The 144,179-nt window shown below is 43.8% G+C and overlaps 1 protein-coding gene across 5 annotated transcripts; it reads left to right on the forward strand.

Moving 5' to 3' along the window:
* The first annotated feature begins 13,885 nt into the window (after window positions 1-13,885).
* TBC1D30 (TBC1 domain family member 30) lies at window positions 13,886-94,036 on the forward strand. 5 transcript variants are annotated; one of them, XM_075274443.1, is made up of 15 exons: window positions 13,886-13,953; window positions 15,331-16,329; window positions 31,255-31,419; window positions 59,467-59,528; window positions 62,359-62,424; window positions 64,881-65,006; window positions 67,074-67,259; window positions 75,381-75,549; window positions 76,079-76,247; window positions 84,479-84,584; window positions 84,730-84,842; window positions 85,644-85,783; window positions 88,711-88,917; window positions 89,836-89,895; window positions 91,630-94,036. In XM_075274443.1, the coding sequence occupies exons 2-15, from the start codon at window positions 15,837-15,839 to the stop codon at window positions 92,379-92,381; spliced, it is 2,814 nt and encodes a 937-aa protein (XP_075130544.1). In that variant the 5' UTR covers window positions 13,886-13,953; window positions 15,331-15,836; the 3' UTR covers window positions 92,382-94,036. The 5 variants fall into 5 exon arrangements, with proteins under 5 accessions (XP_075130544.1, XP_075130545.1, XP_075130546.1 ...); XM_075274444.1 differs by lacking the exon at window positions 89,836-89,895; XM_075274445.1 differs by lacking the exons at window positions 13,886-13,953; window positions 15,331-16,329; window positions 31,255-31,419 and adding an exon at window positions 58,691-59,122.
* The last annotated feature ends 50,143 nt before the right edge of the window (window positions 94,037-144,179 follow it).

Here is a 144,179-nt window from a genome sequence, read left to right on the forward strand (position 1 = left end):
CTAAAACAGCCGTTACCTGCGGACACCAGTGGTCCCCATAGACTATAATAGGGTTCAATAGGGTACTGACAACAGCAAAGAGAAAAGTCCTGTGTGCAGGACTTTTCTCTCCTCCAATTTCTGATGGTTTCTGTGGCAGAGTCTCCATAAACCAAAGTCTCTATTAGCCAAAGTCTGCATTATATTCTTGAGAAAATCTTATTCATTTAAATGCTACTGTATTACTCTGTGGATTCTTTTTTTGTCATAGTTCTTTTTTAGTTACACGATAGTAGCTGGTTTTGGCGTCCAATGTTTCATGTGATGTCTGAGATCAGTCAGTTGTCTCAGTGGTTTGCTGGATAGGGACTGATAATGTAACTCACAGCGTCTCAGCGGTCACTGGATTTGATTGGCATTGATGACGTCACTATCAGTATCTCAGCAGTCATGCAAGTCTCATGGCTTCAAATAACTTGGTGACTGAGATGAGAAATTCTACCACCTGGCCCTCCAACAGGACATGTCTATGGGCCAAATTTTTACCCTGCACTTATCCTTGGTAACTCACAAGAAGGGTTGTAACTGCGCTGTCAATTACCACTGTTTGGTTGGCTTTTGTATCTTTGGAATAGGACGGCTTATACTGCATAAATTGGATGACTGTCACTTGGTATGGAAAATTAACCACTACATAAATGGTTTCAATTTATAAAATGTGATGTGTCAAAATACTGTATATCCCACATTCACTTGAAACCCAGGCAATGGCATATTGAAAATACAGTGCTTCAATGAAATAAAGATCCTTTGTTAAACTCTACTATAACTCATGTGTTATCTACGCTGAAAAGCCGCAGTAAAGAGTTTCTTTAAATCATTGACAGTCTTGTGCTTAGCGGTTAATAGCAAATAAAATAATGAAGAAAGGCAAACAATATAATCAAGCTAAGCAGATGAAACGGCAGGAACCTACAGAGGAGTGCCCTTCAAGTAGTACATTAGCCGCAGTCTGCACAGTGTTTGTTTAACACCGCTGTACTTGTTAGAATTTGTACATCACATCCTTTTTATTTTACTAAACACTGAACTATCAATAAATAATCCTCAAAATACATGTCTCATTCATTTCTAGGGGAGTCAGTAGCAGGTTTTCTGTATCGCCTTTTTTCTGCCTCTAATTAATTCCTGTGGGATTTGCAAGGTGTAATCCGACTGAAGATAGGTCACAAGGCTTCTTATTTTGTAGCATGGCCTGGCTATGGCAACGCAAAGCAGGACTTACCACAGATCCTGTCCTGTATTGCTCTTGGGCCCATAAAATAGCAGCTAAACGGATCCGTCTTGTAGCCTGCACATGGGGAAACCAAAGAACGGGCCTCCCTGGTCCTCATCCACCGCTCTGATGATGTCCCACGGCCAGGCCTTCCAGCGTGTCTTTGGCAGCCCTGTGGTGCCATTCAGAAGAAGCCAAGATGGTCCCTGATCCTCAACCCCTGAGTAGGGTCAATACAATACAGACTTACTCTAATACCTTTTCAAATAGACTCTCCGCATAGAAATCTGCTATTTCAACTCACTCCTTTCAACTAACTTAGAGAATAGGAACAGGTGGAACACCACCTGTATCAGGGGGATCCCTAAATCTACTGAGACTCATCAACTGAATGCCACTTTATGCGCAATATTCAACTGTCTTTTGGAGGGCTCCTCTGGCTCACCACTTGAACTGTACCTTAATAACCCCAGGGATGTCATATATTGGGCTCACAGATACCAGCTGAAGGAGGTGATTATGATTTCAGAACCAAATTCCCTACTCCTGGAAATTTCTATTTCATCTATAGGTCCACCACAAGCATGGCCTCTTCACACTCACCCAGCTGATGTCCCTGTCTTTATGGGCCTGTGTTCTGTGGCTATCCCAGACTAGCTCACTCTACTCAGAACGTCCACACCTTCCCAGTATCCTAGAACTCAGCAGATACCTAGACATCACTGATGCAACTATGTTTCTGCTGCAGGTGACGTGCCTTTAGAACAGAGTACTTATGCTAGGACTACCTGATACTGTTCATATATGGTTTCTGTGGTCAGAGCATTCTCCTCGGGGTCTTTAATTGTTCTCTATGCCTGTGGGGTGCTATTGTGCTTTCATTGACCTCCATGGCCCCTGAAGAGCACGTCTCACACATCACTCATATTGTTGTTCTACTGTTGCATCAATATGCTGACTTTTTCTTTTATTTTCCTCCCTTGTTGCACCTTTCATTTACTCCTCCCCTCCCTTTTTTTTCTTTATTTTCCTATTTGTATACTGTATTGGCAATGTCTACTGATATATTGTTATGTTCTCAAACCATTCAGCTGCTTTGTTGTCTTTCCATTTGTGTGGCCTGGGTCCTGGGTTTGTGATATTGGCTGTGGAACAGGGGTAGTAACGGCATAACAGGGCTGCTCTCATTTTATAGTTATTTTTTATCTCAGAATGTTCCCAGTATTTTTTTTATTCAATATATAATTCAGACTGGAATGAAAAGAAAAAGTGAAATACTGTTAAAAATGACTAAAACAATCTGAATATGATTGTGGAAGTTGTGTAATAATATCTATTGAAAAATATCTCATGTAGCTAAAGCAAGCTGTGACATATAATGACTAGGAGCCACATGATTCCTATAAAAGAATACATTTTACCACAATACAACAAATTTGTCGCCTCAAAGTAGTGGCTTTCTTTTATTCTAAAGTTGTTTTTGAAAGGGAACATGATGTGGATTTTCTACATTTCTGCTTTACTTTAATGCAAAAATAAGCCAAAGCCTTTTATCTAAAACAGGTATTTATACTTAAAATATATTTTTATTTCTTGAAAGTTACAATAAATCTTAGTGCCTAGAATAGATGCTATATTTAAAGACCCAACAAATGTCTTTAAAATCCCCCTTAGAGATGGCCATATGACTGGTCAGTGTGCTATCTGGGGTTTTCCCTGATAGCACACTGACCCATTCATTTCTATGGGCCTATACACATGACCGTGAATGACATGATCATGTGTGCAGGTCAACAGTCCAGGCCGCAAAATATGGAACAGGTCCTGTTCCTGTCCGATTTTGCTGCCTTGCTTCCACGACTCCTATTCACTGAATGAAAGGGGCTGCGGAAACATGGCTGGTACACAGGTAGCACACAGGTGACATCTGCGTGCCGCCCGTGCCATTCATTCACGGCCTCCGCTTAGCACATGGTTGTGCGTAACCGGCTCAAGGCTAAGGCCCCATGTAGTGAATGAGGCAAATAAACGCTGTGAAAAAAAATGCAGTGGAAACACATGTTTTTTTTCCGCAGCTTTTTACATTGTATTTCCAGTCCCCATTTTGAGTCCCCATGTTGTAGCCAATTTTTCTGCGTTTTTTTGAGCCAAAGTCAGAGGTGGAAAGAGCAGAAGGTAGAAGTATAAGTGCTTCCTATACATTACACATTCTTTGTAGCCACTACTAGGTTTGGCTCAAAAAAACACCAAAAAATCTGCAACAAAAAAAGCTACATTTCTGAAACATGGGGGGTCTCAATCTTAGGCTCTTTGCAGACGACCATGGTTTGGGTCAGTGTGCTATCCGAGTATTTCACTGTAATTATAAAATTAACTGAAAGCTCTTAGACTAGGTTCACATCTGCTCTGGCATCACCATCATTCAGGTCTCCCGGGGGAGCTGGACTACTGTTTTAGAGGTTACATACAGACACCAGTGGACCCAATTGACTAGAATGGCGTCCTTCATTTCAAAACTGAAAGAGGAGTTTTCGTGTCTTCTGGCACCCGTGGTATTATATGATGCTACAAAACTAAAAGTGTGCTGAATTCAGTGCACTGTCAGCTTTCCCAATGTGTGCCGGGGTGCTGGAGATATCGATGGCGTTAGTTTCGGCACAGATATCTCTCCACTGTCAGAAGGTCGGGCCTTACTGCTCAGCGTCAGGGGGGAATATCCCCCTGACAGTATTCTTCCATAGCATTGTACTGTACTGTCAAAGTGGGCGTTCCTTAATGCCCAACAATGACGCCGAGCAGGTCCTTCTGAGAGTGGAGAGATATCTGTGCTGAAACTAACGGCATATAAAACCGTGGTTGCCAGAGGACATGAAAGTTATTCTTGAAATTGGCAGTGAGAAAATTTCTCCATGATTGTCTCTGCCAATTTTCAGTGATTTCTGGAGACTCCAGCACAGATGTGATCTTAGTCTTAATTATATGTGGGTGCAACATATCGGGGAGCTACATGACCTGATTCTGCTTTGGTTGGGCAGGTTGGCCATCTTCTAACCAATCATATCCTTTCCTCAAATGTTTCATCTATATCTGTGTACCCACTGACATAATTCACTGATATCACAGTATAATGTCCCATAATGGCCCCTTCACACAGTATAATGTCCCATAGTGGGTCCTCCACACAGTATAATGTCCCATAATATAATGTCCCATACGGTGTTTGGTGCAAATATTACAAAAATTTTGGGGTTGGTAGAACCCCCAGATTTTTGAGGATCATGACCCATGAACTATCATTATGCTCTGGGTCTCTTTAGAACAGTAGAGGGCACTAAACATGGGTGCTGTTACAGTCTTACACAGTAGAGGGCACTGACATGAACACTGTTGCTGTCTTACATAGTGAAGCGCACTAATATGGGCACTCTTACTGTTTTACACAATGGAGGGCACTAACATGGGTGCTGTTACGGTCTTAGACAGTGGAGGGCACTAACATGGGCACTTTTACTGTCTTACTTAGTTCCAGGGCCGCACCTCTAATGAGGCGAGGTGAGGCAGTGGCCTCAGGCAGCACTCTGGAGGGGGCAGCAGCTGAGGCAATCAGATTTTTTTTTTTACTTTTTTTTTCTAAACTAGCGCAGGAATGGGCCACTCTGAAAACAAACCGAGCGGCCCTCTCCTGTGCAGGTTTAGACCTCTCAGTTTCTGACTCAGAAATCCGGAACCTCTGGAGGCCAAATTTATAGTGAATGTCCTGTAAGGACAGGACAGAAAAGGAAAATGGAGGAAGAGGAGGGCAAGACTAACAAAAAAAATCATGAGGAGGATGTGAGGAGGATTGAGCAGCCCCATTAACCAGCGCCCTTGCTCCACTAGAGCTTTCACACCTTCCCTTCCTGCACGAAATTGGAAAAGGGGCATTTGGCAATGTCTTCTTGGCCTCTCTGAAAAATAAAAATTCTACAGTGGCTGTGAAAGCCATGGCCAAAACCGGGCTAGAAATGTTACAAAGGGAGAAGAGGGTCCTGCTGAGATTATTGGACAGCCCCTACCTATGCCAAATGTATGCAGCCTTCCAGACCCAGACTCACGGCTTCCTTCTCCTTGAATACCTCACTGGTGGCAATTTAGAAGAAAGGCTGGAGTCTGGGGGATCCTTGGATTTAAACACAACTGTTGTTTGCACTGCTGAAATCATCTGTGGCATCCAACACCTGCATGATCTGAGGGTACTCCATTGCGACCTCAAAACAGACAACATCCTTATCGATCACTAGGGCCACATCAGAATATGTGACTTTGGTTTAGCTACAGAAAATATTTATGGTACTAAAACTATTTTTGGAGTTACTGGGACTCCTTATTACGTGGCACCAGAGATGCTAGACCATGACCCATATGGCCTGTCCGCGTACTTTAGGACATTCAGAGTTATTCTTTTTCGCCTCCTCACAAACACTTTTCCATTTTGTGCTGCCAACAAATAGAAGCTCAGGCTTATTGTTTTACACCAGGAGCCCAACTACCCTGAATATCTTACAGAGGAGGCAAAATATATATTAGCCAAGTTACTATGCGACCTACATGGCTAGGATGGCGAGGAGATGTGCGGGGGCACCCATTTTATGCCACAACTGATTGGCAGAAGATTGAGAAGACCATCAATCCTCCATTCCTGCCACAGTCACAGTACAGCAGCGAGTCTTCATCAAGCCAGACCTTAGCCGTGTCCTACCTGAAAGCCACCAAAGATCAGACCTGCCCAGCTGGTGCCAAATATATGCCAGGCTTCTCATTTTAGCGCTCTGTGTGGCCTTTATAAGAGGTCAGTTGATTATTTGGAAATATAAATTCTCCATCATCCTCTCCGCCACCTACATGGTCACTAAGGTACAGTGCCGTATAGTACTGTATATACTATCCTTATGCTTTTGTATTACTTGATGCCATTTTTGTATAATATTGTGTCTTTTATTGCTGCAGTTGCCCATAGCAAGCAATCAGATGCCAGCTCTCTTTTATCGGAGGCAGTTTACAGATTTAAGTGGTGCTCTTGATTGGTTGCAATGGGCAACTGCCCCATGTGTTATCTGCACTGCTCTTATATATCAGGCTTTTGGTTACTGTTACTATGACATGAGCATCCAAAATACTGGGGTAGATTTATTAAGACTGGAGTATTCAATGCCAGTCTTCAAACCCTCTGCAGTGGCAGAGGATGCACCCCATTTATGAGGAGGCGCACACGACAGCTATGAGCTGTCATACTGGTGTAAATGGTAATAATACTGGTGTAATTTCTATGCTACGCCCTCATCCATGAAAATGACGATGGTGGGTCAAAACTGAAAGAAAAAAAAATGCTAATGTTTTCATTAAAAACGAATTGTTACCTTTGTCTCACCCTCACTCCGCACAGGACAGGATGCCCTTGTTTCGCAGATCAGCCACTCCCGATATAAAGAATGGAGTAACATAACACATCCATGACATCTTCAAAACCGACCAGTAGACTGGTGACTGGTAAGATATTAGGGAATCCCAGGTGTATAACCCGTGGAGTGACCTATAGCGGCCATATGTAGTATAATAGCTGTACAAGTTTACAATGAGAATGTTTCCATTCACTGACAGCAAGTGGAAGTCTCTAAAAGGGTTAATGCTGATACTTTGTAGAGAGTCTAGACCTGGGGAGACTGGTTATTGCTTGTGTAATGTCTGCATGTGTTCTTATGCCGTTTTCTCTTTTTCAGAATTCTCACCCCCACCGGGACCCTCCTCTGCCTGTTGGACACATAGCACCATGCTTAATTATTCTGTGCCTTCTCATTTACGTTCCTGCGGAGTTGAGACATTGGACCTATGAGCCTCACCATAGGCTGGATATCACCAGAACTTCATGAATTTATGAGGATTGTAATAAATTCATCTGATTTATGTATTCATTCACCACTTTTATGTCTTATGGCCAACTTATTTCATATGTAATAAGAGGTGTAAACTTCCCCTTATCCTGAGATTAACCACACATAGGAGATTATTTAGGCCCTTCATAGTGGGTTCACGGCATGGGTCTGGGCCTGCTCACAGCTGCCCCCCACGACCTATAGGAGAAGAGGAAGCAGGGGGCGGCCAGGGCCCCATATTGGAAAAATGCTGTGATTTCTCTCGCCATTTTACAGTACCTACAAAGTGAATGGGATTCTGGCTAATCTCATCCACACATTGCAAAAAAAATCTGTAGCGGAAATGCCTCTGGACGCAGATCTGAGTTGAAATCGGGACACACCTCCCTCCAACCGGGACCGCGGGACATGTCACCCAAATCGTGACTGTCCCGCGGAAATCGGGACGGTTGGGAGGTATGCAATTATACCTTTTGAAACACCAGCAGTTTCTGTATAGGTATAATGGAAGCAGAAAGTCCGCAGGGAAAACAGACTTTTTGTGAAAACCACTGCAGAAAAAAAAGGCAATGTGATTCCTGCCACGGCTTATTGCTTTGGCCCACTATTAGAATTTTTTTAGTCACTGACAAAAGGCATTTTGAAAATAGTGAGAAACTGTAATACTAAGTCAATTCTGTTTCATAACTTTTCACTTTACAGGAATTGTACTTAATAAAGAATTAAAGATTTTGATGATAATGTTATAGGACAGTATGATAACAGGGATTGTTCTGCTTATACTGTACAAGATTTCATGAATGAAACACCAACAGCACAATTGCCCTCCCAGTAAAATATGATGTCATCCATCAGGAGACATAGCAGAGGTGGAGCGTTACAATGTTAAACAGACAAGCCAAGAAAGTAAACAAGTTGTCATGCCCTGTAGATTAGTTATTTTCAGTGATACAACAGTACTGCTGGATAGGTGGAAGGAAAAGCAGCCTTCGGTTAGGTTCACATCTGCGCTCGGGTTGCCATTTGGTCGCATAAAAAAACGGTTACCTTAAGAAATCCGCAGACCCCATAGACTATAGTGGGGTCCGTGTAATTTCCATGCAAAAAATTCAGAGAGAAAAGTGCTGCTTTCAGCGCTTTGATCTCCGCATTTTTCATGCCGAGTGGGGAATGGATTTCCCGAACACAGATGTGAACTCAACCTCAGCTGTAGATTCTTTCAGTTTGCAGAAAATTACATTTTGAGCAATCCTCTATTGTTAATATGAATACTCCTCCAACATAATAATTATATATCAGCATTGATCATTAGTCACAAATTGTGTTGCATGGTTAAAGGCAAAAGGTAAATTATTTTGGGCATAAGGGTGTCATAAGAATGGCTAGCATGATGAAATCTATGACCCTCAGCAACATTTATCTAGATTGTGTGCTGCCATACAGACTTCTTGAGGTGCTTTATGTATGGGGCTATTCTTCCATAGAAGCATTGGGGCAAATTTTATACACCAGTCTTAATTAAGGCCCCAACTGGTGCAGGGCACAACTGATTTATGAAGAGGCTCTGGCTTCTAAATAAATCAGTCACACGCCTGTGCATTTGAATGGAGATCTATGCAAGGCTGAGGCCTCACGTTGCGGAAGCACAGCTTTTTTTGTTTTAGATTTTGTTCCAGTTTTTTGAGCCAAAGCCAGGACTAGATTGAGAAGAAGTTAGAAGTATAAAGACTTCCTGTATATTTCCGATCCGATTCCATTGGTAGTCATTCTTGGCTTTGGCTCAAAAAAACGCAACAAAATCTGCAACAAAAAAAGCTGCATTTCAGCAACGTGGGGCCTTAGCCTAAGTTAGGAACTGAAAGTTGGGCAAGTCACCCCTGTCTCTACCCTCTGCACTCCCTGCCATACTCCGCCCACATTCACACAGTGTGGCAAGCGAGGCACAGTAGATGGTTGTCCCGCAGGTAAAGCGCAAGAAAGGGCTTTGTGCCAAATGTGTGCCACTATATCTGTTTTTTTTGGTGCAAAGGGATTGATACATTTACCCCATTTTTTATAGAGGGGAGAATACTTCTGTACATAGGTAATTCAGTAGAGCATGCCATTATTTTCTGTTGGAGTTGTACAGAAGTTTTTTTTTTTTTTGTATGTTTCCATTTGAAATCAGAGGCATAGAGAGGTACACTAAGAGCCTGTACACTTTTATGCTTGTCATATTACAGTGCCATACCAGTTGTAAGTTGTATGGCTATGCACATGAGGCCTTAGGATAGCTGTCAGTTTGGGTAATGAGACCTGGAGTTGGGCTTGAACTTGCAGCGATAATACCGTAACAAATGATTTTCAGTAACAAAATATATCCCATCTGCTGCTGAAGATTTATAATGCAGAACTTTGAGTGTGACATCTCTAGATTAGTATATAGATCAGTATAACAATATATTGTTTTTTTTAAGGCTTGGTTCACACCTGCACCTGCTCTCTGCTGGGAGACTCCATTTACTATTCCACTTGAAAAATGTGGAGAGAAAGGTGCTGCAAGCAAACCCATCAGCAGACCCCATTTTAGTCTATGGGGTGCACTGATTTCTGTGGGTAAGTGCTTTTAAGAGGGCTAGCTTTCCAATTTTTCGGGTCTCCAAGTTGACCTGAAGAACAGAAACCTTGAAAGCAGGTGTGAACAGGAAAAACTACAAAAATACAGGCGCCATCTAATAGAAATTAGCATAGGTGTAAAATATAAAGCACAGAAGAAACAGGAGAGGACTAAGGAAAGAAAGGGAGTAGGGGAGAGGAGTCAGAGACATCGCAGGATTTTCAAAAAAAGTTCTGTTAATGCTAGTAATAGGTTAATAAGTGCACCCAAATACCTTAAGTAGTGTTTTGACTGATTTCTTGGTGTCTTTGTGAGCGCCTGGCATCTTCTGCATTTATTTTACATGGGCATCTTCCTGTTCTGTGTTTTTCTATAACTACCTTGATGCCTTGGGCTTCACTCATAGATGACACACAACACCTCCCTCTCTCCCTTTCTCACTCACACCCCATCCCTGTTTCCTTAGCTAGCCCACCCTCTACTAGCCCTTCCTAACTAACTCAACTCCCACCCACCCCATCATACTTGTCTTCAGGTCCTGACTTTCTGAGCACGGGTCGTCCTTTCTTCTGGGCAATACAGCCAGAGTGGACAGGTGTGATAGGGTGGAGGGGGTGAGTTAGTATAGGTGACATTCTGATTCCCCAGGTCCATAAATGGCACATCACTGGAAAATCAGAAAATGCACCTGGACTGCCCTGGTGATCTAGGTAAATAAATAATTTTGGTGCACTAAGTAATTTAGAAGGTAAGAGGGAATGGGGGAATGAGGGAATTGATGTTTAGCAATATCAATTTATCCCAGACAACCCTTTTAAGGACCAGGACTCTGGAAAATATGTGTTCTATAAATCAAGTATCACAATATAAATCATTCAATAAAACATTCAGTTTAGAAATCTATTATCTTTTCTTTCATATTTCACACTGGGGCACTTCATTTCACTGCACAATGACTCTACAGACATATAGGAATTTTCTAATTAAAGTGGATCTGAACCTATGCAAAGAATTGTGTTGTCAATTGAACTCTTTGTCATCCCTCACAGTTGAGTTGGTATGCTAATGATTTTCCTGGAACCCGATAGTGTACTATTACGGTCTGTATGACCTGGAAACTAACATTTCTTGTTACATGTCCTATACACTTGTCACTTTGTCTGCACTAATAATATACAATGTAATTATGGTGAAACATTGGAAGGTGATATTTGATTACAGTTTAACATTCGTGTTATAGAGCCTACAAAATATTAATTTGGCAAAAATAGGAAATAATTAGACATGATGACAAGGAGTACACTATATAGAAGTATTCTGGAATGGTGGTCTTCCTGGTTATAAATACAAGTACTGAAGTGTTTTAAAGGCTGCAAAATGGATATGTGTTGTATGGATCTGTATTTCTTATATAATGTGTGGGGAAGGTAGATTGGAAGAAGCAGTGGTGCGAACCCAAACAGTCAGAGACAGGGAGACACATCTTGCAGCTAAAACCACTTTATTTAAAAAATAAATAAATAAATAAACCTTTAAATCAGGCATGGGATAAGCAAAATAAAATACAGCCTTATCTTCAGGCAAAAAAAACCCTGCTCGTCTGAGCGCTAACTAAACATAAATACTAATTGTACTTGTGGCTTATTACCAACCACACAAATCAACTAAAACAACACTGTACTGTACACAAGGCTGTCAGTGTCAGGACAGACCCAGTCACTTCCTCTCCTCCCAGGATCTGCCCTGAAGTGCAGGCTCTGCAGCCTTTTCTGGCCCAGTAATGAGCTTATGACTCACATCTGGGCTGCAGCTTATTCAAAATCCGCCCTGACCACACATATGTCAGGAATCTGTGGGAGATATGCCGTGACTCCAGCACTCTACCTGTCACCTTCTCACAAATGCTATGGTCCATTTTGCATTCTGTTGCAGCAAAACTGCAGCCGTATACATTGGCAGACAATGAAGAAGAATTTCTCTTTGTTTGTGAACATAAAGGTTCCTGCACCCTCTTATGTTATGTGCGTGTACAGAGTAATATAGAGCTCACACTACAGCACCATAAGGTCATAAAGTGTCATTACAGCATTATTTCATTATAGATCATTTCAATATATTGTGAAAAATCATAGTCAGTCCAACTCCCAGCTGATCAGCTATTTGCAGGAGCTGCAGTGTATTAAAAAGCATGGAATCAGGAGTTTGCCGGAGTCATATTGTACCCCAATGTGTGACTAGAAAAGGTAGTGCAAGCTCAGTCCCTTTCAGGTGGACATGAAAAAGACTGCGGTACCTCTCCCAACCACTACTCTGTGTATGGAGCTGTATAGTTATGGTATATTGAGGTGGGTTAGAAGGGTTTTGGACCACTACAGGTCTGATGACCTATTCATCAATATCATCAATAGCAAAGTTCTGGACAACTTCTGTAATCTAACAAATTAATGCCAATTTGCCTGATTTGCCCATGCACAGGTGTGTTGCAGGCAAGGCTGAAGATGTCATTAAATTTTAATGGGGTGACATTGGGCTGCAATTTTAGAGGACATTCAGAGCACTTGTGGCTGTCTATAGGCAAACCTGACAAATCAGGCTCAGTCCCTGATACACTTAGAGACTGATTTAAATATCCATAAAAAGATGATTATCTCTGCATTGCTCTAGTGATTTATGGCTATACAGATGGCCATACAGACCACCTTTAACAGCAGAATATTGGAACAGATTCCCAACAAACTAGCACACCAGTATCAGAAGGCATTATTTATCCAACTTTCAGATACAGTATAAGTTATAGCACAGACTTAAAGGGTTAAATATTTGGTATTCATCACAGATAATATCTTTTGCAGGAAGAGGCATTACTAAATTTGATAGTCTGAAATGAAAACTACCATAGATTAGCACAGGGAACCAAGGTTATAGTTTAGAACCTAATCCTCTCTCTGGGCCCTACAACAAGGTTGCTTAGCTGATGGTGAAACATAAGACGTTTAGCACATTACTTTATATTTAAAGGGGTATTCCCATGACGCTTGTTTGGGGAGTCCTCTTGGGTACCCCTGACCGAAATACTGAACGCATTAAAAAGCGGTGAGCAGTGAAAGCAGACGTGTGTATTCCGTGAGTTGTCTGCACGAACCATGTGAAGAGAAAAGTACTTCAAGCACTACTTTTCTCTCCGCATGACTCGTGCAGACACTGCGTGGAAAACACACAAACCCCATTAGGGCTAGTTCACACGGGGCTCCACGTGAGCACATTCTGTTGCAGCTTTCCGCTCCGGATTAGGCCCAAATGAATGGGCCTAGTTCGGAGGGTGGTATCACAAGGCAAATCCGCCTGATGAAAGGGCAGCTCACTTCATTTTTGTTCCCGCTCATGGAAAAAAGAACATTAGCGGTCTACATAGACCTCTATTGTGAGGGGGCGGATTTTGAGGTGGATTCGGCGTCAAAATCCGCCCCCTCTTGCCCCGTGTGAACGAGCCCTTATAGTTTATGGGTCCGTGTGCTTTCACTGTTCACCGCTTTTTAATGCGTTCAGTATTCCGTTCGAGGGGTCCCGAAGAGGATTCTCCGTATGGAATATAGAACGCAGATGTGAAGCAGGCCTAGAATAATATATACTTATATGATACTGTCCTATTGAAAACAACCTGTATAAGTCATTAAAAATATAATAAAAACTTTTGCAAATATGGTATTTGCAGTATAACTGTCCTTATGAAGTGTGGCTGCCTCTTGGGGCACTCTACCTGGCACCTGGCATTATTACATGGGCACTAATAAATGTATACAATATATTCCTGCTAGTGGGAGGATACTTGTTATTTCTAACTTTCTCCTTCATGTCACAGATATTCCAGCTCAGCCCCAAGCTGATATTTAATGAAGTATATGTATCTGTATCAGTGAGGGCGCCATTTACCATGAGGCAGGTGAGCACCATGTGAGCACGGAAGTATTTGCACATCCTGGCACATGATGCCAGCTAGTCAGGCACTTGACATCAGGTCCTGCATGTTCTCCCTAAATGTCTGCTCCCGCCCTTCCTTCACTCCTCACAACATGGCTCCGCCCTGTTGGACTCCACAGCGGACAGCTCAGCCCTCCTCAGCCAGCAGCCAGCAGAGGAGTCGTGGAGAGGGCAGCAGGAGGCTTCTCAGCATGGATGAGCTGTCCTAGTGCCAGGTGTGTACTGCCATATGTCCGTGTGTACTGCGCCACTGCCAGGGCTGCCTGCCTGTGTGGTGCGACATGAACAGGATGTGTTGTAGGAAACTTCACAAAATCTGCAGGAGAGAGGAAATGCCACAAGTCCGGGCTACAGTCAGCTGGGCTGCAAGTGCTAGGTCTCTGTGAAGCTAGATGTTAGGGATATAAGGGTAATATGGCATGGGGAGCAGCCACAGGTTAGGGGGCCACCATCTTCCTTTACAATGTGTGATGCCCTTCACTGGCACCTCAGGTTTGATGCCATGCTATACAGTATCTCTTGTGCCAGCCAGATATTCCATATAGTGTGCCCTGTCTGCATTTGTGTCACTAATGTAACGCCATTTGTAATATGAAACTGTATAAGGACTTGTTCACACTCCTATCTTTTTGGCTATCCTTTAGTTTTTCGCTTTTCTAACCAACTTTAAAAAATGGCAAAGGTGTTTTAATGTTTCTGTTGGTTTTGTTTATATTGTGACGTTTTGTACGTGTGTTATTCCTGAGCATGACCCCTCCCCTCCCCCCACAAACCATACCACTTTTAGATAGAAATACCACGGATCCCCCTCCCAAAAAAAAAAAAAAAAAAAAACACCTCCAAAATGTCACAAAGAAAAACTCTTTGCAAGTTGTGTATTGACATACTACTATAGACTGCCTCTACCTTTTTTGGCTATAAAGAGCATCCTTGGGTACATTTACATAACACACTGCAAGTCTTGAACTGAAATGTCCAGTCAGGATGTAGTTGTAACTATTGAGACTGGGGTCATATATCATTTGTGCAGATTTTTTGCCCTTTTTTTGGCATGAGTTTTATATATGCCTTGGTATGCCATACACCTGGTTTTCTGAAAAAGTACAAGTGCGTCATAAATTTTGTGCAATATGTACTTAATAGACTTGTGACTCCTATGATGCGGTATAAAATGATACTCTAGATAAACCATGCCCACTCTCTCTAAAACAAAACAAAAACGTAGTAAGCGCAAACATGTTATAAATCTTACATTTACGTAGCATAATAGTTATAAAGAGGAGCAAATTTTGAAGAAAATAGGCGCAAGTGCCTTGATTACTCCCCGCACCACCCATGTCTTATATAAAGTAGGCAGGGGTCACACTACTCTTCTCTCCTATAAGGGAACTGGTGGTAGTGAACAGGGCGCTGTGGTGTCCCTCTGGATTACACACTCACATTTCCATACATTCCTGTACAGTAACCATAGACACCTGGGTAATAGGACAGATAAAGCACAGACCTATTATTTCCTGATGTATGTCATGCATTTGTTTGCATAATCCGATTATTATTACTTGTTACATTTACATATATATTTCTGCACACAGGGATCGCAGTGATGTCTGCATCAGGAACTATAAAGAACAAACAAGGATCTCAGTGTTCTTAGTAACATGGTGTCCACTACACTGTGAAGACATTTGGGATTATTTGTCTTTTGTTCCCGTGTCCCTGCCACCCCACCCATTCTGCCAAGTGGACTAGGAAAGATGACGTGCATGCCTACAAGCTGCTGCAGGTGGAATGACTGGAGACGTCACTCTCCTTATTCACCTGTTAAACAAGTCACTGAGAAAAGTTACCAGACAGGTTTCAACCAATGTGACTGAGAAGAAAGGGAGAGCAAATAAATGTGGCAGCTGAGGAGTAAGAACAGAATAAAGGAACGTGCTCTGCTCCCTCCCTGCCTAGTGAATAGTACAGTCCCGGAACTTTTACACTTTTAGAAAGTTGGAGAATAAAAGACGAACTGGATTGCTATAAATGTTGTTTGGTCTGTCCAGTATTGTTTCTGTATGTTTATCTCTGGATGACATGAGCATGTACTGAAACCATGTCTGCACAGTTAACGGAGGAGGAAAATGGGGATGAATCTATTTATGAAGAATTATGTATAGATGATGAGAATGATACATTTGTCAACAACTCTCATCCTGATACTGGGTTTACACAAAACCTGAATTTGTGGTCTAATGCTCACCCAGTTGTGTGGCCACTTCCATCTTCTGAAGATTATGAGGCACAGGCACCTCCAAGTGAGGACTCAAGTGGGAGAGGAAGCACTGATGGTGCCAACTTTCATTACCCCTTGGAAGTACGCAGCCGCACGTCATCTCTGGTGAATGGCTTACTGACAGAACTTTATGACACTTATCGTAATGGATCGGGATCTGGTCTTGGTCTATATCATGACAGTGTGGACAGCTCGACAGAGGCATCTGGGTCAGATGCTTTTCTAAGTAGGAGTAATCCTGAGTCAGGATTCTTGCTTGAGCTTTCAGAGAAAAGGAGCCGTAAGCATCAAATACAGTTCCTGAAGCAAAAAGGTAAGAGAGTATGTGTTAAATTATGTCTAGTCCTTATTCAGACATTGTGGAGAATTTATTAAAACTGGTGTTCTGTATGTCAGTCTTAATCAGTTCACCCATTGGTGCTAACTGCATCTAAAATATTAAAGGGGCTCTATCATTGGGGATATGCATTTTAAATTAAGGACACGTCGGAATAGCGTTTAGAAAGGCTATTCTACTCCTACCTCTGGTTTAGTCCTCAACGATTCTGTTTTTTAAATAAATTGCTTTTTCCATCTATGCAAATGAGGCTCAGAATGCACAGGGGGTGTTCCCCTGTGCTCCAAGCACAGCTTCCTCATGACTTGAATGCTGCCTCCTGGGACGTAGCATCATGCCACCTGTGATGTCCTAGTCCACCTAGCTCATGTAGGAATAGAATAAAGATGGCAGCCGAGCATGCACAGAGCCTACAGTTCATGCTCGGCAGCCATCTTTATTCTATTCCTATACAAGCGTACTACGCTCGTGTGCAGCACATGAGCGGCATTTCAGTCCTACTGCAGATACTGTAGCTGGGGGAATAGGAGGGCTGTTTTTTTTAACCGATCCATTAAATTATAGGCATTCTTGATAAATTCCCCCCCCTTTGCAAAGTTATTACCATATTAAGGGTCTATTGTCATACAAAAATAATAGGACCACTCCTTAAGGGGTTATCATAAAAACAATGATAGATAATTTTGCTATGACACTGTCCATTTAAATAGTTTCCAGTGATCTTTAATTCTGTGGGATTCATTTTCAATCCTACTAATATTATAAATGTGAAAGTTTGCGTGTTTGGATGTTTGTGGGTTGGGATGTTTGGATGTTTTTTCCTCTATCACGCAAAATCGGCTGTATGGATTTGCATGAAATTTGCCACATACATAGATAGGAACCCCGATTAAAACATAGGCTACTTTTTATCCCGTTAAATGACGTCACTACACGACCGCAGTGAAGGAATTTAGGTTCACACAACACTGAAGGACCTGTGATGACAACATCACAGGTCCTTCAGCCTTTCTAGGATAGGATCATGCTAAATTGTCTCATGGAAGATCAGGAAACTACAGAACATGCAGGATGTGTGTGGGCAAGAGGCGTATATCAGATATAGAGTTTCAGTGAGTACCACAGGGAATGTGTTGTTCTGCCTCTGATGCGGGAGAGGGGAGAACTTTGGCACATTTCAGCAACATCCGTTCAGCCCTTTGTAACGCACAAGCTGCTCAGACAGTCACATAATAAAACCCCTGTAATCACAATTGCTCGATGTAGCAGAGCTTACGCAGCGCTGTAGCACACCTCTATAGGCTCTCCATGTTCAAACATGTACATACAGCTGGGTATCCTATGCATATGCAGCGATGTAGCAGAGCCGAGATGCGGGAGCAGGCTGATTGAACTTTGGCACGTTTCAGCAACATCTATTCAGCCCTTTGTAACACAGAAGCTGCTCACACACTGACATAAGAACATCCCTATAATCCAAATGGCCAGATGTAGCAGAGCTTAGACAGCGCTGTAGCACAGCTCGGTACGCTCTAAATATGCAGAGATGTACATACAACTGAGTATGCTGCGCATATTCTGTGATGTAGCAAAGCCGAGACGCGGGAGCAGGCTGATCATCCACAACAGCAATTAACTAAATATAAGCGGCTCAGCGCCAACACCAACCCGCAGACGTAGTCACGGACAGATGCTAGTATAACATAAACAATACAGGGTATTGTGTGCCTAAATTATTACCCAGCTAAATGTATAAGGTGAGTGACCTTGAGGACGCATTTAGGATCTATGATTAGCTTTCTACTGGCAATAATATAATGCACTGTTAATCCAAGGTGCAATTGATCCTAGCAGGGGCGTAACTACCGTGGTAGCAGCAGTAGCAGCTGCCACAGGGCCCGGGCCATTAGGGGGCCCGGTGACAGCCGCTACCGCTGCGGTTTTTTTCAATAGGCAGTTACGGGCCCTATTCACTTGCCGATCCTGGCTGGGCCGGGATCGGCAAGTGACACCGCGGGCCCCACAGAGGCTATCATTATACTCGGGGGTCTTTGCAGACCCCCGAGTATAATGACCAGCGGATCGGGAGAGGTAATAAACATAAAAAACTGTTACTTACCTCTCCGCGATCCTGCCAGGCCTCCGTCCTACTGCTGTCTGACGTCTCTGACGTCACATGAACCCGGCATTCTTCCCGGGTCATGTGACGTCCGACGTCATTAACGAAGGACGCGAGAGGAGGACAGTACAGCACAGGAGCCGGGGAACAGGTAAGAAGCAACAGTGGGTTTTTTTTTTAATGTTTTTATTCCCGATTTAGTCTCCGATTATTATACTCTGGGGTCTGAAAAGACCCCAGAGTATAATAATTGTTTATGGGTGTCCACAGAGGGACACTATAGGGGTTAACACTGTGTGTGCAGGGGACACTATAGGGGTTAACACTGTGTGTGCAGGGGACACTATAGGGGTTAACACTGTGTGTGCAGGGGACACTATAGGGGTTAACACTGTGTGTGCAGGGGACACTATAGGGGTTAACACTGTGTGTGCAGGGGACACTATAGGGGTTAACACTGTGTGTGCAGGGGACACTATAGGGGTTAACACTGTGTGTGCAGGGGACACTATAGGGGTTAACACTGTGTGTGCATGGGACACTATAGGGGTTAACACTGTGTGTGCAGGGGACACTATTGGGGTTAACACTGTGTGTGCAGGGGACACTATTGGAGTTAATACTGTGTGTGCAGGGGACACTATTGGGGTTAATACTGTGTGTGCAGGGGACACTATTGGGGTTAATACTGTGTGCAGGGGCAAGTAAGTAAGGGACATAATAGAGTGCGGAGGAGGGGGTCAGTCGAGGTCTTCGGCGTCAGTTGGGATGGGGGGGGGGGGCCATGTCAAAAGTTCGCCACGGGGCCCCGCCATTCCTAGTTACGCCACTGGATCCTAGGTCTATGTCTCCCTTTTGATCTTTATATGGGGGGGATTTTTCTTTGTTATATGAAAGTTGAGATTTTAATGGTTTTAATTAAAGTGATTCATTTTAATGTGTCCTACACAAGGTCATAATTGCATAACTAGGATGGTAAGTTTAGACAGTGGAGGAATTTATCAAGATGTGCTGTGGCTGTGGTAAAGAATGTTATTTGTGAAAAAGTATACCCTGCCATAAACAGCAACTCATACTCCTTCCCTGTTTCCCCGAAAATAAGACATGTTCTTATAATTAATTATCTAACGAAATATATGACCTTTCTTGTTTTCGGGGGATGTTTTATGCAGCGGCTGGAGCTGGGAACAATCGGCAAACAAAGCGGGGAACAATTAGCGGAGTGCTGGCATGGCTGCCGGTTGTATGTGATCCAGAAGGTGAAGGGGGGGGGGGGGGGGGTCTTATTTTCGGGGAAACAGGGTTGTATAGGTAAAGCATGGGTTCTGGAGATTCTGACATCTTTGGTAAACCCATACTTTTTGATCATAACAGACTTCTTGCAATGTGTATATCATATGCTTTAGTATGCAGTTAAAGGTATATTCCAATCTTGGACAGATTATGCCATAAAAGCCTGATATATGTGAGTCATGTTAGAAAATGATGGGTATTATATTTCATTGCACAACATAGATATTGCATTGCATTAGGAAAAAAAAAACAGATCAGAAGATTGCAAGTTAAAGCCCTCTCAGGAGCCAAATTGTTCATTAATATAATATAATTTTAAAAAATTATATATACATTTACATATAAAAAGGGGGGGGGGAGTGTATGTTCCCCAAAATGGCATCAATAGAAACGTCAAGTCTTCCCTCAAAAATAAGCCAATGCACACTTCCGTTAATAAAAAGAAATTAAATGGTCACTAACTTTTCAGACAAGTTTGTCTAATTCATAGAGCGTGTGATTCTGAACCACAATTTACTATGATTAAAAATGCAGCTGCTTTCTGTCTGAAAAACCTCTCTAAGGGTCCATTCACACTGAGTTTTCCTTTTTCTACGAGGGGAGCCAGAAATCTCTGTGTGTATGGACCTTAAGGCTAAGGCCCCACGTTTCAGGAAAGCAGCTTTATTTATTGCATTTTTTTTTAGCCAAAGTCAGATATTTATGAGCAGAAGGTAGAAGTAGAAAAAGCTTTCTATATAGTTCCTATTCCTTTTGTGGTCACTCCTAGGTTTGGCTCAAAAAAGCACAGCAAAATCTGCAACAAAAGAAGCTGTGTTTCTGCAATGTGGGGCCTCAGCATAAGTTTCCCGTTTCCATGTGTCTTCCTTCTCGCTAATTTGCTGTTTATTCTTTTGTTACTTAGGGTAAGTTCACACAGGGCTTTTAGGACTGGATTTTGACGCGAAGGCTGCCTCAGAATCCGGTCCAGAAAAACAGCTAGCAGTGCACTGGCATCCAGTTGCGGCATTCCTCTCTGGATTAGGCCCAAATGAATGGGCCTAGTTGGGAGGGAGTGTCGCGCTGCAGCGGATTCTGCCGCGGAATCCGTGGCAAGAAAGGGCAGCTCGCTTCTTTTTTCCACCAGCAGCAAAAAAACGCTAGTGGAAAATAGAAGTGAACTGCTCCCATTGAAGTCAATTGAAGGCGTTTCTTTGGAGCCGGATTCTGGGTCAAAATCCGGTCCAAAAATGCCCGTGTAATCAGCCTAAGGAAGTCTGTCCCTATATAAATTCCATTCTGTCTTGCTTATTTCTGTAAGTGTAAGGGGACTTCCTTTTCTCTCTTCACACAGTGACTGGAGGAAGGAAGTTGATTCTCCTCACAGCTTGCAATGTAAGAAAAGTCTTCTATGTTCTCGCACTTAAAAGTAGTTTAGTCATCAAGGCCTAAATCAGGCCTGTGACTAAAAGGTTAAGGGAACAGCGTAAATCTGTTGAAGAGAGATTCTCATCTTAGACATATCCAGAATTCGCGATGATATGTAAGCAGAGGTCTGCTGCCTCCTCCTATCCTCCTCACTGTAAAATGACAACTTCCTCGATATACATCATTGATTAGGGAGGAGAAGTCCAGAGTATTGTCTATACACTGTCATTAGACAAAGCTACAAAGGGTGTTTTTTTAGATATGTGTAAATAAAGCTAATTCATGCAATAAAAAAAAATCTATGAATCTTTCTAACATACAGTATAATTAGAGATGTTATTTAACCTATACAACCAATCCAGTATACTAAATGGTAATTTATCTAATAAATACAAATGATCACAAAGTCCAAAAATAACTTTTTCATAATCATATTGTGCAGGACATGATTTAAAACCACATTAAAATCCCATAAAAACAACGAATAGAAAAAGCTCTTCACTGTCAGAAGGGCGTTTCTGACCATTAGACAGGAACGGCCTTCTTCATGGTAGCGTCTATTGCGCTGTACTGTGAAAGCGGAGAGGAACGCTCCCCTCCCCCCATCCTCACCGCTCAGCATCATGGCTGGGCGGTAAGGAACTCCCCCTCTCACAGTACATCGCAATAGACGCAACTGTGAGGAATGGCATTCCTGACTCACTGTCAGAAATGCCCTTCTGACAGAGCTACGGTACCGGCACCTTTAGCTCTTAACCAGGGCACAGAACGTGAACACCGATAGTGCGCTGATAGTGTCTTTCTAGCGGTGTATTACACCGCATGTGCCCCAGGAGGAGAGGAGGAGGAACTCTGATTTCTTACATTTCACAGTCATTTTTTTCTTTGTCTTCAATTTAAAGGGGCTCTATCACTAGGAAAAGTCATTTTTAACTAATCACACCTTTGCATAGCCTTTAGAAAGTCTATTTCACACCTACCTTTAGTATGTAGATTGCCTCAGTGGTTTCTGAATATGTCCGTTTTTATTCATATGCTAATTAGACTGGTGCACGATAGATGGTGCACACCTCTCCTAATGTTTTCTATGGGAGACTGATGATGATGATGATGTCTCAGCTTCCTGTTTTCTTCACACACATAGAAGATAATAGGAGAGAGGAGGCTGCTGGGAACTTCCTGAAATGGCTGGAAGCTCATTAGCATATTAATAAAAACGGACTTATTCAGAGACCACTGAGGCAATCTACATACTAAAGGTAAGTGTGGAATAGACTTTCTAAAGCCTATGCAAGGATGTGATTAGTTAAAAATGACTTTACCTAGTGATAGAGCCCCTTTAAGATGTAGAGCAAAATATAGCTGACATCCTGTACAAACAACACCGCACTTAACCACAGGCTGAGTGAAGTATTGCAACTTTGCTGCAAAACAGAGCCAAGCTGCCATAACTCGTACAACCAGTAGACCTGTGTGGCGCTTTTTCAGGAAGAGCAGCCAGAAGTTTTCTAACCCAGAAAAACTCTTGTAATTGCGATTATTGTGTAGGCAGCTGGAGACCTATCAAATATCCCAGGGAATTTCTCGTGAAACTGCATATAAGGTACCTGTGTGTGTTACTATACACTGATTTATAGGCCGGGGGAGCTGCTCCGGTGTCGTCCTAGCACGGTCCAATCCTACTGCTCAGTCTTCTTGAAGTGAAATTCCTTGCCAGCTTTGAGGTTCCCGTTGGAACACAACAATGGATCAGCAGGACCAGACCATGCTAAAAGGCACCAGTGACAGGTGAGAGTGATTCCCCCCCCCCCTCACCAAACACCCCAAAATTTTTGTTTTGACGACCCCTTTAACTACTTTAGGCCCTTTCTGAGCCTTGTCCAACACAAGTGGACTTTATAACTGAGGAATATAAGTTCACGTGGTCTTGATCATAGTCAGCATTAGGTTAAAACTAAAGCATTTTGGTCTTTTGTAGAAAAGTGGAGTAAAAAACACTGTTTTGCAGTCTAAACAGCTAGTAATGAATAGTAGTATGAATGGTAGTAATGAACAATGACAGTATAGTTACTATGTGGTTAATAAAACACTAAAACCACTAAATATCATTAAAACTGTTGCAATGGCCATTCAGGAATAACCAGATCGGGCTTGTAGAGGGAGCCAAAGCAAGATATTCAGGGTAACCCTCAGGAGCTAACTACTGTGCTGCTCCTCTATTTGGCTCAATGCATTTTATCTCTTATATCTAATAAACATAGATATCAGATTCCCCCTCTAGACTGAATATGAGAGAGTGTTGGAGATAATGTCTAGCTCCATCTATAGAAAGCTAGAGATTAAATAAACCTAACATGTTTCTTCAACAGTATTTCCTCTGCTTTATCAGTGGTGTCTGTGTATGGCCACTAACTTTTCAGACAACTTATGCTCAATTCAACGAGTACCCCAAACTGAACATAATTGTCACTCCTAACTGGTGTTCACTAGTGGTTTTTAGGTATTGTCCACCCTAGGTAATATGTCCTTGGTGCTGAGATGGGAATGTAATAGGTGGACGGGTCCAGCAGAGCCTTCACATTATCTCTGCAAAGGCAATTCTCTCCTCACAGCTCTGTCACTGGACATAGGGAGGTTTTTTTATAAGTGTTGGTGACAAGCAGGAAAGACATGCAAATTAGTCAGCTCTTCTCCCTCAGAATGGGGATGCGACAAGAGAGCGGTAGGACCGCAGGCATCATTTAGTCTATACAGTACATTGCATATGTAAGATCTCTCCATATAGCGACATAACTAGCATGAAAATATATAATGCATTGACAATCGGATGAGTCTTTGAGCATACTCCTGAGCTTCATGACAAGTGTTGCTCAGTAAACTACCGCCAGATGGCTACACCGTATACCTGCCCTTCAGCTTTGAGTAAACAACAATTCCAGGTGCAAGCAAAATGGGCCGATTACCCAGAAATATAGAATATTTGAACACTATTGAAAGGTCAGGCTTCAACAGAGTGATATCCGCAGGAAGACGTTGCATGATTTGTAAGCACAGATAGCCTTGAAATGTATTTATTAATGCTGTAATTTCTCCACGCTCTGCTGGCACTGATGTATGGCTGCACAGTAGGGTGGGGGTGGGGGGGAGATGCTGACTATTTATAATATTAACCACACCCCCACAAGCTGCCAGAATCATCCAATCACAGCATGCCTCCTGACTCAGTGATTCACCTGCACCCCTCCCTGCTTCAGCCTGCAGCGGCCTCACTCTGCACAGAGCGTCCTGGGTTACCTTGGAAATCACATAGCAGATTATGAGATCAATGCAAGTAAACATTACAAGGACACAGAGATGAGACACTAATGAAATATTTATAACAGAAAAGAATGCCCAGCGAAGGGTCAGAACAGAAAGAAAACAGAAAGGGCTCATAGTAGTTGTCAGAATAATGAGCACCCAGATATTCTCTTCATACATAAAACTACGGTAATTGTAAACAGGCAACGTTGACTACATAACACCCTATACCTGGTCTAATAATAAACCAAGGTGGGGGGTTGCAAATACCTTAATACATTCAATAGTCTTGCTTTAAATTCTGTCAAAGTCTGTGGCAGAAGATTCCCAACAGATAAACGACAGCTCACGTTACGTCCAACATTAACGTTCTAGTAGAACTCTCCAAAAATAGTCACTTGAGAAGTTGGGTCAGTGATTGTAGACGTTAAAATAAAACAGGCGAAGAGATGTTACTATTTAATCCACATGGATTGACAGTTTTAAAGGTAAAAATCCAATGTGCTTCAATTTGGAGCTCTTTCCTTTTTAAAGTCCCCTCCCCTTTGAGGAAAGTAGTCACTATCATGGTGCGCCCAGATGTGGTGTACCACTGGGCTCTCAGTGTTATGTCCAGTGTCATTGATGTGAGCCTTCACCCTTCTACTGAATTTCCTAAAAGCTTTACCTACATATTGGGAGCCACAACAATAGGTATTAAGGTAGATCACACCGGATGTTTTGCAGTTGATGAAACCCTTGTTCCTAAAGCACTTTCTTGTCTGGGAACTAGTAAAGGACCTGCTCACCAGAATGGAACTTGAGGCCCTGCCAATGCCACTTCTGAATATGCCCATATGCCAGTTGATGTCAACCGTAACAGACACGCTCAACCACAAGTGACGAATAACTGTGAGCTAATTGGTCCCTCAAATTGGGTACCCAACTCACTTATCCTGATTTACCATGAAGACACCCAGAAACTCTGGAGTATCCCTTTTGATTTTGACAGTCCCCTTGGGCCTGCGATCTTGCAGATTCAGGAGTTGTTTTCTGTGCACAGAGAAGGCATGTTGATATACTTTATTCAATACCCATCTAGGTGAGAACCTGTTTCTCTAATCCAAGGGCACTTTTTAGTAGTCTGACAGATTGCAATTCCTGTCAATATGCCTTTCTGCAATGCCAACTGTCCCACTGTCATTTATGTTTTGTGCCCACACAAACTTGGTATAACAAATGGTACAACATCCTTTTGTTCTATTACAGAGGATAAGCAGAACATTAATGAACCTGAGCCATAGAAGAATGGTTGATGTCCATTTTTCAATCTCCTTAGAGAACACAATTTCCGGTGGGAGAGAGATTGGGATAAGGTGGGACACATGGGCTGCCAATGAGCTGGTGGATAAAAAATAAAGAAGTTGTCCTCCAAAGCAAACTCAGGAGCTGAATGACAAACTGATTATGTAGATAAGGGGGTTACTCCTGAATCTGAAGAAGTCTCCCACTGCCCCAAACCCCTGGTTACGAGGGATGGAGCTGTAGAGAGCCTCCACGTCCTGTCCAGACTTGCTTCTGTGGAGACCTGGACACCCTCCGGCCTTTTGAGGACATCCATTGTATCTTTCGTGTACAATGGTAATGTCACCACAAAAGGTCAGACTCATAGACTCACATTTTGAGAGATACTTTATACTCCAGCTACAATAGGTTAACCTTCAAGAGGGATAGATCCTTGTGAATCTTCTGTAATAAGCAATTAGTGGCACTAATTGGATGTTGTGGAGTGAGGGAACTAAACCCTCACTTTCATAAAATATCTGAGCCTTAATACCTCATAATAAGATAAGATAATAATAGTCCCACCATGGGGAAGTTCAGTGTGTTGCAGCAGCATAGATAATATAATAATACAAAATACAAACAAAAAAGCTCCACGGTAGAGGCACTACAGTGACAGTAGGTACAGATTAAAAGGTAAAGGTAAAAAATAGTAGAAGGGATATCACAGATTTAGGATCTTTCATTTCTCTGTGTGGAATGATGTGGTATCATCTGATCCATGACAACCATAATCTTCCCCTTGTCAGAGGGTTTGTTTGTTAAAATTTTCATGAAAACCTGAACTGTGTGTTCATGAAATATTTAAATATCTTCAGGGCCTTGCTGGGCCATCTGTTCCATGGCTATATCAGACTTTATACGTGGTGTTCTATCAGTTTTATTTTTGCTGATAATATCCCCATTATGGTTAGAGCACATTTTACATTTGTCTGTAAGGCTGTGGGTGTGTACAATAAGGAGCCGCCCCTTCTGCCCATTCATTATTACTGTTACTGGTTTATTTATGTGTCATTCTGCCAGGAGTAACTGAACAAGAGCAAAAACATTTGAAGAATTGAAGAACATTAAACTGCAAATACATGTAGACATGATGCAGCTAAAAAAAGATCCCCGATACCGGAAAAGAGCAATCTGTGAGCACAGTCATGAAAGCTGCTTGCTGTCTGTGAATAACATCCCATCTGTAATCATATAAGTAGCCAGAAGTAGATGCAAGAACATAAGTAGTCTTTTCCTACCTTGTAAGCTATGAGACATTCAGTCCAGTGCACAGAGAAAGCTGTTTGTAGATGTGTGCTGTGAGGAAAATCAGCCCTTCCTCTCTCCATTCACTGAAATCAGCAGAGAAAAAAGTACTTTTCTGTCTGCTGTTTAAGCAGAATCCTGGATGGAGATGAGCAAATGCTAGTGCGGACCAAATATATGTACGTGATGAAACGTCAAATGTGGAGATTGCACATGACATGAAACCTCTATGCGTTGTGCTACTCCCTGGCTTTGGCATGAGGTATTTGTTTTTCATGCATAGTTTATCATCTTTAACTGGTATATAATTGTATATTTTGAGCTTACTAGGACTGGAAAACTTGGAGGCACCACTCAGTGCAGAACCGAAAACTAGCTGCAGCTTCCTAACTTTACTTCTTAAATGGAGAATCTTATGACAGTATATTGTAGGCAAAGGATATTAGCTTATTCAGAGATGTGTCTGGTTGATACTGAGCAGTTCCTGAGGAAAATAGCTGTAATTACTGCCTAAGTGCTTTACCCTTCCTAATCACGGTACTAGAACGCTATGGGAGAACTGCAAAATGTACATGGGGAACACATTGTAAAATATCTTCAGGATTCAGATTTTATATACCATGCTTATTATTCACCTTGTAACGGGTATTTTGGAGCAAAATAAATTAAATAAAGGCAGTCAATAGTTGACAATAAGTAATAAATAAATAATTACATAAAATGGAGTGCCACTCACCCTTTTTTAGCTTCCTTTGTTCCTGCGTTGAGCCTCTGGTTGTTTCCTGCATTCTTATTTTTTAGTGCTCCAGCGACTCCTGCAGATCAGCTGTTCTTGGAGCAGATTCCAGTAATGTTTACATGCCTTACATTGTAGTTGCAGTATTAGTTACTGCAGTGCTGTTCCATAGACTTCATTGGGACACCGCTGAAGTACCTAAACCTGCCGCTACAAATAGTACAGTGATTGAGTAGCATAGCTCTTGACATGTAAACATTTCCAGAAGCATCACCTTACAAGAACAGCTGATCTGTGGGGGTACTTGGTGTTGGACACCCACAGAGCTACCCTCTTAAGGATAGACAGGTCATCAGTATTAATAAATTTGATTAACCGTTTTAACTTTTTATTGACCAGCATATATTTGGACAACCTTTTTCATTACGTGTGCTTATTCTAAGTATTAGTGCATGTGAATTTCTTGACATGCAGCTGTTAATACATACAAATGCCCTTTTAAAGCATCAGCCTTTCATCTACATTTTGGTGATGCTTAGATATGCAAATATGCTCAAAAACCAGACCTTGAGGTTTACTAAGAGTCCGTTTTGAATGCTGGCTTTGATAACTTTGCTGTTTCTGCTATTTTGTGTATTTATCCTTTAGTAACTAGTAGTAGATAGACTAAAGCTGAGTTACAATGTATTACTATGGTGTTAGTCCCGAAACGCTAGGAAATAACCTTCACTACAGAACAGTAGTAGTATATTATTTTTTGTTTTTTTCTTTGTGTGAGATATTCCTGTAACCATGACCTCAGATAATGTAACATATGGTGGCCTTCCAGACAAGAAGCCTTGATAAGTCTGATAAGGTTGTGTACTTAGAGGAATTACACGTAATGGATGAGCATATTATTATTATTATTATTATTATTTATTTATTTTTTTTTTTTTGTAGATTGTGAGCCCACGTGGGGCTCACAATGTACATTTTTTTTTTCCCCTATCAGTATGTCTTTTTTGGAGTATGGGATGGAAATCCACGCAAACACGGGGAGAACATACAAACTCCTTGCAGATGGTTTTTTGCCCTTGGTGGGATTTGAACCAAGGACTCCAGCGCTGCAAGGCTGCAGTGCTAACCACTGAGCCACCGTGTGGCCCCGGATGAGCATATTATGTACCACATTTATGTTACAGATTGGGGCAGATTTTTCAAAACCAGCATTTTCTATGTGGTATTGATATCCCCTGCACAGCTTACTTTATCACAAGGACCAGGGGTAGGGAACGTACGGCTCTCCAGCTGTTGCAAAACTACAACTCCCAGCATGCATACTTGCTCTGCTGTTCTTGGAACTCCCATGGAAGTGAATGGAGCATGATGGGAGTTGTAGTTTCACAGCAGCTGGAGAGCCGAAGGTTCCCTACCCCTGACAAGGACCATATTAAATCCTAAATTAAGTGTATCCTTTGGCAGTCTATACGCTTAATATGAAAACGAAATAAAAAGAGACCGTACCGTGCAGGTACCTAGTGCATTACCCAGCGTAAGCACTCTCACCAAACCAACAATAATTGTTGGTCATGCCATGAAGAAGGATCTAATCCGAAACGCGTAGCATTGTTACCAGCGATACGCTGAGTCTGCCGATGCAGATATTGCATGTACATGGACAAGAATTTTTATATATGAAGCAATAAAAGTTTGAAGTTTTTATTGTATCCGGAGAGTGCTGGAATTTCTTTGTTTTTCTGAACAATAATTGTGCTCACCTCGGGGGGGGGTTGTGAGTGCGTTACAACTTCCTTATTGCAATGAATAAAATAGGGGTATACCTCTTATGTATGGTATTCGCAGGATCCACAAACCTGATTTCCTTTTTTTCATGCTTTTTAAGCTGGGTTCACACTAGCGTTGGTGTCCGATGCTAATGTCCGCGCAAGATTTTAGCATCGGACACTAGCTGTAGGATTTAGCTGTCCGTTTGAAAAATCGGGCATCTTTGTAAACGGACACTTAAAGAGGACCTTTCACCACTTTTGGGCACATGCAGTGTTATATACTGCTGGAAAGCTGACAGTGCGCTGAATTCAGCGCACTGTCGGCTTTCCCGATCTGTGCCCGGTGTAAAGAGCTTACTGTGCCGGTACCGTAGTGCTCTATGGTCAGAAGGGCGTTTCTGACCATTAGCCAGAGACGTCCTTCTGCCTCGCGGCGCCTATCGCGCTGTGCTGTGGAGCCGGGAGGAACGCCCCCTCCCTCTGCTCACACAGCTCGTCCATAGACGAGCATTATCAGGAGCGGGAGGGGGGAGTTCCTCCCCGCTCCACAGCACAGCGCGATTGGCGCAGCGAGGCAGAAGGACGTCTCTGGCTAACTGTCAGAAACGCCCTTCTGACCATAGAGCACTACGGTATCGGCACCGTAAGCTCTTTACACCAGGCACAGATCGGGAAAGCCGACAGTGCGCTGAATTAAATTTTACATCTGGACGTCTCCTGGATCCTTGGCCAGTACGAGCGGAATTTTTTACATTTTCTTCATGTTGTTCCACACTACATGATGTCCCATTTAAAATAATGCAAATTGTAAACGGACACAGCTAGTGTCCGATGCTAAAATCTTGCGCGGACATTAGCATCGGACACTAGCTGTCGGACATCGACGCTAGTGTGAACGCCCCCTTCAAGGTTAAAGTTAAGTTTAATGCTGCAGTAACCACACACGGGAAACAGCAACAGCAGTGATCAAACAAACAAAAACAACGGAACAAAAACAACCCCTACTATATGTATTAATTGTTTTTACACTTAATTATTTAACTATTTTAGTCTTGTTCATCAATTGTGGGTGGGGGAATTTATCAGGGGCTAGGGTCTCAGTGTGATCTGTCATATTGGGCACTAAAAGATCTTATATCTGTGGAATGGCTTGTTGCCTTTTTTTTTTTTTCTTTTTTAACTCCAAATCCAGAATGACTGTGCCTATTAAATGATGTATATCATTGGGCTGTACAAACCTGCTGATGGGTTCTCTTGTAAAGAGTTTGTTTGTACACAAAAAGAAGCCACAAATGTTCTAGAAAAAAAAAATGTAAAAAGTTAGTCGTAACAATACAGGTAACATTCCATTTTGTCTGTTCGGTGAACGCTATTAAAAAGAAAAGTTTGCAAGCAAGTTGTGAAAATGCAGTTTGTTTGTTTTTTCCAATTCTGCCCAGTTCTGATTTTTTTTCCTGGTTCCCAGTACATTGTACAGAATAATAAATGGTACCATTCTGAAATACTACTTGTCATGCAAAAATAAAGCCTTTATATCACTACATAAATGAAAAAATGAGAAGGTTATGGCTTTTTGAGTGCAGGGAGTAAAAAAAAACCGTAAAGGCAACAATGAAAAATGTCTGCATCACATAAGGGTTAGTGTATGTGTACAAGTAGTTGACATGTAGAATTTGTTTATAATTGTCTGCATTTGGTATTCACAGATTGCAATGAATTGAGAGCTATAAGAGAAGAACTTAGACGTCGAAATGGAGTTCAGTCTGCCAAGCTACTTCGCCAACTGAAGCAGAAGGATAGGCTTAAGCACAAAGTGCAGAAGAATTGCGACATTGTCACTGCGTGCCTGCAGGCAGTCTCACAGAAGCGTCGTAAGTATTTACCATGAAGAAGCGTACTAGATATGATTTAAGAAGCTGTGATGTATGAAATGTGTTTTAGAACTGTGTGCAGGAGGGTGTGAGGATATGACGGTCTGTGAATCCATGCACCACTATATGTGGCCAGATTCAGGAAATATGTCCTGGAAGCCATTCTTCTAGTCGGGTTGCTTCCTTATGAGGCTTCATACACTTCTGTCAGCACTGTAGAAGTCAGAAGTTGTAAGTTCCTGGCATGTAACTGTGCGTGAGCTCTAACCTAAGCACAGTTATTTGCTGCTTTCTTTTAAAACTTTTTTTTTTCTAAAAACATATGGCGTCTTAATATACTACTTTGAAAATTTTATTTATTTTTTATTAATGCCCTCTCTTTGTTTCATTGACATGCAGCACGGCATTATATTGTCTTAAGGTACAGTACATTGGCAGAGAATGCATGACATTGTATCACTGTTTTTCTGATATTTCAATCTATGCTTTCTATTACAAGTTAATACATATCTGCAATGCCTTGAATCTTTTGTTTGTATTCCAATTTCATATGGTAAATGAAACTGTTTGATGGCCATTGTGGAAGCTTCTAGGGAAAGTATGAGGGTGACCTTCTGTCTCTGTGTGAATACAGCCTGAATGTGTTTTTTCACCTGTGATAGGATACTTGGTTGATATTTGTAGGGCTACTCTTACATACCCAGCAGAGGCGTAACTATAGGGGTGGCAGCAGTAGCGCCTGCCACAGGGCCTGTGACATTAAGGGGCCTGGAGGGCCCCTGATTGACTGACTTTTTTTTTTTTTTTAATAGGCCGTTACCTGCTGGTAGGTTACGGTCCTATTTACTTACTGATACTCGCTCCTGCTTGCGGCCGCCGGTGCTTCCCCTTCTATGGAGGCATCTATGATTAGAAGAGGGGATCGGTAAACAAGGCTGTGGGCCCGCGAACCCCACAAACACCCCGATCATTACACTCTGGGTGAGGGGGGTGGATAGGAGAGGTGTGGGAACATAAAAAAAACCTCACTGTTGCTTACCTCACCTGCGCTCCGGAAAGGCTTCAGGCCTATTTGGTGACGTCACAGACGTTACATGGCCTTGGCCTGCATCTGCCCATGTCAAATGTTTGCCTTGGGGCCCAGCCATTCCTAGTTGCGTCACTGATGCCCAGGGCATAATCAGTTAAAAGTAACTGTTTGCCATCACAGTTTTTGTCCAATTATCCTTACACTTACATCATGGTCACCAATCCAATACTTCACGTGTCTACTATGGAAAAAACCAATGTGCACTTGAGGGCAGGGTTCACACATTCTGGACGCTGTACGGGATCCTTTGGCTGCAACAAACATCATGTGCTTTTAATGTATAGGTGGCCATAGACCTATATTTGTTGGCCAAAATGGTGTATTTAGATTTAGAATGATGTATTAAGAAAAGAAACAAAATGCCTAGTTCTGCCATAACTTCCTGTGTTATTTACTTGGTGGAGCAGCTGTTTCCTGCTAGCTTTAGAGCAACCCTGTATTGCTCTTTTTTATGATGATTATCTCCCAACCATCTAAACTGGTATACAAAACGCCAGGAAGGTTCTGTAAAGTACCTGAGGGGCAGCGTGGTAGAGTAGTCAGTGGTTAGCTCTGCAGCCTTGCAGCGCTGGAGTCCTGGGTTTGAATCCTACCAAGGACATCATCTGCAAGGAGTTTGTATGTTCTCCCTGTGTTTGCGAGGATTTCCTCCCATACTTCAAAGACATACTGATAGGGAAAATGTACATTGTGAGCCCCATATGGGACTCACAATCTACATAAAAAATAAATAAAAAAATAAAGTGCAAATCTGTGTCGGGGGCAACACAGTGGCTCAGTGGTTAGCACTGCAGCCTTGCAGCGCTGGAGTCCTGGGTTCAAATCTCGCCAGGAACAACATCTGCAAGGAGATTGTATGTTCTCCCCGTGTTTGCGTACATTTCCTCCCATTCTACAAAGACATACTGATAGGGAGAAAAAAATGTACATTGTGATCCCAATATGGGGCTCGCAATCTGCATTAAAAAAACAAAAAAAAACAAAAAAAAAAACAAATGTTTGTGTCCAGGAATGGTTCCATCTTGCCTCTCTATGGATGCAGTACAGTGTCTGTAAGGAAGATGAAAAGTGGTTAATAGAGAGAGTATTGATGATATAAACCTTTCTTCGAACTCCTAAGGCAAAGCACTCAATGAATATCTTGTGCAAAAAGGGGACTGAAAAATGATCAAGGACTGCCGCTAAAAATTCAGAAAGTATACATGGTGCAAGTGAGACATGAGCTAGATGCTGGTGATGGTGTGGTTTCATGCCAGATATAACATCTAAGGTTACTGTAACACTTTTCTATGAACTGTGAGATTCCTACTAAAGTGTTGCCACAAATTAATTTAATTTATTCAGAAAAGTAAATCTCTGCTGAAACCTGGAAGTGTGAATTGTCTCTCCATATCTTAGCACTGGATCTGTGTGTGTAAAGCTTGACACTTCCCAAAATTAACAGGTCTTAAATAAAATTTTGATCTGCAGCGTATTTCCATAGTGTCTGATTTAGGATACATCCACATAAGTTGACTCCACTGCTGAATTTTCGCAAATGCAGCAGTGAGTCTGAAACGGCTGCAACACAACCCAAATAGGATGTGTTTTGTAGCGCCATTCCTGTGGAATTGTAGCAATTCTTCCACTGCTTTCAGCCTCTGCATGAAGGCTTCTACATCCTACACGTTTGGACAGAACTTCTTTGTCAAGTAAATAACAATAACACCATCACCACACCGCCATCTGTACAGTCTCTCCCCTCACCTTCTGTCTCTATCCTTCTTCCCTCATAGATTGTAAGCCCTTGCGGGCAGGGCCCTCTATCCCACTGTGCCAGACGGTCACTGTTAGTATTATATTTGTCTGTATATTTTGTATACTGTATGTAAACCCCAAATGTAAACATAAACTAGAGAGTCTAAAGATACTCCAGATTTGCATCAGCCATTATGATAAATCTGGCAAATTTTCAGACCGTCTAAGTTTATACAACCTTTTAGTTGACTGTCTTTGAATACAAATCTGGAGTATCAGTGTGCCACTGCATCACACTGCACAAAAGATGTGTCAGGTTTACAAGTGTCTAGTAATAACCATGTTAGTAAATCTGGACCAGAGACATTATTTCTTCTTCCTCCACCACAATTTTGCCTACTTTGCTCTGGGACACGGCCATCCCTCTAGAAGGGCTTCTTTATCCTCTATTACATAAAAACGCAGTATCAAGCTGCAAAGTATTTTAATGTTATGTACATTACAGAAATGTATGTTTGCTCATGGGATAAGGCTTTTGCCTTCAACATTTTGTGTGTTTTGTTCACAGATATATTTTCTAACATCAGCTAGATGCTTGTCATGCAGTACATCACGATGGAGTAGGGTTTTTTTCTTAACCAGCTTTGTGCCTTTTTTTAAAGAGGACCTTTCACCATATCTGGGCACAGGCAGTGTTATATACTGCCAGAAAGCTGACAGTGCGCTGAATTCAGCGCACTGTCGGCTTTCCCGATCTGTGCCCGGTGTAAAGTGCTATCGGTCCCGATACCGTAGCGCTTTACAGTCAGAAGGGCGTTTCTGACCATTAGCCAGGAACGTCCTTCTGCCTCGCGGCACCAATCGCGCTGTGCTGTGGAGCGGGGAGGAACTCCCCCCTCCCTCTCCTGATAATGCTCGTCTATGGACGAGCTGTGTGAGCAGAGGGAGGGGGCGTTCCTGCCCGCTCCACAGCACAGCGCGATAGGCGCCTGCGAGGCAGAAGGACGTCTCTGGCTAATGGTCAGAAACGCCCTTCTGACCATAGAAGAGCTACGGTACCGGGCCGTAAGCTCTTCACACCGGGCACAGATCGGGAAAGCCGACAGTGCGCTGAATTCAGCGCACTGTCAGCTTTCCAGCAGTATATAACACTGCATGTGCCCGGATATGGTGAAAGGTCCTCTTTAAGAGATTGTCTCACAAAAACATGTAAGAGAAATGTATGTATAGTTTGGCCCCTGCATGCAGGGTTTTTCTGTCCGCTTGAGAAGTCGGACATCTTCACTTGCAGACAGGAAAGGACGGGCACGGAGTGCAAAAGAACGCACCCGATGCCCATTCAAGTGAATGACAGGTGTCACGGACACAGCTGGTGTCCGCTCCTAGTGTCCGTGACAGATTTTGAGCGGACACTACATGTCGGACACCGACGGTAATGTGAACGCTCCCATAGCGTGTTTAGCTGCCAGATCATACTTTACTTTTGTACTTGCTTAAAGGTACAAAAACAAATGAAAAGGTAATTGCTACCCCCTGGCTAGGCAAGCTGACAGCCTGAACAGGAGGGCAACATGCCTTATGCTTTCCCCCTTACTGCTTCCTCCTCTCCAACTGTATTCACATGGTCCAAGAGAGAGAGGGGTTACATGAAGCAGCAATGTAATAAACATTAGAAAGAAGCCTGTGCAAAGCAAATATGCCTGTAGGGCCGGCTTAGGTTCTGGTGCCGGAGGTTGGTGACCCCCTGCCCTACACAATAATGGAGACATTCAATGTATAACACAGTAATGATGCCTTCTTAGTTCCCACGACAGATTGTTTTGTCCTGTCCTCAAGTGGTCGCTCATAGTATTGTAGCGCAGACCATGGTATAATTCCATCTTGGTGGCCCCACCCAATCTAATGCCCCCTCAAGTGGTCCTCCCACATAATATAATGATACCTCAAGTGACTCCTACATAATTCCATATAATAGAATGTCCCCTTAGTGGCACCTATATGATCTGACTCTTTAGTGGCTTTCACATATTCTGATGTCTGATCAATATAATTTATAAGACATAAGTTATACTCCTGTATCCTTCTTCCCATGGAGCTGTCCGCAGACTGTGGCCGTATTGATGTCTCCAATTTGGCATTTATCTCCATGCCTCAGACTACCCTAGTGCTAGAGCATTGAGCTGAGGGCTCTATGCTCCACTATTGTATTCACCTCCTTAGAATATAGATAGTGTTGAAATGGGGAATATTTGGCTGGCCAGAACAGCTGGGCAGTACCTGAAATGTGGGACTGTCATACTTGACCTGGGTTGTTGGACTATACGCCCCCTACTGCTGTGTATGTAGTGCAGTGGTCCAGCACTGTGTGTATAGGAGGAGGGGGCAGTGTGAGCAGTCAGATGGGTGGTAGGAGAGGTATCAGGGCAGACCCTCCTGCTGTGTATGTAGTGCAGTGGTCCAGCACTGTGTATACAGGAGAAGGAGGCAGTGTGAGCAGTCAGATGGGTGGTAGGAGAGGTATCAGGGCAGACCCTCCTGCTGTGTATGTAGTGCAGTGGTCCAGCACTGTGTATACAGGAGGAGGGGGCAGTGTGAGCAGTCAGATGGGTGGTATTAGAGGTATCAGGGCAGACCCTCCTGCTGTGTATGTAGTGCAGTGGTCCAGCACTCTGTATATCAAATCAAATCAAAAAAGCTTTATTGGCACGTCCGAATAGATATTTGGCATTGCCAAAGCTAGTAGAGTGGGGGGGGGAGTTGGACTCGGGTGGGTGAGTGGTGGGGGTGGTGTGGGTGGTTTGGGGTATAACCGTCCATGGAGTCTCATCTTCCTCTTCGTTGGTGACCGTTATATGGGGAGGTGGGGCGGGGCGGTTGGTTTGGGGTATAACAGTCCGTGGAGTCTCATCTTCCTCTTCGTTGGTGACTGCTATATGGGGAGGTGGGGTGGGGTGGGGCGGGTGTATTGGGATAAATATAACAGTCCGTGGAGTCTCATCTTCCTCTTATTTGGTGACAGCTGGACACGTATTGGGCAGCGATCTCCACAGTGGCCTCTTCTTCTCCCTGTAGGATGTAGAGTTTCCTCTTCTCGTCTGCAGATATGAAGTCTGGGATGTGGGCAGAGAGTCTTTGGTAGTAGACGGCCCTCACAGCTGAGTATTTGGTGCAGTGTAGCAGGAAGTGGGTCTCGTCTTCTAGGACCCCCTGGTCACAGTGCTGGCACAGTCTCTTCTCCCGTGGCTTGTACGTCTGCCTGTATCGCCCCGTCTCTATCTCTAGGTTGTGGGCGCTCAGTCTGTACCGGCTCAGGGTCTGTCTGTGCTTGGGGTGGCGTATTCTCTCCAGGTAGGTGGCCATGGTGTAGTCCCTTTGTAGGGATTGGTACACGGTGAGTTTCTTGGAGTTATTTATTTCGTTTCTCCATTCTTCAATGTACCGCTCTCTGTTTGCCTCTGTGGTCGCCTTTATTTCGGCCCTGGTTATCATCTGTTGGTGTTTTTGGTTTGGTGGTTGGCTGTTGTTTGGTTGGTGAGTGTCTGGTTTGCTCAGGTGGCTTAGCCATGCTTGGTGGTGGTAGGAGTCAGGCTTGCTCCCCTGGATGTGTGCCTGGAAAGCTAGCGCCCTCTTCTGTATGGTGAGCCATAGGGGGAGTCTGCCTAGCTCTGCCCTGCAGGCCATGTTGGTGGTGTTGCGATGGACATGGAGCAGGTATTTGCAGAACTCCAGGTGGAAGTTCTCTGTTGGGCTGGAATCCCACCTTGACTTGTCTGGGTAGGTGGCTGGGCCCCAAACCTCGCTGCCATAGAGAAGGATCGGGGAGATGACTGCGTCGAATATCTTCAGCCAGACCCTCACCGGTGGTTTGAGGTGGTACAGTTGTCTTCTGATGGCGTAGAAGGTTCTGCAGGCTTTTGCTTTCAGGGTTTCTATTGCTGCTTTGAAGCTTCCTGATTGGCTGAGCTCCAGCCCCAGGTAGGTGTAGCTGTTGGTTTTCTCCAGTGTGGAGCCGTTCAGTGTGAATTGTGGGGTGGTGGAGGCTTTATTGTGGCCCTTCTTCTGAAATACCATGACTTTGGTCTTCTCCTGGTTGATGGGTAGGGCCCATGTGGTGCTGAATTTTTCCAGCACTGACAGGCTTTCTTGGAGGTCTTTCTCGGTGGGGGCCAGGAGTAGGAGGTCATCGGCGTATAGCAGGAACTTCACCTCTCGATTGTTCAGGGTGAGGCCTGGGATTGGTGAGGTCTCCAGGGCTGTAGCCAGTTCATTGATATAGATGTTGAAGAGCGTTGGGCTCAGGCTACAGCCTTGTCTGACCCCTCGGGCCTGTTGGAAGTATGCTGTCCTTTTCCCATTCACCTTCACACTGCACTGGTTTCCGGTGTAGGAGCTCTTGATGACGTCGTACGTTCTTCCTCCTATTCCACTCTCTAGGAGTTTCAGGAGTAGGCCTGGGTGCCATACTGAATCAAACGCCTTCTTAAAGTCTACGAAGCAGGCGAATATCTTGCCTCTTCTGGTGTTGTGGACGTGCGTCTTGATGAGGCTGTGCAGGGTGCAGATATGGTCTGTGGTGCGGTGGTTTGGCATGAACCCTGCTTGGCTCTTGCTGAGGACCCCGTGTTGTGTGAGGAAGGTGAGGATTCTGTTATTGATGATGCTGTTGAACAGTTTCCCCAGCGTGCTGCTGACGCAGATCCCTCTGTAGTTGTTGGGGTCATATTGGTCCCCATTCTTGTAGATGGGGGTTATGAGCCCTTTGTTCCAGTCTTCGGGGAAGTGTCCAGCATTGAGCACGAGGGTGAATAGCTTTGCCAGTGCCACGTGTATTGCTGGAGGGCTGTATTTGATCATCTCTGGTAGGATGCCGTCAGGGCCACTGGCCTTTTTGCCTCTCAGCAGGGCAATTCTTTCCTGTATATCTTTTATGGTGATTGGCGAGTCCAGAGGGTTCTGGAAGTCTTTGATGACTTTCTCCATGTCCCTCAGTTTGGTGATTATCTGTTGCTGTTCTGGAGTTAGTTCTTCTTCTGGGATGTTTTTGTAGAGACCTCTGAAGTAGTTGAGCCAGATATTGCCATTTTGGATGTGGAGAGAGTTTTTCTTGGGCTTTGTGCCCATGTGGTGCCAGGTCTCCCAGAATGAGCTGTCCTGGAGGGAGTCCTCTAGTTGCTCTATTTTGTGGGAGAGGTACCTCTGTTTCTTCTCTCTGAGGGTTCCCTTGTATTGCTTGCATAATTTGTTGTAGGCTTCCCTCGACTCTCTGTTGTTGGGGTCTCTGTGTTTCTGGTTGGAGGCTGCCCTTAGAGAACGGCGTAGAGCCTTGCAGTCACTGTCAAACCATTTGTGAGACTGTTTGTTAGTCGGTCTCTTGGGCTTTGTCTGTTTCAGGCCTGCTAGTTCTGCCGTGGTGTACAGGATGTTACTGAAGTCCTTCACTGCTCGGGTGACCCCTTGTTGGTCTGGCTGGTAGGAACTCATATAGAAGTTTGTGAGCAGTTCCTTGATTTCGGGTCGGTTAGCCGCATTGGTGTATTCGGTGGCCTGGTGACTGGCCCATTTAAAGAATGGTGGCAGGTTGTAGAGACCAATCTGGTGGGGCTGCTGTGTGAGTGGCTTGTCAGTGGATCTCATGTACAGCAGGATCTGGTTGTGGTCTGACAGGTGTGTCTCAGGGGTGACTATGAGAGCATCTATGTCTGACCGGTCTGCGTCTGTGATGACATAGTCCACCACGCTGTTGCTCACATGGGAGTTTAGTGTGAAGCGTCCCTGAGTGTCCCCTCTGGTACGCCCGTTCATTATGTACAGTCCCAGACTCCGGCACAGGTTCAGCAGCTGTCTCCCGCTCTTGTTGACGACTATCTCATAGCTATTTCTTCTTCTCTGTGCAGACTCCAGGTGGTGGACCTCGCCTACCGGGATGTGCAGGTTTCCATCAGAGGACAGGTAGTCTATCTCTGTTCCAGTCCTGGCGTTTAGGTCGCCGCAGATCAGCACTCTGCCTTGGGACTGGAACTGGGCAGATTCCCTTTGTAGGACCTCATAGATGTCTGGGTTGTGGTAGGGGGACTCTGATGGGGGGATGTATACTGCACAGAGATAAATGTCGTGTTGGCCGTTGAGGATGGAGTTGCTTATTTTTATCCACATGTGGTTGTCACCGCGTTTGATGGCTTTCACATGTTCTTTAAGCTCCTCCTTGAACCATATTAGTATGCCTCCTGAGTGGCGGCCTAGTTTGGTAGTCTTGCTTTTCCGGGCAGCGACAGAGAATTCCTTGTAGCCCATGGGTGTTAGGGATTCATCTTCTGCCCAGGTCTATGTCTCTAGGAGGATTTGGATGTCTATGTTTTTTAGTCTGTCTATAAATTCTGGATCGTTTGGTTTGGATCCAAAGGCTGAGGCGTTAAGCCCTTGGATATTCCAGCTACTGATAGTCAGTGGTGTCATCTTTGGTGGGTATACCTTGTAATGAGCTGTCCTGCAGAGGACGGGCTGGGTTCCTGATTGGTGGCCATGTTGTGGATCCCAGTCTGGATCAGTGTGTTGCACAGGGTGCTAAACATGGTTCTTATCTCCTCCATGTCTGTGCTCTGCCTTGTTCTGTATGGCACAGGTAGCTTCCGCCCTGGCTTATAGTAGTCCCCATTTCCAGTTTTTTGGGGGAGATGTTGTGTTTGAGATATTTTCCAGCCAGGCAACCCCCCCCATGGGTCTTTGTCTTGCATGTTGAGGGGGGTATGGTGTTTGGGTGTGTCTCCTGGAAGGTGACTTCTCCACAGGTATATAGGAGGAGGGGGCAGTGTGAGCAGTCAGATGGGTGGTATTAGAGGTATCAGGGCAGACCCTCCTGCTGTGTATGTAGTGCAGTGGTCCAGCACTGTGTATATAGTAGGAGGGGGCAGTGTGAGCAGTCAGATGGGTGGTAGGAGAGGTATCAGGGCAGACTCTCCTGTTGTGTATGTAGTGCAGTGGTCCAGCACTGTGTATATAGGAGGAGGGGGCAGTGTGAGCAGTCAGATGGGTGGTAGGAGAGGTATCAGGGCAGACCCTCCTGCTGTGTATGTAGTGCAGTGGTCCAGCACTGTGTATACAGAAGGAGGGGGCAGTGTGAGCAGTCAGATGGGTGGTATTAGAGGTATCAGGGCAGACCCTCCTGCTGTGTATGTAGTGCAGTGGTCCAGTACTGTGTATATAGGAGGAGGGGGCAGTGTGAGCAGTCAGATGGGTGGTAGGAGAGGTATCAGGGCAGACCCTCCTGCTGTGTATGTAGTGCAGTGGTCCAGTACTGTGTATATAGGAGGAGGGGGCAGTGTGAGCAGTCAGATGGGTGGTAGGAGAGGTATCAGGGCAGACCCTCCTGCTGTGTATGTAGTGCAGTGGTCCAGTACTGTGTATATAGGAGGAGGGGGCAGTGTGAGCAGTCAGATGGGTGGTATTAGAGGTATCAGGGCAGACCCTCCTGCTGTGTATGTAGTGCAGTGGTCCAGCACTGTGTATACAGGAGGAGGGGGCAGTGTGAGCAGTCAGATGGGTGGTAGGAGAGGTATCAGGGCAGACCCTACTGCTGTGTATGTAGTGCAGTGGTCCAGCACTGTGTATATACGAGGAGGGGGCAGTGTGAGCAGTCAGATGGGTGGTATTAGAGGTATCAGGGCAGACCCTCCTGCTGTGTATGTAGTGCAGTGGTCCAGTACTGTGTATATAGGAGGAGGGGGCAGTGTGAGCAGTCAGATGGGTGGTAGGAGAGGTATCAGGGCAGACCCTCCTGCTGTGTATGTAGTGCAGTGGTCCAGCACTGTGTATACAGGAGGAGGAGGCAGTGTGAGCAGTCAGATGGGTGGTATTAGAGGTATCAGGGCAGACCCTCCTGCTGTGTATGTAGTGCAGTGGTCCAGCTCTGTGTATACAGGAGGAGGGGGCAGTGTGAGCAGTCAGATGGGTGGTAGGAGAGGTATCAGGGCAGACCCTCCTGCTGTGTATGTAGTGCAGTGGTCCAGTACTGTGTATATAGGAGGAGGGGGCAGTGTGAGCAGTCAGATGGGTGGTAGGAGAGGTATCAGGGCAGACCCTCCTGCTGTGTATGTAGTGCAGTGGTCCAGTACTTGTATATAGGAGGAGGGGGCAGTGTGAGCAGTCAGATGGGTGGTATTAGAGGTATCAGGGCAGACCCTCCTGCTGTGTATGTAGTGCAGTGGTCCAGCACTGTGTATACAGGAGGAGGGGGCAGTGTGAGCAGTCAGATGGGTGGTAGGAGAGGTATCAGGGCAGACCCTACTGCTGTGTATGTAGTGCAGTGGTCCAGCACTGTGTATATAGGAGGAGGGGGCAGTGTGAGCAGTCAGATGGGTGGTAGGAGAGGTATCAGGGCAGACCCTCCTGCTGTGTATGTAGTGCAGTGGTCCAGCACTGTGTATATACGAGGAGGGGGCAGTGTGAGCAGTCAGATGGGTGGTATTAGAGGTATCAGGGCAGACCCTCCTGCTGTGTATGTAGTGCAGTGGTCCAGTACTGTGTATATAGGAGGAGGGGGCAGTGTGAGCAGTCAGATGGGTGGAGGAGAGGTATCAGGGCAGACCCTCCTGCTGTGTATGTAGTGCAGTGGTCCAGCACTGTGTATATACGAGGAGGGGGCAGTGTGAGCAGTCAGATGGGTGGTATTAGAGGTATCAGGGCAGACCCTCCTGCTGTGTATGTAGTGCAGTGGTCCAGTACTGTGTATATAGGAGGAGGGGGCAGTGTGAGCAGTCAGATGGGTGGTATTAGAGGTATCAGGGCAGACCCTCCTGTTGTGTATGTAGTGCAGTGGTCCAGTACTGTGTATATAGGAGCAGGGGGCAGTGTGAGCAGTCAGATGGGTGGTATTAGAGGTATCAGGGCAGACCCTCCTGCTGTGTATGTAGTGCAGTGGTCCAGCACTGTGTATACAGGAGGAGGGGGCAGTGTGAGCAGTCAGATGGGTGGTAGGAGAGGTATCAGGGCAGACCCTCCTGCTGTGTATGTAGTGCAGTGGTCCAGCACTGTGTATACAGGAGGAGGAGGCAGTGTGAGCAGTCAGATGGGTGGTAGGAGAGGTATCAGGGCAGACCCTCCTGCTGTGTATGTAGTGCAGTGGTCCAGCACTGTGTATACAGGAGGAGGGGGCAGTGTGAGCAGTCAGATGGGTGGTAGGAGAGGTATCAGGGCAGACCCTCCTGCTGTGTATGTAGTGCAGTGGTCCAGTACTGTGTATATAGGAGGAGGGGGCAGTGTGAGCAGTCAGATGGGTGGTATTAGAGGTATCAGGGCAGACCCTCCTGCTGTGTATGTAGTGCAGTGGTCCAGCACTGTGTATACAGGAGGAGGGGGCAGTGTGAGCAGTCAGATGGGTGGTAGGAGAGGTATCAGGGCAGACCCTACTGCTGTGTATGTAGTGCAGTGGTCCAGCACTGTGTATATAGGAGGAGGGGGCAGTGTGAGCAGTCAGATGGGTGGTAGGAGAGGTATCAGGGCAGACCCTCCTGCTGTGTATGTAGTGCAGTGGTCCAGCACTGTGTATATACGAGGAGGGGGCAGTGTGAGCAGTCAGATGGGTGGTATTAGAGGTATCAGGGCAGACCCTCCTGCTGTGTATGTAGTGCAGTGGTCCAGTACTGTGTATATAGGAGGAGGGGGCAGTGTGAGCAGTCAGATGGGTGGTAGGAGAGGTATCAGGGCAGACCCTCCTGCTGTGTATGTAGTGCAGTGGTCCAGCACTGTGTATACAGGAGGAGGAGGCAGTGTGAGCAGTCAGATGGGTGGTATTAGAGGTATCAGGGCAGACCCTCCTGCTGTGTATGTAGTGCAGTGGTCCAGCTCTGTGTATACAGGAGGAGGGGGCAGTGTGAGCAGTCAGATGGGTGGTAGGAGAGGTATCAGGGCAGACCCTCCTGCTGTGTATGTAGTGCAGTGGTCCAGTACTGTGTATATAGGAGGAGGGGGCAGTGTGAGCAGTCAGATGGGTGGTAGGAGAGGTATCAGGGCAGACCCTCCTGCTGTGTATGTAGTGCAGTGGTCCAGTACTTGTATATAGGAGGAGGGGGCAGTGTGAGCAGTCAGATGGGTGGTATTAGAGGTATCAGGGCAGACCCTCCTGCTGTGTATGTAGTGCAGTGGTCCAGCACTGTGTATACAGGAGGAGGGGGCAGTGTGAGCAGTCAGATGGGTGGTAGGAGAGGTATCAGGGCAGACCCTACTGCTGTGTATGTAGTGCAGTGGTCCAGCACTGTGTATATAGGAGGAGGGGGCAGTGTGAGCAGTCAGATGGGTGGTAGGAGAGGTATCAGGGCAGACCCTCCTGCTGTGTATGTAGTGCAGTGGTCCAGCACTGTGTATATACGAGGAGGGGGCAGTGTGAGCAGTCAGATGGGTGGTATTAGAGGTATCAGGGCAGACCCTCCTGCTGTGTATGTAGTGCAGTGGTCCAGTACTGTGTATATAGGAGGAGGGGGCAGTGTGAGCAGTCAGATGGGTGGAGGAGAGGTATCAGGGCAGACCCTCCTGCTGTGTATGTAGTGCAGTGGTCCAGCACTGTGTATATACGAGGAGGGGGCAGTGTGAGCAGTCAGATGGGTGGTATTAGAGGTATCAGGGCAGACCCTCCTGCTGTGTATGTAGTGCAGTGGTCCAGTACTGTGTATATAGGAGGAGGGGGCAGTGTGAGCAGTCAGATGGGTGGTATTAGAGGTATCAGGGCAGACCCTCCTGCTGTGTATGTAGTGCAGTGGTCCAGCTCTGTGTATACAGGAGGAGGAGGCAGAGTGAGCAGTCAGATGGGTGGAGGAGAGGTATCAGGGCAGACCCTCCTGCTGTGTATGTAGTGCAGTGGTCCAGCACTGTGTATACAGGAGGAGGAGGCAGTGTGAGCAGTCAGATGGGTGGTAGGAGAGGTATCAGGGCAGACCCTCCTGCTGTGTATGTAGTGCAGTGGTCCAGCACTGTGTATACAGGAGGAGGGGGCAGTGTGAGCAATCAGATGGGTGGTAGGAGAGGTATCAGGGCAGACCCTCCTGCTGTGTATGTAGTGCAGTGGTCCAGCACTGTGTATACAGGAGGAGGGGGCAGTGTGAGCAGTCAGATGGGTGGTAGGAGAGGTATCAGGGCAGACCCTCCTGCTGTGTATGTAGTGCAGTGGTCCAGCTCTGTGTATACAGGAGGAGGGGGCAGTGTGAGCAGTCAGATGGGTGGTAGGAGAGGTATCAGGGCAGACCCTCCTGCTGTGTATGTAGTGCAGTGGTCCAGCACTGTGTATATACGAGGAGGGGGCAGTGTGAGCAGTCAGATGGGTGGTATTAGAGGTATCAGGGCAGACCCTCCTGCTGTGTATGTAGTGCAGTGGTCCAGCTCTGTGTATACAGGAGGAGGGGGCAGTGTGAGCAGTCAGATGGGTGGTATTAGAGGTATCAGGGCAGACCCTCCTGCTGTGTATGTAGTGCAGTGGTCCAGCACTGTGTATACAGGAGGAGGAGGCAGTGTGAGCAGTCAGATGGGTGGTATTAGAGGTATCAGGGCAGACCCTCCTGCTGTGTATGTAGTGCAGTGGTCCAGCTCTGTGTATACAGGAGGAGGGGGCAGTGTGAGCAGTCAGATGGGTGGTATTAGAGGTATCAGGGCAGACCCTCCTGCTGTGTATGTAGTGCAGTGGTCCAGCACTGTGTATACAGGAGGAGGGGGCAGTGTGAGCAGTCAGATGGGTGGTAGGAGAGGTATCAGGGCAGACCCTCCTGCTGTGTATGTAGTGCAGTGGTCCAGCACTGTGTATACAGGAGGAGGGGGCAGTGTGAGCAGTCAGGTGGGTGGTAGGAGAGGTATCAGGGCAGACCCTCCTGCTGTGTATGTAGTGCAGTGGTCCAGCACTGTGTATACAGGAGGAGGGGGCAGTGTGAGCAGTCAGATGGGTGGTAGGAGAGGTATCAGGGCAGACCCTCCTGCTGTGTATGTAGTGCAGTGGTCCAGCACTGTGTATACAGGAGGAGGGGGCAGTGTGAGCAGTCAGATGGGTGGTAGCAGAGGTATCAGGGCAGACCCTCCTGCTGTGTATGTAGTGCAGTGGTCCAGCACTGTGTATACAGGAGGAGGAGGCAGTGTGAGCAGTCAGATGGGTGGTATTAGAGGTATCAGGGCAGACCCTCCTGCTGTGTATGTAGTGCAGTGGTCCAGCTCTGTGTATACAGGAGGAGGGGGCAGTGTGAGCAGTCAGATGGGTGGTATTAGAGGTATCAGGGCAGACCCTCCTGCTGTGTATGTAGTGCAGTGGTCCAGCTCTGTGTATACAGGAGGAGGAGGCAGTGTGAGCAGTCAGATGGGTGGTATTAGAGGTATCAGGGCAGACCCTCCTGCTGTGTATGTAGTGCAGTGGTCCAGCTCTGTGTATACAGGAGGAGGGGGCAGTGTGAGCAGTCAGATGGGTGGTAGGAGAGGTATCAGGGCAGACCCTCCTGCTGTGTATGTAGTGCAGTGGTCCAGCTCTGTGTATACAGGAGGAGGAGGCAGTGTGAGCAGTCAGATGTGTGGTATTAGAGGTATCAGGGCAGACCCTCCTGCTGTGTATGTAGTGCAGTGGTCCAGCTCTGTGTATACAGGAGGAGGAGGCAGTGTGAGCAGTCAGATGGGTGGTATTAGAGGTATCAGGGCAGACCCTCCTGCTGTGTATGTAGTGCAGTGGTCCAGCTCTGTGTATACAGGAGGAGGGGGCAGTGTGAGCAGTCAGATGGGTGGTATTAGAGGTATCAGGGCAGACCCTCCTGCTGTGTATGTAGTGCAGTGGTCCAGCTCTGTGTATACAGGAGGAGGGGGCAGTGTGAGCAGTCAGATGGGTGGTAGGAGAGGTATCAGGGCAGACCCTCCTGCTGTGTATGTAGTGCAGTGGTCCAGCACTGTGTATACAGGAGGAGGGGGCAGTGTGAGCAGTCAGGTGGGTGGTAGGAGAGGTATCAGGGCAGACCCTCCTGCTGTGTATGTAGTGCAGTGGTCCAGCACTGTGTATACAGGAGGAGGGGGCAGTGTGAGCAGTCAGATGGGTGGTAGGAGAGGTATCAGGGCAGACCCTCCTGCTGTGTATGTAGTGCAGTGGTCCAGCACTGTGTATACAGGAGGAGGGGGCAGTGTGAGCAGTCAGATGGGTGGTATTAGAGGTATCAGGGCAGACCCTGCTGCTGTGTATGTAGTGCAGTGGTCCAGCTCTGTGTATACAGGAGGAGGGGGCAGTGTGAGCAGTCAGATGGGTGGTAGGAGAGGTATCAGGGCAGACCCTCCTGCTGTGTATGTAGTGCAGTGGTCCAGCACTGTGTATACAGGAGGAGGGGGCAGTGTGAGCAGTCAGATGGGTGGTAGGAGAGGTATCGGGGCAGACCCTCCTGCTGTGTATGTAGTGCAGTGGTCCAGCTCTGTGTATACAGGAGGAGGGGGCAGTGTGAGCAGTCAGATGGGTGGTAGGAGAGGTATCAGGGCAGACCCTCCTGCTGTGTATGTAGTGCAGTGGTCCAGTACTGTGTATACAGGAGGAGGGGGCAGTGTGAGCAGTCAGATGGGTGGTAGGAGAGGTATCAGGGCAGACCCTCCTGCTGTGTATGTAGTGCAGTGGTCCAGCACTGTGTATACAGGAGGAGGGGGCAGTGTGAGCAGTCAGATGGGTGTTAGGAGAGGTATCAGGGCAGACCCTCCTGCTGTGTATGTAGTGCAGTGGTCCAGCTCTGTGTATACAGGAGGAGGGGGCAGTGTGAGCAGTCAGATGGGTGTTAGGAGAGGTATCAGGGCAGACCCTCCTGCTGTGTATGTAGTGCAGTGGTCCAGCTCTGTGTATACAGGAGGAGGGGGCAGTGTGAGCAGTCAGATGGGTGGTATTAGAGGTATCAGGGCAGACCCTCCTGCTGTGTATGTAGTGCAGTGGTCCAGCTCTGTGTATACAGGAGGAGGAGGCAGTGTGAGCAGTCAGATGGGTGGTATTAGAGGTATCAGGGCAGACCCTCCTGCTGTGTATGTAGTGCAGTGGTCCAGCTCTGTGTATACAGGAGGAGGGGGCAGTGTGAGCAGTCAGATGGGTGGTAGGAGAGGTATCAGGGCAGACCCTCCTGCTGTGTATGTAGTGCAGTGGTCCAGCACTGTGTATACAGGAGGAGGGGGCAGTGTGAGCAGTCAGATGGGTGGTAGGAGAGGTATCAGGGCAGACCCTTCTGCTGTGTATGTAGTGCAGTGGTCCAGCACTGTGTATACAGGAGGAGGGGGCAGTGTGAGCAGTCAGATGGGTGGTAGGAGAGGTATCAGGGCAGACCCTCCTGCTGTGTATGTAGTGCAGTGGTCCAGCTCTGTGTATACAGGAGGAGGAGGCAGTGTGAGCAGTCAGATGGGTGGTATTAGAGGTATCAGGGCAGACCCTCCTGCTGTGTATGTAGTGCAGTGGTCCAGCTCTGTGTATACAGGAGGAGGGGGCAGTGTGAGCAGTCAGATGGGTGGTATTAGAGGTATCAGGGCAGACCCTCCTGCTGTGTATGTAGTGCAGTGGTCCAGCTCTGTGTATACAGGAGGAGGGGGCAGTGTGAGCAGTCAGATGGGTGGTATTAGAGGTATCAGGGCAGACCCTCCTGCTGTGTATGTAGTGCAGTGGTCCAGCTCTGTGTATACAGGAGGAGGGGGCAGTGTGAGCAGTCAGATGGGTGGTAGGAGAGGTATCAGGGCAGACCCTCCTGCTGTGTATGTAGTGCAGTGGTCCAGCACTGTGTATACAGGAGGAGGGGGCAGTGTGAGCAGTCAGGTGGGTGGTAGGAGAGGTATCAGGGCAGACCCTCCTGTTGTGTATGTAGTGCAGTGGTCCAGCACTGTGTATACAGGAGGAGGGGGCAGTGTGAGCAGTCAGATGGGTGGTAGGAGAGGTATCAGGGCAGACCCTCCTGCTGTGTATGTAGTGCAGTGGTCCAGCTCTGTGTATACAGGAGGAGGGGGCAGTGTGAGCAGTCAGATGGGTGGTATTAGAGGTATCAGGGCAGACCCTCTTGCTGTGTATGTAGTGCAGTGGTCCAGCTCTGTGTATACAGGAGGAGGGGGCAGTGTGAGCATTCAGATAGGTGGTATTAGAGGTATCAGGGCAGACCCTCCTGCTGTGTATGTAGTGCAGTGGTCCAGCTCTGTGTATACAGGAGGAGGGGGCAGTGTGAGCAGTCAGATGGGTGGTAGGAGAGGTATCAGGGCAGACCCTCCTGCTGTGTATGTAGTGCAGTGGTCCAGTACTGTGTATATAGTAGGAGGGGGCAGTGTGAGCAGTCAGATGGGTGGTATTAGAGGTATCAGGGCAGACCCTCCTGCTGTGTATGTAGTGCAGTGGTCCAGCTCTGTGTATACAGGAGGAGGGGGCAGTGTGAGCAGTCAGATGGGTGGTAGGAGAGGTATCAGGGCAGACCCTCCTGCTGTGTATGTAGTGCAGTGGTCCAGCACTGTGTGTACAGGAGGAGGGGGCAGTGTGAGCAGTCAGATGGGTGGTAGGAGAGGTATCAGGGCAGACCCTCCTGCTGTGTATGTAGTGCAGTGGTCCAGCTCTGTGTATACAGGAGGAGGGGGCAGTGTGAGCAGTCAGATGGGTGGTATTAGAGGTATCAGGGCAGACCCTCCTGCTGTGTATGTAGTGCAGTGGTCCAGCTCTGTGTATACAGGAGGAGGGGGCAGTGTGAGCAGTCAGATGGGTGGTATTAGAGGTATCAGGGCAGACCCTCCTGCTGTGTATGTAGTGCAGTGGTCCAGCTCTGTGTATACAGGAGGAGGGGGCAGTGTGAGCAGTCAGATGGGTGGTAGGAGAGGTATCAGGGCAGACCCTCCTGCTGTGTATGTAGTGCAGTGGTCCAGCTCTGTGTATACAGGAGGAGGGGGCAGTGTGAGCAGTCAGATGGGTGGTAGGAGAGGTATCAGGGCAGACCCTCCTGCTGTGTATGTAGTGCAGTGGTCCAGCACTGTGTATACAGGAGGAGGAGGCAGTGTGAGCAGTCAGATGGGTGGTAGGAGAGGTATCAGGGCAGACCCTCCTGCTGTGTATGTAGTGCAGTGGTCCAGCACTGTGTATACAGGAGGAGGGGGCAGTGTGAGCAGTCAGGTGGGTGGTAGGAGAGGTATCAGGGCAGACCCTCCTGCTGTGTATGTAGTGCAGTGGTCCAGCTCTGTGTATACAGGAGGAGGGGGCAGTGTGAGCAGTCAGATGGGTGGTAGGAGAGGTATCAGGGCAGACCCTCCTGCTGTGTATGTAGTGCAGTGTTCCAGCACTGTGTATACAGGAGGAGGGGGCAGTGTGAGCAGTCAGATGGGTGGTAGGAGAGGTATCAGGGCAGACCCTCCTGCTGTGTATGTAGTGCAGTGGTCCAGCACTGTGTATATACGAGGAGGGGGCAGTGTGAGCAGTCAGATGGGTGGTATTAGAGGTATCAGGGCAGACCCTCCTGCTGTGTATGTAGTGCAGTGGTCCAGCTCTGTGTATACAGGAGGAGGGGGCAGTGTGAGCAGTCAGATGGGTGGTATTAGAGGTATCAGGGCAGACCCTCCTGCTGTGTATGTAGTGCAGTGGTCCAGCACTGTGTATACAGGAGGAGGAGGCAGTGTGAGCAGTCAGATGGGTGGTATTAGAGGTATCAGGGCAGACCCTCCTGCTGTGTATGTAGTGCAGTGGTCCAGCTCTGTGTATACAGGAGGAGGGGGCAGTGTGAGCAGTCAGATGGGTGGTATTAGAGGTATCAGGGCAGACCCTCCTGCTGTGTATGTAGTGCAGTGGTCCAGCACTGTGTATACAGGAGGAGGGGGCAGTGTGAGCAGTCAGATGGGTGGTAGGAGAGGTATCAGGGCAGACCCTCCTGCTGTGTATGTAGTGCAGTGGTCCAGCACTGTGTATACAGGAGGAGGGGGCAGTGTGAGCAGTCAGGTGGGTGGTAGGAGAGGTATCAGGGCAGACCCTCCTGCTGTGTATGTAGTGCAGTGGTCCAGCACTGTGTATACAGGAGGAGGGGGCAGTGTGAGCAGTCAGATGGGTGGTAGGAGAGGTATCAGGGCAGACCCTCCTGCTGTGTATGTAGTGCAGTGGTCCAGCACTGTGTATACAGGAGGAGGGGGCAGTGTGAGCAGTCAGATGGGTGGTAGCAGAGGTATGAGGGCAGACCCTCCTGCTGTGTATGTAGTGCAGTGGTCCAGCACTGTGTATACAGGAGGAGGAGGCAGTGTGAGCAGTCAGATGGGTGGTATTAGAGGTATCAGGGCAGACCCTCCTGCTGTGTATGTAGTGCAGTGGTCCAGCTCTGTGTATACAGGAGGAGGGGGCAGTGTGAGCAGTCAGATGGGTGGTATTAGAGGTATCAGGGCAGACCCTCCTGCTGTGTATGTAGTGCAGTGGTCCAGCTCTGTGTATACAGGAGGAGGGGGCAGTGTGAGCAGTCAGATGGGTGGTAGGAGAGGTATCAGGGCAGACCCTCCTGCTGTGTATGTAGTGCAGTGGTCCAGCTCTGTGTATACAGGAGGAGGAGGCAGTGTGAGCAGTCAGATGTGTGGTATTAGAGGTATCAGGGCAGACCCTCCTGCTGTGTATGTAGTGCAGTGGTCCAGCTCTGTGTATACAGGAGGAGGAGGCAGTGTGAGCAGTCAGATGGGTGGTATTAGAGGTATCAGGGCAGACCCTCCTGCTGTGTATGTAGTGCAGTGGTCCAGCTCTGTGTATACAGGAGGAGGGGGCAGTGTGAGCAGTCAGATGGGTGGTGGGAGAGGTATCAGGGCAGACCCTCCTGCTGTGTATGTAGTGCAGTGGTCCAGCTCTGTGTATACAGGAGGAGGAGGCAGTGTGAGCAGTCAGATGGGTGGTAGGAGAGGTATCAGGGCAGACCCTCCTGCTGTGTATGTAGTGCAGTGGTCCAGCACTGTGTATACAGGAGGAGGGGGCAGTGTGAGCAGTCAGATGGGTGGTAGGAGAGGTATCAGGGCAGACCCTCCTGCTGTGTATGTAGTGCAGTGGTCCAGCTCTGTGTATACAGGAGGAGGGGGCAGTGTGAGCAGTCAGATGGGTGGTATTAGAGGTATCAGGGCAGACCCTCCTGCTGTGTATGTAGTGCAGTGGTCCAGCTCTGTGTATACAGGAGGAGGGGGCAGTGTGAGCAGTCAGATGGGTGGTAGGAGAGGTATCAGGGCAGACCCTCCTGCTGTGTATGTAGTGCAGTGGTCCAGCACTGTGTATACAGGAGGAGGGGGCAGTGTGAGCAGTCAGGTGGGTGGTAGGAGAGGTATCAGGGCAGACCCTCCTGCTGTGTATGTAGTGCAGTGGTCCAGCACTGTGTATACAGGAGGAGGGGGCAGTGTGAGCAGTCAGATGGGTGGTAGGAGAGGTATCAGGGCAGACCCTCCTGCTGTGTATGTAGTGCAGTGGTCCAGCACTGTGTATACAGGAGGAGGGGGCAGTGTGAGCAGTCAGATGGGTGGTATTAGAGGTATCAGGGCAGACCCTGCTGCTGTGTATGTAGTGCAGTGGTCCAGCTCTGTGTATACAGGAGGAGGGGGCAGTGTGAGCAGTCAGATGGGTGGTAGGAGAGGTATCAGGGCAGACCCTGCTGCTGTGTATGTAGTGCAGTGGTCCAGCACTGTGTATACAGGAGGAGGGGGCAGTGTGAGCAGTCAGATGGGTGGTAGGAGAGGTATCGGGGCAGACCCTCCTGCTGTGTATGTAGTGCAGTGGTCCAGCTCTGTGTATACAGGAGGAGGGGGCAGTGTGAGCAGTCAGATGGGTGGTAGGAGAGGTATCAGGGCAGACCCTCCTGCTGTGTATGTAGTGCAGTGGTCCAGTACTGTGTATACAGGAGGAGGGGGCAGTGTGAGCAGTCAGATGGGTGGTAGGAGAGGTATCAGGGCAGACCCTCCTGCTGTGTATGTAGTGCAGTGGTCCAGCACTGTGTATACAGGAGGAGGGGGCAGTGTGAGCAGTCAGATGGGTGTTAGGAGAGGTATCAGGGCAGACCCTCCTGCTGTGTATGTAGTGCAGTGGTCCAGCTCTGTGTATACAGGAGGAGGGGGCAGTGTGAGCAGTCAGATGGGTGGTATTAGAGGTATCAGGGCAGACCCTCCTGCTGTGTATGTAGTGCAGTGGTCCAGCTCTGTGTATACAGGAGGAGGAGTCAGTGTGAGCAGTCAGATGGGTGGTATTAGAGGTATCAGGGCAGACCCTCCTGCTGTGTATGTAGTGCAGTGGTCCAGCTCTGTGTATACAGGAGGAGGGGGCAGTGTGAGCAGTCAGATGGGTGGTAGGAGAGGTATCAGGGCAGACCCTCCTGCTGTGTATGTAGTGCAGTGGTCCAGCACTGTGTATACAGGAGGAGGGGGCAGTGTGAGCAGTCAGATGGGTGGTAGGAGAGGTATCAGGGCAGACCCTCCTGCTGTGTATGTAGTGCAGTGGTCCAGCACTGTGTATACAGGAGGAGGGGGCAGTGTGAGCAGTCAGATGGGTGGTAGGAGAGGTATCAGGGCAGACCCTCCTGCTGTGTATGTAGTGCAGTGGTCCAGCTCTGTGTATACAGGAGGAGGAGGCAGTGTGAGCAGTCAGATGGGTGGTATTAGAGGTATCAGGGCAGACCCTCCTGCTGTGTATGTAGTGCAGTGGTCCAGCTCTGTGTATACAGGAGGAGGGGGCAGTGTGAGCAGTCAGATGGGTGGTATTAGAGGTATCAGGGCAGACTCTCCTGCTGTGTATGTAGTGCAGTGGTCCAGCTCTGTGTATACAGGAGGAGGGGGCAGTGTGAGCAGTCAGATGGGTGGTATTAGAGGTATCAGGGCAGACCCTCCTGCTGTGTATGTAGTGCAGTGGTCCAGCTCTGTGTATATAGGAGGAGGGGGCAGTGTGAGCAGTCAGATGGGTGGTAGGAGAGGTATCAGGGCAGACCCTCCTGCTGTGTATGTAGTGCAGTGGTCCAGCTCTGTGTATACAGGAGGAGGAGGCAGTGTGAGCAGTCAGATGGGTGGTATTAGAGGTATCAGGGCAGACCCTCCTGCTGTGTATGTAGTGCAGTGGTCCAGCTCTGTGTATACAGGAGGAGGGGGCAGTGTGAGCAGTCAGATGGGTGGTATTAGAGGTATCAGGGCAGACCCTCCTGCTGTGTATGTAGTGCAGTGGTCCAGCTCTGTGTATACAGGAGGAGGGGGCAGTGTGAGCAGTCAGATGGGTGGTAGGAGAGGTATCAGGGCAGACCCTCCTGCTGTGTATGTAGTGCAGTGGTCCAGCACTGTGTATACAGGAGGAGGGGGCAGTGTGAGCAGTCAGGTGGGTGGTAGGAGAGGTATCAGGGCAGACCCTCCTGCTGTGTATGTAGTGCAGTGGTCCAGCACTGTGTATACAGGAGGAGGGGGCAGTGTGAGCAGTCAGATGGGTGGTAGGAGAGGTATCAGGGCAGACCCTCCTGCTGTGTATGTAGTGCAGTGGTCCAGCTCTGTGTATACAGGAGGAGGGGGCAGTGTGAGCAGTCAGATGGGTGGTATTAGAGGTATCAGGGCAGACCCTCCTGCTGTGTATGTAGTGCAGTGGTCCAGCTCTGTGTATACAGGAGGAGGAGGCAGTGTGAGCAGTCAGATGGGTGGTATTAGAGGTATCAGGGCAGACCCTCCTGCTGTGTATGTAGTGCAGTGGTCCAGCTCTGTGTATACAGGAGGAGGGGGCAGTGTGAGCATTCAGATAGGTGGTATTAGAGGTATCAGGGCAGACCCTCCTGCTGTGTATGTAGTGCAGTGGTCCAGCTCTGTGTATACAGGAGGAGGGGGCAGTGTGAGCAGTCAGATGGGTGGTAGGAGAGGTATCAGGGCAGACCCTCCTGCTGTGTATGTAGTGCAGTGGTCCAGTACTGTGTATATAGTAGGAGGGGGCAGTGTGAGCAGTCAGATGGGTGGTATTAGAGGTATCAGGGCAGACCCTCCTGCTGTGTATGTAGTGCAGTGGTCCAGCTCTGTGTATACAGGAGGAGGGGGCAGTGTGAGCAGTCAGATGGGTGGTAGGAGAGGTATCAGGGCAGACCCTCCTGCTGTGTATGTAGTGCAGTGGTCCAGCACTGTGTATACAGGAGGAGGGGGCAGTGTGAGCAGTCAGATGGGTGGTAGGAGAGGTATCAGGGCAGACCCTCCTGCTGTGTATGTAGTGCAGTGGTCCAGCTCTGTGTATACAGGAGGAGGGGGCAGTGTGAGCAGTCAGATGGGTGGTATTAGAGGTATCAGGGCAGACCCTCCTGCTGTGTATGTAGTGCAGTGGTCCAGCTCTGTGTATACAGGAGGAGGGGGCAGTGTGAGCAGTCAGATGGGTGGTATTAGAGGTATCAGGGCAGACCCTCCTGCTGTGTATGTAGTGCAGTGGTCCAGCTCTGTGTATACAGGAGGAGGGGGCAGTGTGAGCAGTCAGATGGGTGGTAGGAGAGGTATCAGGGCAGACCCTCCTGCTGTGTATGTAGTGCAGTGGTCCAGCTCTGTGTATACAGGAGGAGGGGGCAGTGTGAGCAGTCAGATGGGTGGTAGGAGAGGTATCAGGGCAGACCCTCCTGCTGTGTATGTAGTGCAGTGGTCCAGCACTGTGTATACAGGAGGAGGAGGCAGTGTGAGCAGTCAGATGGGTGGTAGGAGAGGTATCAGGGCAGACCCTCCTGCTGTGTATGTAGTGCAGTGGTCCAGCACTGTGTATACAGGAGGAGGGGGCAGTGTGAGCAGTCAGGTGGGTGGTAGGAGAGGTATCAGGGCAGACCCTCCTGCTGTGTATGTAGTGCAGTGGTCCAGCACTGTGTATACAGGAGGAGGAGGCAGTGTGAGCAGTCAGATGGGTGGTAGGAGAGGTATCAGGGCAGACCCTGCTGCTGTGTATGTAGTGCAGTGGTCCAGCACTGTGTATACAGGAGGAGGGGGCAGTGTGAGCAGTCAGATGGGTGTTAGGAGAGGTATCAGGGCAGACCCTCCTGCTGTGTATGTAGTGCAGTGGTCCAGTACTGTGTATATAGGAGGAGGGGGCAGTGTGAGCAGTCAGATGGGTGGTAGGAGAGGTATCAGGGCAGACCCTCCTGCTGTGTATGTAGTGCAGTGGTCCAGCTCTGTGTATACAGGAGGAGGGGGCAGTGTGAGCAGTCAGATGGGTGGAGGAGAGGTATCAGGGCAGACCCTCCTGCTGTGTATGTAGTGCAGTGGTCCAGCTCTGTGTATACAGGAGGAGGGGGCAGTGTGAGCAGTCAGATGGGTGGTATTAGAGGTATCGGGGCAGACCCTCCTGCTGTGTATGTAGTGCAGTGGTCCAGCTCTGTGTATACAGGAGGAGGGGGCAGTGTGAGCAGTCAGATGGGTGGTAGGAGAGGTATCAGGGCAGACCCTCCTGCTGTGTATGTAGTGCAGTGGTCCAGCTCTGTGTATACAGGAGGAGGGGGCAGTGTGAGCAGTCAGATGGGTGGTATTAGAGGTATCGGGGCAGACCCTCCTGCTGTGTATGTAGTGCAGTGGTCCAGCTCTGTGTATATAGGAGGAGGGGGCAGTGTGAGCAGTCAGATAGGTGGTAGGAGAGGTATCGGGGCAGACCCTCCTGCTGTGTATGTAGTGCAGTGGTCCAGCTCTGTGTATACAGGAGGAGGGGGCAGTGTGAGCAGTCAGATGGGTGGTAGGAGAGGTATCAGGGCAGACCCTCCTGCTGTGTATGTAGTGCAGTGGTCCAGCACTGTGTATACAGGAAGAGGAGGCAGTGTGAGCAGTCAGATGGGTGGTATTAGAGGTATCGGGGCAGACCCTCCTGCTGTGTATGTAGTGCAGTGGTCCAGCTCTGTGTATATAGGAGGAGGGGGCAGTGTGAGCAGTCAGATGGGTGGTAGGAGAGGTATCGGGGCAGACCCTCCTGCTGTGTATGTAGTGCAGTGGTCCAGCACTGTGTATACAGGAGGAGGGGGCAGTGTGAGCAGTCAGATGGGTGGTAGGAGAGGTATCAGGGCAGACCCTCCTGCTGTGTATGTAGTGCAGTGGTCCAGCTCTGTGTATATAGGAGGAGGAGGCAGTGTGAGCAGTCAGATGGGTGGTAGGAGAGGTATCGGGGCAGACCCTCCTGCTGTGTATGTAGTGCAGTGGTCCAGCACTGTGTATACAGGAGGAGGGGGCAGTGTGAGCAGTCAGATGGGTGGTAGGAGAGGTATCAGGGCAGACCCTCCTGCTGTGTATGTAGTGCAGTGGTCCAGCTCTGTGTATATAGGAGGAGGGGGCAGTGTGAGCAGTCAGATGGGTGGTATTAGAGGTATCAGGGCAGACCCTCCTGCTGTGTATGTAGTGCAGTGGTCCAGTACTGTGTATACAGGAGGAGGAGGCAGTGTGAGCAGTCAGATGGGTGGTAGGAGAGGTATCAGGGCAGACCCTCCTGCTGTGTATGTAGTGCAGTGGTCCAGCTCTGTGTATATAGGAGGAGGGGGCAGTGTGAGCAGTCAGATGGGTGGTATTAGAGGTATCGGGGCAGACCCTCCTGCTGTGTATGTAGTGCAGTGGTCCAGCTCTGTGTATATAGGAGGAGGGGGCAGTGTGAGCAGTCAGATGGGTGGTATTAGAGGTATCAGGGCAGACCCTCCTGCTGTGTATGTAGTGCAGTGGTCCAGCACTGTGTATACAGGAGGAGGGGGCAGTGTGAGCAGTCAGATGGGTGGTAGGAGAGGTATCGGGGCAGACCCTCCTGCTGTGTATGTAGTGCAGTGGTCCAGTACTGTGTATACAGGAGGAGGAGGCAGTGTGAGCAGTCAGATGGGTGGTAGGAGAGGTATCAGGGCAGACCCTCCTGCTGTGTATGTAGTGCAGTGGTCCAGCTCTGTGTATATAGGAGGAGGGGGCAGTGTGAGCAGTCAGATGGGTGGTAGGAGAGGTATCGGGGCAGACCCTCCTGCTGTGTATGTAGTGCAGTGGTCCAGTACTGTGTATACAGGAGGAGGAGGCAGTGTGAGCAGTCAGATGGGTGGTAGGAGAGGTATCAGGGCAGACCCTCCTGTTGTGTATGTAGTGCAGTGGTCCAGTACTGTGTATATAGGAGGAGGGGGCAGTGTGAGCAGTCAGATGGGTGGTATTAGAGGTATCAGGGCAGACCCTCCTGCTGTGTATGTAGTGCAGTGGTCCAGCTCTGTGTATACAGGAGGAGGGGGCAGTGTGAGCAGTCAGATGGGTGGTATTAGAGGTATCAGGGCAGACCCTCCTGCTGTGTATGTAGTGCAGTGGTCCAGCTCTGTGTATACAGGAGGAGGGGGCAGTGTGAGCAGTCAGATGTGTGGTATTAGAGGTATCAGGGCAGACCCTCCTGCTGTGTATGTAGTGCAGTGGTCCAGCTCTGTGTATACAGGAGGAGGGGGCAGTGTGAGCAGTCAGATGGGTGGTATTAGAGGTATCAGGGCAGACCCTCCTGCTGTGTATGTAGTGCAGTGGTCCAGCTCTGTGTATACAGGAGGAGGAGGCGTGCAGGAGGATGATATAATAGTGGGGAGGTGGAGCGCCCCCTCCTCATCCGTACACGCTCTCCGCCGCCTCTGCACTGCAGATTTCCTCGACAAAACAAAGCTGGATACCGAGCCCTCCATCCCAGCGCGGTGACGCCGATCCCGGAGCCAGTGTGCACGGTGCCAGGTGGCTGCCCGCAGCTCTGCCGCATGCATGTGCGTCATTGATGTGAACGAAAACCTGTGAGCTCAGCTTGCTTTGCCTGAGGATTTTTCCAGCTCCTATAGATGAGACAAGAAAAGCTGTCCTGTAGCCTGAGGCGAGGGGGCAAAGGCTTGAAGAGGCAGAATGCTGGAGGAGGAGGAGTGGGCAACATCCTCAGCAGTGTGCTCAAGAAGAGGAACTGCATCTCCAGGACGGCTCCCCGCCTGCTCTGCACCCTGGAGCCAGGTGACTTCCTAGTAATCGGCTCAGCCAGGCCGGAAGAGGAGCTGCATGATGGAGAGGCTTGCTAACGCAGAGCCCCAGCAGATGGATACAGGTCTCCTCCGCTGATGTCATACATTGTGATAATTGCAGATGGAGGAGTAGTAGTGTTTGCTGTGGTGTAGATTACATAGCAGGTATATGGGGTATATATCCAGGCCTGCTGCTGCTGAGTGTTCAGCACTGGACAGCGCCCCTCTAGGTTATACTCTAGGCTAGCTGTCATCCCGGGACCAGCCCCAGAAACTAGAAAGTCCAACTAGATCGTGTATGGATTGTGCAACTAACACATTTCTCTTGTCCTTTAGGTGTGGACACAAAGTTGAAATTTACACTTGAGCCTTCCTTAGGTCAGCATGGCTTTCAACAGGTAATCCAGACATGTTTTTACATCCATCTGTCTATTCATTTCTTGTACTGTCATTATATGATTTAGACCTTTCTGCTTTATATGTGCTCTGTGGACTTATTTATTTTTAATTCTTTGTTACCATATTAAGAGCCATTGCAAATTATTCTCTTAATGATGTGATTTTTGCTTTAAAATCTTAAGATTGTTTTCCATTGCAATTATTGCTTATTGTTAGAGTAATTTAAAGGGGTCTCCAGTCCTAATAATTGATTACCTATCCTGGGGATAGGTCAGTAAATGAATTTCCAAAAGAAGTGCATCCCACCTCCTGAGTAGTTTAACAATTTACAAAACTCCCATACAAATGAATGGAGAGACCCACACATATATAGACACCTCTTAATTCACAGTGGCTATGAAACTTGAGACCACATCAATCATGTTCTTGAGGTAGATGTCTGCCACAGAGGTAGGACTTGCATTTGTCAGACATTTTGGATATGTCATAAATATCTGAGGTGGATTTCAATTATTTCGTTATATACCCTACTATTACGGTAAATGTTAGGTATTTAAATATGGTGACTGCTCAGGAGCTAAGTTGCCACCATATCCTTTGGGTCTTCGCTGTATTATATAGAAGAGATCTGGTGGCATTGCCCACGTTGACTGCGGGGCATTAACCCCCTGATGCCTTGGTCAGACACTGATACTGCATTTTACCTGGTGCTGCCATTTTGGGGAGAATCATTGTCCCCAAATTGAAATCTGAAGACAGTTATGCATTACCATGACAGCCCAGTGCCTAAAGAAGGCTCCCAGGCTTGTCTGGTGTAGACTTCTATTACAGACTGCACTTTTTGGATAAAGTTTGGAACATTTTTGGATAAAATGCAAACAAAACAATAAACATTCCCCAAAATGGTATAGATAAAAAAAGAAAACTGGCCCTGAAAAAAGTTGCCTTATGTAAGCAATTTTTTTGACAGTTTTGAATTTTTAAGGGGTTAAAATGTAAAAAAAACCAAAAAACAACCCAAATATGTTTGTTATTGCTGTAATCGTAACAACCCACAAAATACAGGTAACATCATTTTGTCTGTACACTAAACACCATAAAGTCTGTAAAAAAGTTGTGAAGATGCAGTTTTTCTCTTATTCCACCCAATTCTGAATTTTTTTCTAGCTTTCCAGTACATCGTATGGAATATTAAATTGTATTACATTATTACGAAGTACAATTTGTCCCTCAAACATTAAGCCCACATTCGGCTCCGAACAGCAAAATCAGTATAGTATTTGGAAAGTGGGGAATAAAAAACACTTGAAAAATGGCTGTGGCGAAAAGGGGTTAAAAATAAATTTTTATTCCTTTAAGGATATTATTTATATATGCAATATTTCTATTCAAAGTTTTGAAGGAATCTGCAAAATACTTGTTCCTATTACCCAACCATAGTGAAATTGACTGTAAAATCTGGTTTGCCCAATTTCTTTGTTGCCATCGTCTTCCAGTAATAAAACATTGAAACAGTAACCCTTCTAGTCAGTGTATACAGTTTTGTTCATGGCCTCCCGACTCTGAAACAGATATTTCCTGTTATAATTTTAATTGTATTTAACAGACATAGAAAAAAATTCTCAGTTAACCCGCCATGTGGAAAGGAATTAGAATCACTAATTAGATCTTCCTAATGAATAATTATTAGGAATCTCACAAGGATTTTGCAACATTGTTGCCATTTTTTGAAAAAAAAAAAACCCCAAGCAAACAACATTTTCAATTGTCACTGCAAAAATTAGTCGTATGGTTAGAAAGTTATTTTACATTTTCCCATGAAGCTACATTGTAATGTGTGAGTTCAACAGGGTGTGATTCTGAACTGAAGAATAGTCACAAGAATGGCTGATAACTGCTTATTTGTTTTATTGCTTAGTAATTCATCACTTCACCCTGAAGTAATAGAATATACCAGCAAACTTAAAGGGGTATTGCCATGTACATAATTATTTTTAAATTTGTAGATAGTAAAAAGTTAAACATTTTTGCAAATATAAGTAATTAAACATTTTGCAGAGATTTAAAAATTTTCTCCAAATATCTTGTGGTCACAGTCAATTGTCTTGATCGGTTGCCAGTGGATACGACCACGAATGCAGGAACTTTCTAAGGTCAGAAAATCAGCCATGATGTCCTTAATGTGGTCGGGATATCTTCAGATACAATTAGTGTCTCTTCCTGATAATCCAGCTACAATAAGAAAATCATAGCTGGGTTCCTGAGAAGACCCAAACAATAGAAAGTTTCTGCGTTAGTGGTCGTATCCATTGGCACCCGATCAAGACAACAGACCGTCGCCACTAAGAAAGTTAGAGAAAATCTTTAAAACTCTGCAGAATTTTTATTTACTTATATTTGCAAAAATGTTTAACTTTTAATTATCTACAAATATAGACATGATCATGTACATGGGAATACCCCTTTAAGTCTTGCATTTCCCCTCTACTGTTGAGTTCATTTGTGTTCACTGTTTCTGAGTTTCTTCCATTGTGGAAAGTGGCTGCTAGCACTGTATATAGCGGTTGACAAGGCTTCCCAAACATCTGAATGCTAATTCTGCCAGCATCAGTTTTCCACCCTTATACCGCTGTGTGACTGGGCAGATTTTACATTATTGAAAGCCCTGTGATGAGATAGTGGCACCTGAATGACTGGTGGTTTCTATTGTAAAGCAAAAATCCTTTATTCTGTATAATCCTCAGAAGATTTGTAGACAATAAGCTAGCTACTCAATATGAACATCTGCCTTTCATTTTTTTTTTAATTCCATCATTGTTGTTTTATTAGTGGTATGATGCTCTTAAAGCTGTTGCAAGATTACCTACTGGAATACCAAAAGAGTGGCGGCAGAGGGTAAGTCCTTTAAAATAAAAAAATAAAAAAATGTTTATTTTTAAGGACGATATTAAATGAAGTCTGTTCCTCCCTTTTCCCCCTCCCAAAAACCATATATGCTGCTGTGGGGACTGTTAAAGATAATGTGTACTGTGTCAAAGTGCAATCTTGCTGTCAAGTAAATCGATTTATAATCTTTATGAAATGAGCTGTTTGGTGCATCCAGTGCCTTGTTGCGTCTGGTGTTACTAGACATCAGGTCATGTCAATCTTTATGATATTGAGTTACACTGGATAGCAACCACAGGTGAAAGCAGGCATGGCCATGTCCTGGGTGTACAGAGCAGCTTATTTGTATATGGAATAAGAGTTGAATCTCTCAGCAGTAAGATTGCAGTTTGACACAAGAAAATATGTTCACTATGTCACTAACAGCCACTATCAGAATATATAACCGGTTTAAGGATATTTTTATTTTTTGTAGAGTTTTGAATTTGTTGGGAGTCTTCATAGTGGGCAGTGCAAAAATATCAAGCCTAAGTATTGTTGTATACAGGTCCTAGTAATTAACCCCTTCCCGACATGCGCCGTAATAGTACGGCGCATGTCGGGTCTGTAACTATGGCGACCGCCCGGGAGCCGGGCGGCCGCCATAGCCGCCGGGTGTCTACTGCTTTAAGCAGTAGACAACCGGCTCTAATGCCTCCGATCGGTCCCCGGACCGATCGGAGGCATTAACCCCTCCGGCGCCGCGGTCAAAGGCGCCGGAGGCCATTTTGGCCGGGATCGCCGGCTCCTGGAGCATGCTCCAGGGCTGACGTCCCGTTGCCATGACAGCCGGGAGCCTTGTACAGGCTCCCAGGCTTGTCTGCAAAGCCTCTCTTTTGCAGGCTGGTCTATGCAGCCTGCAAAAGAAAGGATGCTTTTTTTGCAATGCATTAGCATTGTAATGCATTGCATTAGTGATCAGACCCCCTGGGGTTCAACACCCCTAGGGGATCTAATAAATGCAAAAAAAAAAATAAAAAAAAAAAGTTAAAAAAAATATAAAAAAATATAAAAAGAATTAAAAGTTCAAATCACCCCCTTTTCCCTAGAACACATATAAAAGTAGTTAAAAACTGTGAAACATATACATGTTAGGTATCCCCGCGTCCGAAATCGCCCGCTCTACAAATCTATAAAAATATTTTTCCTGTTCGGTAAACACCGTAGCGGGAAAAATAGTTGAAAGTGCCAAACCGCCGTTTTTTCACTGTTTTGATTCTGATAAAAATTTGAACAAAAAGTGATCAAAGCAATAACATTTCCCGAAAATGGTAGAACTAAAAAGTACACCCGGCCCCGCAAAAAAAGACGCCCTATGCATCCCCGTACACTTACGTATAAAAAAAGTTACGGCCGTCGGAATATGGCGACTTTTAGAAAAAAAATTTTTTAACACAGTTTTGGAATTTTTTTTAGGGGTCAAAATGTAAATAAAACCATATAAATTTGGTATCCCTGGAACCGTACCGAAACACAGAATATAGGGGACATGTCATTTTGGCTGCACAGTGAACGCCGTAAAACCAAAGCCCGTAAGAAAGTCGCAGAAATGCATTTTTTCTTCAAATCCACCCCATTCTGAATTTTTTTCCTGCTTCCCAGTACATTATATAGAATAATTAATGGTGGCATCATGAAGAAAAAATTGTCCCGCAAAAATTAAGACCTCATATGGCTCTGGGAGCGGAGAAATAAAAAAGTTATGGGGTTTAGAAGGAGGGGAGTCAAAAACGAAAATCAAAAAATGCCATCGGCTGGAAGGGGTTAAAACCATGTGCATGATATTCCATCACACCAACTATACATTCTGCATAGCGAATGTATCGCTCATCTTGCAATAGTGCCTCTATCTCCGAGAAGCAGAAGTACCCATGGACAGCTGTTGTTCCATTCAAGCAGGAAATAAGGGATAAGTTGTTCACAGGAAAACAGTTAAGGGTATGGTCACTCAGCCTATCTGTCTCAGTTGCAAATGTTCATTTTACTTACTGCAAGAGCTTTTCACAAGCCAACTGCCCAGTAAGCGGGTGGTGGAATAGTACTTATATGCAGCAGGTAATGTGACTTTTCAGAGCTGCATGGGAAAGGACAAATCAACAGCCCGGACCCTTGACGCCTTAAGCTGGATTATAGACTAACTCGCTTCCTTGTTAGACAATGTGTAGTCACTCATCATAGCTGTGCCCTAATGGAACTTTTATCAAATGGTTATCTGAGATTTGTCCTCTTAAGATTGCAACTGCACATGGTTCTAAAGAAGTAAGTTATGCAGATAATGTATCTAATATATAATTGTGCCATTTGCTCCATATATATATATATATATATATATATATATATATATATATATATATATATATATATATATATATATTTTTTTTTTTTTGTTTTTAAATTCCACTCACTTGTATTTGTTATATTTTTAGGTATGGCTGACGCTTGCAGACCAATACCTGCACAGTATTTCTATTGACTGGGAGAAAACAATGCGCTTTACATTCAATGAAAGGAGTAATCCTGATGATGACTCAATGGGCATACAAATTGTCAAGGTAAATAATATTACATTAAGGCTGAGACCATATGTAGTGACCAATGTGGCTGCTGTGGTCTTGTTTTTTTTTCTTACTCTGTTTGTGCTTGTTTTACTTTAGAGTGCAGCGCATTTTTGGCTGTACTATTTTGCAGGTTTTTGACCTTTAGCTCAGCACTGATGTCTCATACTTATAAAAGCATGCCTTTATTAAATGTTTAGTTTTAGCAGTATAAGATGTCAGTGTTGATAGTTGGTGTCTGCATGCATACTCTCAGATCTAGGGAGAAGCTTTCCTTAGTGGCTTTCTTAGGTTTTTAACATACTAAATACTTGATCTTCACAGTTGCTTGGATACACACCAGTTGCTACTTGTGGCACCATCCTAAAACTACTGCCACATGGTCTATCTGACCATAGCACCTTGTAGAGGTGATTCTACAGATTCCAAATATGTCTGTTATTCATCTTTGAAACTCCATTGCCATGTAAATCACTATTTTATCCATATGTAAATGAGGTTGAAAGCGCTTTGCTCTTACATAGTGATTTACATGAAAATGCAGCTCCAAAGCTGAGTAACAGGGTATATTTGGAAACTGTAGAATTCGCTCTTCAAGGTAATATGGTTAGGCTCATAATCAAGCTATTGCTGAATGCGGCTCTAGCTATCCATGTGGCCTCAGCCTAAGAAGTGCCCAGTTGTATATTTATTAGCTACACCTGCTTGTTAAGCTCAGTGCAATAAAATAGAGACTTTGTCAAAAGGAAAGGAAAAAAATGTGGTCTGAAGATCTTCGACTGAAATGATTGTTGGTGCCTGACATGTTGGCTTGTGTATCTAAGTAACTGCATGAGATCTGAGCATGATAAAGTAAAACATTTAGTCAGGGTCTGCCGAATGCACAAAAAGGCCTTGATAATAGAGATTTTGGAGAAAAATTGTCAGACTGCTCCAAGCTGATAGTAAAGAGATGGAAACTCAACCATGTATTACAGTAGTAGTGTGCACATCTTGAAGTGGACACAGGCTTACAAAAACAAAGATTTAAAAACACATCACCTTGCTTAAGGAATCTTATTTTCCTTGAATATATTGTCAGTAGTGAATATTTCAAGGTTGGTTTTGGCATAATTGCAGGAGGAAAGGCATCTTTGTAAAAAATGAAACCACAGCCATCTGAGTATTAATACTACAAATACTATGTATTTGCATCAAAGAGTCTGCCTGTTTTCTAGTGTTTCCTTCCAATATGATGATTTCCATGACTGGAGCCCCAGAGATGAAGAATTGTCATGATGCTAGAATTTGGACTTCAGTAAAGATACTTAGAGTAATATCATGTTTCGTGATGCTAAAATAATACTTCCATGATGAAGTAGTCTATTTTCACACGGCTGTGGTCAGTCTGGGAAATACAACCTGCATACAGACCGTGTTGTATGCAAGTTGAGACCAATTTTGGATGGAGTTGAAAAAAAATAACTCTGGCTTCAGAATAAAATTATTTTTAATTATATTACGCAATTTTTAATACTATGCCTAGGGAAAATATATAATGTAGCAAAATGGTGGCCTGGTAAGTTCCTCATAATAACCATGTTTAAAGGGCTTGTCTGGACTTTTTATAGTTTACCCTCAGGATAGGCCATAAATACCTGATCGGTGGGGGCCAGCAGCTGGCCCCCAAACCAGTCAGAGGTACAAAGTGCTTTACTGGTGCTTAGAGATCATTGATATCAGTGGGCTGCACTGCAATGACGATATCTAGCTGCTATACAGGGGCAGAGCTTTCTGCTTCCTGCCTTGTTTAGTACATCTGATAGGTCCAGGGGCTGACTGTCGGGCTCCCACTGATCAGGTATTTATTGCCTATCCTTAGCCATAAAAAACTTAACCTCGGACAACCCCTTTTAAGTAATGAAATGCTCATGTTCTTGCACAGTTTGGTGTTACAACTTTTTTTTTAATGTCATCATAGCCCTTTAATATTTTGTTGTATGTTGATAATTCTGGTGTTAACCCTAGCTCTTCAGTGTTGAATAATAATTAATTTACATTACGTGTGTACTGGATTTATTTTAGGACCTTCATAGAACAGGTTGCAGCTCCTATTGTGGTCAGGAGGCAGAACAGGATAGAGTGGTACTTAAACGTGTGCTTTTGGCTTACGCCAGATGGAACAAGACAATAGGATACTGCCAAGGATTTAATATTCTGGCTGCCCTTATACTGGAAGTGATGGAGGGCAATGAAGGTGATGCACTTAAGGTGAGTAAATTTATGTAAACCTGGCCATAGAATGTTTATTTTATTGCACTGAAGGTCAGGTAAGTAAGCTAAATGAAACCACATACTTGTCTATTAAAGGAATTAAGTATGATAATAATGTAAATAATATAAAGTATGGCTTAGCTGTAAATTGTGCTTGATGGTGAAACTGCATATATGTAAACCTTGAGTATTTAGGCTCTGGATTCACTAATCTCAGCAAAAAAAAAAAATCTGGAAAAATAAAAGCAGAAAAAGCACTTTCGCTTTTAACTACAATTTTACTGCATTTTGAATTTTTCACATTTCCACAGGTAAACTTATTATGCTTCATTTATACTGTTTGTTTTTTCTGTTTTTTTATTTATTTTTTTTGTGAATGAGGTTAAATATTTAATTCGCTTCGCTGAGACTGTAAAATGCATTTTTTTTCTTGTGCATTTCTGCAAAGGACAAAAATGTTGCAGTTCCACAATGTGGGACTTAAAGGGGTTTTCCAGGCAAAAGGTATTCTAGTGCTATTAATGGGTTAATAACTGCACCAAAATACCTTTAGCTGTGTTTTGAGTAATTTCTGAGTTTCTCTGGGAGCTCCTGGCATCCTCTGCATTTGTTTACATGAGTAGCTTCCTGCTGTCTTAGCCTGCAGCTACCATAATGCATTGCTGTTCACTCAGATCCCCCTCACACCGCCTCCCCCTCCCTGTTTCCTTAGCTAGCTCGCAGACTACTAGCCCTACCTACCAAACTAATTCAGCTCACCACCTCACCCCATCATACTTGCCTGTCTTCTGTGTCCTGGATATTAGTTTGTTCTGGCTTGCTGACTCCTTCTTCAGTCAACTTCTGTAGCGCCTGCGCAATAAAGCCAACAGAGCTCTATTGTGCATGTGTGAGAGACCGGCTTCTTCTCTTCACGTATGCCGGCGATTAAGCAGTAGTTGAGCAGGCACCAGCAGAAAAGAAGAAAGTGATGCTTCATGCTCAGAAGAATGAAGACAGGTAAGTATAATGGAGTGGGGGATAGTATTGGTGACGTTCCGTTTCCGGAAACTGGGAAAAGGAACATCACAGGAATATCAGATGTGCCTAGGGAGGTCACATGACTGCCCTGTCGATCTGGGTAATTCTAAATTATTTTTATTTATTTTATTTTTTTTTTAAGTAAGTAAATTAGAAGTTAGGCAGGGGAAGGGGTTTAATTTAGGATTAAATTTTTAATTTTGTCCTCTACAACCCCTTTTAAGCCTCAAAGGAAGCCTAGGAGCACCAAAACCTCTTCTAAACGAATTATTGGTGGTTGGTGGTATAGTATTTATCTTATGTCAAATTGGAATCTTACTGCTAAGAAAATCAGCGTTTAATCTTTATGGAACAGATGTTTGGTTCACCCGGGTGTGGCAGTTTCTGCCAGAGCATCCATTCTTTTCTGTGGCTGCCACACATGGGCACCTGTCAGTTTTTACGTTAGAGGGCATATGGATGAAAAGTTAATTTTTTCAGTAGATTGCAAGTGCAAGATTGCACATTGACACACCAACAGTATGTTTATTATGCCGCTAACTGGCCCTACAACAGCAAATACGTGATTTTGGGGGTTCTAGACTCCCTTTAAAGCTTTTATAGATTATTGGTCTAAAGCTGTGATGATCACCTATGACACGTGTAACCCCACCCCCAACAGGAGATACTAATGGTTATTTGGCCATAAGAGTGCCTTACATGTTATTATTGTTTGTATATGTTGTCATGTTCATGCTGTATTCATTTGTGAAAGCTGTTGTTATCTGGTATCACTTATCCTGGTGAGTTGTGGTCTCCATAGCACCACACATTAGTGGGTGTATCTGTAGTTGTAACAGGAAATAGTCATAGCAGAGAGAGAAAGTAGTATTCTGAAAGCAGCCAGGGAAGAAGAAGCAAGTAGTAGTGTGGCAGTAGCCATATTGTGTTTCAGACACTGTGTGCTATGAGGAATAGCAGCAGCAGTGCAGAGAAGCTGTGTGACAGCGCCCTGCATCACTATTAGTACAAGGACAGGATTATATCAGGCTAAGCAGAGCTATAACCCTGGCAGCCTGCACCTACCTGTACAAGGTAACTGAACTCCTGCAGGGGACAAGATGCTGGACCTGCAGACATCTTAGTCTCTCTGCTAATACATGGGAAGGTTTCATCCAGCTACAAGCCACTGTGCCACTGCTCACTGCTACAGGAACTCATAAAATTTGCAGATGATACGAAGATAGGAGGAATAGCCAACACTAGAGAGGAGAGAGAGTGTATTCAAAAGGACTTAGACACACTGGAACAATGGGCTGAGGCGAACAAAATGGTATTTAACAGGGACAAATGCAAAGTTCTACATCTGGGTAACAGAAATGTAAAAAACATATATAGTATGGGAGGAATAGAACTAAGTGATAGCATAGGGGAAAAGGACTTGGGCGTAATAGTAGATCACAAATTCAACATGAGCCAACAGTGCGGTGCTGCTGCAAAAAAGGCTAATAAAATTCTGGGATGTATTAAGACAAGCATTGAATCTAGATCAAGAGAGGTCATTATTCCGCTGTACTCTTCCCTGGTCAGACCACACCTGGAATACTGTGTACAGTTCTGGGCGCCTCAATTCAAGAAAGACATCGATATATTGGAGCAAGTCCAGAGAAGAGCAACCAAAATGGTGGAAGGTCTGCAAACCATGTCCTATGAGGAGCGGCTAAAAGAACTGGGATTGTTTAGTTTGCAGAAGAGAAGGCTGAGGGGAGATTTAATAGCAGTCTACAAATATCTGAAAGGTAGTCACAGTGCAGAGGGATCTACCCTATTCTCATTAGCACAAGGAAGTACAAGAAGCAATGGGATGAAACTAAAGGGAAAGAGATACAGATTAGACATTAGGAAAAACTTTCTGACAGTGAGGGTAGTGAGAGAGTGGAATAGGCTGCCACGGGAGGTGGTGGGCGCTCCATCAATGGAAATCTTCAAGCGGAATCTGGATAAACATATAGCTGGGATGATTTAGGAAAACCTGCACTCGCAGGGGGTTGGACCCGATGGCCCTTGAGGTCCCTTCCAACTCTACCATAAGAATAAGAATAAGGACAAGTGAACCAGCAGATGCCTGTTACAATAAAGCAGTGAGCACTTCTACTGATCTTGGCCTGGACATTGCCTTCCTTGTAGCTAAGCCCCGGGCACAAGCTCCTGGTTGGAGAGGAGTACTGGCAACCACTTACCATCTCATCCCAGGGACCTGCGGGTGTCTCATTACTCCAACTGGCATCACATCTAACTGACTCTGCCTATTACCCTGTGCACCTCTCCTGGGAGTTCTGGTGCCTATAAGGTCACGTGACAGTCCAGCTTCCTGCACGGTTCTCCTGGGGAGGTCGCACATGTGTCAGAGGTGACACGCTGAGATGTTTTTCCTTGACACACAGCAAGCTGACAGCATACGGAGACGAGGCAACTCTCCTGCTTCCTGCTGAGAACATGGCACGAACAGCGGCCATATTACTTCCGTTAGTGAAGACTGTAAGTTATTAGGCAGTGAAGACTTGCCTCCCACACTAAATTTATTGTGGATTTGCAACCAAACAGCTGGGAACACTACAACTGTGTCCCACAGTTGCCTTGTCAGCAGGACCAGCGTTAGAGGGGAAAAAACTGGGCAACTGCCGAGGGCCCCAACCCCCACAGGGGCCCCACGCTTTGCTCTGCTAGGCTCCATAGTATATGGTATCTTTTTTGAGGTGAGCGGCATGGATGAGACGCAGCAGAGAAGGCGGACACTCTGCTACTCACTCTTCAGAAGGATATACTGATTTGAGGAGCGGGGAATCTCCTTGTTGCTTCACTGATCAGCGCAGTTACCCTGCACACAGACTGAGCTGTCATTTCAGTGATAAAGTTCCTGCCTCACTTCACTGGATTGCTGTCTGTTTTGTAAGTATGTTGAACAAGTACTTAGAGCTTCCTTAGGATTTTAGTGTATTCTCCCTTATCTTATCTTTGTGCTTCAGAGGTGGGTTGGGAGGGTTATAAATCTTCATGGGAAAGCTAATGGCTGCAGCACAGGCTAACAAATTCTGAAGAGAAACCTCATGATCAATGTGCTACATAAACAGAGCCTTAGTAATGTGTCGGCACTGTGTTGGTCAGGTTGTGAATAACTGCTGAAATGCATACCAAAAATGACCCCAGAAACCAACTTCAGCATCTTAATAAAGGTTTACATATCCTCAGTAAAGCTATATATGCTGCTTATGGTGAGATTGTTCATCCGAGCAGCTTTACTCACTAAGTGCTTACACTAGGTTCACACTAGCGTTGCATCTCCGTTGTTTGGGTCCGCTCGAGAACCTGAACAGTGGAGAGACAGACCACTAAAACAGCAGTTACACACAGAGCCTGGCAGACTCTATTAACTAGAATGGGCCGTGTCAGGTGTCTGCCTTCTTTAAACTGAAACCGACAGTTTATCTGCCCCAGTGTGTGAGCAAGGCCTCAGCATTGAGTGCAGAGCTACATACTTGGACCGACCGTCCTCTTCAAGCTGTCAAGCTCAAATGGCACAATGTGGCTCAGGTAAAGAACTGTACACATTCTACACCCGTTGTAACATTATAAGATGTCTGTGACGTCATGTGGCATCTATAATGCAGCAGAGATCTGCACCATAAAACCTTCATGTACATGATCACACCACAGATATGTAGCAGTGACAGCACCAATATAAAACTATATCACAGCAAACATGTAAGAGCCCTGATATATCATGACACATGTCTGAGTCATGACACACATATAAAGGGACCCTTTTCCTTTAATACATTTCACCTACTGCTCTATTTAGGAAAACACAGGATCCCAGACTGGTCACCCCCAACATGACCAAAAGGAGCTGATAACAGAACTATAGCATTTTCTTAACAGGTTTATGTTACAAAATGCTTTGTTCTACAAATTATATGGAAAACTACCACAAAAAAAACCAAATATAAAGGCATTAACCTAACTGGTTCACCTCCCTGTCCAAGTGCCCTGTTAGACCATATGGACATATCGTTGTGCATTTTGGTGGAGTAAAAACCCATTCCCCGGGTGTGCACATATTCATAGAATGAGGCTTAAGAACATTTCTAAGAATTGTCTGTTTTGTAAAGAATTGTCCTGAAAATCACAGCAAGAATCAGATTGTACAGGGGTCTAGCTGAACTTCAGACTACCCCTCCCCTTCCCAACAACACAATGTGTGAAGCAGTCAGCACTAAGTGAAGAGCTACTGATCTGCACGTCTGTCCTCTTCAAGCCGTCAAGCTCTAGTGACACAAGATGACTGACGTTGAGAATTTTACGCATTCTACACCCATTGTGATGTCACAGGGTATTTATGATGTCATGCACCTTGCAATGCCACATGGTGTATATGATGGCAAGGGGTTTTATATTACATTTACCTGTAGAGATGATATTTAAGGAGATATATATATATATATATATATATATATATATATATATATATATATATATAGTGCATCTCAGTCCTTATTCTATTCTAGGTGAAAACACAAATGACACCCCCACATGTGGTCCCCTGAACTGACCCCCTCCCCTATATATGTAACTAATTTCTTCAATATTCCACTTCTCCAGCACAGATGCTATAGTGGTGCCCTCTAGTCTTTGCTTCCTGTTCTACAACAATGATATACTGAAATTCATGTCACCACCACAATTCATTTATATCCCAACTTTCCCTGATGCTCTGGGTGTCTCCCCCAAAAAGTAGTGATCATCCAGACTCCTAGAAGAGCAGGTTAATCTTCCAGACCACCGGGGTAGCAGTCACATTATATGTCACTTGGGCACTTTGTGTGCTGGCCATGTCCAAAAAAGAGGAATGTTCAGAACATTTAGTGACCGAAGGGGTGTGGCTTTGCCCAAAAATTGCACTTAGGACACCACTTTCTCAGATACCCCATCCAAAATGTTGGCAAGTATGGGTTAATACTATGACTGCCTGCAGTGGTCACACGAGCCTGTACCCCACGTAATTGCTGCAGTGCCCATTTACTGTAAGAATAAATGTCACAAGATCCCATTCACCTGATAGAGGCTCAAAGACAGTCCATTTTGACCTCTGTCAGGCTGGTATACATCAGCAAACCTTGTTATCTGCAGTATGGGATGGCATGGTTAGAACTACACTATTCCATACAGGAGTGTACAGAAAAAACATGTATGCAGGAGCGACGTTGGGGGAAGGGCTACTGGGCAAATGTCCAGGGCCCCCATTTCTAAAGGGGCCCTAGGATCCATCAGATGTTTGATCTGATGACCCAGACCAGAGGTATGCACTGCACAGAATAAGGCAATATATCAATTAACTAACCAGCAGCCTACTCTTCTCTACCTTCTTCTATGTATCTCCTCTTCTGAGGTAAATGCTGACATTAATTCTATGCAAATAAACAGTCTGACGATAAGGAGGAAAGCAGACTAATAAGTAGAGAAGAACAAGTTTCTTTACTGAGATGTATTGTAAAATTTCTTACTCAACTGTACTAATCATTTCTGAAAAGTTGTTTGATAATTGGAGTTGCGCTTTAAGATGAATATAAAGATGTTGGGTATTGCGCAGTCTTGGGTTAATAAAGTATCTTCTCTGACACAATAGCGACTGCCAAGTCTCTTGAAATGCACAAAATGAATGCATCAGAGATTATATAGCCTAGCAACATTTTCTAGTGAAAGTGCCTGCTCTTGTTAATAATTCATGAAGCGCTGCAGCGGGGTAACTTACAAAAATAAAACATTCATTAGTCATGTGTTAATTTCATCAAAGCTCCTCTAATGTAACATACTTCCCAGAACAAGTGAAGCGTAAAGATAAAATGAATATTTATCAAAATTCAGATGACTGTTTTATCTTTTCAGAAATCTTGAAAGGATATACATGAATAATTTATATCTGTTTCACTGCGATTGTTGTGTATATTGCCCTGTATGATGTAGTGTTGTCAATTAACTCCTGACAGTCATCAGGGCTAGTTATAGATTGTGTGGCCCTGTGCAAAAGTAAAAGCGGGAACCCAAATGCTGATCTGCCAACAAAACTATCATATTCAGTGAATTCACAAGTCATTTGTAGCACTTTCAGTGGCAGCCCCTTTAAAAACGCCCACTTTCTCCCCCCCCCCAAAAAAAACACTAATTCCAACCCCCCTTTTACCCACACATCATACATATGACCACCTTTGTACTGCTTTAATAGATTTTGCACCGCCTCCTCAGTTGTTTTAGTGCTTCTTTATAAATAATGGATCCTGCTTATAAATAATAGCCCCCTTCTCAGTTATACCTGCCCTTTTACTTTTCAGAAAATTATAAATCTTTTACTCTTTTTACTATGATCCTCTGATACGTGGTGAAGTCAAAGCCTGGTACAGGTGGCATGGTGCAGTTACATCATCACGCCACCTGTGCCAGGACGTCCCATGTGTCAAAATCAGTTCTTTATGGCAAAGCGGAGACTTCACAGCTCCCTGCTCGGTCATAGGATTCAATAGTATCGCCTATGCACGCCAATAGTGTTGTAAGTAGAGCTCCCTGGTTTCAAGTCATCAGGATGAAAGCCTGATGTTTCGCATCCCAGGGGACCCCTTAAGGATAGGGGCTCTAGGCAATTGTCCTGTCTGCCCACACAACACCAGTACTGAAAGTCACAAGTTACTAGCCATCAGCCACATGTTGGTCTATTTCCAGTGTTTGGTGCCACACATATTTTACTGTACGCTGACAGTAGTGTTTGAAAAAAAGAATAGTGAGATAAAAATATATATAATTTTTATTTGCATAAATATAAATGCACTAAAAAAAATACACATTCAATTCTAAATCTAGCAAAGGAAAATGATTAGGCTGTTCAATGGAAAAAAAAACCCCAAAAATGTGACCTGGAAAATAACCCGGTACTGAAGTGGTTAAATAAAAATGAAACAAACAAACAAACAAAGCACTCTAGGATTGTAGTCCTTTGTATACATTAGACAACCACTATTAGTTTTCTGTTTAGCTGCCTGAACATACACATTGTTTGTCTTTTTACCACAGATAATGATTTATCTCATTGACAAAGTGCTGCCAGACAGTTACTTTGTCAATAATCTGCGGGCGCTGTCAGTGGATATGGCCGTGTTCAGGGATCTCTTGAGACTAAAGCTGCCAGATCTGTCTCACCATTTGGATGTACTTCAAAAAACTGCAAATCGAGAAAGTGGAGGTACGTTTATTAGGAATGATCACATTTACCCCTATGCTATAGTTTAAGTATTTTAATCTATTGTCATGAACATTTTACAATTCTATTAATGGGCCACGTTATTGCTAATGTTAGATACCACTTATACAACATTAATGTTTAATATCAAGAGCAGAAACATTAAAAATGTAAATCATATAGCTGGATGTTTAAAAGCTGTCAGCTGAAATATATATTAAAGGGGGTTATCCCTTGAAAAATATTGATTCTCTATCCATAGGACAGAGGATAAACTGCTCATTGGCGGGGTCTCACCGCTGACCACAGGGGGTGGTTTACACCTACTGTGAATGCAGCTGAATCCCAGGTGAATATGGATGCACTCCTGGTCTCAGTCAGATCCCCACTGATCAGAAATTTATCCTCCTTCCTATGTGGATAAATATATTTTATGGGATAACGCTTTTTATGGTGTTTTAGCATATTCATATGTTGTTTTAATATTTTCCCTTAACAAGGCTAATGCACATTTTCGCTCTTTTAATTACAGGTGGTTATGAGCCCCCTCTCACTAATGTATTTACTATGCAGTGGTTCTTGACTCTCTTTGCAACCTGTCTTCCAAACCACACTGTACTTAAAATCTGGGACTCTGTGTTCTTTGAGGGGTCTGAGATCATCCTAAGAGTAGCACTGGCCATTTGGGCAAAGCTCGGAGAGTAAGTTATATTAATTGATAACATTTTATGTATGATATATTGTTGGTATATGTAACAAAGAATTAGTGATATATCTTCTTGAAATTCTGGCTCCAATGTCCACTATGCAGAGGCTATTCCATGTAGTTACATGGCTACATGTGTGATGCAGATGTATACAGTCTAGTCACATTAATGTGACCACCTGACAAAATCCAGAATAACCACCTTTCGCAGAGCGGACCGCTGCAAGACGTGCAGGAAGAGAAGGGATGTGGTGATGATGTTCACTGGGATATTAAACTGTGCCGACTCCAGATTCTCGATTGGGTTCAAGTCTGGGGAATTTGCTGGCCAAGGAAGTACGATAAACTCATCCTGGTGCTCTTTGAACCACGCACGTACACTGCGAGCTTTATGACATGGCGTATTGTCCTGCTGGTAGATGCCATCATCCTGAGGAAAAACAATTCGCATGTAGAGGTGAACATGGTCCGCAAGGATAGATGCATACTTCTGTTGATCCATCGTGCTTTCCACAATGATGAGTGCACGCAGATGGCTGATGACACGTGCCTTCTGCGATTGGTTATTTAAGGTTGACGTCAAAAGTAGGCGGTGGTCACATTAATATGACTGGACTGTGTATAAATGGTACCAGAGGCAATAGATGATATTGCCATGTAACTGTGTCACAATACTTATTGGACTTGATGTGACCATGGTTAATACAATTGATACACCACATACTAAATGGCAGTGCCTGTGCTATCAGCGAATGTGCCTAATTTATGACACAGTGTATACCTGCACATATATCGAGTGCATCCACTGCTGGCCCATTTGCCTACACAGAAATCTGTCCCAGCTCATAGCTGACATAGATTTCAGGCATTATTTATGCTAATTTGGTGCTATAAATGATGATATATCTGACTTTGTTTAACCGGTTAAGGACCGCTGGCCGTAAAATTACGGCCAGTGATCCTGGTACCTAAAGACCGGCCGATTGTAAAAATACGGCCGGTCTTTAGACTCCATTTTAGAGGGGATTGCGCGTCCCCCCGGCGACAGTCCCGCCCCCACTACCGGCGCGGGACTTGGTGAACATGCCGGGGACCGATCTGATTGGTCCCCGGTCATGTGATCGCTGTGACAGCAAGTCACAGCGATCCGTTCTATTTACAGTAGTGACGGCTGCTTCTAAGTCTCCTCCTTCTCCTCTTCTTCTTACACTTAGTTTCTTTTGTGAGGAGAAGAGAAGAAGAAGCGATATTTTAGAGCAGCAGCTGTCACAAAGCACTATACTTTGTTTCCACTGCCCAAAAACCCATCGATCACCCCATCCACTGCCCAAAAACCCCTAATTCCCACCCCATATCACCTTATACATAGATCATATATATATATATATATAAAAAAATAAATATATATCTATATCTCTGTATATCAGATCTAGATAGGGAGATATATCTATATATATACCCGCCATATAGGTATATATATATATATATATATATCTGTCCCCTGTATAGCGCTAACATATTCTGCGGCGCTTTACAGCCACTGTGCCAGAGGGCTCGCAGTAATCAGCTCTCTAGCTAAATACATATATATATATCTACCGTATAAAATATAGATATATATATATATATATATATATATATATATATATACCCGCCATATAGGTATATATATATATATCTGTCCCCTGTATAGCGCTAACATATTCTGTGGCGCTTTACAGACATTGTCAGCCAAAGTGTCAAAGAGGGCTCGCAGTAATCAGCTCTCTAGCTAAATACATATATATATATCTACCGTATAAAATATAGATATATATATATATATATATATATATATATATACCCGCCATATAGGTATATATATATATCTGTCCCCTGTATAGCGCTAACATATTCTGTGGCGCTTTACAGACATTGTCAGCCAAAGTGTCAAAGAGGGCTCGCAGTAATCAGCTCTCTAGCTAAATACATATATATATATATCTACCGTATAAAATATATATATATATATATATATATATATACCCGCCATATAGGTATATATATATATCTGTCCCCTGTATAGTGCTAACATATTCTGTGGCGCTTTACAGACATTGTCAGCCAAAGTGTCAAAGAGGGCTCGCAGTAATCAGCTCTCTAGCTAAATACATATATATATATCTACCGTATAAAATATATATATATATATATATATATATATATATATATATATATATATATATATACCCGCCATATAGGTATATATATATATCTGTCCCCTGTATAGCGATTATGGCGAGGAGGTTTTATACTAGTGAGGAGGCATACGCCATTCTTTGGTCAGATGCATCAGATGCGTCTGACACTGAAACATTTGCAGACAATGAAAATGACAATATAAGTGTCAATTCCGATGTGTCTTCAGGGGACGTTCTCCCTGATGACATTGACTCTTCAGATGGTGAAGGTGCAGGAACTAGCAGTGCGGCAGCACACAGTGACACTTTCCCACTAATTGATGTGCGTTCCCTCCAGTGGGCACCTGCTCCATCTTTTGCCCCTAGAGTCCACCCATTTACTGCATCTCCTGGCATAACAGTGGATGATTCCCAGTTTACCCACATGAATTATTTTAGTTTATTCATAAGCGACGACCTCCTCAATGAAATTGTCCTTCAAACGAATTTATATGCCACCCAGTACATAACCCAAAAACCTTCCTCTGCCCATGCCAAAGATTGGACACCCACAGATCTAGTGGAAATGAAAAAATTTTGGGGCCTCACCCTAAATATGGGTATTGTAAAAAAGCCCTCAATCAGATCATATTGGTCAAAAAGTCCCGCACAGTCAACCCCAATATATTCGGCAGTCATGTCCAGGCTTCGCTATGAGCGAATAATGAGGTTCCTTCACTTCAGTGATAATTCACAGGCCCCCCCAAGTAATGATCCAAACCGTGATCGGTTATTCAAACTGAGACCCCTCATAAATTATTTGAACCACTCCTTTTTACAACATTACACCCCAGAGCAAAACGTCAGTGTGGACGAATCCCTCCTTAGTTTTCACGGCAGACTGAGCTTTCGCCAATATCTCCCTTCCAAACGGGCAAGATATGGCATAAAGCTATATAAGCTTTGCGAAAGCAGTTCTGGCTACACCGCCGCCTTCAGAATATATGAGGGACGAGATAAAAAAATTAATTCCCCAGGATGCCCCCCAAATTTTCCCATCAGTAGTAAAATAGTGGTGGAGATAATGCAGCCCCTGCTACACAAAGGGTACCACTTGTATTGTGACAACTTCTATTCAGGTGTGGCCCTATTTAGACACTTGCATTGTGCAAACACAGGAGCATGTGGAACCATGCGCAAAAACCGAATTGGTTTTCCGCAGCAGCTAGTGGGGAAGGGCATACAAAAGGGGGAGTCCTGTTCTTATTCTTGTGAGGAGCTGTTGGCGGTGAAATACAGAGATAGGAGAGATGTATATGTGTTGAGCACAATACACCCCACAGGAACAGTGGCAGTGAGGGAAAGAGGGGCCACAGCAGACAAGCATAAGCCAATAAGTGTGTCCGAGTATAACAAACACATGGGGGGGGTGGATTTAAGTGATCAAATCTTACAGCCCTATTTGATAAAAAGGAAAACCAAAACCTGGTACAAAAAAGTGGCCATCTACCTAATACAAATTGGAATTCACAATGCCTTTTTACTTTATAAAAAGAAGGGAGGCACCGACAAATATCTGGATTTCCAGGAAAAAATAATTCACAACCTCCTTTTTGACCCTCAGGACCCCATAGAGAACCCCCAGTCTGAAAATGTCAAACGACTAACTGAAAGGCATTTTATCAGTCTAATTCCCTCCACAACAACACGAGCTAACGTGCAAAAAAAATGCCGTGTCTGCGCCAAAAATGGGCGACGCAGAGATACCCGTTACTTTTGTCCCTCATGCCCCTCACAACCAGGCCTGTGTATTTCTTGTTTTGAGAGATACCACACTGTTGTTCATTATTAGAGCTCTTCCCCAGAAAATATTCCACTTCTAATTTTGTGGTTGCCACCAAGCCCCATTTTTTGCATAAACCTGCAAATTCCTATTGTTATAAACTCTAAATTCCCTAAATTATACCCCTAGATGAATACATTGGGGAACAAAAATACTAATTACATTTTTTGCATAAACCTGCAAATTCCTATTGTTATAAACTCTAAATTCCCTAAATTATACCCCTAGATGAATACATTGGGGAACAAAAATACTAATTACATTTTTTGCATCTTTTTCAACATTTCACAAAAAATCTGGATACTCTAAGAAGATGCTAAAGCACTTATTGAATGCCTGCAAACTATTCTAGCAAAATCTGGCCTACAAAATCCAATTAGCGCTCCATCCGTTCTGAGAGCGACCGTGTGCCCGTACATTCGGGTACCAGCACATATGGGGTATTGTCACGTTCGGGAGAAATTGGGTAACAAAATGTGGGGTGCAATTTCTCCTTTAACCCCTTTTGGAAATGCAAAATTTGGGGTAAAGCAACATTTTATAGCAAAAAATGTCATTTTCCCATTTGCTGGGCCAATTCTGTGAAACAACTGTAGGGTCAAAGTGCTCAATATACCCCTTGATAAATTCCTTGAAGGGTCTAGTTTCCAAAATGGGGTGATATTTTGGGGGTTTCCACTGTTTTGGCACTTTGGGGGCTCTGCAAAAGGGACATGATGCCTGCAAACTATTCTAGCAAAATCTGGCCTACAAAATCCAATTAGCGCTCCATCCGTTCGTACATTAGATTACCAGCACATATGGGGTATTGTCACGTTCGGGATGAATTGGGTAACAAAATGTGGGGTGCAATTTCTCCTTTAACCCCTTGTGGAAATGCAAAATTTGGGGTTAAAACAACATTTTATAGCAAAAAATGTCATTTTCCAATTTGCTGGGCCAATTCTATGAAACTCCTGTAGGGTCAAAGTGCTCACTATACCCCTTGATAAATTCCTTGAGGGGTCTAGTTTCCAAAATGGGGTCATTTTGGGGGGGGTTCCACTGTTCTGGCACTTCAAGGGCTCTCCAAATGCAACATGGTGCCTGAAAGATATTCCAGCTAAATTTGCCCGCCAAAATCCCAACAGCGCTCTTTCTGCTCTGGACCTTACAGTGTACCCATACATCACTTTACAGCCACATGTGGGGCATTTCTGTAGTTGGGGGAAAATGCGTAACAAATTGTGGGGTGCATTTTCTCCTTTAACCCCTTGTGGAAATGCAAAATTTTGGGTTAAAGCAACATTTTATAGCAAAAAATGTAATTTTCCAATTTGCTGGGCCAATTCTGTGAAACTCCTGTAGGGTCAAAGTGCTCACTATACCCCTTGATAAATTCCTTGAAGGGTCTAGTTTCCAAAATGGGGTCACATTTTGGGGGTTTCCACTATTTTGGCACCTTGGGAGCTCTGCAAATGGGACATGGTGCCTGCAAACTATTTTATCAAAATCTGGCCTACAAAATCCAATTAGCGCTCCATCTGTTCTGAGAGCGACCGTGTGCCCGTACATTAGGGTAACAGCACATATGTGGTATTGTCGTGTTCGGGAGAAATTGTGTAACAAAATATGGGGTGCAGTTTCTCCTTTAACCCCTTGTAAAGATGAAAAATTTGGGGCTACAGTAACATTTTATTACGAAAAAAGTAATTTTTCATTTTCACGTCTCAATGGTAAAAAAATCTGTGAGACACCTGTAGGGTCAAAGAGCTCACTATACCCCTTGATAAATTCCTTGAAGGGTCTAGTTTCCAAAATGGGGTCACATTTTGGGGGTTTCCACTATTTTGGCACCTTGGGAGCTCTGCAAATGGGACATGGTGCCTGCAAACTATTTTATCAAAATCTGGCCTACAAAATCCAATTAGCGCTCCATCTGTTCTGAGAGCGACCGTGTGCCCGTACATTAGGGTAACAGCACATATGTGGTATTGTCGTGTTCGGGAGAAATTGTGTAACAAAATATGGGGTGCAGTTTCTCCTTTAACCCCTTGTAAAGATGAAAAATTTGGGGCTACAGTAACATTTTATTACGAAAAAAGTAATTTTTCATTTTCACGTCTCAATGGTAAAAAAATCTGTGAGACACCTGTAGGGTCAAAGAGCTCACTATACCCCTTGATAAATTCCTTGAAGGGTCTAGTTTCCAAAATGGGGTCACATTTTGGGGGTTTCCACTATTTTGGCACCTTGGGAGCTCTGCTGGGACATGGTGCCTGCAAACTATTTTATCAAAATCTGGCCTACAAAATCCAATTAGCGCTCCATCTGTTCTGAGAGCGACCGTGTGCCCGTACATTAGGGTAACAGCACATATGTGGTATTGTCGTGTTCGGGAGAAATTGTGTAACAAAATATGGGGTGCAGTTTCTCCTTTAACCCCTTGTAAAGATGAAAAATTTGGGGCTACAGTAACATTTTATTACGAAAAAAGTAATTTTTCATTTTCACGTCTCAATGGTAAAAAAATCTGTGAGACACCTGTAGGGTCAAAGAGCTCACTATACCCCTTGATAAATTCCTTGAAGGGTCTAGTTTCCAAAATGGGGTCACATTTTGGGGGTTTCCACTATTTTGGCACCTTGGGAGCTCTGCAAATGGGACATGGTGCCTGCAAACTATTTTATCAAAATCTGGCCTACAAAATCCAATTAGCGCTCCATCTGTTCTGAGAGCGACCGTGTGCCCGTACATTAGGGTACCAGCACATATGGGGTATTGTCGTGTTCGGGAGAAATTGTGTAACAAAATATGGGGTGCAGTTTCTCCTTTAACCCCTTGTAAAGATGAAAAATTTAGGGCTACAGTAACATTTTATTACAAAAAAAGTAATTTTTCATTTTCACGTCTCAATGGTAAAAAAATCTGTGAGACACCTGTAGGGTCAAAGAGCTCACTATACCCCTTGATAAATTCCTTGAAGGGTCTAGTTTCCAAAATGGGGTCACATTTTGGGGGTTTCCACTATTTTGGCACCTTGGGAGCTCTGCAAATGGGACATGGTGCCTGCAAACTATTTTATCAAAATCTGGTCTACAAAATCCAATTAGCGCTCCATCCGTTCTGAGAGCGACCGTGTGCCCGTACATTAGGGTAACAGCACATATGTGGTATTGTCGTGTTCGGGAGAAATTGTGCAACAAAATGTGGGGTGCATTTCCACTTTTAACCCTTAGTAAATGTGTAAATTCTAGGGCTAAATGAATATATTAGTGATAGAAATTGAAAAATGTAAATTTGACCTCCATTTTGTTTTAATTGCTGTGAAATGCTGAAAGGGTTAAAAAAACTTTCTACCTGCTGTTTTGGATTCTTTCAGGAGTGCAGTTTTTAGAATGGGGTGACTTATGGGGGGTTTTATTACAGAGGCCTTTCAAGTTCCCTTCTGAACTGAACTGGTCCCTTGAAAATTGTGTTTTGGAAATATTCTTGAAAATTTGGAAAATTACTGCTTGACTTGTAAGCCTTATAATATCTGAAAAAATTTAAAGAGTGATTAAAATTTGATTGCAACATAAATGAAAGACATGGTTAATTAGATTTATGAAAAAATTTGGTTGGTATGACTCTATTTGGAAGACTTGCAATTTCAAAGTTTGAAAACTGCATTTTTTTCGAAATTTTCGCCAAATTTCATATTTTTTAATAATCAAAGACATAACATACCGACCAAAATTTACTATTGACATGAAGTACAATGTGTTACGAAAAAACAATTTCAGAATCACTTGTCTATGTTAAAGCGTCTCAAAGTTATTGCCATTTAAAGTGACACATGTCAGTTTTGAAAAAAAAGGCCTGGTCTTTAACATACTTTTGGGCCTGGTCCTTAACCGGTTAAAAAAACAAAAACACTTCATTGGTGTAGGGGTTTCACAAATCTGCCCCAATGTATTATAGTCTTGGGATGCATTCACAATTCTGCTGATTTTAGCACTAAAGTTTTCGATTAGTCGAAATGAATGCACAGACTCTTGTGGTTTTGAGAAATGTCATCTTTCTACCATACAATCTATGGAAATCTGATGTAAATTGAATCCAACTATTAGGTCTATGTGTCATCTGTTTCTAGTTTGAAGGGTGAAGAGAGAGGAAATGTGAATTGTAAGCTTTTTACATGTATGCTTAAAATTACTATTCGTATATGTTTTCTTATCCCATTGTGGTGTCATTTTGTTTCAGGCAGATTGAGTGCTGCCAAAACGCAGATGAATTCTACAGTACCATGGGAAGATTGACACAAGAGATGCTTGAAGACAGCCTGATAGACAGCAACGAACTGATGCAGGTTATAAGCAAATTCTCATTTTCTAGGGTATAGATCTGATAATTTGTGTATGATTAAACTTGTACACTGCAAAACTGATCCTGGACCTTTTTCTGACCGCTACCAACACATTCACAGTCTTGTTAATATATTTCTGTTTTTGTAGACTGTGTACTCAATGGCTACTTTCCCATTTCCACAACTGGCCGAGCTGAGAGAGAAGTATACATACAATATAACACCTTTCCCAGCACCAGTCAAATCTGCTTCATTTTCTGGGTAAGTCATACAGCCTTTAACCAACCAGAAAGCTGACAGTGCGCTGAATTCAGTCCACTGACAGGTTTCCCCTTATGTGTCCCAGTGCTGGAGATATCGGTACCGTTAATTTCAGCACCGATATCTCCTCACTGTCAGATGGGCGGCGTTACAGCCTAGTCTCAGGGCTGTGCTGTGAATAACACCTTCTCTGACAGTATTCTTCCATAGACTTATACTGTCAACTTGGGGAGTTCCTTACAGCCTTGCGATGACACTGACCAGTAAACCACGCCCTCCTGACAATGGGGATATATTCATTTCCAAGCTAACTGCACCGATATCTCCTGCAGCGGGGACCATACCAGGAAAGCCAACACAGTGCTGACTTCGTTGCAGTGTCTGCTTTTTAGCGGTGTATAATACTACACACATATGAGGATGTGAAAGATCCTCTTTAATGATAATAACAAATTTGGAGTCCTAGTATTGTATACAGGTACAAATATTGTTGTCTTCAATTCTTATTGGGTTACACTTGCAGTGATCGTCCTCCACAGCCTACTTCAAAATATGTATTAATTCTTGGCTTCTAATCTTGTGAATAGTGTTTATTCTCTTACTCTCGCTTCTTCCTAGATTCCTTATGGTAAGTTAAGCTTATCTTTCATCCAAACATGTAATTGGATGAAATCAGGAATCTCTATAATATACTTTGAAGCTATATAACCCTGTGAAAAACTATAATGATTATGATCTACAATTTCATAAGTTATATTAGAACTGTATACTATGATGTGGTTATCATTTTTTATGTTACAGACGACCAAGTAAAATGCAAGATAGTGATGAAGAAAACGATATTGATGATGATGACATAAATGCCAATTCAGTTGGGTGTCTTGGCCCATTTAGTGGATTTTTGACTCCAGAATTGCAGAAGTATCAGAAGCAGATTAGAGGTAAATGAGAAAAACAGAAAATTAACTTATGTTTGAGGATAAAAAAGTACAATGAGAACATTTTTTTTTTTTTGTCAAGAAAGCAGACTACAAACAAACAATACAACTCAATATTGCATTTCAGAACTAGTCTATGTATACAGTGGGTGAAATAATTATTTGGTACATTTGTCCATTCATCCTTCCTTCAATTATATGAAGTTTACCAGTGCCATATGCTGAAAAACACCCCACACCATGATGTTTCCACCTCTAAACTTCACTGTTGGTATGATGTTTTTGCGGTGATATGCAGTGCCTTTTGGCCTCCAAACATGGTGTGTATTATGGCATCCAGAGAGTTACATTTTGGTCTCATATGACCACACGATATTCTCCCAGTATTGCAATGGAGTCTTGCATGGTGAGCATTCATACAGGCCATGAAGATGCTTTAAGTTATTGTTTTCTTTGAAACAATTGTAACTGTTGATTTGTGAGATTTGGTATTCCAAATAATCTTAGTGCGATTATTATACACTGGGGTTATCTCAGACCCCTGTGTATAAAGATCAGAAGCCCAGGGGAGGTGATGGAAAATGACAAACTCTTATACTCGCCTTACCACACATCTCCTGGGCATCCAGGCTCCATGTGGCTGTCTTCAGCCTCCACTTTGGTCATCTTCTGCCTGAGCATGAGTTCCTGCGCCCTAGATGTCACTGCTGGGGCCTGTGATTGGGTCCCAGCAGACACGTGGGGCACATAGACTTCATTATGCCGGTGCCTGATCTCAGTCACAGGCTGGAAGAGCTGCGAAGATGATGCTGGGAGCCTTCAAAGTCCCAGGAGAGGTGGGTATAAGTATTTATTTGTTATATTTAATCATGTCTCCTAGGCCTCCTATTATTATAGAACAACAGTGTATAATATTAGCACTATTGGAAAGGGGCCAACATAATGCTTGGCCTATTTCCATTAACAATATTTATAGCATTCGGGGATCCAGGCTTTTCTTGATTGCTGTCATGGTGGTTGCAGGACCACGGCTATCTCCAGCCCTGTACCACTCTGGTTGTTGTCGCACCTTCTGCAACCGTGATCGTAACGCTGCCGATTATCAGACCTCCACTGCCTATTAAAAAAAAAAAAAAAAAAAAAGCAGTGGGGGTCCAGTAGGGCCCACTAAAGGCATGGGGCTTTAGTGGGCTTTTCTGCAGTGTGTAGCCTCAACCATAACATATTAGAAATAAGTTTGCAGCTAAGTAGTGCGAGTGTCATCTGATTAGTATCAATTTTTATTTATTTATTTTTTTAGGATAAATCAGTAGTACCATGTGGAAGTTTCCCTTATAACATTAATAATGGCTATATTTACTTTCTCTCCACCCATGTGCTTTACATTTCTGTATTGTTTCTTTCACAAGGAATTTAATTTTTAAAGGAAAGCCAATATTTAAATGGTATCTGATCTTGCATGAAAAGCTGAAATATCTGCAGGGTTTTGCTGGGCAGTCTGTTCTATGACTATATAATCCTTCATACATGGTGTCTTATTAGTTTTGTTTTTTGTTTTGTTTTTTTGTTGCTAATATCTCCTGTATGGCTGCAGCATATTTTCCATTTGTATATGGGTAGGGAGTATATACAATCAGGAGCAGTCTGCCCCCTCCCTATTTTATTTACTTCTGGGTTTTTTTTATATGTAATTCTGTCAGGAGAATTCAGCGCACTGGCGAATTTCTAGTGGTATATAAAACTACACATACCCTGGTTCCCTGAACAACTCCTTTATTGAAATACCCCTTTAAGAACTGTAATAAGTTTACTGCTTGGGGAAAAAGAGGACAAGTTCCACATTCAGTGTCATTGAGAAGTGTGTTCTCACTTAAAATACTCTTCACAGGCACTGAATGTGGAACTTGTTCTCTTTTTTTCCCCAGGCAGTATGCTTATTATAATTGTAATGAAGACAGGAGCAGGGCAGGGAGCTGCCAACACAGCTGTACAACCTGTCCTACATGAATAGGTGACCTTGATCCACTTTCACCTCTGCATTCTCAGCGCTGCTGCCAGCTTCTAAAAATGGACTCCCCTGGGCCCTTCCTCTCCTAAAAAAAAAAAAAAAAAAAAAAAACCAACTAAGTCTCCGCCCCCTAGCGTCAGGACGCACACTGAGGGAGGAGACACTGTGGAAGGTCCTGCACAGTCTTCTGCCTATGTGGGGTGAAAATCGAACACCCCGCAAAGGCTAAAGAATAGGTCTCCGGACTGCCGGTCAGACTGACCCCCCCACCCCCCACCCCTGCACCCACTGGAGAGGAGGTATGGGGGCCGAAAAGTTAAAGAAGTAAAAAAAAAAAAAAAAAAAAAATGTTTTTGCATATTGACACGTCAGGGGGCCCGGGCCCCCTGACGTGTCGGGCCCTGTGGCAGCTGCCTCTGCTGCCTCTGTGGTAGTTACACCACTGAGGAGAGCCAAGAACACTGAATTGCAAATACAGCGAAAATACAGATGATGCAGAAAAAGAGAGCTCTGACAGAAAAAGAGCAATCTCTGAGCACATTCGGAAAAGCTGCTTACTTTCTGTGAATAATATCCGATCTGTAATCACACTAGCAGCCAGAAGTAGAGACAAGTAATATGTGGATGAGATTAGCCACGCAGCGAAAATGCTGCGTTTTCGCATTGTGCGGCTACAGTTGTTCAGGCAAAAAGCAGCTAAATTTTGTAATTGCATACATTTGGTCGAGAATCACTTGTTCTATTAAGACTTGTTTGACAAGTTAAGTCTGTATACTCATCAGTGTTATACAGTGCTAAACAGAATGAGCTTGATGGCAGCATTATCAAAACCCAACAGTTCAGAAAACCTTTCAGATTTGCCAACGGATTTAATGAACTATTTTTGGAAATCTCATTTTGGTTCTCTCATTCCATTCTTTAGATCAAAAAGAAGAGCAAAGTCTGAAATTTGGCAACATTGCAGAACTTAGTCCGGGTGCAATTGATTCATGTCGAGGAGAATATCATGCTGTATTTAATAGTATGATGATGGAGCGCATGACAACTGACATCAATGCCCTCAAACAGCAATACTCCAGGATTAAGAAGAGGCAGCTGCAGCAAGTACATCAGGTTTACATAAGAGCAGGTAACGCAACCTTCACTGTCTAATTTCTTAGACAACTTTTATATTTGGCAATGATTTTTTTTCTTGTATATCTTCATTAGTGTTTTTGAGATCTAGGCCTTAATATATAATTTGGATACAGATTTTTATTTCTTCTTGGGACACTGATAGGGTTTGAATGTTGTTCCAATAAAGAGCCAATTTCTTATGTTTTACCTAAAGGAATAAGGCAAGAGTAAAGAAAAGTAAAGAATTTTTTTTTTATTTCTTTAAATTTTACAAGTTAACATGTATGTAAAAATTTTTTTTCCAAACCACCACCAGTACCTTTAATAAAACTCATTGTCATCTGCAACAACGTATCTCGTTATGTGAAAAATGTACTTGCTTTCACCTTGTACCATATGCAAATGAAGGGTTTTACATATAGAAGGTGAAGAGATACTTCTAAGAAGTCAAGCTCTCTGTGTCTACATTGCCCCCTCCCCGCTGTCTTGATAGACATTCTGGAGGACAAGTAGAAATGTTGTGTGTGCCATTGCTGTTATTTTTGCCCACCTTGTAATGACATTCTCAGGGACATCTATCAAACTAGAATAGACCTGTGCTAATTTGCATATAATTTAGTTGGATCAAAGTTAATTTTTCGCACAGTTAAGCACCTTTTGTGCAGTACAAGTCCATTGTCGGAGGCCACATGAGGAGCAATATAAGGTACTGGTGGTGATTCAAAGTCCACCTGACAAACAATTGGACATGCCTGTACATTGTACATAATGGATTTCAGTTCCTAGTTTGTCGTTTTTGGAGTTCTAACTTGAAAAAGCAAGAAACTGGTGGAGATCAATATTATAGTGTAACTGAAATTGAATTTACATATCCTAATGCCCATGTTTAGATGATTTCCTTCACCTGCATGTTTTATTTTTTTTAACATAGGACTCGAGGAAGAAAAAGATCCTGGGATCCCATTTGATCCTAGGGATCAGCTTAATAATGGTATTTATGAGGCAAATTCATATTTGGGGTTCTTGGTTCTGTTTCTAACAAATATGAATGGTCATTTTTTGCCATGAAACATCTGTATCATACTTATAGCTTGGTAATTTCAGCACTTAGGGCTAGTTCACATGGAGTTTTTTGATGTGGAATCAGCCTCAAAATCCGCCTGCCAAAACGGCTCCCATTGACTTCAATGGGAGCCACTCGCATCTTTTTTCCTCTAGCTAGTAGCAGAAAAAAAGAAGTGAGATGACCTATCTTGCCGCGGATTCCATGGCTGACTCAGCCACGGCGTCTGTGGCACATGACTCCCTCCCGTTTAGGCCCATTCATTCAGGCCTAATCTGGAGCAGAATGCCATGACGGGATGCCAGTGCACTGCATCGGCAGTCCGTCGCGGCTAGTTGCGCAGTATGTTCACACTTGTAATCCATTTTTCGCTGTGTGAACACACCCTTAGGAGTCTTATTGTGTATGTACACTCATTGACAAAAATAAATAACGTACCCAGATAGCAATGTCAATAACAAAATTCAGCTTGCAGTTTTCTGTTTGGCACATGTGTAAATGATTACAGGCATGGTCTGATAAGACACTGTGTTTTGCCATAAGGGAGCATAAAAGTGGTTCCCCTGCTGCCCTATAACAGACTGTTAAAGATCAAGCTATTAGGAGGTATTTGGAGCAGTGGTCCTACCAGTGACAGCCAGCCACAGTCTCCTTTGAAGTGGTGTCAAGAACTAGAAACCTAGACTGCTACACACTGGAAACATGTTGTCTTTAGCAGAGAATCCAGGTTCTGTTTGGGATACAACAACTATTAGATTGGATTTTAGGGCATTTCAGTCTGGGGAGCCAGTGCATACAATGTCAGTCACACCTAGTACTGATATGAGGGACACTAACAGCTCAGCAATATGTTTTGGACACAGCAAGGGTTTTCCAAGAATGTCTCCGCCAGATTGCAAGATTTCCCTGGCCTGCTTTGTCAACAGATTTAATGCCAATTAAGCATTTATGGGGCAAACTAGGATGTGAGCTCTGGCAGCCTATGAGTGTGCAAGTCTACAGGCTCAGCTACAACATCTGTGGATAAAAGGGCCGATGGACCTCCATGCCTAATCGTATCTCCTCATTTAGGGAGGCTAGTGGAGGTCTTAGAGCATACTAGAGCCTCCTTTCATGTATCCTTTTGCTCTAATGTTGTAATCACTTACATACATCATAATTATATTCGTGCACAGGGAGTTCCATTTGATTCCAACAACCCCATTTTTTTTTAAATCTTTTTTTTTGTCAATGAGAGTACAATATATTAAGTCCATCTACATATTGAGGGTTACTGCAGACACAACTACTTGCTCCTTTACTTAATATATTATCTATTGTAGAACTACAAAGATGTTTCCTGCTGTAAAGGATTACCATGCATATTTTTATTATCTTGAATTACCAACCAGTTTCCCAAAATTTTCTTCACAACTCTCTTTATAAAGTTGGGTGCCACTTCTGCTTATATATGTTTCTTATTCATTATGTAATATACTGTCTGTCTAATGGGTCTTAATAAATGATTAATTTTAAGCTCCCCTCCTGCTGCTGCTTTACCAGATAACTTCCTCGGACAAAAGGGGACTTCCCAAACATTTTTTTCCCACTTTATAAAAACACTTATCAGGTCATTGCAGTGTGTTGGTATAGTAATATAGGTGTTGTGTAACTTCATTTCAGATAAAGGACCAGTGAGCAGCATACTGCCATCACAAGTTAATAATTCCCCAGTAATAAACCATCTGCTACTTGGCAAGAAGTTAAAGCAAGTAAACAGAGCCTCTAAAAACACTGTCATCCAGTTACCAACATCTAAGTCTATGATCCTTCCTGGTGAGGAAAGCAAAGCAAAGCTAAATTCTCCATGGCGTACCCACATTAGAGTTCATAGAAAAAACATAGCAAGAGCCAAAGGCTATGGGGACACAATTGGACTGATAGAAGAGCAAAATGAAGTTCCTAAAGATCAGGTTGACGCTGCCAAAGAACCTGAGGACACTGAGCACAATTTACCCCCCATGGAAAGCGGAGATAACAGTTTAGATAGGACAGTCATGAAGGCCGATGGACACTCTCCAGAGCCTGTTTTTGAGGATGAAAATGCAAATGTGACTGTTGTGCAGAGCAAGCTAGAGACATTGGAGCTGAACCCCAGTGATGAATCTAAAGACATGTCCGAAGTGATCCAGAATGTTCAAAGAACACCATCAGAGTCAAACTCCTCGTCAAGCGAAAGTGGAACTTTAGCAAAATCCCCTAAAGGGCCCGTTTTTAGCCCCTTCCCATGTGTTAAGCCTCTTAGAAAATCTGCAGCTGCAAGGAATTTGGGGTTATACGGGCCAAATAATCGAACCCCAACAGTAAATTTTCCACATATGAGCAGAAGCTTCAACAAGCCTGCCAACGGTGCAACTGGGAGCAAAAAACGATAACAAATGCTAGCACTTTATTCTCTGTGTAGACTTTTTGATTTCAATTTCTTTGTCCTTAAAGGGACTGTCCTGCCATTCAATGTCATATTGTATACATCATAAAAATGGACACTGTTTGTCATTTGCATGGTGTTAACAAGAAGACTCCAGTAAATAGTTATGACATTTACATCCAACATTTCCTAACATATATGGTGCCACCTAGTGCTCATTGTGTATAGCAATGTGCACGCCCACCTAATGAGCAAATTGCTCATGGAAGATCAGCCATTTGTTCACTAGATGAGCTAAAAGAAATGGATTTCTGCAAGAAGTTACTTCTATTCACTACATGTAGTTAAAAAAAAAGAATCTCCATGCGGAGACCTTGCTGTGACAGTGACCTTATCCTGTGTGTCCGCCAGCACTCTGCGCCCCCAGGTGGACAGGCACATTGTTACACAGTACACCAGGTGGCACCGTACTATTAGAAGCAAATGTGATGACGCTTCACTAGATTGTCTCTTGAAAACACTTATATGGCAGACATTCTTTTCTATAATTAATGTGACAATACCCTTTCATTTTTCAAAGCTCTTGTAGGAAGGATTTCTACATGTGGCATGTTCTTGTTGATCTGTATTGACTTTGTGTGTGGTATTAAATGAGAATTTGGCAGTGAGAGCCCTCAAATTCTGATGTCTGCAAGAATCATATGAAAAGTCTGTGTTTAGCAGACTATTTAGCGTTGTGTTTTGATCTTGAATAGATATTGGAATGTTTCTTATTTGCAGTCATTCCAGTATTAAGGGTAAATTGGGTAAACTAAAATGAAGGCAGTCATCATGTACAGGTGCAAATTAGTGTCAAGGGCATCGTGTGGTTCCTAGCCAAAGACAATGCGTAGTCTTGACATGCTGTATATATGGGAAGGCACAGAAAATCATTCATCCAAATCAGTCTGGATTCATATGCTGTACTTAATGTAATAATTCTAATGATTCTTTGTATTAAGGGTTTATATTGTAGCCAAATATCAGCATACAGTATACACAGTTAAGGAAGCCTAGGGATATCCAATGACCAACTAGCTTGTGCTTCAGATTTGTGCAACTGACACAGAGGTAAGTTATTGCAGAGCAACAGACTAGTGGAATATTTATATTTTAATGCCATCGTATAATCTTATTTAATTCAATAAATCCTATGTATTCTGAATTTGTGTACATGGCTTAGGTTTTTGTAATGAGGCAAGGTTGTAAGAAGTTGTGCCTGCCCCGTCACTGCCTGGGAAATGGCGCTGTTTTACAGTGAAATGAAAACCCGTCTTCATAGGAATGCTTCATTTATGCATGCTTTAGTTTGCATCTTGTGTTGGCTTGGCTTGTCCTTCAGATATGTTTTTAGAGAGAGATGCTTCTTTCTAGAAAGTGCTTACAATGTTCTTGCAGCTCTTAGTCTCTGTTTTCATAGAAAAGTTTCACTGATGTGAGAGCTTTGCTTTAGACATATCTGTAAAATGTCCAACTCTTTGTAATGCGGATTCCCAAATATCATTTGTTCATATTTCAAGTGCCAAATGCATGGTTTCTCTAGAAAGGTAAAACTGCAAGGTGGAATCTACATATGTGATATGTGCTGTCTCCTTTCCTTCTTTTCAGTAATAAAGTACTAGACCTGCAAACTGTCTGTGTGATTATTATTATTATTATTATTATTATTATTATTATTATTATTATTAGATTATCTTCTTCTGGATCAACAGACTCTACATTATTAGTTCAAAGTATTAAAATCCTGTTGTTCTTGTCCTAACTAGTCACATATAATATGAATAGAACACTATGCTAAAAAAGCGCACTGCCACAGAAAATGTTTAGCAAAAAATATATAAAGCTTTATTTAAATACATTTTAAAACATCTATAAGACAGAAATAATGAATGGGGTGATACAACCAAACAGAACAATGAAGGCCCAAGATGGAATACTAATGGTTGATGATGAATAAATGACACTTGCATTACATATATATATAAGGATATGTGAAACATCCATAGTTTCTAAAGTGCATATATAACATACATAGTTTTTTAAAGTGCAAATATTCTGTGAAATAACATGATACCAAGTAGTAAATTACCTATGGGTGGATCTTCATGTAGTGAACGCGCCCCGACGCGCGTTTCGCCACTACCGTGGCTTCGTCAGGGGGAAAAAAGATGATGTATACATATAATATGTCAAGGTAAGATGATTTTGCAAATGATCCAATTTTTAACAGCAGAGGGCAGTATTGTACTGTGCAGTAAGAACTGAGCTGCAGAGTATTTGCATTTGTTCATTTAAGCTGAGGTTCTACCTTTTTTAACTTTTATCTTCACAAATTTTGTTTTAAGCTATGTCTATGGTAAAGCTTTTCCCATGGTTTTATATATGATTGAGATATATATATATATATATATATATATATACAGTACAGACAAAAAGTTTGGACACACCTTCTCATTCAGAGAGTTTTCTGTATTTTCATGACTATGAAAATTGTAGATTCACACTGAAGGCATCAAAACTATGAATTAACACACGTGAAATTATATACTTAACAAAAAAGTGTGAAAGAACTGAAAATATGTCTTATATTCTAGGTTCTTCAAAGTAACCACCTTTTGCTTTGATTACTGCTTTGCACACTCTTGGCATTCTCTTGATGAGCTTCAAGAGGTAGTCACCGGAAATGGTTTTCACTTCACAGGTGTGCCCTGTCAGGTTTAATAAGTGGGATTTCTTTCCTTTTAAATGAGGTTGAGACCATCAATTGTTTGTGCAGAAGTCAGGTGGATACACAGCTGATAGTCCTACTGAATAGACTGTTAGAATTTGTATTATGGCAAGAAAAAAGCAGCTAAGTAAAGAAAAACGACTGGTTATCATTACTTTAAGAAATGAAGGTCAGTCAGTCTGACAAATTGGGAAAACTTTGAAAGTGTCCCCAAGTTCAGTTGCAAAAATCATCAAGCGCTACAAAGAAACTGGCTCACATGAGGACTGCCCCAGGAAAGGAAGACCAAGAGTCACCTCTGCTGCGGAGGATAAGTTCATCCGAGACACCAGCCTCAGAAATCGCAGGTTAACAGCAACTCAGATTAGAGACCAGGTCAATGCCACACTGAGTTCTAGCAGCAGACACATCTATACAACAACTGTTAAGAGGAGACTTTGTGCAGCAAGCCTTTATGGTAAAATAGCTGCTAGAAAACCACTGCTAAGGACAGACAACGAGCAGAAGAGACTTGTTTGGGCTAAAGAACACAAGGAATGGACATTAGACCAGTGGAAATCTGTGCTTTGGTCGGATGAGTCCAAATTTGAGATCTTTGATTCCAACCACTGTGTCTTTGTGCAACGCAAAAAGGTGAACGGATGGACTCGACATGCCTGGTTCCCACTGTGAAGCATGGAGGAGGAGGTGTGATGGTGTGGGCCAACAAGTGCTAAGCATCTCTGGGAACTCCTTCAAGACTGTTGGAAGACCATTTCTGGTGACTACCTCTTGAAGCTCATCAAGAGAATGCTAAGAGTGTGAAAAGCAGTAATCAAAGCAAAAGGTGGCTACTTTGAAGAACCTAGAATATAAGACATATTTTCAGTTGTTTCACACTTTTTTGCTAAGTATATAATTCCACATGTGTTAATTCATAGTTTTGATGCCTTCAGTGTGAATCTACAATTTTCATAGTCCTGAAAATACAGAAAACTCTTTGAATGAGAAGGTGTGTCCAAACTTTTGGTGTGTGTGTGTATATAAAATATATATATATATATATATATATATATATATATATATATATATATATATACAATTTTTAAATATTTGTCTGTTGACTTGACATTAAGATTTATATTTATTCTGATGCTTAGTCACATACACGAAAGCAAAGAGCTTTGGTATGGATTATAAAATTCTGAAGCAATGGAGGTATCAATCACTAATATGTAAAAGAATATACCAGATGTCACTTACATTACTGATTTTGCTTTTGCATATCGTAAAACCTCTCCATTTAGTAGCAGTTGGCTTGGACTGGCTTAGGGGGCGTTCACACCGTCATTGTCCGACAGGTAGTGTCCGCTGCTAGTGTCCGTTTAAAATCTGGCACGGGCATTAGGAGCGGACACTAGCTGTGTCCGTGACACTTTTCAATCATGTAAATGGCGATCGGGTGCGTTCTTTTGCACTCCGTGCCCTTCCTTAACTGTCCGTTTGTAAAGATGTCCGACTTTTCAAGGGGACAGAAAAAACCTACATGTCGGGTTTTGCTGTCCGCTTGTAAAGTCGAACATCTTTACAAACGGACAGTTAAGGAAGAGCACGGAGTGCAAAAGAACGCACCTGATCGCCATTTAAATGAATGACAAGTGTCACAGACACAGCTAGTGTCCGCTCCTAATGCCCGTGCGAGATTTTGAACGGACACTGTCGGACAATGACGGTAATGTGAATGCTCCCTTTCTTGAAGATTCTCCATCGGACTCTGCTACTAACATTACATCTTAAGATGACCGTGGACCATGGAAGGATTTCTCACACTCTTGGCTTTGTTACAAATAACTTATTAGTCCTTAGTAATGATGCTGTGTACTGATATGAACATAGGTTATGAGGCAAATAAAAGTCGACATGCCCTATTACGAAGTACGGGTCCTCATAATATTTTCCTTTGGTGAGCTATTGTAACTTAAGTTGTATACTGAAACCCCCCCTCCCCCCCTTCCTCACTGCCTGATACCTTGTTGTGGTAACTCTATTATATGCCAGAGTGGGATTCTGCAAAAATTGTTGTTTTTTTTGTTTTTTTTTAAACTATTTCTAATTCCTTGGCAGAGAAGGGCTTTGTTTTTGGATGTGAATAACATTGTTGACAGGTTTGAGTATTGAGGTTTCCTATGTTACCATAATTTAGTTGAAATTTTCAACTCCATATCTTTGCTTTTCCCTCTGTTGGATGTGTAGAACTACAAGGTTAAAAGTAGAGCTTTGTACTGTAATCTTTGAAACTGGAGTGAATTCTGCACATTGTGTAGTTTATGCACAGTAACAATATGTTCTGATGGTGAAAATTCAGCTTTATAATGTTGTGATATAACAAAGTCTCCTACATCCCAAGTCTGTCTGTGTAAGATGTCCTTGTTTAGTTAGTCCACTGCTTTGATACATCAGTTAAAAGAAAAAACAAACAAACATTAGAAAGCTCCCTACAAGGTTGCTTTTGATTCACTGCTAGACTACCTAGTGTCCATCAAAGTTTCTGGAAGAACAATCCCACCATTAATACTATTAAGGGGGCATTCACACTTGCATCCCTGTCCATCCACCGTGTTTCCCTCCTAATCCTCGGAGAAACTGGATAGGGGACATTAATGTGTTATTATGAATAATATCCAGAACCTTTCAGTTAGTGTGATAAATGTCACTCTTATGCAGGTCTGAACCTGTCTGTGTGAAAGTTTCAACATGAGACTAATGTCTGAATCGAAGTTTCCAAGAGGCAAGGTTGGATATACTGTAAATATTCGGGTTCCTGATGTTGACAGAGGTAGAAATGACTCCAAGAATATTCTTGGGGTCATTCTGCAGATGGATGCTGATGGCAAGATTTACGAGATTGGCTCAGAGTATTCTAGAAACCAGTTTGCCATTTGTAAGGAGAATTTTATTTCACAAGAGGAAGTTCCAGACGTAATTGTGACTCTTCGTGAGTGTGCCAGGAAATCTTCAATCACAAGTGGTCAAGGTTTCAAAAGATGGAACTGCAGGGGAAAATGTGTTTTAGGAAAATGTAGCTGCAAGAAGCCGGGGTTACTGTGTAATGACACACGCCATGACAATCTGCCATGTTGTAATAAGTAGGAGGTTGTTTGTTTACAAATGGGGAGAATGAAACAGTTTTTTCATTGAATAAATCATTTTCTTTTTTTTTTCACAAGCAATGATGAAAATTCCGTACTCCCTAAATATTGTAATTTATCACTTCAGCCAAGATGTTTTGGGTTGTTTGTAAAATAACTGGTTAGAGTAATAAATTGAATACATATTATTACATTAACCACCTTTATTGGTTACTAGCAGGAGGACCTGGCTTCGCACGGGTATATTTCATTTTTTGTTTGTGTAGTGGCCCTATAAGAATTGCCCAGTTTTGCACTCGTGTATTTTGTATGTCATTTGTGTGTGTCTCTCTGCCAGCGACTTCATCTGCGTGTTGTTGGCATCGATGATCCAAATATATTCAGCAAATTGCTGCTGTCAATGGTTTGCCTGCTCTGCTGTTTCGGCAGCTCTTAAGCTGTCCTGCTGCTGAACTTGTTCCTCACGCCGTGCCTGTGATTGTCCCGGCATCTCAGCAGCTCACTGGGAAGCCATATAATAAGCGTGTTGTTGGCATTGATAATCCACCTGCTTTGCAGCTATCAAGCTGGCCTGCCACAAAACTCGTTCCTTGCGCTGTGCCCATGATTGTTCCGGCATCTCAGCAGCTCGTTGGGAACCCATATAATGAGCGTGTTTTCGGCGCCGATGATCCCCGTCTGCTCCACTTGAGGAGAACTCTGTGACTTCTGGCTTCCTTCATAGCTCTCATCGTTTTAGAATTTTGCGACAATTTAGATTTTCTTTTTCCCGGCATGTTTAAAAGTATCAAACTACCAATTTGGATTAAAGGCGTCTTCCCATCCAGTGTGTCAGCGTGTTGCCTGGAGCAGATCAGATGATATGCAAATACATGTACAGAATCCACTGAGGGCTAGCTGAGTGTTTACATAGCTTCTGATAAAGCCAGGTCTGTTATCTCTCTGAGATCAGCTGCAGCAAGAGCAGTGTAATATAGTATATGAACATAAATTTATAACAGTCGTGAAGCCATTTCATTTACCAGGATAAAAAGCCTATATTTTAATCGAGGTTACAAACTATCTGTGCCAAATTTCATTCAAATCCATCCATGAGGAACAAACACACAGACATCCAAACTTTCACATTTATAATATTATTAGGATTATGTATGATACCCAGTTATGATGCATACTAATACATTTATCAAAGTAACAGTAACACATACACTTTGTGGTATATATTTATGCATATGATATGTTAATTATATAACTGTAATGGATCTGGAAAAACAGATACTTCTCCTCTTGTGTTTGACTCAAAAATGGGATTTCTACAACCCTTCTTTGATGGATCAATAAGGGGCTTTCTCCAGGTATTTGCTTATACTGACTCTTACAGTCCCACATTTCTTTTTTTCCCACTGGAGTTTTAGGCTAGGTTAATAGAGTGGAAAATGAAGAGAAATTCCTCTTCATTTTCCACCACCGTATTCAGCCAAATTGGCATTCCATTGCGACTTTGCTCTGCTGATGACCTGGATGAATAGGTCTAATAGGCAGGGACTCCTGAGTCTGTGGCAAAATGGAGCAGGACGCTCACTGAAAACAATGGGAGGCAGATTTGGTGGCAGACCCTTAGACTTGATCTTATATATATATTTTAATAGAAGCCATTACAGGAACCTCCTTCTGTATTTATTTATTTTTATTAAATAAACTATAAATGTTTTTCTTCGATTTTTCCGGTCAATCCAGCCGCCCACACAACTAATACTTATTTATGAGTTTCTTCAGATTATATTTTTATTAATCTTTCTAGCTGTGAGCCACATTTATGTAATTTCAGAGAAGTCAGATGATGTTTCATGTGTATATATAGTACAGAAAAGAATAATGTCCAATAAATAACATAACTGTTTTTCAACCAGAATATCAAAGTCCCACCCAACCCACCTTAGGACAAAAACAAACAACAATGTGTACTTTTGCTGTTAGTGGATTTATTCCAGACCAGACCCATTCCTACTGATTTATAGACGTGAGCATAGTGGTATAACCATTAATTGTAGTTGTTGGCCCAACCATAGATCAGGTTATACTCACACTCAAGATTTCCTCCAGAATTTACAAAGGATTTGGACAAAAATGTACGCAAACATATTAACCACTAAACAAAACATTTGTATGGTTTATGTTACACTAATCATCTTGGACACTAGATCTTTATTCTAACCCCACATCAAAAGGAGCGTGTTTGCTATGGTTAAGAACTTGATACTAACAAGCAATTCGTACAGTAGGCTTTTGTTTCCAACCTTCTTTTATTTTTTCATGATGGCAATGAATTCCTGATGTTCTTTCTATTTCACTACAATCTGCTGTTTTACAATTAAATATTTGGCAGCTATCTGTCATTCTTAGCCAGATATAGTTTTTCTTGGAAATTACAAATGCCTGCTGAGAAGTGATGTGGAGGCAGGATAATACCAGATTCCATGTTGTGGTCCATCGGCAATTAGTAATGGAAGTAATCGCAACTATTCACTCCAACTAATGGTTTGTCTATTGTCTCCTGTCCTGGAGATGGTGGTATTATGATACGTATCTGCAGTTTTCCTCTAAGCAAGACGTTCGTTCATTATATAAGCAGATTTTACTGGCACATATTTCTGTACACACTGGTACAAACATATTTGTTACCATTTCTATAGAGTTCATAGAGTCTGATCCTATTTTGAAAGTTCAAGTGTGTTTTGCTTGCATGGCTTTACTCTCCGCGTTACAGACCAAATTTGCAGTGTTGTTTGTACTAGAAATCTTAAGGAACAACCCAAACCTATTCCATATTGCTTGTGCTGTCTAGCATTGTGGATGTTGTTGACACTTGCCCTTTATCAAAATCCAACACCATAATCCGTGAAAAATACCACAGTGGGACAGATTCATCCATAACAGCTTATCATATGCCTATCTTGCTGGTCCCTGCAATGGCAGAGGATTTGCCACAATCATGATGAGGCGCAGATGCCTCTGCCACTGGGATGTGCACCTTTTGCTGCAATCTACACCAGCTCAAAGCTGACATAGGTTTCTGTTAATATTTATGGTCCACCATTACCCTGCCCACTTTTAGAAAAGCAATGAGGCTCGTGTAACAACGCCATTTGCAACTATTTTAGTCTCAAGAGGTGTTTAAGAATCCCTAAACCACTGGCTTGTGACTTTTATATGCCAAAATATTTGCGCAGGTTCTTACTGTATTTGTGCCACTGTGAGCATACCATTGCAAGTTTATGATAAGATGTTTATTAGTTCTATTTTTTCACACATTGGTTAGCCCTTAGCCATTGGATTTGTAAGAGAAAAGTCTACAAGTGGCAGTACCTGGTTAATGCACTGGTATACAGCCTGGCTCGGAGCACTGGTGATAGCGCCCCCCCTGGGGTCTGATGACCTTTGTCCAGTTCCATATTCTGTTGCATTGCCAGCTGTAAGTTATGGGGGTATGATATGGGGACAGCTCCAAGACAAGGTTTCGTACCCTGTCAAGAACAAGGTCTCCTAAGTCAAATACTCCATTGCAGCAGCTAGGAATACTGGAGCATCAGCACTGAAGTGTTTGGCATAATTCCCATTCCTCAGAAAGCTATGAATATGGCCAACTGGAAACCTCAGGCCAGCTCTGGTTGTTCTGCTTGTCCTGCTCATTCTGATGATTTTGTTTTTTTGACACATGTTCTCAAGGAACAGAATGGCTACCATACAAGTCAATAACCAAGAATGAGGGAAATAGGTGGCAGTGGCTGCTAGTTATACCCATTGTTGGTATCTGATTGCTGGAAATCTTGGTGGTGCCATTTTCTGATTGCCGGAGTGCCAAGCCAGATGACAGCATGTAAGGATTATCACCTCATGAGTGGTTCTACTTTTCTGCATGGTACACTATGTGCGGTTTCTCATAATGGCTATTACCTCATGGGTAGTTCTATTTGTTTTAGGGTGATGCAATTTTCTGATAGGTGGAAAGCCAAGACAACTGACAGCTCATAATGACTATTATTTCATCAGTGCTTGTACTGGTGGTGTCCTTTTCAGATTGCTGGCAATCCTCACTGTCGTCCGACCACAATGATCACAGTGAAACCTCTTTTAGCCAACAGAAAAATGGTCTTTTGTAGAGTTATCCTCTCAAACAATTAGGTATGCAGGCGAAAGTGTCAGCAAGTATGTATAGTATTGTGTAGTTTATTCTTTAGCATATTACACATAACCAAGTATCACGCATATTACACAGAAATAGGGTTATACTGGAACTAATAGCCATGCTACTGTACACAAGTCACTACAACCCCCTACAAAACCTTTCTTACACAGATGGCCCTATTATTCCTGTACCCAGGTTGGCTTTTCCTTTGCTCCTAGCTGCCAGCATGGCTGCCCCTCTCATTCCTAGTCCCCAGCATGGTATCCCTTTATAGCACTCCTCAGCATGGTTCCACTCTCATCCCTAGTCCTCATTGTGATACCCTTTTAAATATTGATCCTCAGCATGGCTATCCTTCTCATTTCTGGTTCCTCGCATTGCTCTCCTTTTATTCCTAGAACCCAGAATGACTCCAGTTTCTAGTTCTCCTCAAATTGCTAACCTTGACCATACCTGCTGACATTTAATACGCCAAAATATGAACTGTAAAGCCCACCTGGGAACGTCCCAAGAATGTCCATTTTGGTGTGGGGTATACTTAAAAGTAATCCCTTTATATGATCATGTTCCCAAGATTTTCTGGCAACATTGGGACTGTTGACACATATGCTGGACACCTCAGTGGCAGATTGCATGGGCTATGACAAGGGCTCTGCTCCAGTGTGATGCTGGTGACTTTTCCCACCCGATGTCCCTTACAAGTCTTTGTTCTTGCTTGCCACAGTCCAGTGATGCAGCACAGCATGGAGATGGGTCCATATTTGTCTCACACTATATGGAAGTCCAATGTGTTGTCTTTTCAAAGTGGTTCCCACTGAAAAAATTGCTTTAAAAAAGTGGTCTTTGGTTGGATAAGGGGTGGTCTGCTTATTGAGAATGATAGAGTATAATGGGAAGAAAATCAGTCATTGAAAAAGTTATCTTTAAAAGGGGTTCTTCTCAAAGGAGTGGTCTTCTGGAGAGGTTTCAGTGTGTGTATGTATGTATGTATGTATGTGTGTGTATGTGTGTATATATATATATACTATATATATACTATACTATATATATACTATATATATATAGTTAGAACTTGGCTCACCATAAATCTTCAAGCTTGCGTTCTCCGTTTTGTAGGATACTGTGTGGTAAATGTGTTTGTGTATACTGTAAAATATAGGATGTCTGTTATGTGCTTTAAAAGAAAATACAAGTATGTTTTATCTTTCAAGTTCAGGGTGCAGATATTTATATTTATGGGAAATAACACCCATCGCTACTGAGGAATCACATTTCTAAGTGTCGTGTGATATTCTATGCACAGTGGCTACAATGGTCCTCTTTTGTAAGAGCACCCACATCTGGATACAGGATGGAATATCATTCTTCGAGGTATACCTGCATGGTTCTGGTTAACCAGCCTAGCATAGCTTTACATTGATGTTTTACTGGAATGTTAACAGTTTAAGACTTATGGATAGAAATTCTGCACAAGAATGATGAGCATTTAAAACCTCCTTTCATATGCCATACTGCTACCGTATGTCTCCTCTCCGCAAGGTTAACCTGTTAAATGCTGACACATCCTGTAACATCTTCCAAAAAATCTGCCAAAAATTAATTGATTTATGAGCCATTTATTCAACCCTTCCCTGGCCTCTAGTGTGACCTGATGTTCTTCATTTACTGAATGGGAACATGCACAGCATGTATACAGGCTTCAAACGCAGTACGAGTGAAATTTCATAAAGAATTTACATGCCATGCAGATATTGATAGCTGATATTGGTGTATACATAACAAACCCAAAAAGACACAACTTTCTGACTGCCTGCGAAGGAAGAAGAGCATGTCTAAAGAATCTGGAGCCCCAAGATCTTCATAGAAAAGCTTATTTGGCTTGGTATATGTAATGCACTTATTTGGTCCATTTCTCATTTGCATTCAAGAATGTACTCGGGTCTTTAGTAAAGAAATAACACAATATTTCATAAATTAATGCTATGAGTCATGACATACTTCAGCTGAATATAAGAACAATTTCTGTATTTCTATATTGGACTAGCTTCATGTAATATAGTTGTTCTCATTCTGACATGGCATGGATATATACATGGGTTAATTCCAATGACAATACAAATATATTTGGGATGTTTGGTCAGTACAGCCATGGCAAACTAACTCAAAGCATCCATTGCTTAAAATACAGCCTGCAAAACCAGAAATAGAAAGTTGTAAGCCATAGAAATAAACTTTATCCTAAGTGATTTATTACTGTGTATTATCATGTATCTGTATTACTATGCAGCTGTAACATACTGAAATTTCCCCACTGTGGGACTATTAAAGGATTATCTTATCTTATTATATCATGACCAAGGAACGTTGTAAAAAGCACTAAAAGACATTTTTGGGATTTTTCTTTCATCAATTGATATTATTGTTCTCATTGCCTACACAAAATTGACATCACACAAGCTCTGTATTTCAGTGCTACTAACATATATATGCAATTGTCATCACTAGATGAAGAATTGAAAATGTATGTCCCCATATAAATGGTATATTTCACCGAATTACATGACGTTCCTAAGAATTAAATGGTTAAAACACCAAAGAACACTGATATTATACGATTTTGTGCTTTATAATGTGTCCTGATAATATTGTGGGAGTATTTTTAGGGACAGCCTCAAGGCTGAACTGCAGTTGTACTGGACCTTGGGGTATTGTTAGCTTAGATCTCTGCTTTTGCTCTATCTTCATTCTAAGGCCTGATTCACATCTGCGTTTGGTATTCTGTTCGGGGACTATAGACTATAATGTGTTTGTGTGGTTTCCGCGCGGTGTCTGCATGGAACATGCAGAGAGAAAAGTACATCATGAACTACTTTCCTCTCCGTATGACTCATGCGGAAAATACATGGAACCCATTATAGTCTAAGGTGTCCGTGTGCTTTCATTGCTCACCGCTTGTCAATGCGTTCAGTATTCCATTCAGGGGTCCCCAAGTGGACTCACCGAACGAAATACTGAACGCAGATGGGAACCAGGCATAAGCTCCTGAGCAATGAGTCAAATACTGTTCCTTAGCTTTCCCCTAGTATTCCCTACAGTCATTTACATGGATCCTACATGTTACAATATTAAAATCTCATCAAGGTTCTTTTTTTTTTTTTTTTTTTTAGATACGTATTCTAAATGTTAACAGATCAATGTGCCCTCATGTCTGCTTAGTATTACAATGAGGATATGTAGTAACGTTGCTTCCTATTTAGGGGGGAAGGCTCCGCCAACAACACAGGTACATCCCCTTAGGTCATGTCTCTGGTCATGTGAACTGGCATGGTCCAGTCATGGAGCCCGATGTCACTTCTCCACCCCATCTTGTGTTTGGTCTGGCAGTAGTTATCGTGCCATAACACACCCAACAGTGCCATTATTTCTGTTCTGATTTTCCATTCCATTATAGAAAAATAAAAGCAACACAGATGAGAATATCAGCCGAATGTCCCCCCAAAAAATCCTACTCTATTAACTTAAAATTTCTCAATTTACATCCTAAACATAATAATAAATAATTAATTATTTAGTGATAATGCATATTTTTCCAATGGCTATAAACCCTTCATCTGGGTGGTAGTCCACCTATTCCATGATCCATTCAGAGTTTACTGTGTGTGGACCACTTTTGGGGCTCCTTCTTTAACCTTCTTTATTCATCTCAGACATAAAACTTTCTTTGTAATACTCTTTTTTACATCCAAGAAAGTTTCAAACAATGGATTTGACTTTGGAAGATCATCTGAAATCTATCTCTCTATTTCCAGCATGATTTTCCTGTAGGCTAGTATTAAACTGTCTGGGAAATAGTTGGAAAATGGAAAGACTGATATTATCTTTAAGTAGCACATTTCCAGCAAGCCTTCTGCTATCAGCGTCTCCACCATGGTGACCATAATCAGCAAGTGGGCATTTGTATTTATGTGGAACTGCCAAGTGAACAGAACTGAATGTCTCTATGTAATTAAAATGTCGGCTTCCAGCATTGTCTGGACATTCCGTTACAATATGTTTCCCATCAATATTGCCACAACACTGTGTAAATTGTCACCCTGTTTGAAACTTTCTGTAATTTCCTTCCATTCTTCTTTGTATTTTGGAAACCATAGATATTCATTTTCCACTTCTTTTCAGATGATGAGTTGACATGTTTTTAGAAGCCATATTAATTGTGTTGCACAAATGGTGTGTAAAGATCAGAACAGACTTTTTTGACACTTAATGGACCGTTAAAAGTGAAAATGACATTGGTTAAAGTAGATACAGATTACTTAAAGTAGACTGAAAATAATATGTATTAAGTGAAAGTCTAACCGTGTCATTTTCATGACACAGACATTTCGCTAAGGTTGTATTTAAGGTTTCTTCCCAAATGGCATCACTTCAGAATACAGAAAGGAGAGGGCTTGTTGCAATGCTATATAGTACATTCCCGCCATTAGAGATGTGATCGGGTGCTTTAGTGTTGGTTTGTCTATATGCTAACCTTACTTTATGGCTAGCGTACTCCAACTATGTCGGATACAAGCTTTGAGACTCTGGTACTGGAGTAGCGCCATAAAATGTAATGACTATATGAACCATGCTTGAGAAAATGTGGTATTGATGTGTTTCACAGATTAACCTGTATTGGTTAAGTCTACAATTTTTTTCAGCAATATAATGGAAGAAATCCAATCTATTGGTAGGACTAATGCTGTTACGGATCTCTTTTTATTATAATTGTCATATGACCTAGGCTAAGCTTTTCCACTCTATGAAAGACGCTTCATGTCTATTTCTTATTGAGATTTTCATACTTTATTTATATCAAAATTACAGTTACATTCCAAATTCAGTACCTCTTCCAGAAAGAACATAAAACTGGGCCAATAAATGTTTTGTTTTATTAATACATTGATACATTCCACTATGTGATGGTCAGCGAGATCCTTGAACAGACGGCCATTTCTGGAGACTAAGACCCAGTTTAGCTATTATTCCTTCTTCCTGTCCTTGTAGATCTAGTGTCACAGGCCCACCTGCCTTCCCCCCCACTCTATAAACATTCAGCAGGTGAAATGAAAAGGACAGTTAACTAAGATCAAAAGGAATGTTGAAAAGAATGTGTTAATCCATCTGGAATTCCTCAGAACTGTCAATCACAAGTACAAGGCCCACAGGAATTTTAAGTGGAATTTCTGTTTCCCTTCTTTTCAGGCCGGAGGAAGTTAAACTGAAAACTTGGATGGCAGTTGGCACTTTGAGACTAGAATTGTTCTGTTGGAATAATGGAAACCCCTGTTTCGAGTAGAAAAGTTCACGTTTCGGCTTTCTTACAGGTCTCTGCTTGTCTGTTTGTCTCCTAAGCTTCTCTTCACTTAATTACATTGTAGTAATGAAGCAGAACATTCACTTGTGTTTTGTTGTTCCTGTAGAAAATTCTATTGATCTCTACAATCTGTCACTAGGACAAAATGCAGAGCATGACTGCCATTGGTTCAGCAGTTCTAGTGACTCTTTTTGTATAGATGTACATGGGGATTTCATTTTCTCAATCCGGGATGCTATTTGAAACTGCAATGGACTGAGCGCAGCGGCTTCCTGTCTGAACTTTTAATTACGGCTTTGATGTTGAAGTGCGTGTTTGTTGGACCAATTACGTCATGGAGCCAAGATTGCCAGGAGCTCCTATGACGTAACTAGGCAAAGTGATTAAGAAATGCTTGATGACCTCTCTTTCCATTTCAATAAATAACACTAAAGTTGTGGCGTGTGTTATCAAAGCTAAATTGTTAAAAAAAAAAAAAGGGTCAGGAATTACCTTGTTAATAATCTACTTAAAATAGTAGTGTAGCAAACCTACTTCCTAAACTGATTCTGTTACAGTCATGTATTTGGTAAAAGGCTGCGAAGAATTAAAAAGTAGAGATGAGCGAACACTGTGTGGATCAGCCGATCCGAACAGCATGCTCCCATAGAAATGAATGGAAGCACCTGTGACGCTGACTTTGCCGGCGGCCGGCCGGTGTCACAGGTGCTTCCATTCATTTCTATGGGAGCGTGCTGTTCGGATCGGCTGATCCGAACAGTGTTCGCTCATCTCTATTAAAAAGCCATGCATGCTTTCATCCTAAACACAATGCCACACCTGTTTACAGGATCTTTGTGGTACTGCAACTCAGCCTTATTCACTTAAAGGGACTATACCAAGTTGACAACTTATCACTTATCCAGCAGCCCCATAGAGATAATTAGTGTCAGGGGTTGATGGTGAATGGGTGACAACTTGTCAACAACCTTTTTAAATCAAATTAAGCTGCAATATCAGGGGCAACACGGTGGCTCTCAGTGGTTAGCACTGCAGCCTTGCAGAGCTGGAGTCCTGGGTTTGAATCCTGCCAGAGACCACATCTGCAAGGAGTTTGTATGTTCTCCCCGTGCTTGTGTGGATTTCCTCCCATACTTGAAAGACATACTGATAGGGAAAAATGTATATTGTGACAATCTACATTAAAAAAAAAGAAGCTGCAATACCACGCTCAAACCATGGACAGGTGTGGCGCTGTGTAACCCCTTAGGGCTGATCAACCTGGAACGACTGCTGCTGATTTTCTAATACAGAGGCCACTGTGGTAACTGCTGTCCCCTTCTTGCTGTCTGCCTCTTCAGGATGGATCCATTTGACATCTTTTGGACTTTGAAAGGTTTAAAGGTATGAAGAAAATTTATAATTTTACAGTGCACTTTTTTTTATCCATTCCTTATGATAGTTTGCAGTTTTATGGTGGGATTAGTTCTTTTCTATACTGTCAACAGATTTCGTAATTTGCTGGGGGGAGAGGAGGAGGAGGAGTGTGTTACTACAAGGGTTCCCTTCCAGAAATATGTCCAGAGCAGATGTCTTTTCCTTTCAAAAGAAGTTTTTCAATTTAAGGTGCAAATACTTCAGCCATACAAAGTTGCTGCCATTATGTACTATGGAGAAAATGTTGAACTACTTTAGCTGAGTGGTTAAATAAAAATAAATCTAAACTGATTTATCAGAAATCCCAGTGGACCCCAGAAAAAGCACCCACTGGATTATTCCTGCAGGTAATGGCCGCTTTTCACCTACCTAGCCTTGCTCCTGTCAACTACTGCCGTCGCAGCATGACACTGAGCATCAGAATATGATATGCGTCAGAACCTGGAGGCAACGTTACCTGCTGGAGTGCCGGGGACACTTACTGTGTGGAGGGCTCATAATGGGGCTTGTATACTATATAGGGCCCTGTAAGAGGGGCCCTTACTATATGAGGGCTTGTAACAGTAGCGCTAACTGTATTACAGCCTGTAACAGGGGCCCTTACTGTATGGAGGCCTGTAACATTGGCCTTTGCTGTATGGGGCCTGTAACAGGGGCCTTTACTGTATGAGAGCCTGTAACATGGGCTTTTACAGTATGAGGGCCTGTAACATGGGCCCTTACTCTATGAGGGTCTGTAACATGGGCCTTTACTGTATGAGGTGTGTAACAGGGGCCTTTACTGTATGAGGTGTGTAACAGGGGCCTTTACTGTATGAGAGCCTGTAGCATGGGTCCTTACAGGATGAGGCCTGTAACATGGGTCCTTACAGTATGGGGCCTGTAACATGGGTCCTTATAGTATTAGGCCTGTAACATGGGCCCTTACTATGAGAGCCTGTAACATGGGTCCTTATAGTATTAGGCCTGTAACATGGGCCCTTACTATGAGAGCCTGTAACATGGGTCCTTACTATGAGAGCCTGTAACATGGGTCCTTACAGTATGGGGCCTGTAACAGAGGAACTTATTCTAAGAGGGCACTTATGTGGGGGAATGAGTAAAGGGTGTGTTATACCAAGTGGGCACCAAAAGGGCATTAAAGCATGTGGGATGCTCCATCTTTTTTTAGTTACGCCCAGATCTGAATGGCGTTTGTATGCTTTCCCCATGTTAGCGTGCGTTTTTTCCCGGGAAATCTGGTTTCCTCCTACACTCCAAAATCATACTGATAGGGAAGTTAGAATGTGAGCCCTACTTGGGGCAGTGAGTGACAATATCTGTAAAGCTCTGCAGAATGTGTTTGCTGCTATACAGTAAGCATGATATATAACAAAATTAGTAAATATGGTGTTAGTAAAAGTCAGCTAGGAATTATTGGGTCTTGGTTGTAGATACAGTACGCTGTGAGTAGTATACATTTACATAATTTTACATTTATTTCACCAAAAGTAAAATAACTGCATTTTGTAAATGAAAATTTTTCTCAAATATATTAACGTGGCAGTGTCCAAAATGTTGGCCAGTCTGAAGAAACGCAAGTCAATTATCTTGAATAATGACAGTGTCATATGTAAGAGGCCTTAGAAACCAAGTTTCATTCTAAATCTTAATTATCTTCCTTAGTGAAAGACTTGGCCGCTACAATTACAGAATTCTGCCCCATAGTTAGGGCTGTCTTTTGACCTCTCTTTAATGTCTAATTTTCTTCTAACAGGTTGCTTAATGACACATCCTCTCTGGCTCCCTCCAGTCTGCTGCCTGTGTCCTCTGTTTATTTTAGTGCAACCACTAGAAAGGGGGACGTGTGGATGGGCCCGAGCAGACGTGGATAATTATGTACGACACAGTGAGCAATGTCATGGTGTAGGACGGCTGTGAAAAGTGAACAAGCTTGTGAAATGGATAGGAATATTCAGTATTGTGCCAATGTGTGACATAACTCTTGTATCAGCGACAGATCACATATATTACAAGCTAGGGAGTTATGGATAGTTCACGTAGATTGCAGACATTGACTGGAAAGATTTTATCACACATAGTCATTCATATTACAGTCAATTTTGGCAGTAGGACGTGTTATAGAGGATCTGAAAGTCTCTAGTCACACTAGACTGGGCCCCTGAAATGACACAGGGTGTAGCTCTGCTGTTTTGTGACATCACATACACTTTGACATAAACTTTACTGTACTAGAAAATCTCACTTTTTTGTTAAATTACAGAATTTATTATTTGTTATGCATGTGCAGAATTATTACTGTTTACTATCATATAAAACAGTTTTAATATCCTTTGTATTATCCATTGTTAGCTGATGGCTGGTCAGGTAATGGAGGGGGTGTACATCTCACATAGACTACTAGGGTGGGTGAGATGAGAAAACTCCAGATAGAATATTTCTCAGCAGATAACTATTGTCTGCTGAGGGTTATTTCAAAGTTCTAGTTACTGAGCTGGATTTTTAGGAATGGCAGGTAGGATTGGTAGTGGGACCTGTCATTCCACCCTCCTCCAGTCCACACTTTGGGGATGTTCCAGCAGTGACTCAGCTGCAGAGAGTCTCCTCGTCAAGGAGGCTTGAGAAGTTGCTCCAGCAGCAACACTTTGGCAGAGTTTGGCTGGAGAGCCAAAGAGAGAGGTCATATTTTTTGGAGCTGTGTCCTGAGTGATTCTACTGGCTTTTGGATTTCTGTTATTCTAGGTGAGGTAACCTATTCTATGTTCAGTTAGAGCCTAGCCAGGCAGGTATTTATTTTTGTATTGTTTCCTTTTGTTGCTGCACTATATTTTTAAGTGAAAATAAACTCTACCTTTGTTTTGGACTAAAGAATCTGGACTTGTGTGTCTATGCCACCCCACCTAGCAACCCCAGACCCTGACACCATGTACTGAACTTCATTGTTATATCACTGTTTTTTTATACTTCTGTGTGCATTATGCAGGGTTTTTTTTATTGCTTTTTTAATGTAGATTGTGAGCCCTATTGTGAGCCCTATATAGTATGTCTTTGGAGTATGGGAGGAAATCCATGCAAACAGGGGGAGAACATACAAACTCTTTGCAGATGTCGTCCTGGAAGGATTCGAATCCAAGACTCCAGTGCTGCAAGGCTGCAGTGCTAACCACTGAGCCACTGTGTTGTCCCTCATTATCCAGGTTCTGTGACACTGTAGGCCGCTGTAAAAATGTCCCTAAGTAGTGACTTCATTATGTTTATTTTTCAGGTGCCATTAGGGTGCATGCACACGATGTAACGCGGCACTGATTCTTGCACAATAACTCATGTAAGGATCAGCGCTGCTAAACAATCCCATTGACTTCAATGGGTTCTGTTTAGCGCGGGTAACACATTGAAATCAATGGGAGGCCATGTTACATCGTGTGCATGCACCTTTAGACGTATATGTGGGTGTAGGAGCCTAAGGATTTCAAGTTAAACCTAGTATAATCATGTAATGCATTATACAGAATTATACATGATGCCACGTAAGGCACCCTACAAGTCCTATGATTCTTCTGTGACAACCGTAGAAACGTCTATGCAAAACATTGCATTATTTAAGAAAAATTCCTTAAAGTATTTCCACATGGCAATGGGTAATGAGAATGAGACCAATCACTAAAGCTAGTGATTTGGCTTTTGTGCAGCAATAAAATATTGTAGTGACCTAGAGTATTATCATGGGCCAAGTGTGGGATCAAGTATAAAACCGTACACAGTAAATATTTCAACAGCTTCAAGTAGCATGAAAAACACCAATAAATGGATGTTTATCTGACAGCCAATCCTGATATTTGCCAGCTGGAGACACATTTTATATCTGGAGCATGTGTTGTTTTTTTATCCTATTATCCCATTTTGAAATTGCAACAGTATCAGAATTTAAAAAAATAAAATCACAAAAAGTTACTTCTGGCCTTATGAAAAGATCGTAAAAACTAGCGTGGGAACACATAACATGGCTAATGAATAACTAGAGATGAGCGAATAGCATTCAATCAAATAATACGGTATTCGAAATACTCGTACTTGGTCGAATACCACACGGTAAATGCAGTAAAAATTTGATTCCCCTCCCATCTTCCCTGGCGCTTTTTTGCACCAATAACTATACAGGGGAGGTGGGACAGGAACTAGGACAACGTAGGCATTGAAAAAAAAACCCTGTATACAGTCATTGGCTGACAGAATCAGGTGACCTCCACTCTATAAGAATAGTGGGTGTCAGATTCGGTTCAGATTCGACTCTGAAATAGAGAGGGATAGATGTTCTGCCAGGGTTAGCTAGCGATTAGCATTATTTTCGGCAGGAATCTTACACCAACAGCTCTAATAAGAGCTAAACTTAGATCTACCACTGCTTGAAGATTGTGTATACACCGTCTGTATATACAATCTTTTTGCAACTAATTTTCTCCAAAGCTCTTGTTAGGGCTCCAATTCCGTACCACCTTTTCCCCAATCTACCTTTCCTATCTCCTGTCCTATACCTGTTGTATGCTAGGTGTATACTTGCTATACAGTACGATTGTATACATCTAACATACAGAGGATTTTGGGCTCTATATATCTTGCCCATATCCTGTTATATACCTGTTCAGAGGCTCAACTCACCTCAAGGGCCTCAATCTCTGCTGGTACAATGCTCAACTCACCTCAAGGGCCTGAAGCTAAGTTTAGGAGGGCTCACCCCAAGGGCCTGAAAAGTAATTTTTGTATGACTCAGCTTGAGGGCCTCTAACGTAATTTGGAAGGGTTTACCTCAAGGGCCAGAAAAGTAATTTTTGGAGGACTCACCACATCACATGCTGTTTGATTTCCCATTGCCTATGCCATCTGTGGCTGTCATGGGAAACGTGATTTAAAGGGATGCATGCTAATGTTTCTTTAGCTTAAAATTTGTCTTTTTGTCCATACTAATGTAGAGGAAAGAAGGTTTCCAAGTATTTTTCCACTTTCCATTGAGGTTATATTGAGTTTGAAGTGTCTAGTTGATAGGCTGTGATAGTGGGGTAACACTTGGACTTGGGCATGTTAGAAGCACCCAGACATGCTTCCCCTGCTGTCCTAATTGCATTCCAGAGGTGTTGGCATCATTTCCTGAGGTGTCATTGTGGACTTGGTGACTCCAATTAGTCGAAAATTGGTTTCCCTGAAACGAGCATGTTTTTCCCATAGACTATAATGGGATTCAATATTCGATCGAATAGTCGAATATTGAGGTCTACTTGAATCTCTATTCTATTGATATTATATTCTCTATTTGTAAAATCATCAACCTTTGTTAGCTGACGCTAGGTTCACACATGCGTTCGGGTTTCCATTCATGGGGTATGCTTGGGGACCCCACTAACCGTCCCTAATCCGCTTAAAAAAGTGGTTATGTTACGTCTGCACCCGTTTGAACTTCTGCACCATCCTCTGACAGAATTGTATGGCGCAGGAGGCATGTCTGCTTATGATTACCTGCTCCTGGACTCTGATCATTTTGTGTTGGCACAGTTAGGGTTACTTTTGTGTGCTCTGTGATTGACAGCCTGTCTACCAATCAAACTTGAGGAGGGTTCTGGACTTCCTATAAACAGGTTATCAGCCCACACACGTTTGCTGGCTATTGTGTCTGTGACCATGCTAAGCGGTTGTCCTTGCTCTTATATTGTATTTAATGACCTCTGCTTTGTGGCTTTTGACTTCTTTCTGGATTTCGATTTGATACTGTTTGTCTCTTTGGTTTGCAGGACTATTCTCTCTGCGTTTTAAATTGGAATGTGGAACAGAATTCCCGAGCGGAGACAGAGCGCAGATGTGAACCTAGCCTTAACCTATTTTCCTGTCTATATACTGCTCCTGTCAAAAAAAATGAATACATTTGGAGAGGCATATGCAAAGACATGTCCATCAGCAGCCTCCTTAGAAACCCTCTGCACCTGCGCTATTTTCTTGGCTGCATAAACAACACTTTTGTATAATGCTATAAGCTCTTACAGACCTTGGGAGAATCTTTTTACCTCTATTCTATGGAGATTTTATTTCACCTGTGTGCTGCTTGTTTTTTGCATTGTTGGCCCATTCCAAATCCCCCAAAACACCTCAATGGAATTCAGATCACATTACTGATACGTTATGTCATCTATACTTCTAGCAGTCACAGTCAAGCTGGCGTAATCCTTCACCAACATCTTTTACCCAAAGCTGATTGATGCTGTGCCAGTAACCTCAAACATAAGATGTAGAGCAAATGAATCAGACACAAAGACGGCATTACCATGAATCCACAAATGCCTGTAATACCAATGTAATACAATTCCTTTACACTCGTGCAGTTTTGTTTTTTTTTAGGTAGTAAATATTTCTGTATACAAAGAAAGTAAAGTGGGTTTCCCATTTATTTAATCTCATAAGGACAACAGTTTTGGCATATGTTTAGCCAGTTTACACAAACAAAAGTGTATTGGCTAAAAGGAGTTGTCTAAGATTAGATATATCTTAGAGATAGGTCATCAGTATTAGATTGATGGGAGTCCAACATCCAGCACCCGCACTGATCAGGATACTTCCACTCAGGTGTTGGAGCTGATATTGATGACTTATGGACCTGAAGATGACTTAAGGATAGGCCATCAATATATAGTCTTGGATAACCCATATAAGGTATACTTTCCTATAATGGAAGTAACTGGAAGATACATGCAACTAGGCTGTTCTGTATTTGGCCATCTCCATCAGTTCTATAGAGATTGTATAAAGCAAAAATGCATATATAGTTATAAGAAAAACAATGTAAACTGTTAATTCTATAATTTTACATATCAGGACTAGAGATGAGCAAACCTTTCAAAGTTTGATTCGCGTTTACGGGTTCAGATCAAAAATTTAATTTGTCCAAACTGGTTTGTTGCAATTGCATATTGCCTAACAAAGTCATGTTCGACACTCTGAGGTCAAAAGCGCCGCATTTTCATCATTTTGCCGTCCAAAAAATGGATTAAAAAGCAATGAAAACGTCAGATAATCTCCCAAATGGTATCAATAAAAAGTACAGCTTGCCCTGCAAAAGATGCCTTAAACAGCTCTGTACATGGAGATATAAAAAGTTATGCGTATCAGAATTGGGTGAATCAAAGGATTTTTTTTCTTTCAAAGTTTTGGGTTTTTATAACTGTAATTGAAAACGATCTAATTTTGGTATTGTTGTGATCATAATGATGCATAGAATACTGGTAACATGATTTTGGCTGTGATAAAGTCGTAAAAACACAACCCATAGGAAAATGAAACAAATGCAGTTTACTTTATTCCACTCCATTATGATTTTTTTTCCAGGTTCCTATCATATGGAACATTACATGGCATACAACCTGTCCCATAAAATGTCTCACATTGCTAAAACGCTGCATTTTACAGTAGCTGCAAAGTGAATGAGATTCTGGCTAATCCTAGAACACTTTGCAGCGAAAAATCTGCAGTGGAAAAGCCGTGTTTTCAAAAACTCTCAATTATACCTGTGGGAACGGTGGCATTTTCCCTATAGGTATAATAAGGACAAAAAGTCCTTAGAGGAAAACTCTGCAAAAATGCAGAGGAAAAAACGTAAGCGTTGCCACCACACTTTTTTTTTCTCGCAATGTTTTTGTTTGCTACATTTCGCTACATGGGGCCTTAGCCATACAGGTCTGCGAATGAATAACAATGATAATAATAATAATAATAATAATAATAATGAAAGTTTTAGCTTTTCTAAGGTCAGGAGTAAAAACCAGGTGCAAAAATAAAAAACGGCAGGAAGGAATTAGCGAACAAACGAATCTCAGTCTACAAAAACTGATTTATAACACTGAAGAACACTGAACATATTAGCATATAACTTCACTATTCCTGTGTTTGTATAACCTGTATTTATCAATGGAAAAAAAGACAATTTTTAATGAACGAAAATAACTTTTATGGAGGAAAAAAAAGGTAGTTTAGTGTTTTTACTTTTGGCAAGAAAAAAAAATAGCTAACTGATGCCAGAAACCTACAAAAAGAGCACATGTGGCGTGACTAAATGATGTGTTCTTGGTCTTCTTGGACAATGTCACGCACATAGTACAGACTGGATTTGAATTGGATGCTGAGAATTTGTGACTGACAAGGTTGCCCTAAAACTGTTGTGGTGAGACAGACCTTTTAGTCAGTATCAAATCAAATCAAAAAAAGCTTTTTTGGCACGTCCGAATAGATATTTGGCATTTCCAAAGCTAGTAAAGTGTGTGTGTGTGTGTGGGGGGGGGAGTTGGACTCTGGTGGGTGAGTGGTGGGGGTGGGGTGGGTGGTTTGGGGTATAACAGTCCATGGAGTCTCATCTTCCTCTTCGTTGGTGACCGTTATATGGGGAGGTGGGGTGGGGCGGGGCGGTTGGTTTGGGGTATAACAGTCCGTGGAGTCTCATCTTCCTCTTCGTTGGTGACTGCTATATGGGGAGGTGGGGTGGGGCGGGTGTTTTGGGATAAATATAACAGTCCGTGGAGTCTCATCTTCCCCTTATTTGGTGACAGCTGGACACATATTGGGCAGCGATCTCCACAGTGGCCTCTTCTTCTCCCAGTAGGATGTAGAGTTTCCTCTTCTCGTCTGCAGATATGAAGTCTGGGATGTGGGCAGAGAGTCTTTGGTAGTAGATGGCCCTCACAGCTGAGTATTTGGTGCAGTGTAGCAGGAAGTGGGTCTCGTCTTCTAGGGCCCCCTGGTCACAGTGCTGGCACAGTCTGTTCTCCCGTGGCTTGTACGTCTGCCTGTATCGCCCCGTCTCTATCTCTAGGTTGTGGGCGCTCAGTCTGTACCGGCTCAGGGTCTGTCTGTGCTTGGGGTGGTGTATTCTCTCCAGGTAGGTGGCCATGGTGTAGTCCCTTTGTAGGGATTGGTACACGGTGAGTTTCTTGGAGTTATTTATTTCGTTTCTCCATTCTTCAATGTACCGCTCTCTGTTTGCCTCTACGGTCGCCTTTATTTCGGCCTTGGTTATCGTCTGTTGGTGTTTTTGGTTTGGTGGTTAGCTGTTGTTTGGTTGGTGAGTGTCTGGTTTGCTCAGGTGGCTTAGCCATGCTTGGTGGTGGTAGGAGTCAGACTTGCTCCCCTGGATGTGTGCCTGGAAAGCTAGCGCCCTCTTCTGTATGGTGAGCCATAGGGGGAGTCTGCCTAGCTCTGCCCTGCAGGCCATGTTGGTGGTGTTGCGATGGACATGGAGCAGGTATTTGCAGAACTCCAGGTGGAAGTTCTCTGTTGGGCTGGAGTCCCACTTTGACTGGTCTGGGTAGGTGGCTGGGCCCCAAACCTCACTGCCATAGAGAAGGATCGGGGAGATGACAGCGTCAAATATCTTCATCCAGACCCTCACCGGTGGTTTGAGGTGGTACAGTTGTCTTCTGATGGCGTAGAAGGTTCTGCAGGCTTTTGCTTTCAGGGTTTCTATTGCTGCTTTGAAACTTCCTGATTGGCTGAGCTCCAGCCCCAGGTAGGTGTAGCTGTTGGTTTTCTCCAGTGTGGAGCCGTTCAGTGTGAATTGTGGGGTGGTGGAGGCTTTATTGTGGCCCTTCTTCTGAAATACCATGACTTTGGTCTTCTTCTGGTTGATGGGTAGGGCCCATGTGGTGCTGAATTTTTCCAGCACTGACAGGCTTTCTTGGAGGTCTTTCTCGGTGGGGGCCAGAAGTAGGAGGTCATCGGCGTATAGCAGGAACTTCACCTCTCGATTGTTCAGGGTGAGGCCTGGGGTTGGTGAGGCCTCCAGGGCTGTAGCCAGTTCATTGATGTAGATGTTGAAGAGCGTTGGGCTCAGGCTACAGCCTTGTCTTACCCCTCGGGCCTGTTGGAAGTATGCTGTCCTTTTCCCATTCACCTTCACACTGCACTGGTTTCCGGTGTAGGAGCTCTTGATGACGTCGTACGTTCTTCCTCCTATTCCACTCTCTAGGAGTTTTAGGAGTAGGCCTGGGTGCCATACTGAATCAAACGCCTTCTTAAAGTCTACGAAGCAGGCGAATATCTTGCCTCTTCTGGTGTTGTGGACGTGCGTCTTGATGAGGCTGTGCAGGGTGCAGATATGGTCTGTGGTGCGGTGGTTTGGCATGAACCCTGCTTGGCTCTTGCTGAGGACCCCATGTTGTGTGAGGAAGGTGAGGATTCTGTTATTGATGATGCTGTTGAACAGTTTCCCCAGCGTGCTGCTGACGCAGATCCCTCTGTAGTTGTTGGGGTCATAATGGTCCCCATTCTTGTAGATGGGGGTTATGAGGCCTTTGTTCCAGTCTTCGGGGAAGTGTCCAGCATTGAGCACGAGGGTGAATAGCTTTGCCAGTGCCGCGTGTATTGCTGGAGGGCTGTATTTGATCATCTCTGGTAGGATGCCGTCGGGGCCACTGGCCTTTTTGCCTTTCAGTAGGGCAATTCTTTCCTGTATATCTTTTATGGTGATTGGTGAGTCCAGAGGGTTCTGGAAGTTTTTGATGACTTTCTCCATGTCCCTCAGTTTGGAGATTATCTGTTGCTGTTCTGGAGTTAGTTCTTCTTCTGGGATGTTTTTGTAGAGACCTCTGAAGTAGTTGAGCCAGATATTGCCATTTTGGATGTGGAGAGAGTTTTTCTTTGGCTTTGTGCCCATGTGGTGCCAGGTCTCCCAGAATGATCTGTCCTGGAGGGAGTCCTCTAGTTGCTCTATTTTGTGGGAGAGGTACCTCTGTTTCTTCTCTCTGAGGGTGCCCTTGTATTGCTTGCATAGATTGTTGTAGGCTTCCCTCGACTCTCTGTTGTTGGGGTCTCTGTGTTTCTGGTTGGAGGCTGCCCTTAGAGAACGGCGTAGAGCCTTGCAGTCGCTGTCAAACCATTTGTGAGACTGTTTGTTAGTCGGTCTCTTGGGCTTTGTCTGTTTCAGGCCTGGTAGTTCTGCCGTGGTGTACAGGATGTTACTGAAGTCCTTCACTGCTCGGGTGACCCCTTGTTGGTCTGGCTGGTAGGAACTCATATAGAAGTTTGTGAGCAGTTCCTTGATTTCGGGTCGGTTAGCCGCATTGGTGTATTCGGTGGCCCGGTGACTGGCCCATTTAAAGAATGGTGGCAGGTTGTAGAGACCAATCTGGTGGGGCTGCTGTGTGAGGGGCTTGTCAGTGGATCTCATGTACAGCAGGATCTGGTTGTGGTCTGACAGGTGTGTCTCAGGGGTGACTTTGAGAGCATCTATGTCTGACCGGTCTGCGTCTGTGATGACATAGTCCACCACGCTGTTGCCCACATGGGAGTTTAGTGTGAAGCGTCCCTGAGTGTCCCCTCTGGTACGCCCGTTCATTATGTATAGTCCCAGACTCCGGCACAGGTTCAGCAGCTGTCTCCCGCTCTTGTTGACGACTATGTCATAGCTATTTCTTCTTCTCTGTGCAGACTCCAGGTGGTGGACCTCGCCTACCGGGATGTGCAGGTTTCCATCAGAGGACAGGAAGTCTTTCTCTGTTCCAGTCCTGGCGTTTAGGTCGCTGCAGATCAGCACTCTGCCTTGGGACTGGAACTGGGCAGATTCCCTTTGTAGGACCTCATAGATGTCTGGGTTGTGGTAGGTGGACTCAGATGGGGGGATGTATACTGCACAGAGATAGATTTCGTGTTGGCCGTTGAGGATGGAGTTGCTTATTTTTATCCACATGTGGTTGTCACCGCGTTTGATGGCTTTCACATGTTCTTTAAAATCCTCCTTGTATTAGTATGCCTCCTGAGTGGCGGCCTAGTTTGGTAGTCTTGCTTTTCCGGGCAAGAGTCTCTATCTCTTTTTCTTGAATTTATTTAATCTGTTCCCACTGCAGGCATTTTTCGATAAACTATTAGTGCCAAGTATAGCAGAGAGCTGATGGATATGGTGGCCACTTAGCTACTGAGCAACCTCCATCTTTAAATAACTGACATCCACTGTAATACTACAGCGGATGTCGGGAAGGGGTTAAACCTAAAACTCGTCTTCTTCAGTTCATGTGATCCTCGAAAGGTAAAAAAAGGTAAATAAATAACACACAATAGATTCCAGTGCCATTATCTACTATAGTGACTACTACTGTATACCAGCAATAGAAGGAATAACTGGAAGTAATTGTTTTCTGGAGGACTTTGTCAGTCTCACATTCTTCTGGAGTAAGTCTGACCCATTCTTCTTTCTAGCATTGCTTTAGTTCATTGAGTTTTGTTAGCATTCATTTCTGTAGAATTCCCTTAAAGTTGTCCAGGACTGTGATATTGACTGTTGTAGCCTCTTCACTACTTACCATGCACACAGTGGCGTAACTAGGAATGGTGGGGCCCTGTGGCGAACTTTTGACCTGGGGCCCCCTCCATGAGGGGTACATGCGCGTGCAGGCTGTTTGTGAATAAGAAGGTGACGTGGGGTGCAGGGTGTGTATAAGCAAGAGGGGAAATGGAGATGCAAGCTGTGTGCGAGCAAGAGGGTGATCTGGAGGGGGGAACTCCCCATTCCACCACACCCTTGCTCACCCACAGCCTGCACCCCCATTCCCCCTTCTTTCTCACACACAGCCTGCACCCCCAGATCACCCTCTTTGCTCACACACAGCCTACACCACCCATTCCCTCCTCTTGCTCACATAGGGCAGAATGGGGGGTGCAGAATGTGAGTAGGAGGGGTACATAGGTGTGCAGGCTGTATGTGAGAAAGGAAGGAATGGGGGTGCAGACTTTCTCACACACAGCCTGAACACCCATGTATCCCTCTTCCTCACAGCCTATAACCCATTCCCCCCATTGTACACTGACCTGTACAATCCGGGTAGCTCCGCCCACAAAAGACACTGAGTCTATGTTAGTGGATTAAAGGACCTTTGATCTCATGTCTCAGGTCCTTCAATCTACTAGTATAGATGCCGGCACAGGGCTGGGGACAGCGGGCAGGAGATAGAAGTTTCTCCTGCCCGCTGTCACTATTCAAGTGCTGGGAGGCAGGGGCCCGGACAGCAGGCGGCCCCTGCTTGGGTGCAGTAGTAAAGGCAGCAAATGCTGAGTTAAAAGATGGACTGTGGAGGAGGCAGCTCCTCTCCATCTTCAGGCAGCCCCCGGCACTGCAGTAAATAGGGCCCGTTTACCTACTGGAGGTACACCAGCAGGTAACGGCCTATTTAAAAAAAAAAAAAAAAAAATCTGCAGCGGTAGCATCTGTCACCGGGCCCCCTAGTATCCCGGGCCCTGTGGCAGCTGCCTCTGCTGCTACCACGGTAGTTGCGCCCCTGCACACACAGCCTCGTACATGGTATAGAGGCTGTGCTTGGTGTTGTAGCTCAACCCTTTCATTTGACCAATGAACTTGATGTCACTGACTGAGAAGAGATACCATAGTCCCAGAAAACCCCTATAAGATCCTGCCATGGCATATCAATTGAGTTGAGGTCTGGATTTTGAACAGACCATTGCAACACCTTGATTCTTTTCAGCCATTATGTTGTAGATTTGCACGAGGCCTTTAATGATTGTTCTGTTGCATGACCCAGGTTTGGCCAAGCTTTTTGCCAAAAGTGTCACTTTACATTATGGGCAAACTCCTCCACTTTGGTCTTATTTGTCCAAGAGATATTGGACCGGGGTCATCAAGACTGACTTATTGTACACCGGTCTTGATGGTCCCTACGCTATAGAGAGATTAGCCTGACCAAACCTGGTCATAAATAAGGCACACCCTCAGCTGGATTTTGCTTCTAACTGTAGATTTCAGACACTTACGCTAGAAAACTGGCATACATGATGATGAATGTGTTGGGATTGATGATTCCATTATAAGCAACCTTTACCATGTCCACTTTTCAGAAAGTTACAAGGGCAGCATAAAAAATTACACTTGTGACAATTTTTGTCACAAACGTTTAAAAAGTCGTAAACCTCAGGTTTTCCATAAAAGTGCCTTAAATTGTTAATCTGTCCCGGTGTTCCAGAAGTCTTGTAGTTTGTTGAGATACAATTCTGCAAACTTAAGATGTGCTGCCATTTTTATTTTAGAACGAACAGACTCTCTTCTGGCTACCATTTCAGATAAGCCATGCTTGTACAGTCTTTTTTTTTATTGCATTGTGATAAACTTGAACTTTTATTATGCTGAGGCTTAGATGCAGCTGTTGTTTTTTTTCATTGTATGGTCTAACCTTGAGGGGTAGAAATGCTGGTATATCAACTCCTGGAAAGATTATTTACTGTCTTGTTCATTCTTTACTTATTAATAGAGATGAGCGAGTACTGTTCGGATCAGCCGAAATAGAAATGAATGGACGTAGCCGGCACGCGGGGGGTTAAGCGGCCGGCCGCCGTCGAAGCGGAAGTACCAGGTGCATCCATTCATTTCTATGCAGCGTACTGTTCAGATCGGCTGATCCGAACAGTACTCGCTCATCTCTACTTATTAATAATCTAACTATAAAATGATGGATTTCACAGTGTTTGGAGTTGGCCTTATAACCCTTCCCAGACTGATTGGCAGCAACAAATGCTTCTGTTAGATCATTACTGGTGTCTTTCCTCATGGTCATTGTGTTAGCATACACCTAAATGCTCTAGACCAGCAAACTGCCAAAACTTCAACTTTTATAGAGGTCACACTTACTGGTGATCAATTAATCAATGGCATTTGATTAGCAGCACCTGGCAGTAAGGGTATACTTATTTTTTTTATAAGGTTTCTACATTTTGGCGTCATTTTTGTTAAAAAATGATTTAACATGATGTAATTTAGTGTTCTTGTAGGGTTGTATTTACCTAATTTTAAGACCTTCTAAGGACCAGATGTTTTTCTTATTATGTTCTGATACGTAAATCCAAGGAATTCAAAGTGAGTGTACTTTGTTTTTTTTTCATGACAGTATATTCCTCATGATTTTTTTTTTCCACTTATGAAGGAGCATGGAGAATTTTATATCTCTCTCATTTGATAACTTTTCACCTCTTGCTATTTGGACTGGGGACTACATGGACAGCAGTAATATCTTACATACCTAGACCTTTACCACTGAATCAATGAACTACAAGTATTTTTCTTTTTTTACGTGTCCCTTTAATCCCACTGCTGTTATTGTGTGGGAATGCTTGATGTGATCTATAAAAAGGATGCAGAAATAGAGGTACAACAGACAATTGGAAGCATCTGATGTCTCTATAATTTAGATTTCCCAGAATGAAAGTGAACCTCTAACATCATTAACAAACTCTGTTGTTTTATACGATTTTTATACAATCCATATGTATAAAGTGTTGCCAAGGAAAGACAAGTAGTTGGTCTCATATGTTCAATATTGCAAGCATTTTCTGTAACCCAAATCTACTGTCAGGAACAGTAAATAGCTAAGTACTTTGCAGTCATGTTTGCCTTTAACTTGAATCATATGTGGGACTGAGAAGAACATTCCAGGTTCACATGAAGTCAATATCATATATTGACTTGAAAATTTTCTTATACAATAGGTATATATTAGGGTTGAGCCGATCTTGACTTTTCAGGATCGCTTTTGAAATCCGATTTCCGATCATTTTTCATTTGAACCCGATCTCGATCCCAATTCCGATCCCAATGCAAGTCAATGGGATTTTTTTTACTAATCGGAGATCGGATTTTAAAAGCAATCCTATTCACTATACAGCATGGAATCTAACAATTGAACTCTTTAATTGTTAGAATCCACGCTGTGTAGTGAATTTTTTTAATCACTAAGTAGCCAGAGGATTTTTTTTAATCCTCTGGCTACTTAGTCCCCCCTGGTGTCCACTTACCTGAAGAGATGGCTTGTCCGGTGCTCAGTGTTCTCGGTCTTCTTTGCCTCGCTGCCCCTGCCTCCCAGGTTAGTGTTTAAAGAGCTAGGAAGGCGGGGCTTGTAGCTTAGGAGAGTGTGGGCGGGAACAGGGCGGAGAGCTGTGACGTCTCCCCTCCCAGTACCCACCCACACTCTCCTAACCCGCCCACACTCTCCTAACCTGGGAGGCAGGGGACAGCGAGGCAAAGAAGAACGAGAAGACTGGGCACCAGACCAGCCATCTCTTCAGGTAAGTAGCTACTAGAGATGTTAGCTAGTCTCCCCTTAGAATGAATGGGAGACTAGCTAGCAAAGCATTGTAGGAAATGATCACCAATCTCGATCCCACCTAAAAAGATCGTGATTGGGATTCCGATCGTGAATTTTTCTCGATCGCCGATCAGAATCTAATTTTTACCGAACACGATCGCTCAACCCTAGTATGTGTGTGTGTGTGTGTGTGTGTGTGTATATATATATATATATATATATATATATATATATATATATATATATATAATTACACAATTGGTATATGTGTGTATATATATATATATATATATATATATATATATATATATATATATATATATATATATATAAAACCTATTTAACAATTCCATATGGTTCACAGAGAAAAAAATTAATTCCCTATAACTGCTATTTATAATTAATTTAATTATATATATAAATGACTGGGGCTACGATATGGACTGTTAAGAACCTTAAGCTCTGCATTTTTTCCTCAGACTGATTGGTTGGTACCTTAGCTGGTGCTTGAAGGATGAAAATATACTCTAGGAATGTGTATATCTTAATGATAATTAGTTTACTTTGCAGTTTACCTGACATCAGTTTCATGGATTAGACTTTTTCTGGACAGGTGGGGGAGTGCATATCATCTTATACTTTCCTTTATAAATAAATAATAATCAGATAAAAATATCCTGCATGCAAACAGTGCACACCTACACCATGCTATCAAGGGAGCGCAGGACCTATAGTCAAGCCTTTGATAATGAGATATTTGACATTATATACAGTAGATTGAACATCCAATGTTGGATTGTATGTTGGATATAGCAGAATCTATAGCAAGATGTAGAGACTGTAATAATATGCTCAGGAGATACTAATGACTCTGATTCTAATTTTCCTTTTGAAGAGTATATTAATTGTAATACAGTGTGTAGTTTACATGATTATATGTACATTGTGTCAAGGTCTATATTAGATGCAGTACTTTTAACGTACAAATTATGTTTTTGGAGCATCTGGGTTACGTTTCTAACCCAAAGAATTGCAACATTTCCAATGTCCCAAAACATATAGTAGAGGATTAGAGAGGAGTGAGTAGTATTCGATCGAATACCTCACCGCCATAGGAATGCGTGTAAGTGGCCGAACACCAAAGGGTTAAGTGCATCAAATATTGGACCACTACATTTCTAAGTATCTCACAAAGTGGAGTACTAACCAAGGACCCCTAACCTCCCTTATTGGAGCCTCCCACTTGTGACTGGGACTAGATGGTTACACACCTCAAATCCCAGGATTATGAACTATTTTGGGAATATGCCATAACTCTAGGTAGCTACTACATACAGGGACGATATGCTTGACAAGCAGTGCCAAATATTTATACAAATCCAGACAATTCATCACAGTCAGTATAAAGTCAGAGAGCAATTGCTAAGGTCACATGTTGTGGCAACTCTAAGGCACCATTGCAAGTGCTGACATCTTAGACATCATGCTGTCATAACTTCTAGTATCATTTGTCCCCTTTAACATATAACAATGAATAAATTATATCACAAGTGGGGGTTGAGATCAAAGAGACTTGATGATTATACTCAAGAACAAACATAGCCCAAGCTGAAGGCTTTTTGTGCATCTTTCAATGCTCTATAATGGAGGATAAGAACAATGGGCAATGTCACAGCCTTGATATCATCAATTGTGAAGACTGGTGATGGTTTTGTAACTGTGATGTGTGATCAATTTCGGACTCTTTAACTTTGTCCTACCAATATAACACTTTAACAAATCACTTAAAGAGGACCTTTCATCAGATTGGGCACAGGCAATTTTATATACTGCTGGAAAGCTGACAGTGCGCTGAATTCAGCGCAATGTCGGCTTTCCTGATCTGTTCCCCCGGGTAAAGCGCTATCAGTCCCGAAACTGTAACGCTTCACAGTCAGAAGGGCATTTCTGACACTTAGCCAGGGATGCCCTTCTGCCCAGCAGTGCCTATCGCGCTGTACTGTGGAGCGGGGAGGAACTCCCCCCTCCCTCTCCTGATAATACTCGTCTATGGACGAGCTGTGTGAGCCGAGGGGGGGGTGTTCCTCCCCGCTCCACAGTACAGCGTGATAGGCACTGCTGGGCAGAAGGGTGTCCCTAGCTAAGTGTCAGAAACGCCCTTCTGACTGTAAAGCGCTACAGTACCGGGACCGATAGCGCTTTACCCGGGGCACAGATCGGGAAAGCCAACAGTGTGCTGAATTCAGCGCACTGTCAGCTTTCCAGCAGTATATAAAACTGCCTGTGCCCAATCTGATGAAAGGTGCTCTTTAAGGAAGATTGTCATTAGTAACTGAATACAATAAATATAATAACTCTGCTAGTAAAATAAACTGAATATATAGTTTTAGGTGGAAATTCACTTTGAGAACAACAAAGAACATAAAAAATATGGTAATAATGATGATGACGAACAACACTATTATAAGGAACGTTGACAAGATATTGTAGCTTCCATAAAGCTGAGACAACCCTAATGTTTTCTCTGTAGATTAGTCAGTCTTTTGGCAGGAACGAGTGACACGTAAGACAACTTTACTGGTTTTCAAATAATCTTTTTACTGCTGTTCTAATAAGTGTAATGAACTGTGTGCTGAGAAGTACTAGAAGAAAAACCTTGCAACTAACCAGAAATCGGGCTTGTTAAAAGTGTAAAGTGCTAGAAGAACATACCAGAAAGAATACGAAGCATTAAAAAACATTGCTAAACAATAGAGATGAGCGAACACTAAAATGTTCGAGGTTCGAAATTCGATTCGAACAGCCGCTCACTGTTCGAGTGTTCGAACGTGTTTCGAACCCCATTATAGTCTATGGGGAACATATACTCGTTAAGGGGGAAACCCAAATCCGTGTCTGGAGGGTCACCAAGTCCACTATGACACCCCAGGAAATGATGCCAACACCTCTGGAATACAACTGGGACAGCAGGGGAAGCATGTCTGGGGGCATCTAACACACCAAAGACACAGCCTAACAACTAAACACTTTCCACATTCAAAAAAACCTCTATCAAAGTGGGAAAATACCTGGAAACCTTCTTTACTCCCCAAATGGATGGACACAAACCCCAATTTAAGCTCAACAAACAGTAACAACCACCCCTTTAAACCATGACAACCACAGATGGAATAGGCAATGGGAAATCCTTTAGTCCTCACCCACAACTGTCATTGTGTGTGTGTGTGATGTGGTAAGACCTTCCAAAATTGACTTTTCTAGCCCTTAACATGAGCCCTTCCAAACAAAGTTACAGGACCTTAAGCTGAGCTACCAGCAGAGATTGAGGCCATTGGCATGAGTAGAGCCTTGCACCAGCAGTGTTTTTGGCCCTTAGGGTGAGTTGAGCCTTGTACCAGCGTGTGTCCCTTAACATCAGGCGGGCCCTAAGTTCTGCGCTTTGCACAAACGTTCCACATTAACTAGGCTGAATGGTACAAACCTTAGTAGGCCCGAGAACCAGGAACAGGTCTTGCAATGGCTGTCTGATAATGCTTAAAGCACATTGTCCACCAGCCAGTCAGCCTCTACCTCCTCTCCTCCTCTTACCCAACAGTCTTGTCCTCCTTCCACCCAAAATTCCCAATCTTCCCAGAACAATAACCCCAACTGTCCCTGCTCCCCAGAGCTGTTCTCCCTTCCTTTGACTGTACCGCAACCTGCCCCTCCATTTCGCGATTCCACGGACCTAACAGACGAGTATCTGTGTCCAGATGCTCAAACACTAGAGTCTCCTCCATCTCCGATCGATTTGGTGGCGGATGACCAGCAACCCACCCTCATCGACGACGATGAGACACAGTTGCTGTCAGGGCAGCCAGTTGACATGCGCATTGTGCAGGAGGAGGAGGCGAGACAGGAGTTGGAAGAGGAGGTGGTGGACGACGAGGACACCGACCCCACCTGGACAAGGCGGATGTCAAGTTGGGAAAGTAGTGTGGATGTTGAGGCAGGTGCAGCACCGAAAAGGGTAGCTAGAGGCAGAGACATGTCCAGAGGCAGAGGTCAGCTGCTTCGCCGAAGCCAGGCCAGACCCGGAATGTCCGAAGATGTTCCCTTTTGTACCCAGCCCAGAAAAACTCCCCCATCGAGGGCACATTTCTCGAAGGTGTAGAGTTTTTTCAAGGAATGCGCCGAGGACAGATATAGTGTCGTCTACACAAATTGCCTCTCGAAATCGAGTAGGGGCCCTGAGAAGAGCAACCTGTCCACCACTTCAATGCACCGTCATTTGGAATCCAAGCACTGGAATCAGTGGCAGGCAGCAACAGCAGGACAAACATCGCCCGCCATTCATGCCACTGCCTCTGCTCACAGTGCTGGCGATGCACTCCAGAGGACGAGCCAGGACATCACTTCATCTGCCTCCGCCACTTTGTTGACTTCTCCCTCATCCTCCCCTGTTTCTGTCTTATCTCCTTCTCCTGCACCATCAAAGGCACCATCAGGCGCTTCTTTACAACAACCCACCATCTCTAAGACATTGGAGCGCCGGCAGAAATACACCGCTAACCACCCACCCACGCAAGCCTTGAACGCCAACATCGCTAAACTGCTGGCCCAGGAGATGTTGGCATTCCGGCTTGTTGAAACTCTGGCCTTCCCGGACCTGATGGCAACTGTGGCACCTCGCTATGCCGTCCCTAGCCGTCACAACTTCTCCCAGTGTGGCGTCCCTGCCTTGCACCAGCACATGTCACTCAACAGTAGGTGGGCCCTTAGTTCCGCGCTTTGCTGCAAGGTCCACTTGACCACTGACACTTGGACAAACGCCTGTGGTCAGGGATGCTGGTTATCTTTAAGGACAGGCAGGGTGAATGTGGTGGAGTCTGGTCCCGGGGTGCAAACTGAGGTACCCTATCTCCTCTCCCAGGCCAAAATTCATGGCAGGAGTAGACTGAAACCCTACGACGCTGCAACCTCCACCCCAGCTACTAGCGGCAAACGCTAAAACACTGGTGTGGGGAGACATCAGCAGGCCGTGCTGAAGCTCATCAGCTTGGGGGACAGACAGCACAGTGCCTCCGAGGTCAGGGATGCCATCCTGGCTGAGATGGCTTTTTTTTTTCCCTGCTACTCCTGGGGCCTGGCATTTTTGCGCCTGTGATAATGGCTGGAACCTGGTAGCGGCTTTGGAGCTTGCCAGCCTCCAACACGTTCCATGTTTGGCCCACGTCTAACTTAGTGGTGCAACGTTTTTTGAAAACATACCCAAATGTACCAAAGCTACTGTTGAAAATGCGGCGCTTGTGCGCCCACTTTTGCAAGTGTACAGGAGCCGCTGCTAGCCTCAAAACACTCCAGCAAGGCCTACATCTGCCTGATGTCCACACACGCTGAAACGCTACATACCATATCTTGACCAGAGTGTGTGAGCTGCACAGACCTTTGATGGAGTTCCATCTACAAAACCCAAGGGTTCCTCAAAGTCAGCTCCCAAAGTTTCTGCACCATGAGTTTCCAGGGGTGGCAGATTTATGGCTAGGGGCAGAGGCATGGATAGGGATGATGTCTAGGGGCAAAAGCAGTGTGGATGTGGAGGCAAGGTAAGCAGAAAAAACTGGGGTTACAAGCTAAGGCATGGACTGGGGTGATGTCTAGGGGCAAAAGCAGTGTGGATGTGGAGGCAAGCTAAGCAGAAAAAACTAGGGGTACAAGCTAAGGCATGGACTGGGGTGATATCTAGGGGCAAAAGCAGTGTGGATGTGGAGGCAAGCTAAGCAGCAAAAACTGGGGGTACAAGCTAAGGCATGGACTGGGGTGATGTCTAGGGGCAAAAGCAGTGTGGCTGTGGAGGCAAGCAAAGCAGTGAAAATGGTGGCTAGAGGCAAAGTGATGTCCATAGGCAGCAAGGGCAAAGATGCAAAACTCTCCTCTGTTTCAAGAATTTTCCTGACTTGTCTCCCCACACAACATTCCTGGGAGGAGGGCTGAAACACTACTCTCCTCCTCCTCCGCTGTTAGATTGACCCCAGCTACGAGCTGGAAACGCTGCAACACTGGTGTGGGGAGACGTAAGCGGGCCGTGCTGAAGCTCATCAGCTTGGGGGCCAGACAGCACACTGCCTACAAAGTGAGTCATGCCATCCTCGATGACACGGCAATGTGGTTTTTGCCACTGCACCTGGGCCCAGGCATGTTGTCATGTGTGATAATGGCCATGACCTGGGATCGGCTCTGTAGCTTGGCAGCCTGCAACATATTCCATGCCTGGGCCACGTTTTATAACTCATTGCTGCTAATCTTTTTAAAAAGGTACCCCAATGTTCCTGAGCTACTGGTGAAAGTGTGGCGCTTGTGCGGATAGTTTTTAAAGTCTATAGTTGCTGCTGCTAGCCTCTATGCACTCCTACAACGCCTGTACCTGCTCAAACAACGGCTGTTGTGCGACGTCTCCACACTGCTGGCACTAAACATATCATGTGTTGAGCAGAGTGTGTGAGCAGCACAGACCTTTGATGTAGTTCCAACTCCAAAACCCTCGGGTTCGTCAAAGTCAACTCCCTCAGTTGCTCAACCATGAGTGGCCATGGGTGGCAGACTTATGTGAAATCCCATCCATTGCACTGGACACGAAACATTAGCATGCGCTCATCACAACTCCGGATATGGCAGCTGCGTTAAGCAGGGTGCAGGGTACAACACAGACCAGGCCCGAGCACCAGGAACAGGTGTTAGAAATACTGCAGCATCCGCCATTTCCTTCCCATTTTGGGGTTTTGGACCCGCCACCGACTTGTCTGGACTTCAGTGGGGATCATAAGACACAGTTGCCATCAGGGCAAGCTGTGGTCATGTGCGGTTTGCAGTAAGGGGGCAGTGCGCAATTGGAAGAGGAGTTGGTGGATGACGAGGCCACCGACCGCACATGGACAGGGGTGATGTCTAGGGGCTAAAGCAGTGTAGATGTAGAGGGAAGCTAAATCAACAAAAAACCTGGGTAGAAGCAAAGGCATAAACTGGGGTGATGTTTAGGGGCTAAAGCAGTGTAGATGTGGAGGGAAGCTAATTCAACAAAAAAACAGGGTAGAAGCAAAGGCATAAACTGGGGTGATGTTTAGGGGCTAAAGCAGTGTAGATGTGGAGGGAAGCTAATTCAACAAAAAAACAGGGTAGAAGCAGATGCATAAACTGGGGTGATGTTTAGGGGCGAAAGCAGTGTAAATGTGGAGGGAAGCTAAGCAGCAAAAACAGTGGGTAGAAGCAAAGGCATGCAAAACTCTACCCTGTTGGAAGACTTATTCCTAGGTCTGGAACACTTTAATGGCCCCCTGGACAAATTACTGCCACTCAGGGGCCTAGTGTCACCAGGAGGGACAAGTATAGGCGCATGTTGTGGGAATACCTGGCCGACACCAGCTCTGTCCTCTCCGATCCCTCTGTGCTCTACAGCCTACACTTATTTTCTCATCTTTTTTTCTGCACTGCACATCTCTTGCCTACTTCCTTTGGGATCTTAGAAGTGGTGGACCACTTCCACAGATGGTAACTTCAGTGCTGGAGTTGTCAATAGACAGTGTAACGGGAGTAGCTGAGGGATCGCTGTCTTAACCACTTTTTGGCACAAAATTAAATTCCAAAGCAAAGTATGGTGCAAGTATATGATGCAAGGACACCTACACACCTATCTCTGACACATTGGGGAGTTCACCCTCATGCGCCCTTTTGGCCTGCACCATCATGCGCCTCTTCCCAGCCACTCCACATCTCCCAAGCTTTTCATTGCAGGCAGAAGTACAACACAACCCACCCCCATGCCCAAGCCTTTAACAGCCTCATCGATAAACTGCTGGCCCTGGAGATGTTGGTGTTTGTTTATGCTTCTGGATACCCAGGCCTTCCGTCAGCAGATGGCAGCTGGGGCACCTCCCTATGCTGGGCCTAGCCATTACTACTTCTCTTGGTGTGCTGTCCCTGCCTTGCGCCTGCATGTGTCCCATAACATCAGTTGGGCCCAGAGCTCTGCGCTTTGCTGCAAGGTCCACTTGACCACTGACACATGGACAAGCGCCTGTGGTCAGGGATGCTGCAGTGCTTATCTTTAATGACAGGCAGGGTGAATGTGGTGGAGTCTGGTCCCCGGGTGCAAACTGGGGTGGCCTATCTAATCTCCCAGGCCAAAATTCATGGCAGGAGTAGACTGAAACCCTACGACGCTGCAACCTCCACCCCAGCTACTAGCGGCAAACGCTGTAACACTGGCGTGGGGAGATGTCAGCAGGCCGTGCTGAAGCTGATCAGCTTGGGGGACAGACAGCACAGTGCCTCCGAGGTCAGGGATGCCATCCTGGCTGAGATGGCATTTTTTTTCCCTGCTACACCTGGGGCCTGGCATTTCAGATCTGGAGCTTGCCAGACTCAAACACGGTCCACACATGACCCACGTTTTCAACTTGTTGGTGCCATGTTTCTTTGAAACCTACACCATTGTGCCTGATATACAGGTCAAAGTGGGGCCATTTTTGTAAGTGAGAACTAGCCTCTGCTAGGCAGAAAACATTCAGAGCACACTCCTCTCATCTTCGCACCGTTGGCTGGCGGAGGAAGACGAGGGGGTTGGAGTGGCATCTGATGTCCCTGTCCCACACGAGGCTAGAGGGTGCACTTCAGTGCATCCCATTGCTTCACCACAAATGGTGTGAAGGGGAGTGGAAAATGGAGGAAATGGAGAGTGACCCTTACAGTTGGGGCCAGCAAAAGCATGCCAAGTAACACACTGGCACACATGGCTGACTTCATGTTGGGTTGCTTTTCAAGAGTCTAATGCATATTTCACATCATGGAGAACAAATAATACGGGATTTTTACAAGCCTCGAACCCCGGTCTAGGTCTAATGTCTGTTCCTTTCTTATATTAGGGGAGAGGGAAAAAAATTACTTCAGTGATGCGTTTAGCATACATAGACTGACTATTAATGTGTATCCCACTTAGTGTTGTTAGGGTTACCCACCGTCACAACCTGGCTAAAGCTTCTATAGCTGTTAATAAAGTCAACATAACTTTACAGTATCCAAAAAGACAGCTGGTACCGACAGAGAGCAAGACAAATGTCAACCAAAGCTGTGAGCTCTGAACACCCACAGTGACTTTGGCGTCATCATCATTATAAGGGAGTGGGTGGTAATAAATAACTTGGCAGTGCCTAAAACCCAACAAGCTTATACAACTATATTTACATTAAGATACACAAATGACACTTTTTAGTAGCATGTCATGAGACAAGCTGATAAGATCTTCCTTTGCGCAGTGCTATTTGAAAGTTAATAGCTGCCTTCATTTTAATTCAGGAGAAGGTGCAGACATTAGATTTAGAACATGTTGTCTTCATTGTCCAAATCCTCTATATAGGTAATGTGTTTTTCGGGCCGAGCTGTCTGGGAACGAGCTGGTGCAGCACTGACAACCTGGGTGAATATGGCAAGAGCCTGAGATGTAGGGTGAATGAATCCTCAAATTATTTGGGGAATTTCCACTCAGAAACTGGCACTATATGGCAGTGGCAGGACTTGAAGGTATTTGTAACCCCAATATATTCTTTGAATTCCCAGTCAGAAACTGGCACTATATGGCAGTGGCAGGACTTGAAGGTATTTGTAACCCCAATATATTCTTTGAATTCCCAGTCAGAAACTGGCACAATATGGCAGTGGCAGGACTTGAGTGTATTTGTAACACCAATATATTCTTTGAATTCCCAGTCAGAAACTGGCACTATATGGCAGTGGCAGTACTTGAGTGTATTTGTAACACCAATATATTCTTTGAATTCCCAGTCAGAAACTGGCACTATATGGCAGTGGCAGGACTTGAGTGTATTTGTAACCCCAATATATTCTTTGAATTCCCAGTCAGAAACTGGCACTATATGGCAGTAGCAAGACTTGAGTGTATTTGTAACACCAATATATTCTTTGAATTCCCAGTCAGAAACTGGCACTATATGGCAGACGCAGAACTTGAAGGTATTTGTAACCCCAATATATTCTTTGAATTCCCAGTCAGACAATGGCACTATATGGCAGTGGCAGGACTTGAGTGTATTTGTAGCCCCAATATATTCTTTGAATTCCCAGTCAGAAACTGGCACTATATGGCAGTGGCAGGACTTGAGTGTATTTGTAACCCCAATATATTCTTTGAATTCCCAGTCAGAAACTGGCACTATATGGCAGTGGCAGGACTTGAGTGTATTTGTAACCCCAATATATTCTTTGAATTCCCAGTCAGAAACTGGCACTATATGGCAGTGGCAGGACTTGAGTGTATTTGTAACCCCAATATATTCTTTGAATTCCCAGTCAGAAACTGGCACTATATGGCAGTAGCAAGACTTGAGTGTATTTGTAACACCAATATATTCTTTGAATTCCCAGTCAGACAATGGCACTATATGGCAGTGGCAGGACTTGAAGGTATTTGTAACCCCAATATATTCTTTGAATTCCCAGTCAGAAACTGGCACTATATGGCAGAGGCAGGACTTGAAGGTATTTGTAACCCCAATATATTCTTTGAATTCCCAGTCAGAAACTGGCACTATATGGCAGTGGCAGGACTTGAGTGTATTTGTAACCCCAATATATTCTTTGAATTCCCAGTCAGAAACTGGCACTATATGGCAGTGGCAGGACTTGAAGGTATTTGTAACCCCAATATATTCTTTGAATTCCCAGTCATAAACTGGCACTATATGGCAGTGGCAGGACTTGAGTGTATTTGTAACCCCAATATATTCTTTGAATTCCCAGTCATAAACTGGCACTATATGGCAGACGCAGAACTTGAAGGTATTTGTAACCCCAATATATTCTTTGAATTCCCAGTCAAAAACTGGCACTATATGGCAGAGGCAGGACTTGAGTGTATTTGTAACCCCAATTTATTCTTTGAATTCCCAGTCAGACAATGGCACTATATGGCAGTGGCAGGACTTGAAGGTATTTGTAACCCCAATATATTCTTTGAATTCCCAGTCAGAAACTGGCACTATATGGCAGTGGCAGGACTTGAAGGTATTTGTAACCCCAATATATTCTTTGAATTCCCAGTCAGAAACTGGCACTATATGGCAGTGGCAGGACTTGAAGGTATTTGTAACCCCAATATATTCTTTGAATTCTCAGTCAGAAACTGGCACTATATGGCAGTGGCAGGACTTGAAGGTATTTGTAACCCCAATATATTCTTTGAATTCCCAGTCAGAAACTGGCACTATATGGCAGTGGCAGGACTTGAAGGTATTTGTAACACCAATATATTCTTTGAATTCCCAGTCAGAAACTGGCACTATATGGCAGTGGCAGGACTTGAAGGTATTTGTAACACCAATATATTCTTTGAATTCCCAGTCAGAAACTGGCACTATATGGCAGTGGCAGGACTTGAAGGTATTTGTAACTCCAATATATTCTTTGAATTCCCAGTCAGAAACTGGCACTATATGGCAGTGGCAGGAATTGATTGTATTTGTAACCCCAATATATTCTTTGAATTCCCAGTCAGAAACTGGCACTATATGGCAGTGGCAGGACTTGAAGGTATTTGTAACCCCAATATATTCTTTGAAATCCCAGTCAGACAATGGCACTATATGGCAGTGGCAGGACTTGAAGGTATTTGTAACCCCAATATATTCTTTGAATTCCCAGTCAGAAACTGGCACTATATGGCAGTGGCAGGACTTGAGTGTATTTGTAACCCCAATATATTCTTTGAATTCCCAGTCAGAAACTGGCACTATATGGCAGTGGCAGGACTTGAAGGTATTTGTAACCCCAATATATTCTTTGAATTCCCAGTCAGACAATGGCACTGTATGGCAGTGGCAGGACTTGAGTGTATTTGTAACCCCAATATATTCTTTGAATTCCCAGTCAGAAACTGGCACTATAAGGCAGTGGCAGGACTTGAAGGTATTTGTAACCCCAATATATTCTTTGAATTCCCAGTCAGAAACTGGCACTATATGGCAGTGGCAGGACTTGAAGGTATTTGTAACCCCAATATATTCTTTGAATTCTCAGTCAGAAACTGGCACTATATGGCAGTGGCAGGACTTGAAGGTATTTGTAACCCCAATATATTCTTTGAATTCCCAGTCAGAAACTGGCACTATATGGCAGTGGCAGGACTTGAGTGTATTTGTAACCCCAATATATTCTTTGAATTCCCAGTCAGAAACTGGCACTATATGGCAGTGGCAGGACTTGAAGGTATTTGTAACCCCAATATATTCTTTGAATTCCCAGTCAGAAACTGGCACTATATGGCAGTGGCAGGACTTGAAGGTATTTGTAACCCCAATATATTCTTTGAATTCTCAGTCAGAAACTGGCACTATATGGCAGTGGCAGGACTTGAAGGTATTTGTAACCCCAATATATTCTTTGAATTCCCAGTCAGAAACTGGCACAATATGGCAGTGGCAGGACTTGAGTGTATTTGTAACACCAATATATTCTTTGAATTCCCAGTCAGAAACTGGCACTATATGGCAGTGGCAGGACTTGAAGGTATTTGTAACCCCAATATATTCTTTGAATTCCCAGTCAGAAACTGGCACTATATGGCAGTGGCAGGAATTGATTGTATTTGTAACCCCAATATATTCTTTGAATTCCCAGTCATAAACTGGCACTATATGGCAGTGGCAGGACTTGAAGGTATTTGTAACCCCAATATATTCTTTGAAATCCCAGTCAGACAATGGCACAATATGGCAGTGGCAGGACTTGAGTGTATTTGTAACATCAATATATTCTTTGAATTCCCAGTCAGAAACTGGCACTATATGGCAGTGGCAGGACTTGAGTGTATTTGTAACCCCTATATATTCTTTGAATTCCCAGTCAGAAACTGGCACTATATGGCAGTGGCAGGACTTGAAGGTATTTGTAACCCCAATATATTCTTTGAATTCCCAGTCAGACAATGGCACTATATGGCAGTGGCAGGACTTGAGTGTATTTGTAACCCCTATATATTCTTTGAATTCCCAGTCAGAAACTGGCACTATATGGCAGTGGCAGGACTTGAAGGTATTTGTAACCCCAATATATTCTTTGAATTCCCAGTCAGACAATGGCACTATATGGCAGTGGCAGGACTTGAGTGTATTTGTAACCCCAATATATTCTTTGAATTCCCAGTCAGAAACTGGCACTATAAGGCAGTGGCAGGACTTGAGTGTATTTGTAACCCCAATATATTCTTTGAATTCCCAGTCAGAAACTGGCACTATATGGCAGTGGCAGGACTTGAAGGTATTTGTAACCCCAATATATTCTTTGAATTCTCAGTCAGAAACTGGCACTATATGGCAGTGGCAGGACTTGAAGGTATTTGTAACCCCAATATATTCTTTGAATTCCCAGTCAGAAACTGGCACTATATGGCAGTGGCAGGACTTGAAGGTATTTGTAACACCAATATATTCTTTGAATTCCCAGTCAGAAACTGGCACTATATGGCAGTGGCAGGACTTGAAGGTATTTGTAACACCAATATATTCTTTGAATTCCCAGTCAGAAACTGGCACTATATGGCAGTGGCAGGACTTGAAGGTATTTGTAACTCCAATATATTCTTTGAATTCCCAGTCAGAAACTGGCACTATATGGCAGTGGCAGGAATTGATTGTATTTGTAACCCCAATATATTCTTTGAATTCCCAGTCAGAAACTGGCACTATATGGCAGTGGCAGGACTTGAAGGTATTTGTAACCCCAATATATTCTTTGAAATCCCAGTCAGACAATGGCACTATATGGCAGTGGCAGGACTTGAAGGTATTTGTAACCCCAATATATTCTTTGAATTCCCAGTCAGAAACTGGCACTATATGGCAGTGGCAGGACTTGAGTGTATTTGTAACCCCAATATATTCTTTGAATTCCCAGTCAGAAACTGGCACTATATGGCAGTGGCAGGACTTGAAGGTATTTGTAACCCCAATATATTCTTTGAATTCCCAGTCAGACAATGGCACTGTATGGCAGTGGCAGGACTTGAGTGTATTTGTAACCCCAATATATTCTTTGAATTCCCAGTCAGAAACTGGCACTATAAGGCAGTGGCAGGACTTGAAGGTATTTGTAACCCCAATATATTCTTTGAATTCCCAGTCAGAAACTGGCACTATATGGCAGTGGCAGGACTTGAAGGTATTTGTAACCCCAATATATTCTTTGAATTCTCAGTCAGAAACTGGCACTATATGGCAGTGGCAGGACTTGAAGGTATTTGTAACCCCAATATATTCTTTGAATTCCCAGTCAGAAACTGGCACTATATGGCAGTGGCAGGACTTGAGTGTATTTGTAACCCCAATATATTCTTTGAATTCCCAGTCAGAAACTGGCACTATATGGCAGTGGCAGGACTTGAAGGTATTTGTAACCCCAATATATTCTTTGAATTCCCAGTCAGAAACTGGCACTATATGGCAGTGGCAGGACTTGAAGGTATTTGTAACCCCAATATATTCTTTGAATTCTCAGTCAGAAACTGGCACTATATGGCAGTGGCAGGACTTGAAGGTATTTGTAACCCCAATATATTCTTTGAATTCCCAGTCAGAAACTGGCACAATATGGCAGTGGCAGGACTTGAGTGTATTTGTAACACCAATATATTCTTTGAATTCCCAGTCAGAAACTGGCACTATATGGCAGTGGCAGGACTTGAAGGTATTTGTAACCCCAATATATTCTTTGAATTCCCAGTCAGAAACTGGCACTATATGGCAGTGGCAGGACTTGAAGGTATTTGTAACCCCAATATATTCTTTGAATTCCCAGTCAGAAACTGGCACTATATGGCAGTGGCAGGAATTGATTGTATTTGTAACCCCAATATATTCTTTGAATTCCCAGTCATAAACTGGCACTATATGGCAGTGGCAGGACTTGAAGGTATTTGTAACCCCAATATATTCTTTGAAATCCCAGTCAGACAATGGCACAATATGGCAGTGGCAGGACTTGAGTGTATTTGTAACATCAATATATTCTTTGAATTCCCAGTCAGAAACTGGCACTATATGGCAGTGGCAGGACTTGAAGGTATTTGTAACCCCAATATATTCTTTGAATTCCCAGTCAGAAACTGGCACTATATGGCAGTGGCAGGACTTGAAGGTATTTGTAACCCCAATATATTCTTTGAATTCCCAGTCAGAAACTGGCACTATATGGCAGTGGCAGGAATTGATTGTATTTGTAACCCCAATATATTCTTTGAATTCCCAGTCATAAACTGGCACTATATGGCAGTGGCAGGACTTGAAGGTATTTGTAACCCCAATATATTCTTTGAAATCCCAGTCAGACAATGGCACTATATGGCAGTGGCAGGACTTGAAGGTATTTGTAACCCCAATATATTCTTTGAATTCCCAGTCAGAAACTGGCACTATATGGCAGTGGCAGGACTTGAGTGTATTTGTAACCCCTATATATTCTTTGAATTCCCAGTCAGAAACTGGCACTATATGGCAGTGGCAGGACTTGAAGGTATTTGTAACCCCAATATATTCTTTGAATTCCCAGTCAGACAATGGCACTATATGGCAGTGGCAGGACTTGAGTGTATTTGTAACCCCAATATATTCTTTGAATTCCCAGTCAGAAACTGGCACTATATGGCAGTGGCAGGACTTGAGTGTATTTGTAACCCCAATATATTCTTTGAATTCCCAGTCAGAAACTGGCACTATATGGCAGTGGCAGGACTTGAAGGTATTTGTAACCCCAATATATTCTTTGAATTCCCAGTCATACAATGGCACTATATGGCAGTAGCAAAAATAGTGGGTGTATATAGCCCCAATTCTATTGCTAGGCAGGGGTGAACCTTCCCCTTTCGCCGCCCGAGCTAACTGCAGAAAGTCGCCCCCCCCTGCCGGAGGAGGGGGCGGATCGGGGGCATGGCCGGGTGGATCTGGGGCGTGGCCGGTGGATCGGGGCATGGCCGAGTGAAGGGGCGGGGCTTAGCCCTGTTCGCTGGCAGAGGGTAGTCCCGGAGACTGCCTGCTCTCTGCCTGAGCGTGAGGGGAGGCTGCCGGAGCAGCGCTGCTCCAGCGGTCTCCCCAATCCACCGCTCGGTGATAAGCCAGTCCAGGACAGCTTGTCCTGGACTGCCTTAGGTTAGCAAAAATGCCGCCCTCCCTGAGGCCCTGGCATAGTGCCGCCTGAAGCGCTCGCTTCAGGTCGCCTCATGGGAGGTGCGGCACTGTTGCTAGGGGATTTCCAGTGTATTTCTGGGGTGAAGGTGGGGAGGCACAACGTTGGAACGGGGATCGGGGGTATATGTAGGGTATACGGGAATACACTGTCAGTGTATTCCATTCAGGATCCTGGGAAAGCTGGGTTGCGGCGATTGAGCCCGTCAGTGCCACGTTACACTGACAAGCTTCTCCCTGGAATTTAGCTCTTATAAGAGCTGTTGGTTGTCTTCTCCTTCCTATCCTAGCCTGTCCCTGCCTACCCAGAATCTAAGCCCTAGCTAAATGGACGGAAACCTCCGTCCCCGGTGAATTGCAAGCTCAGAATGATGCGAACCTGGGCGGCGCTGTTCTTTTAAATCAGAGGTCACATGTTTTCGGCAGCCAATGGGTTTTTCCTACTTTCTTCAACGTCACCGGTGTCGTAGTTCCTGTCCCACCTACCCTGCGCTGTTATTAGAGCAAAAAGGCGCCAGGGAAGGTGGAAGGGGAATCGAGTAATGGCGCACTTTACCACGCGGTGTTCGATTCGATTTGAACATGCCAAACAGCCTAATATTCGATCGAACATGAGTTCGATAGAACACTGTTCGCTCATCTCTAGTTATCATCATTCTGACAGATTTAATATTTATTATGGCAGAAATTGGCTTAAATTGTAGTAAAAGCTTACACTTTCTCATAGGAGGCATAGATCTCTCTTTTATTAGAACAGCTCAAGATGTGCAACATTTATTAAGAGGTGTGCGCCTCTTAATAAATTTGGCGCATCTCATGCCAAAGCACATCTGTTTAAAACTGACGTATGAATGCCAGTCCTAATAAATCTCTCCCATAGTATATGATGGAAATTCTGTGCAATGGGCAATGGACCTCGGTGATTTTTTACTGAAAATGATAATAAAAACAGCTCACAATAAATTGTAATACAGAACTTGAGACTTAACTCTTCACAGCCAGGCATTATGCAGCAAATACTTGAAGTGAAGAGGCTAATGTTTTATAATCTTACAGTAAGTCTTTATTAGTTCTCCTAAACATTGCTGCAGAAACTTACAAATTGGAATGGCAATATATTCAGCCAGTGGTCAAGCCTTAAGTCATTATTTTTTATTGGTGTTAAATAAGCCAAATCATAATTCAGCTCATAAAAAATGACTCATTTGTGAATACTGAAAAGACTTAAACTACTGCCAAAATGGATGGACTTGGGTGGTAATGCTCATTACCACTTCATGTCTCTTACCTTAATCTTTCCTTATAGGTCTCAGGAACTCTCTGATTGTAAGCTTCAAGGCTCAATGTGAGTCTTTACTGAGAATAAATGGGTAGGAAATGATGATGTGGATAGAAAATGGGCATTTTACTCATGGTGTCCTTTCAAGTACCTAGTGAACATTTATGAGCAGATTTTGTCATGGCATAAATAATGCATTAAAGAGGACCTTTCATGTCCTCATTGATGTGCAGTACTGTATACCACCAAAAATTCAACACTGTGCTGAATTCAGTGCACTGCCAGCTTTCCCGACATGTGCCCCTGTGCTAGAGATATCAGTGCTGTTAATTTCAGCCCGATATCTCCCCACTGTCAGAAGGGAAGACCTTATAGCCTAGCATAATCGCTGTGCTATGAGGCACATCCCCATGACTGTACCCTAAGGCTAAGGCCCCACATGGCATCCCGCAAAAAAAAGTGCTGCAGGAAAAACCGCAAAGACAACGAATTATGATTCTTCCCACAGCGCTTTAGATGAAAATTCGAAATTTACAGAGGTTTCCTCTGTGGACTTTCTGATTCAATGATACATATGGGGTATAGGTATAATGCTGCGATTTCCAAAACTGCAACGGTTTTGTAAATCGTAGTCTGTATGCAGCATAGTTTTTACTGCAAAGTGGACATGGGATTCGCTAGAATCCCATGAACTTTGCTTTGACAGTAGAAAGCCACATGGGCCCCGGTGTTACATAGCTTGTACTGTCAGAGGGTGTGAGTTCATACCTTCCAGCGATATTAAAGTACACTCAGAGAGGCATTCCTCACAGACCAGCGATGACGCTAGGCTGTAAGACCCATCTTCTGACAGTGCGGAGATAATTTCGGCACCAATATCTATCTCCAGCATCAGGGCACATACTGGGAAAGCTGACAAGCCACAGGCCTCAAGAAAATGGTCTGTGGCCCTACAGCTGTGTAAGCGGCCATCTTTCTTGTGGCTGTAGGCATGTGCAGTCTGCTCTGCCCAAGGCATAGAAATTTGAACCCAGCTCCGGAAGAAGATGTGCAGAGAGGCTGTTCCTGAAGAAGATGGAGGCGGCACTGGAGATTTCTCTCGTGAGAGAACTCATTTTCATACAGACGAAAACCGGGATTTCTACCGAACGGCGGAGCGGAGAAGACATCTAAAGGTAGGAGAAGAATAGCCTTTCTTATGGCTATTCCTACGTGTGATTGAGAAAAAATATGATTTTAATGATAGAATGGCGGTCAATCTGGTACCGAACCAGCCAGCAGGACGGTGGCACTTGATAGTGGCCGGCTGCTGTTCTGTCTTGATTATTCTGCATAATATCTAATTCATTC

The sequence above is a fragment of the Leptodactylus fuscus genome, chromosome 5 (genome assembly GCF_031893055.1).
Source record: "Leptodactylus fuscus isolate aLepFus1 chromosome 5, aLepFus1.hap2, whole genome shotgun sequence".
In the NCBI taxonomy this organism is placed as follows: Eukaryota; Metazoa; Chordata; class Amphibia; order Anura; family Leptodactylidae; genus Leptodactylus; species Leptodactylus fuscus.

Bases quoted from the DNA above. Each gene is read 5' to 3' on its own strand.
- TBC1D30 (XM_075274443.1), top strand. From the start codon at position 15,837: ATGTCTGCACAGTTAACGGAGGAGGAAAATGGGGATGAATCTATTTAT. The intron at 85,784-88,710 runs GTAAATGAGAAA...TCCATTCTTTAG, and splicing joins GTATCAGAAGCAGATTAGAG to ATCAAAAAGAAGAGCAAAGT. The intron at 88,918-89,835 runs GTAACGCAACCT...TTTTTAACATAG, and splicing joins TCAGGTTTACATAAGAGCAG to GACTCGAGGAAGAAAAAGAT.